This window comes from Pseudopodoces humilis, chromosome 18, assembly GCF_049639895.1.
Source record: "Pseudopodoces humilis isolate 2021_Gansu_Grassland_sample_001 chromosome 18, ASM4963989v1, whole genome shotgun sequence".
In the NCBI taxonomy this organism is placed as follows: domain Eukaryota; kingdom Metazoa; phylum Chordata; class Aves; order Passeriformes; family Paridae; genus Pseudopodoces; species Pseudopodoces humilis.
Window position 1 is genome coordinate 13,895,243 of NC_142217.1, and position 136,039 is coordinate 14,031,281.

General features: G+C 43.5%; 3 protein-coding genes across 7 annotated transcripts; 1 reads left to right on the forward strand and 2 right to left on the reverse strand.

The window, feature by feature from the left end:
* Window positions 1-2,337: 2,337 nt before the first annotated feature.
* Window positions 2,338-18,090, forward strand: AMZ1 (archaelysin family metallopeptidase 1). Its single transcript, XM_005523009.3, has 7 exons — window positions 2,338-2,423; window positions 9,831-10,150; window positions 10,780-10,947; window positions 11,797-11,925; window positions 12,265-12,428; window positions 13,840-14,016; window positions 17,477-18,090. Exons 2-7 carry the CDS (start codon window positions 9,847-9,849, stop codon window positions 18,044-18,046), a joined length of 1,512 nt encoding a protein of 503 aa, XP_005523066.1. The 5' UTR covers window positions 2,338-2,423; window positions 9,831-9,846; the 3' UTR covers window positions 18,047-18,090.
* Window positions 18,091-22,803: 4,713 nt separating this feature from the next.
* Window positions 22,804-63,704, reverse strand: GNA12 (G protein subunit alpha 12). The gene is made up of 4 exons (XM_005523010.3): window positions 63,379-63,704; window positions 51,701-51,916; window positions 30,926-30,976; window positions 22,804-29,980 (listed from the first exon to the last, which is right to left on the reverse strand). The coding sequence occupies exons 1-4, from the start codon at window positions 63,697-63,699 to the stop codon at window positions 29,411-29,413; spliced, it is 1,158 nt and encodes a 385-aa protein (XP_005523067.1). The 5' UTR covers window positions 63,700-63,704; the 3' UTR covers window positions 22,804-29,410.
* A 19,275-nt stretch (window positions 63,705-82,979) lies between these two features.
* Window positions 82,980-126,938, reverse strand: CARD11 (caspase recruitment domain family member 11). 5 transcript variants are annotated; one of them, XM_088064303.1, is made up of 25 exons: window positions 126,702-126,938; window positions 110,968-111,093; window positions 106,256-106,468; window positions 105,524-105,661; window positions 104,555-104,880; window positions 103,622-103,801; window positions 101,895-102,047; window positions 101,676-101,801; window positions 100,978-101,175; window positions 100,307-100,486; window positions 99,236-99,290; window positions 97,914-98,023; window positions 96,647-96,750; window positions 93,970-94,022; window positions 93,295-93,427; window positions 92,610-92,811; window positions 92,047-92,173; window positions 90,724-90,964; window positions 90,216-90,312; window positions 89,067-89,162; window positions 87,992-88,124; window positions 87,276-87,455; window positions 85,996-86,120; window positions 85,055-85,170; window positions 82,980-84,494 (listed from the first exon to the last, which is right to left on the reverse strand). In XM_088064303.1, the coding sequence occupies exons 3-25, from the start codon at window positions 106,452-106,454 to the stop codon at window positions 84,290-84,292; spliced, it is 3,477 nt and encodes a 1,158-aa protein (XP_087920429.1). In that variant the 5' UTR covers window positions 106,455-106,468; window positions 110,968-111,093; window positions 126,702-126,938; the 3' UTR covers window positions 82,980-84,289. The 5 variants fall into 5 exon arrangements, with proteins under 5 accessions (XP_087920429.1, XP_014108263.2, XP_087920428.1 ...); XM_014252788.2 differs by lacking the exon at window positions 110,968-111,093 and having other exon boundaries at window positions 100,307-100,447; XM_088064302.1 differs by lacking the exon at window positions 110,968-111,093 and having other exon boundaries at window positions 89,067-89,150.
* Between the last annotated feature and the right edge of the window lie 9,101 nt (window positions 126,939-136,039).

Consider the following 136,039-nt stretch of genomic DNA (forward strand, 5'->3'; position numbering starts at 1 on the left):
CTAAACAGCTACAGTTGCCTAAACTCCAGTCTCAGGCAGAAGTTTTTGGGATTTTTTCATTCTGCTTCCCCCTGAGGATGTGCTGCCCCAAGAAGTTTTCTGCTCTCACCTGCCCAAGGCACACACCCCTGTATTTTACACCCTCCCACGTGGAGGACTCAGATCGTGGTCACTCCAGGAAACACAGCTCTGCATAAACAATTGGTTTCAGAGCAGAACAGTGACTGCTGCTGATCACTGCAGATAAAGAGCACTTGTGGTGAGCATCACGTCTCTGCTGTGACCAGCTCCAGTGGCAGCTGAGCGAATGCTGAGTGCAGCTGTCCCGGCGCCCTTCCACCCCCTCCCAAATCCCCATCCCTCTGATTGACTGCTCTCTCCAGCTCCTGGTTGTCTTCACATCGGAGTTCTTACCACCTCCTGCTCCCTTTTCCCTTTCTCTTCCACTGATCCTCTCTTAATAAAACCACTTTCCTCCTAAGAAGTCAGAGTGACTGTGTGGCTGTTTCCTCATCACTGTCCCTGCCTCCATCTCCCTCTCTGCCAGCCCTGCTGGGCAAGGACTGCCCAACTCCTCCTGTGTCTGCCCAGGATAAATGCATCATTATGAGAACATTTAACAACAACACCAGTCCTGTTTACCTGTGCTGGTCAGTCAGTGGGTTGGCAGCTAAGTCAACTACTAATTATTAAGTTTACAAAAGGCTTAACAACAACAACAAAAAAGCATTTTGGGAGCACACTGTATCAGTGAATCTGGTTTTTCAGTTCACAGCTTCCTCATGCAGGAGCTGACTCCTTGAGGCTTGTTATGGTTCTAAACATGTTGATGGTGTACTCAGAGCAACTCATAAATACATAATTTAAGTAATTAATACAAATAAAGTCTCATTACAAGCAGCAACCAATTAAAACAGCACAGAGGGCATCTCCTGTGCTTTGGGTAGCAGCTGAAGCGGAAGAAGATACTATTGCAAGGCCTCAGAATTCCCTCCTGCCCTTCTCACATGCTGAATCTCAGGCAGGTTTCCCACAAGGAAGATTCACGAGCAGCCTCTGCTGCCAGGAGAGGCTGCTGCTTTGCCTTGGCCTGATTATAAGAGCAGCAAATTAGGGCAATTTTTCACCAGTGATGCTGCCGGTGCCTCCAGAGCAATGCAGGTCCCGGGCACGCAGGCTGCAGCAGTGATGGTCTCATCCTGGTGCTGGCTAATCCTGCAGCACACCACATGGTCATCTGTCCACTGCTGTGGCCACCAGGACTCCAGCAGCATATTCTGCTGGCCCTTGCAGGGCCCGTGGTTGTGCTGGGTGTGCAGATGCCATTTGGGCTGCCAGGACTGCTACAGCTCCTGATCCTGTAAAATGTAATTTGTTTTCCTTATTTCAGTTTATGTCACTTAGGGACATGCCTGGGTCCCAGCCAGGGTATTCCTTTTTCCTCCTATCCCGGGATGGCAGAAATGAGGGATCAAAGCGCTGAAGAGCATCAAAACATAAAAGGCAGAATAAACGAAGCCATGAAGAAATGGGAACAGAGATCCTCTCCTTTAATGTAATTAACCTTTCCAGGAACAGATAATATTCCCGAATTAAAGGACATCGGGGGACACAGAAATGCATTCAGGTCAAGTGGGAGCGATGCTGTGAGCGAGGCATCAAGGCGAATGCAAACACGGCTGGCAGGGCGGGGATGGCACCAGCCACCGGCACAACCAGTCCCAGCCACCCGCTCCTCTCCCGGCTCTCATTAAAGCGGAGATTGAAGGGTTTCCACCCCCCGGCACCGCCGCGCTGCTCAGCCCCGGGCTCTTTCGGGAATGCGCTTCCCGGGATGGGGCTGCCTGCGGGACCCGCCGCCAGCGCCGCTCCCGGGCCCGTCCTGACCCGCACCCCGTGTCCCACCCCAGTCCTGTCCCTGCACCCCCTGTCCTGTCCCTGCACCCCTGTCCTGTCCCTGCACCCCTGTCCTGTCCCTGCACCCCTGTTCTGTCCCTGCACCCCTGTCCCCTCCGCACCCCGTGTTCCTCCCGCACCCCGTGTCCCTCCCGCATCCCGTGTCCCCTCCAACACGCTGTGTCCTTCCCTGTCCCGGTGTCCCCCCCGCCCCGTGTCCTGTCCCCGTGTCCCGGTGTCCCCCCCGTGTCCCTCGGGCCCGCTCTCTCCCCGCGGGCGCCCCCCGTGGTTGCCCCGCTCTCTGCAGGAGGCGGCTCTGCGCTCCCGCTCGGCGAATCCCGCGGGCTCCCGGCGGCAGGGCCGGGCCCCCCTTTGCTCCCCCTTTTCTTCCTCCTCCTCCTCCTCCTGCTGCTGCTGCTCCTCCTGCCGCCGCCGCCGCCGCTGCCGGGCTCCGCTCCGCCTCGCCAGCCCCGGGCCGGGTGCCCCGGCCGCTCCTCCCGGCCTCCGCAGTCCCGGCCCGGCGGGCGGTGAGTCCTGTCCTGTCCCCCCGGGCAGATCGGGGGGTGGCGGGGTCGCCTCACCGGGGGAGGGCACGGTCAGGCGGGAAGGGGAATCCGGGCGGCCCCGGTGTGCGACGGGACCCCCCCGGCGGGCCGGGGCATCTCCCGGGACCGTGGGCATCGCCCCCGGGGTGACGGGCACCGCTCCCGGGTGAGGGTGGCCGCGCTCGGGGCATCTCCCGGGGTGATGGGCAGCGCTTCCCCGGCCACGGATCGCTCGGCGGGTGATGGTGGCTGTGCTCGGGGCATCCTTCCCCTGTGGCGGCGGGTCACGCTTTAGGGTGTCCCCCTCCGGGGGCTGGTGGCCGCGTTCGGGGCATCTCCCGCCAGGGATTGAGGACTGCGCTCCGGTCATCATCATCCCCCAGGGCTTCAGGGGTCCTTCCCGGGCACTCCTGGTGCACCCTGCCGGGGCTTTGCGGTGCCGGAGGCTGGGCTCGGTGTTCGTGCTTGGTGCATCGTCCCAGAGTGCTGGGGGACTTGTTCGCTTCCTGCACACCCACCCGTGTGATTCCCGCACCGGGGACCAGCATCAACAGCCCCTTTCCCACATCAGCTGTGCCGGGGGGTGTTCAGGTGTCCCAGGAGCAGCGCCTGCTTCTGCAGCCCTTCCAGAACGTGCCTCGTACACAGCAAGCCTCCAGCGCCGGCTGCTGCTCAGGGTACAGCCGGCCCCTACGGAACCGTGCCTTGGGGCTCTGGCGTTGTCCCCCCAGACACGCTGGCTGTAGTGATACCTTGGAGCCCCCTCCTTCTCCTCGGCTGTGAAATGCCCACAAACGTCCCCGACCAGGCGGCACCACTTCAGAAGCACTTGATGTGCTGGGAGGAGGAGGAGGCACGGCGTTCCCTTTTTACCGCGGGATGAGGCACTTTGATACCGCCCGTGCTCCAGGGAATAGCCACCCTTAGCCGTACCTGTTTGGGAGTTCATCCGTATGGAAAACGCAGCCGCTTTCCTGGCTAACACCGGGGTTGTCTCGCAGAGACCATTTAGTCTGTCTAGACAAGTATGATGAAGAGCAAAGTGCCTGGAGCTCTGAGTGATTAGAGCTCGGCTATCTCTGCAGTGCTACGTTTGTTGTACAGCTCTGATAGATGCTGCTCGGTGCTTTTGGATCTCTGGTTAGCAAGTGCACAGCACGCAGACATGGATTGTGGAGGATTATTTCATGTCAGAGCCAGGGAAGGAGAGCACAGCCAGCCCTTCATCACATGTGTGCATGGGAGAAGCATCACAGGCAGTTGAACCAGACTAAAATGAACAGAGAAAACTCTGAAAATGGTGAATAGATGGGTGATGAGGGGGAGGAGGGGAAAGGCACAAACTGCCAGCTCACTTTCTGGAGGGTAGCACAGAGAAGTTCATGAATGTTTGTGTGACACTTAGAGAGCCTCAAATAGCAGGCACTGAAAAATAGGGTAGTGCTTTGTACAAGCACAGAATAAATAAAATCTGCAGAAGATGAAGGCTAAAACGAGGGATAATGTATGTCCTCAGTACGTATTAAAATGAGCAGAGCATATTGAGACAGCAGGCTTTAACATAAAACAAAATCAAGGGCAAAGTGGATGTGTATGTGTTCTTAAATACTTAAGAACACTTAAATAAGAATATTTAAATAAGGAAATGGATGCATCTGTCTCCATCTTAGGTTTTTAATGACCTTTACAAATCTTGTCTTTCACCTTGCAAACCTTTTTTGCATATTGTTGAGCTGTCCATCTAACTTTCCCAGCAGTCCAAGTTAATTAATGAGGCAGATTCCTGGGAGGCCAAACTTCCAGGACTGAATCTTGCAGCAGTAACACATCAATCACAGTTCCAATAGGACAGGCAGATTCTCCTCTTGGTAAATGCACGTGTGAATCCCTGAAGGTTTCCACAGCACCAGGAATGACTCTTCTCGAGACCATCTGTTTCTGAGCCACAGACATATTCTAGAGGCATTACACACAAATATTATTGGGATCTGGCACTGCGTGAGGCCAGAAGGCTTTATGTGAGTTTATGGGCTGGAACACACAGATCTGACTCACTGCTCTGTGGCCACTTAATGCCAAGCAGACAGAGGATGCCAGAGCTCCATGGGGGTGCAAGTACAGAGCTGAGAAGGTCCAGAATGGATTTTCTCTGTGACTAGAGGGGATTGATTCTGAAAACTGCTGAGTGTCTCAAAACCAGGTCTGAACCTGGCCAAACAGATTTGGTGTGACCCCAGGAGCTGAGCCTACCCAGCAGCAAAGCCTGGCTCTGTGTGAGAGGCTGTGTTGAGCTCCTTGAGGAAGGAGCTGGACCAGTGAGAATTTTATTTGGAGAACAGCTTCTCAAGAAAAATCTCTTTCTACACATGTCAACAAATAAATTGAGAAAATTGCTTTCAGGCTGTCATCGGTGCAATACTGGGAAGTGCTGGGAAGGAGAGGCTGATCCTGGAGCAGCAGGAGCAGACACCAAGTGCAAATCTCAGGGAAAGAGCTATTAAGCAACTGGAGCATGTGCTGATAATTAGTTATCGCTAGTTATGTTTGCTCTGGGCTTTTCATTTCTGTTGACTGGCGATGAATTTCCTGCACTATCACCACTTGTTTACATTACAGCACCTAACAAAGGTAATTAATCAGTGCTAAGAGACCCTGCTAATGTCCCTCTGACATCCAAAGAGCCGGGTTAAGTCAGTTTGCCTCCAAATACTTTACAAGAGCTGAGAGGGGAATGGAACAGAGGGAATCTCCTTCTGTGCATCTGCAGTGCCTATGGGAGAGTCAGAGCTAGAAACTGTTTAAAAGTTGGTTAATAAAATAAATAACTTTAGAACGACCAACTTAAAAAAAAAAAATACAATCTCTGCAATGTTAGGGTCAAATTTTGTACAATACCAAATAAATATATAATGCACCGAGTGCCCTTTCTGGACCTGTACATGGAATTTCTGCACACAAGACTGTCCCTGTCTTGTCAGAATATCCCAAATGAACTCACACTGTATGATATTGCCTTGGCCTTTGAGAATCAGGCTGTTACTGTCAGCCCCAGGCATTTCTATCCAAGAAAGCAATGTCAATATATTAGAGAATAAATTACATATCTATGAATTACAAACAGAATAATTCATAGGTAATTTTCAATTACAGAGAATAATTTATATATGTCTGATTTGCAAAGAGAATTATTTATGAGTAACCTGAATTGCCCATGAAGCACATTAACAGGTTATTGTGGGAAAAGGAGTCTACAGACTGCTCACGTGTCACGTGCTGAGCCTGGATTTTGGGGCGTTTCTTGCGCAAACACACATCACGAAAATAAAATCTGTCAGATTCCATAATAAACAGATTTGTGTAGTGTGCCCAATCTGATCTGAAACCTCTGAGTGGTGCTGAAAGCCAGACTCAGGGAGCATGTTGGAGCTCCTGCCTTGAGGAGCACCACAAGCAGAAAGGCCACAGCTGGGGTCCTGTAACATAATCATTGGAAAAGGCTGTTTTTCCAGGAGCAGACAAGGAGCCAAGTGCCAAAATCATTGGGTTGTTTGTGTCTCCTCTGCCCTGTGTGGAGGTGATGATGGATGATATGAAATATGCAAATAACAGAGAAAAAGAGGAGGATCTCCATGGACTGGATGAGATTCCCAGCACAGGCTCCTTCCCTGCCCCTGGATCCTGCAGGTGCCAGAGCACAGGTACGTGTTCCATCCTGCACACAGGGATGCTGCTCTTTGTATCACGGAATCTCTGAGGTTGGAAAAGACCTCCAAGACCATCCAACCTCCATGGACTTATGGTCCAACACAGGTGCTCCTGGTTTAGGAAAAATTACAATGTTAGCAAATGGCTGTGAGCTAGAACTACAAAATATGTGTTGGGAACAGGATGTTTTCTTAATCATAAAGTAAGAAACGGCACAGGAGTGGATGTGGACAGTCTCTCTACTTGCAGCAGATAATCTCTATTATTTTGCTTAAAGCATTTTCTCAAGTTCAACCACAAATTACTGGCCTTTTAAACAAAAGGAGCTATTTTCTCCTCCCCAGGACTTGCTGGCCAGGTCCTACGGCTTGTCATTGAACAAGGGGCCAAATCAGCTTCTTTTAAGGCAAGACATCTTCCAAAATACCTGAAGGGCAGAAGGATGCATTGGTGTTTGTAATTCTTCATCCCCACCTTGGCATCTTAAAACCTGAGTTGGGAAAGAAACTATGCAAGCCAAAGTGCCATTCCCTCCTGAGGAACTGCCTCAGGGAGTTACACCAGGCACCCTCAGCACAGGAGCTAAAAATTACAAAGCCCTGTTGCTCTGCTCCACTTAATGAAACACCATATCCATATATCAGACCAAGACAAACAGCATCTGCTATGGCTAATGTGGTAAAAGAGCTTCTTTTTTCAACCATTAAAGTTGATCCATAAAATTTTTCTGAAACACTGATTTTCTCTGATGAAGAATTTTAGAAAAGTTTACTAAAGAGAAGTAATTGTCTTGAATTTGGAGAGTGTAATGGGTTGCTGCTGTTCTGTTGGAAGCAAAGCCAGACCCTCCAGGAGAAGGAGGCACATGTCATTCCAGACTGAATTCCTGCATATGCATTCCTGTGCCTGTGCTTTTGAACCACTAAAGCGTCGTCATGGGCACCCCTGGGCATGGGGAACACCACAAAACACCCATGGTCACAGCTGGGAATGTCTGGAGCTGGGTGAATGTCCCCTTTTAGGAAGTCTAGGGAAACAATGTATATCCCATAGCTTTGGGCTCCCACTGTATTCCACGAGGGAGCCTGGGGGGAACACATTACAAGACTGTGCACTCATTGTGTTTATAGTCACATACATCCACTCTTTGCTGCTTCCCATTTAGCAGAGAAAAATCCATTCATTTTCTAACCAGCTCCTCCTCCCCAGACCAACGCTGTAGTTATTGCCTGAAACATTAATGAAGGCAGTTCATGCTTCCAGAAATTTTTAAATTCAACTCCTTTAACATGACCTGGACCAAGTGCAAAGTCTCTTTCTTGACTTGCATTAGGCAGGCAGCAGCTCACAGCATCCCATCCTCAGGGAGTTGAATATTGCTAAGAGTTCCCCAGTGAAAGCTCTGCAATCACCAGGAGAAAGATGCTTGTATTTAAAGGTTGTGCAGAACAAGTGAAATCTTGTCCATTAGGAAAATGTCAGTCTTCACCCTAATCCAAGGCAAAACTCCTGATGACCTGCTGGGGTCAGACTCTCACTTTGTCCTCCCAAATCTGTAAGCAAGTCAGAAATGTAGAGACTTGGGTCATGAAGTACAGAGCAACCTCACACAAACCCTTGCTGCTCCTTGTAAAAACCAGATGGAGCAATTTGGACAATTTTGGGTAGCAAGAAGAGCTGAGAAAGTATCACAGATTTTTTTCTTAACTTTCACTGGATTAGGCCCCTTGTACCACTTCAGATCCCCCCATGCCACCTGCTGTCAGCCTTTAATGAAAGTGAAATACAAAGCTTGCAAAAATGAAAGAAAACTGCTTATCCACTCCCTCTCCAAGCTACACACGCTTAGAGACAAAAAAGATCACATTAATTGAGCCCTTGTAAGGACTACCAATACATACACAGCTCTTCCCAAGGGTTAGATGAGAAAGAATTCAGTGTTAATTTTAATGGGCTGCCACTTTCCTCTTACTGCACAAACCACCTCTGTATAACTGAGGAGAGGCTTTGGCTCATTTTGGTACTACTTTTTTTAAATATTGAATTTTCTTAATTGTATTGCTGTCCTCAGGGGCCACTGCATGCCACTTACCTGGCAGAACTAGGCTGCAGACCTACTTAAATTGTAGGCTTAATCAGTTCCTCCTTAAAATATTTAATTTTATTTTTTTTCTGTGATTGAATGCTGCTGCTAGAGCAGTGATGGTCAGCAGCTGATGCATTTGGTGTCCACCCAGAAAGTTTTTCTGTCTCTTTTTAAGTTACTATGAACTTGCCTAGAAGAAGGTAACACTTATTCCTAGAAACCCTGGGCTTTTGTGCATATATCCCCTGAATTTCTCATTCTGCTGTGAACAGGTGGAACACTTACCTGTGGTAGGCAAAAAGCCCAAGGCACTGCTCCAGTCCTCCTTGGCGTGATCCCCTTACAAAAAGGAAAAATCCAGACATAGATCAGTCACAGGGGCTGTGCTTTGTTTCCTCTTTCTCTTCCCTCCCCCCAAGGTGTTCACTGGCACCTCCCCAAGTGCATAAACTGCAGTGAGAAATAGGTGCTTGACTTCTACAGCTTTGGGGAATGCCAGCCTTAGAAAGGACCCTGGAGAAGATATTTCCAGGATGCTCCAAATTAGTTTCTTTGTGCTGCAGGCTTTCATTTCCTTTTTATTTACCACTTGACATCATCCCCAGTGTTGCTGATGCTAACACAGTGTGACATGAAGCTGTTCACAAAGGGACATGATGGCAATGGGCCCGAGCGTGTCCTGCTAGAGAGGCACCACCAGCACACGTGAGCCTCGTACAGCAAGCCCCACCTTGGCTGGGCAAACCCCCCCAAATCCTGCAGCCTGACAACAGCACTGGGAGCCAGCAGATACCCTGGGATAGTACCTAGGATTAAAAGGTGTTAGAGGGAATTGTCACCAGAGAACAGCTGCTTTCACTGGTGTCAGGTAAGTCAGAAGCTTAGGCTTCTGATGGACAGATAAAGACCAATACCAACCTCTTTGTTCCTGACATGGACCTATTCCAAGGAGTGTGTTTTATCCCAAGCAAATAGGAACACCACCTTTCCACATCCTACAAGGTCCAGTGCAACCAGCTGCACAACACCCAGAGGTGTTTCCAATCCGATTGGGGCTTCAGGATAGAGCACCAAAAAAACCCCAAACCAGTCAAACCATCTGGTTTTCTCCAGATGCCGGGCAGCATTTTGGGGCTGTGCGTTCTTTGAGCACCATCTCCTGGCACAGGGTCTCTGAGCCAGTGACACTCCTGGGGACGTGGAGAACCCCAGAACAGCCGCTCCCACACAAAGCGTAGGGCTCCAGGCCAGCGGAGTGCGCAGCGTTCACAGCCTCCCACCAAACCCCACTGTGGGGATATAGCCTGTGAGGGCCGAGCTGAGGAGGTTTCCCGTCCCTGGTGAGGCTGAGCTGAGGAGGTTTCCCATCCCTGGCGAGGCCGAGCTGAGGAGGTTTCCCATCCCTGGCGAGGCCGAGCTGAGGTTTCCCGTCCCTGGAGAGGCCGAGCTGAGGAGGTTTCCCATCCCTGACAAGGCCGAGCTGAGGTTTCCCGTCCCTGACGAGGCCGAGCTGAGGTTTCCCATCCCTGGTGAGGCCGAGCTGAGGAAGTTTCCCGTCCCTGGCGAGGCCTGGCGCTGATGGCTGTCCCCTCCCGCAGGCAGCGGTGCCCCGCGATGCTGCAGTGCAAACACGCGCAGGAGTTCAGCTTCGGGCCCCGCGCTCTGAAGGACGCGCTCATCTCCACCGACCCCGCGCTGCAGGAGCTCTACGCCAAGGCCTTCTCCAGGGCGGAGAAGCTGTTCCTGTCCGAGGCCTACAACCCCCAGCGCACGCTGTTCTGCACGCTGCTCATCCGCACGGCCTTCGACTGGCTGCTCAGCCACCCTGATGCCCCCGAGGACTTTGAGACCTTCTACCACGCCATGCTGAGGAGGAAGCAGAACTTCTGTCGAAAGCACATTTACCTGCAGCCCATAGGTAATGGGGGGGATCTTCACTGGGCTGTCTGGAGAGAGACAGGAGGGCGGTGGGTGTTGTGGAGCGCTGCTGACACCCTCCTCTAAGGACTCAGCTGCAAATGCGATGGCCATAGCAAAGACAAGTGTAACAGGCAAGGCTCTGACATGTCCCCAGCCCAGAGTCACAAGCCATGCTGGTAGGCCTGCCATACAAATGGTATATGTGCCCCTGGGTGAGGCTTGCTGTGAATTTATGAATATATGTATATCAAAGTATGAAACAATGCTGGAAAAACCAGCATTTCTGGAGGTCTGTCTCTGATGGTTCATTAAACACAGCCACCCATTCCCACGTTAATCATTCTGCGCAACTTAAACAGGAGACAACCTTCCAGCACATCTGCTCTGCTAATGAGAACATACTAATGCCTTGAGCAACCTCTCAGAAAGAGCTCCCTCTTTTCCTCTATATCCAAAACCATCCAGAGGTGTCCACCACACCCCAAAGTAAGCAATGAACTCAGAATGAACCAGCCTGCCCCCGCCCCAGCTGCTGTGGCCAGTGCCACGAAACCCCTTCAGACCTAATGTTCACCCTGGGTGAACATTACCAGTTTTAGAGACTGGTAACAGAGTTTCTCTCCTCAGATTTAATTGAAGGGCCTGCTGGGCTCTCGCTGCTGGATTCCCTCCAGAGCTGTGTGGAGTCTTTTTTCCTGGGTCTGCGTGTGAAGTGCCTTCCCTCCATCCCAGTCTCTTCCATCCACTGCTGCTTCCGCCACAGCCGGGACTCGGACAGGGTGCAGCTCCACGCAGGTGAGGAAGGACCTGGCAGCAGGGAGCCCACAGACACCAGCCTGGCACACGGGCACGAGTTCTCTCTTAGGAAATGCCTGACACAGCCCTTCATTGCCTGAGCTGGGAGGGGATGAGGAAGGGAGTGAAAAGGGAGAAATCCTGTTCCCATGGAAAGCCCAGAGCTTTGAGGCTGGAAACAGGAATAAAAAACAAAGTGACTTTCATCATATTTTCCTCTGCTGTTTGTATTTTTCAGTGCTATTATTTTAGGTCCAGCTCTGCAAAGCGATCGGATCAGCTCTGCGGGAAGGCTCTGTTGATTTGATGCAATCATGGTCTCCCATCCCCTGTCCAGAGCCAAAGTAAATTATTGGCCTGGGTGGTGTAGGAGGTGGGGGAACTCACAGGCCCTTCATGATAGGAAATTTGGGTTCAAGTGTCAGTTCCCCAGGGGACAGGGTTTGCAGGCTGCCAAGCTCACACTGCACAAACATCCACCTGGAATGAGATGTTTGCAGGTTCCATGGGCAGCACATGCTCAGCACAGACCCAGCACCGCAGCCCTGGGGCTATTCCAGGTCAGTTCTGAAATGCCTGTAGGGAAATTCTGCTCCCAGGTGCTCATTTCATGGGTTAGTACTGCTTGGGTTTAACTCTGTGCTCAGCACCACTTCTGAAGTCAAGTCTTCTCTGATGTGAGTGGTGGGCTACACAGTCATGGTTCTCCACCTGAGATGATGAATCCAGCAGCTCTGCCTGCCTGTGGGCTTGGATTACATCCTCCTCCCCATCAGCAGCAGAAATTCTGGCTCCTATGCCCTCCAGGGTTTCTTCATTTAAATGAACATCTCTCTTGTATTTGTCCAGATGGGATCCTGAATTTCCTGAAGAACAACAAGCCCATGGATGCACTGTGTGTCCTTGGACTTACCCTGCTGGACCTTTACCCATGTGAGACCTGGAGCTTCACATTCAGCAAATTCCTGCCAGGACAAGGTGGGATTGGAGTCCCATGGTGATCTAGCACAGTGTGTGAATGAGGCACTCCTGTACCAAAAAGCCCTTCCCTGTGAGACTGGAATAGGCAAATCTTACCCTTAACACATTATTCCCTGATAAGAGGATCTAGATTTTCCCAGTGTGAAATTAGGGGGATCAGGGCTCCTGATCCAGACAGAGGTAACTGAGGTGATACAAACCTTTTGGGGAGTGGGTCTCATCACAGCCTGTGTGCTCAGCTGGACTGTGCTCCCACAGTTGTGTTTTCATGCTGCCTAAGGTGAGAGACACTTGTCAAAGAGCAGATACCTGACTTGTACTCCCCTCTCTTCACAGAAGTGGGAGTCTGCAGCTTTGCCAGGTTTTCTGGGGATTTCCCCCAGGCTGGTTGTAGCAGCTTGAACCCACCCACACAGAAGGAAGAGCTGTGTGAAGTCAGCAAGGAGGGCAGAGACCGGACCTTGCAGTTCAGCGCCCAGGAGATGGTCCAGTGCTGTAAGGTAGGACCAGCAACCTCCTGCACCCTGTGCTTCTTCCTGTGTAGGGCTAAATGTTTCAGGCCAGGGCATAATCCATAATGTCTCAGCCCAGTGAAGCAGCCATGGGACTGCTCCCAGAAGCACAGGCAGTCACAGCCACATCCACACTGAATTCAGACATAAAGAACTTGCATTTTAGTGCACTGCATGGACAACTCCTAGTCCCTTCACCACTGAAGCAAATGACATCAGTTATGGGGAGGCTACAGGACTTGCCTCAGAATCACAGAATGGTTTGGGTTGGAAGGGACTTTAAGGACCATCTTGTCCCAGACCCCTTCCACTAAACCAGGTGATGTCATAGAGCAGCACTGAAACAACCCTGCCCAGCTCCCAGGCTCGTGCTTGGGTAATGCTGAGTATTTTTCTTGTCAGGTACAGCAGGGCTGATACAGTATTTGGAGGTTAATCAGAATATCTGCTGGAGCTGTGTGTAACTAATGGATGGCTGTGAAGGGTGAGGGTCCTCCTCAGGCATTGGTATCTGTAAAGGGGAGGGCTCCCTGTGCCAGACCTGTTACGTGGATGGATGAGAACAATACCTCAGCCAAGTTTGCACATCTATTGATATGCAGATGCCCTTAAACCTCACCTCCAACACATGCTCTTCAGGAGTGCTGTCCTCCCTCATCCCAACATCTGTCATATTCCAGCTCTGCTTCCAGTGCTCCTCCCAAAGCTGGCCCGCACAGAGCAGTCACACCAGCACCTCTGAAGCCATTTCCCTTTGCTCCCCTGGAATTTGCTCAGGATTTTCTAGTTTGAGGTCTCTTCCAGTAATAATTTCAAATTATATTAAGTGTCAATGGGAGGAGGAGAGGAATCCTCCATCCTCAGCCTTTCCACAGTTGCCAGTTCCCAAGGCAGTCATGCTTGGCCAGCTGACTCCAGCTCAGTTTTTTGCTTTGGCACAAATGCTAATGGAGTCTGTTCTGGAAGGATCCAGATCTGTTATTGCCAACAGCTTCTTGCACATTTCTCACATAGGCTGTGATGCTCTTTTCAAGCCCCAGTGGGACTGCTTTTCCTCCTTAAAAAAAAACCCTAAAACAACAGAAAAACCTCCAAACATCACATTGTCCTTGGGGAAGAGCAGCAGCAGCACTGTCCCACAGCTCTACACACGCTGCCTACAGGGCTTCCCACATCTGCCTCACCCACACCCACCCCTCCTTCTCCACAACACAAACACAGAGCTGGGAAGGGGCAGGTTCTCTGATCACCATGGAAAAGCCTAGGCTGGAGGAGTGCCATTGCTGAGCAAGAGGTTGGTCAGACTACCAGGGAGCAGGGAAAGTGGAACAGGGAGCAGAGGAGGGGGCAGCAGAAACAGGAATGACCACGCACTGCTGTGATCTTTGCTTCCCTAAAGGTGACCTGTCACGAGATCTGCCACCTGATGGGGCTGGGGACGTGCCGCTGGCTGCAGTGCATCATGCAAGGCGCCCTGAGCCTGGACGAGGCCCTGCTGCGGCCCCTGGAGCCCTGCCCCATCTGCCTGAGGAAGCTGCAGCACGTCGTGGGCTTCAAACTCATCGAGCGCTACAGGGTGAGCCCCAAGCCCCCCGTCCCTCCTGGAGCAGGGACAGGGCAGGGACAGGGTGGCCCAGCCCAAAGCCCAGCCCTGAAGGTGCTGCAGCAGTGTGGTGAAGGCAGGAGATCTCAGGAGCTCTCAGTGCCAGGTGCCGAGGCAGCAGCTCACACCCCAACACAGGGGTGTTCTACACAGGCTCTGACCAGCAAAGCGCTTGGCACAAGCTCCAGGAATTTGGCTCTTCCCAGGGGACACTGCCACAGCCCAACCACACATTCCTAATCCCAAAAACAAGGTGGGGATGGCAGGCAGATAGCAAGCAGGAAAAGCAGGGAGTGCAGGGATTCCCACAGCTACACCCTTTCCTGTGCCACCCTCGAGTTTTGCATCTCTGGGGCTGCTGGAAAGAGGGAGGGAATATTATGTGTGTACTTTGCTGGAGCTCCTCTGTTTAAATTTATGAGAAAGTAGCCAAAATTATTACCCCCAATATGTGGAGGGTCCCAGATGAGGTCCCCTCATCTTTTGTCTCTTCTCTCCCATTCATACCACTGCTAACACCACATTTAGACAGATCAGCAACAGTGCAAGAGCACCCTTAGCTCTTGAAGGGGTTTTCTACCTCTGCTGTCTAAAAGGCAGGATTCAGTAGCCAAATGTTTGGTGCAACAGCATCCCCGTTCTCACCCAGCACCCATCTTCTCCCTGGTTGTAATTCCTGTCTGACACACATCATGTTCAGAGGCAGGATTTTCCACGGCTGCCTATTTTAAAGTCTGTGGGTGGTATTTGTAACAAGATACGAGCAGAATGAGAAAGGAGATGCCTCTAGTTTCCGTCAGCATGGAATCAGATGCACAGAAGCACGGCAAAGAGTGTGGGGAAACACATTTTTTGTGGTTTTCTTACCTGTGGTGCTGCCAGACCCTTCTCTGGCTCTGTGGCTGTTTAGTCCCTACTTCTGTCTGAGAGGTGCCTAAATTACTCAGACCACCAGAAGAATAAATTCTGCTATATTTAAACACCCAGCCTGTCAGCATCCAGCCAATGCTTTCTGGAAGAGAACTGCCACCTGCATTAATCTTTTCTAGAAATATTTTTGCCTTTACACCTGCAATAAATACTGTAATTGGCTCAGCATCCTCTGGTGACAGGGAATACAAACCTGAAGGGATGATGCACTTGCCAAATGTCACATCTGCTTCCTCAAGAAGGCAAACCTCAACTAGATACAGTACAAGCTGCTGTAAGAGAGCTGTGATAATCTCTGTAAGAGGCTTTGCCATACTGTTGAGAGGAGACATAAATGCCAGAGATGAATTAAATAGTTAAGGAACCTGACAGAAGAGAGCAGAAAACATTTCAAGACAATAACAGAGAGCAAAGTTAACTTGCCAAGCACGTTAAGTGTAAGTCTGAAGTCACATTTCCTCTTGGAAAACTATCATATATCCCCACCTGCCACAAAACAGCTTCAGACACTCATAATAACCACAGGAAATGCCAGAAGCGAGCTGTGCCTCAGCAGCAGCAGGTAACACTGCTCAGATCTGCAACTGAGACATGGTTTGGAGCAGAGGAGCACGTGGGGCAGGAAACCAGTCCTTATGCAGCAGAAAGAGCTCCTCAACTTATTTATCTGAGTTGCACTCAGAACCACACTCCATTTTTCATTCCAGCTGCTTATTCCAGCATAAGTCATCTTGAAAACTGAAAGCAAGTTAATTGTCCTGGTGTTTCCCCACCACAATCAACATTTGCACATTTCCACCTGCTGCTTGTGCAGCATCCCAGGCTGTCCTCATGTGGCTGGATGAGTTTGCTGTGGCCACACACACAGACAGCAGGTCTTAGTGACATCATTGGGGTGGACATCCACTTCAGCTGCTCTTGCTTGCAGGTAAACAAAACCCACACAGAGCTCATCCCTTCCTGGTTAAACAGGAGAACTTAAGAGGCTGCAGCCCTCCAAACCCACCCAAAGTTCAAAATAATAAGCCACCCAAAGGATGAGAGAGACTGAAGGGATTCCGGGAATTCAGGTAGCGATCCTGAGTCAATCATTCTTTTTTTTTGCCTTGAATAGCCCAAATGTACTGTTGGAAAATCCACATCTCCACAGCCTTTTTTCTTCTTGGGAATTGGGCTAGGTTGCAATAGGGATTCCTTCCCAGATTCACTATTCTTGGGAATTTAGAGCCATTACAAAATCATGGGCTGCTTGCAGCTTTCCAGTAGCTTTGCTGTCCCCTTCACTAGCCCAGCTCCCACTGCAGCTTCTGGCACTGCCTTTGTTGGACAAAGCCAGAGGGAGGGAAGGGCTGCTGGAGGTGGGAGGAGGCAGGAGAAAAGTTGTCCCTTTACAATTTTTCTTGCCCCAGAGAGAGGGGGCAGGGTGGATAAGCTAAGCTGAAAGAGTCCATTTTATTCCTGTACAAAATTCTTCCCCGAGGCTCCATGCTCAGACTGAAATGAGAAGCAGGGCCGATTTCTCCCACCCACTCAATTTGAGCTCTTTATCCTTTCTGTCACTTGCCTGAAGAGAGAGCAATAGAGGAGGGAAGGGGGAGGAAGCAGCAGGGGGCTGTGAGAGAAGGGAGCTCCACAGGGCTGGGAATCTCCTGCCTGCTCCCCCTGAGCTGAGCAGGGATGGATGCAGCTCTGTGCCTGGCACACCATGGGGACAGCCAGGCTAATCCTGTCACTGCCGAGCAACTGGCGGCTTTGCAAATGGATCACTGGGAGCTACAGAAAGTAAAGGTGGATAAATAGGCCACAGGAGTGTGAAAAACTGAAAAACATACACAAAAAACTCCCAACACTGGGAACAAGGCAGACAAGATCACCTTTTACCCAGCGATGACTGGAGTACTGTGGTTCATTCCCTAAAGCATAAGGAACAAATGTGCCAGGAGCAACCTGTTATATGCCTAATTGTGGCATTTAGTATTTAAAAAGGAAATTGTCTCAGACATTTTCCTTTCATTAATTCTTTCCTAGAGCCAGCCTTCCCACTTGTTCATTTCAGCTCGGGAGGGGAAGAGCTATTCTTGGGAATAAAACGCACATTACCACAAGCATTAACAACATGATGAAACACAATTCTTCACCACTATCTCAGGAGTTTTTGTAATGACAGTTTCCTCCGGAGAGACACTGGTTTGTCTCTCCTGGAACCACATTCACCAGCAAGGAGTGATCTGGTGCAGTTTTCTCCTACCATCTTCAGTAACAGGGCAGATAAAGTCCACATCTGACTGGAAGCAGCTCTGCTACAGTCTAAGAAAATGGAACAAGAGAAAGCTCCTGCTTTGTAGGGTCACCAGGAGTTGTCTGAACCCATGGTCTGGCAGAGAGGACCATGGCAGCTACAGAAGAGCCACCCAAGATAAATAGGCTTACCTGGCAAACACTGGGGAAGGTGTAACTGGTGTCTCTTATCCTCCACAATGAAACCTTTCTCCTCTCACCATAGAAGCTCTATGCTTGGACACAGACTGTGCTGTCCACGTGGCCAAGGCAGGAGTCAGCAGAGCTGTCTGCCTCAGAGGACATCCCCCCGTTCAGCTCTGACTCTGGGATGTGCTGTGAGAACGACTCCGAGGCCGTGACCTCCCTGTCGGAGCCGCTGACCCCCGACACCTGCAGCCAGGGTCTGTCCATCGGGCCAGAGCTGGAGCAGGACGAGCAGCCGGGCTCACTGCCGGAGGCACAGAGCCAGCCCCGGCTCCCTGGGCACACCAAGGCCACGGACACCATCAAGGATTACGAGCTGTGGCTGGAGATGTGCATTGCTGCCCTGGAGAGGAACGTCTCTGAGGAGGAACTGGCTCAGGTGGACAAGACCGTGGATGCCCTGGCGAAGTGGGAAATGTTTACAGGCCAGCTGCCTGCTATGAGGAAGGACCTGCCCTTTGCTAGGGACAGCACTGGGCTACGCAAAGTTCTCGGAGACAAATTTTCCTCCTTGCGGAGGAAGCTGAGTTCCAGAAAACTGTCCAAGGGGGAGTCATCCCCTCAGCGCTGGCGGTGGGAGGACAATTAGGCTGGGGCTGCCTTGGGCCAGCTTTGCTCACACCACTGCCCGGCTTCCAGCCTTCCTCACCCCAAGCTGTTGCTGTCTCAGAGAAACAGCAGCTCCCCCCAGGAATAAAAGGTGTTTTGTTTTCTGACATTGCTAACACAGTTTTGATGTGATTAGTTCTCTAAGGGTTTTTTCCTGTGCTGGTCTAAATGACGCCACCCCTCCATACCCACCTCAAGTCCCACGTAGCTGCTTTTATTTTCTTGGTCTGAAGTTGGCCAGGAAGAGGTCAGCCAGGTCCCCACTAAAGACTGAACATGCTCACACAGGAGCTTGGGCCATCTGAACAAACATGCAAATTATACCAGGGCAGCTCCCCCACACAGAGAGCCCTTCTCTGCTTAGCACCTCAGTCCCCAGCACAGATGAGATTCTCCCTCTCATCTCCCCCTCACAAACACTCAGAGTGCTCCATTTGCTGCCCCAGCAGCTGGAGGTTGTGCTGAGCACAGGAACACAGTCCAGGCTGATGGAGTCTCATTATGAACTGGGGAGAGATGGAGGAGATGGGCACAAAGTAAAACAGAAAGACCCCTGGCAGCTCTGCTGCCCCGAAGAGCAGCGTTAGTCTGACGATTGTCTCCTGGCAGACTCTCAAGAGGATCTCCAGAGCTGCCTCAGTTCAAACAAAGCCAGGCTTGGAGTATGAACTGGAACTACTCACATCCTCTGTAGACTGGTACAGGAGAGGAAACCCTTTGGAAACATTCACATACTCATTGATTATTAATATAAAAAGGGGAACCACACATGCACTCCTCTTTCTGCCTTGGAAAGTTTCAACCCTGGCCCTTCCCTGCTCCCTAAGCACCCACTGAGTGGGAGCGGGTGCTGTGCTGGCACCCTGAGCAGCAGAGCCTCCCTTCCCATGGCCAGGGCATGCTGTTCCTCTCTGCTCCTCCTGGCTATTTATAGCCAGAGCTCAAGAGGCCGATGGGTTCTTTGCTCCTGCCAGGGAAAGGCTGACCCCTCTCCATCCCCTGCTCCCTGAGCACTGATAACGCTCCCACAGCTCATGGCAACGTGGCTGAGCTCCAGATTTCTCCTGCCTAAAAATACCAGCAGGTAGGATCAGATTCAGGGCAGCTGGGAGAAGGGAGAGGATGTTTCCCTGGAGGAGGCAGCAGCTTTGGCTTTCCGGAGCACTTGCCCTGTGCCCTTTGAGGTCTCAAAGAGCAAGAGGATAACGGGAAGACACTGGAAAAAAACGCCGGAGATTTACACACGCAGGTGAGTAGCAAAGACAGCCTCGCAGTAAATTCAGCTGGATTCTGGAAACACAAGCATTTCACATCCGCATGATTCATACCGGGAGAGAAAGGGAGTTTGGCTCCGGCACTGATGACGGCAATTCCTGGAAACATTTTTCCAGGCTGCAGCAGAGCCGCTGCTGCCGCCCTCTCCTGGCAGCCACAAAGGTGACGGCTTCGCATCCAAGACATTCTTCCCAGCAGCAGAAACTTTCCAAACCCTGCTTGAATTACAAATCTGAGTTCTGCCCCCGAACTCGCTCAGTTGTTGCCTGAACACATTTACTATTTTATCAAGAGATTACTCTCTGTTCAGCCTTGTTTGCTCTTCCTTGGTCCCGTACTGAGTTATTAGGCTGAACTTTAGAAACTTTCCAGAAAGAGGCTCAGGATGATGATCCTGCCTAAGGAAACAGAGGCAGCTTTCTGTCATAAATTTCCAAAGACAACAGAGGAGTGGGGTGGCACAGAAGGGCTGTGCATCTCCACAGATGGGAGACTCCTTGTGACACTTGGCTTAGCTTAGAGCTGCTGTGAGAGCAGGAATTTCTGCTGAAGAGCTCTTGTGACTGCAAACAGGTATTTCTGACACCATCACTGCCGGCACCACCACTTTACCTGCTCAGCTTGTCCGCAAGTGCTCCAGGTAAGACAAATCAGATGGTAACTCAGAGCTTCACCTGGGCAGCTCAGCAGTGCCCACAGGTAAGAGGCAGCAAGTGGCTGAAAACACTTGGAAGTCCTTTAGCAGCTGGAGGAGAGGGTCCCTGCAATATTCCACTGCAGGGTTTGGTGAAGACATTCCTGTGGAGGGGCCGCTCTTCACACCAGCAAAGGCTTCCAGTGCTGCAGCAGCACGTTTAGCACAGGGTCTGTGCCTGGCCCCAGCCTACACAGCCCACGCCAGTGAAGGGACTGGAGGCAGCCTGGGTCACAGAGGAACTAAAGCACTGGCCACAGGTTACACTGAAAATGAAGGTTATAACCAGAACTAAAGCACAAAGGTTCCTACTCCTCTGTGCATGTACCAGAGTTGCAGGGGGGTAGAAAACAGCTGACACTGGAATAAGTAGTAGGCCAAACTGAAGGTAAGCCCTTAAATAAGATTTCCTGCATTTTAAGCAGCAGGTTCCTGGGGAGATCTTTCTGCTTGGAAAGGTGTGGGAACATAACTTGCAGCTAATAAGCTTCTGAGTAAGCTGTGAAACAGAAATACAGATGAGATAATTAGGAGTCACTTTAGAAGGCCAAGCTGTGGATCAACCATCAGCAAGAAGGAGTAGGGAGCTCTATATATAAATCCAACATGCAGAAGCCACTGTTAGTTTCCATGTAACAACCCCCAAAGCACAACACAGATCCATGTTAGACTGCTCTGGCTCACAGCATCTCCCAAACCACACCATCCTGTGGCTACCTGCAGCACCCTGTACCACCAGAGCAGCTCAGACACATCCTTTCTGCTCCAAGCTCAAGGATACTTGTTTTGAAGCAACTTCTAAAGTCTAATCCTGAACATAGTAAAAAACAGTCTCTAAATAGCTTTACGAGCTCATAAAGACAAATATCTTCTCCCAAGAATAAGCAGGCAGAACATTCCACTCCTACTCTGAAAATAACGCTTGCTGTAGGCTGAAGGGAGAGAGGAAACAAAGCAACTGTCCAGAAGAAAAAAAACAAAACAACAAAAAATTCCATGCTAGTTAGTGGTGAACTTGCCTACAATAGCTTGCAAGGGTGGGAGAGGAAAAAGCAGCACCTTCCACAGACATTTCATTAGCATGATCCAGCACTTTGTGATTTAACAGTGGCTGTGACTGCCTCTCTCCCCTAAAAATGGTACTTCTTACTGAAGCCTGCTTCTGCTGTACAAAACTGTGGCTTTAAGGGAAAGCTGCTTTTGGTAAAAATCCCTGAACACTCGTCCTAATTAACTCTTCCTGCCTTAACACCACATAGTTTCCCAAGATGCCAGTCAGTCCTGGGAAGAGTGGCAAGAAATTTGGGATTAGTAGCTGAGTAAACTTCCTCCCAGGTCTGTAAGGATAATGAGATACCAGGCTGGAGCTAAAAACCACAAGGACTTATTTAATTTCTGTCCTCAAAGAGTTCTAACGAACACTTTAATATTACTATAACCACCCCAAACCTTACACCTTGTACACCTGAGCAAAAATACAAGCTATACTTTGCATTTTAGAGCAGCCTCTCCCTGGGGAAACAGACATGTTCTCCTTTTTATCTTCAGTGTTTGATTACTGAAATTGCAGAAGATATATTCTGGTTCTGAACAGGGAATTGTGCTGCTCCTGGGAAGGTAATTCCAAGCTAATATGTGGAGTTTAGGCTCTCCCTGGGGCACAAGCACTCACTGGCACTGAACAGACAAACCCACCTGCAGAACCAACTGCTGCAGCTCTGCTCTTACAGAGCAACATCTGCACGGCTGAGTTAGGAAAGGGGCATCTCACAGGAACACCCAGGCCCCAGAAAGGGCCCCTTTGCTCCACAGAGCTCACCAAAGAGATCCCCTGGAGCTGCTGCTGAGGGCTTTTCAGGTTATAGTGATCACACCTGGGCACCTCTACTTGAGCATACTGCATGTGCAATTGCTGCTCAGCAGAGACGCTGAACACTGGCAGTAAATCTCACCTGAAAGTGCCCAGCAGCTCCAGGCACAGCCAGCCATTCCCAAAGACTTGGTGCAGCTGAAGTGCTGCATTTCCAGCTGTTAGCAGAAAGGACCAAAAATGCTCCATGAAGTGTTTCAAGTTGTGCACTGCCAGTGGAATTGACTTGGCACTGATAGTTTATACAAGAAACAATCAACACTTGCCACAAAAATCTGCCAGATGTGACCTTTTGAAGTGAGGGAATGTGAGGAAAGGTTAATGGCGTTCTCAAGGACTGGAGCCCGAGTTCTGGCAGCACAGGTTGTGCTGTGTGACAGGGACATTGGTGACCCTGCAAAAGTTCTGCTGTGCTCCCTGAACAGGGGCCTGGGCCCAGGAAAGCAGCAGGCACATTCCCCATGGCTATTTATTATCAGATCCTACACAGAGCTGAGGAATCTCCAACAGGTGCTCCTATCTCAACAGGCCCAATCATCTTCTCTTGCTAAGCTCAGAATACACAAGCAAAATCCAGCTGTGCCTCCCCTCCCACTTCCAATCAGTGCTGATGCCCCAGCCAGCCCTGGGAATGCTACAGATGAACGAATTCCAAGTTTCACACAGGTTAATGTGTCACCAGCCTGAGCTCCTGGACACACCAGGAAGAATGATTCCAGCCAGGACTGGAGGAGTGGGAGATACCAAGAGGTTACAGACTGAGGTGTCATGACATGACAGCTGCACTTCCATACAGTTCATGCTGCTGTTTGTTCAAAAAGCAACTCTCTCACAGAAAAAAATTTAATAAAGAAAAAATGTCACTTCAGGCACTCGCTGAAAGATGAAACCCATAAAGAACAGTATAACAAGTCAAGTTTTAATAGATTTATAAAATTCATATATACAAAACAGTAAACTAAGTCACCAAAGCTATAAAATACACTTTTTACACATCACAATATAATTTTATCTAGTACACAGTTTTCATAAGTTGAAACTATTACAGCAAGTAGCTGCTTCTATCACGGATGCTGTTTTGGTGCTAGAAAGACACTTATGTGAGCAGTCTGGGACTGTGCTTTTACTTTATGCATTTTCCACCTTCTTTTAGTTTGTCACTGTTCTTAAAGTACTTTCCTGTGAATTGTTAAGAAAATTAAGGCTAAACTCAGGGCTTTTTTGCCCAGAGTAGTGAACTGGTTTAAAAAAAGACTGATATTGCATAGTATGTGTGTTAATGCATAGGCACCAGAGAGCAAGTACATTGCAGAATAAAAGATAACATCACTTGGCTTCCTAAGCTGTGTGGTCATGTCACAAATAATCTGGTGTTTTGTCAGTTTGCTTTTGTATATTTTGATTCCACAAACAAAGCGACTCCTCACTATAGAGAGGAACACCAGCACTGTTGTTCAGTGGAGTCTCCAGAAATACTTTTTAATGTGTATCATCAATTCAAGCCCATTCCACATTCCAGACAACACAACCTGGAGGAACACTCCCTATCCTAGAGAGGGTTAATGGCTTCAATGCAAAAGGGACTCTGAACACACATCTCCAAACCTAAGTCCACCAACCACCTTCCCAAGTCTTGTAAGCTCCCAACAGATCCTTTCTCCTCCACATCCCCCTGCTCCCTTATCTCCTTTGTGCCCAACCACCTGCACAAGAGATCGATGGGAAGTCATAGTTGTGCTACTCAAAACCTGCCACTTCCCTCAAAAGATGCTCTCTCAGGTCCTACTTATTAAAAAATGTTGCTCTCCATCAGTTGTAGTTTTTATTCAAAGAATGGAAACAGCCTCTTACCTTCACAAGCTCTGGTATCTTCAAGAAAGTTTAAGCAGCTGTCAGGAAGGAGTAGGATGCACTGTCTAGCCAGAGGTCTGCATAATGTATTTTATCAAAATTGAGCTTTAGCACCCAATGATGAACAGATGAAGAGAGAGATTTACAACGGCAGGGCCAGCCTTGCTGGCCTGATGCTCTTTATTCACAGCCAATGGCTCTCTGGAGTCACTCAAAGCTTTTGGGTCAGTGCAGATGGCATTTCACTTCAATACAGTCTTCAAGCACCATCAGCTTTTGGGATCTGTTTAGAAACTAGCTCCCCTCTCCTGCTCCCCTCCAACATACTTTGGCTTTTTTTTTTTTTACCAGAATGCCCACCTCAGAAGTCAGTGCTGCTCTTTTTTCCCCCCTCTGACTATTTTCACACCAGACAGAAGATAAGACCTTCAGTCACAGGCCAAGAGCTGGGCTGGGACAGCTCCTCAAGCTAGGCACAGAACCACCAGCACTGACAATCTAGAACCTCCACACTCCCCACCCGGTAAGAACACAAGCATATCAACACACAGACAAACTTCAACACCGCTTTCCAAATGCCATTAGAAAGATAAAAACGTCAAGGATTGAGCTGAACTGCCCAACCACCAAGATGAGCAAAGAGGCAGCATCACCTGGCTAGCAGAGAGGCAGTTTCAGCTCCACATCTCCTGGCTTTACTCATTTCCATCTATGTAATAAAAGATTAGTGTTAAAACAAAGAAGTGCCCACGTCACAGCACAAAGCAGAGATCACCCCAGCTAATTACAAAACAGGTATTATTAAAAAGCACTAGGTCTTGCCTTACCAATTATTCCTCACTAGGCTAGACAGTCCTCACCTAGAACTGTGTGGAGTCAGCATTAACTCAGGCCAAGTCTGGCCCAGACCACGCCAGTCCTGATCCATAATGGATGCTCTCTAAAAAACTGTTAAAAGCTCATTTACAAAAGCAGGCACAGATGTTTTATAGTTGCTACTGAAACACCCCACCCACCACTTTGTGTTACAGATTACAGAGTATGAGGTAAAGAGTTGGCAGTATTAAACCCCTGACTACACCATGTGATTTTATACTAGAAAGAGAACACAGAGAAGAGGGTACTGCTAAACTTACAGTTCTCATCATGAGATCAGTGTTTGGTTTACATGACAAACTGCACTGTGTGGAGGTGTTGTTGCATATCATGTCTCTCAAGCTGGCACACATCAAATCATCCATCAATCCAGCAGGTACTCCTGAAAATTTGATGACAGAAGCCAAGCTAAGTCAGGTGTCAAAACTCACTGCTTGAAAATCAGAGGGGCCTTTTAGAGAAATCCTCTAGGTCCATGCACAGAAGGATATTTTCCCCCAGAAATAAAGAAGTACACACATAGAAAAGACTCCAAAACATAAGTTAATATAAGTTAAAACATAGTTAATACAAAGACAACCGTCTAAAGGCAGCAGAGGATTTGTTTTTCACAATGCTGTTCTGTGGAAGGCAGCTGTCTGTCACTAAAGAAAGCTGTTGGTTTCTTCAGTGGTACCATCTGAACCATCTGGGAACATCTGTTCTTCTGTTTTATTTCTACATTTCTCTGCAGATCACAGTAACCAGGATGGGTGAATTCCCAGAGGGAATGAGGCCATGGGGATGGGGGGGCAACACATGGACACGATGGGACACTCCAAATGCACCACTTTTCACACCAAATATCACTTTAGCTGTCCTAGGGGAATTACACATTTCTCTCCAGTGCCATGTACAAATGAGCTCTTCCTACTCCCATTTCTCTGTGGTTTATTTGCCATTAGTTTCTCTACTCTGCCTGCAGCTCAGCTTTACCTGCCTCAGAAGGTCTGGGAATGGTCATCTTCAGGAGCTTCATTCTTGTAACATGCCCAGTTCTAGGTTTTACACAGCAGCAATTAAAAAATTAAATATATTATCAAGTTAGTAAGTCAAATAATCTAGGCTGCCAAATTAAAAAAGATCCATTCTCTGCATGAAACTGAAAACACCTTTGAGTTGTAAAACTGGGTGGCCAGTAATTTCAATTCCATAACCACCATTAGTTAATTTTCAACATTAAGAACTATTTCACTCCTTCCAAGTGACAAGTGCCTATTGAATATGTCACTTCCAGAAAACCACTCTTCCTTTTTAACTCCACCAAGTCACCCTGCAGTGCATCTAAGGACTGTTCAGAGCCTGACAGCACTGCAATCTGCAGGAGTGGTACTGGCACACTCTTATTAGCTTAACACTTGTTTTGAGGACAACAAACACAAAGTAGTTGTTGGATAAATGAGTCCCATTTAGTTTTTCTACTTCAGCTCCAGAATTACGTAAGTCTCTGCCCCAAGCACAGGCTGCAAGAGTTTCCTCTCTTTGTCCTCGGCAGAGACAACCCCTCTGCAGCACTCTGTCACTGACCCCGGCTGTCAGAGGAGGGAAAGCAAAAAGCTGCTTTTTTCCTTAAAAAAAAAAAAAAGTACTCATTCAAGGTCTCCATCTGATGATCATCCTGCCTGTGACCCATTTCCTGACCAGCCAAATGAACAATAAGCCTATAAAACTAACAAAAAAAGATGTTCTCTCCAGCTGTGTTTACCTGCAAAGTTCTCCAGGATGTCACTTAAAATAAAGTTTTCTATTTGTTTCTGGTGAAAGGACTAAGCAACCAACCAGGCCTGTCCCAAGATGTGTGAACAACCTCACTTACCTAAGGTCTGCTTTAATAATTCACTGATTCACCACAACATGATTTTCTGGCTTTATTATACTAGTACTACTTACCTTGAAAAAAAAAACCCAAGTCCCCTCAGTTGTGGCAAGAAGAGTTATTTTGCAGAGAAAACTGACACTTAAAAAAGTCCCCCACGTCCTTTTTACTCACAGGCCAGCTCCTCTGCACACTTGGGAAGTGCTTGACTTTTGCAGGGAGAGTTTCCTGACCTGGGAGCTCTCTGGAGAACACACCAGGGGTTCCTGGTGTGATCCATCACTATCCAAACCTGACAGAACTCGGAGCCCACAGAGCCAAACCACTGATTTTCACCTGCAGCCCCACACTCAGGCCCGTTTCATCAATTAAAACAAGAAGGGCAATAATGGGCCCAAGGTGGGCAAACTGGTTCCCTAAAACTGACTTAGTGTGCAAAACTGCCATATCATACAAAAAAAAAAGCAGCTTGAGAGCTCAGTGTGAGATCTCTCATGCTGTTTTCTTTTCCAGGTGCAGATTTTAAGTTACTTAAAATATAAGTTGCTTCATTAGCTCTGTTGAGGGTAAATCCATAAGGTGACTAAGGATACAAAACCATGGATGAGTGTCAAGAGAAAAACAGAACAGGAAATTCCATTCTATGGTTCCCAGGTAAAACTACAGTAGATTCAGACACCAAACTGAGGTAATTCTTGAGAAAAAATACAGTTGAAAGGGAATGTTGAACTAATTTGAGAAAACAAGCATAACATTAATTCATCTGGAAAATTCAGTGAAAGAATAAAGCTCACAGCAAACTAAGAACTAAAGTCAAGTCAACCTAGAAGTCAGGTGAGCCCACAACTGCCTCCTCTTTCCCAGTGTCTTGTGTGAAGTGAAAACCACTACCAAGAACTCAGAAAACATCTGAAAGCTTTGAAAGCAGCCTTAGTCTTCAGCCAAACAAATGGGCTCAAAGAAACCAGCCTTATGTGATGAGTAAACTTGTTTGCATCACGCCGTGGTGAAATATTATCCTTTTCAAATGTAATAATCTTAAGATTTTTCCCTCATCTGAATATTAGTCACATAACATTCTTCCCCTTCAAGGCTAAAAATTAATAAATATTTAAAAGACAGAGTTGGTCCTGGCAAAATAAGACTTGTTACAAGGATGCTAATTCCTGTTTAAGTTTGCTCAAATTTAAGTTAGATTTTCCCATCTGCAACTTCTCAGTTGCTTCTTACCTCGATTCTGTGCCTGTTACAGGCACTGAAAGAGCCACAGCTTTTCCACTCTGGAGCCTGCACAAAGAAAGCCAGGAGGCTGCTACATCAGGAAACTACACAAAAATACTGATATGAACATCTGCAAGCTTCAGAGGGGAAGAAAGATTCCAGATTTTATCCAAATTAACATGAAAGGACAACAGAACAGGACTTTTCTTTGACCACATTTCCCATGGGATTACCAGCTGAAGTAAAACTTTGCTTGTTTTGACATGCCATTACAGGCTCAAAGGGGATAAGAACTCCAGGGAATCTGCTGAATTTTTATGGGTACAAACAGCCCTTCAGGTTTTATTCTTGGATAAAAACTATGACAAAAATTGCACAGTAAACTATGTTTGAGTTACCTAAAGGATAGCACTACAATATCTTAGGTTTGTTCATTACCCCGCTGCAGTAGAAAAGATTCAATGTCTGTACACAGAAAAGGCACCTGGCAGAGACTGAGAGCACAAGGAAACTTGGAGTTTACATCCAAATTACTCACAGCCTCTTGCCATTTTACACCCAAACCACTGCCCAAAAGGGGCGACTCCAAACTCGACTGTGCTCTGAGTTCCACGTGCATCACTATAGGCTGAAGATCCCATTAAGACACGGATTAAAGGCTAATTTTACAGCAAGGTCTTGCTGTCCAAATACATCAGTGCAGCTGGAAAGCTGGGATCTCCAGGGTGTTCAGTCTTCCTACAAGGTCAGCTGTTGGGAACTAATCAAGCAGCTGCTGTGCTACCAAAACCTTTGCTTAGAGTTTAGTCATCTTCTAAACTTTTGAGTACAGATGAAGCCCTGTCATGAGAGATACTGAACCTTCACAAATGCTGCCCACTGTGGGTGTGAGGACAGTGCTGGCTGGCCATGGAGCACATCTCCTTCGAGCACCCACTGTGCAGGGACATGGCTGGGTGCTCCAGCACAGGCTGCTGCACCAAGGAAATCAGTTTTCCCGTGACGTAACACCCTCCACGCATAGTGCAAAATAAACCCTTCTCCATATCAGCAAGGCCTTAAGTCCCCATCCCATTTACTCCAACATGAGTTTCCTTACACAGTTTTAGACTTCTGCCTCAGGAGACTCATGCAAAACCTTTAGACAAGAGCTGTGCATCCACCTTGGAAGGTGGATTCTAGACCTTCGGCAAAGCTGAACACACACAAGACCTGGTTATATTCCTAAGGGTTAAGAATGGAACTTCCATTAACATTCTCCAATACAGCTGCCAATCTCATCATGTTTAGATTAGTTTGATCGATTCAGCACCTCCAAACTACAAAAAAAAAGGCAGTTTGTACAATTAGTGTCTCTGAAAAATGAGCGCATTCATTCGAAACGTGTCTTCCATCCATGGTTTGTCAGAGATTTCTGTTCTCGAAGAAGGCAGACTGTGGCTGTGTCATGCAGCGTTCCAAACTCGGTACAGAACCTACCACGGCCAGGTTTCAGTAGTGTTTTAGTCCAAATGATTCAGTAGCTAACATCAACATGACTCCTCCGGCCTATAGCTCCTCTGTTTGGACTGGCTAGTGTACAGCATTCCTGAGCCAAGGAATTTGCATGGGTCCTACACCGCATGCAAGGGCCATAAAGAAAGGATAAAAACTTCGATTGAACCCTCCAGCGAAATTTCAACAGAGCAGGGGCTGCTCTCCTTCACTGCAGCATGATATCCTTGAGGTTCTCCTGCAGGATGGTGTCCTTGACAGCGTGGAACACAAAGCGGATGTTCTCCGTGTCGATGGCCGTGGTGAAGTGGTGGAAGAGGGGCTTGCTGCGGTTCCGCCTCTTCCTGTCGAAGCACTGCACCAGGTAACGCTGCACGTCCTCCAGCCGGTGAGGGTCGCCCTTGAAGTCCGAGAAATACTTCTTAATGCTGACAGTCTTTACCTTCTCCACGAGAAGATCCATCTTGTTGAGGAATAGGATAATGGAAACGTTAAAGAAAAGCTTGTTATTGACTATTGTCTCAAAGATATTCATGGACTCCACGAGTCTGTTTGTGCGCCTGTCTTCCATGAGGACCTGGTCATATTCACTAGAAGAGACCATGAACAAAATTGAAGTTATTCCATCAAAGCACTGGAACCATTTCTGACGCTGAGATCTCTGTCCCCCTACATCCACCATCTTGAAAGGAATTTTTTTAATGATGAAATCATGCTCTACTATCCCCTTCGTGGCTTTTCTGGCCAGCAAAATATCTTGTTTGCTGGGGAAATAGCTCTGCAAAAGAAAGGAAAGAAGTGTCAGAAAAAGTCCTTCAAAAATTCTGGCTAATGCCTGAATACTGTAGGTAAAATCACCAGGAGCTGGTGATTTATCAAATGAAGAATGAATACTCAACTTTAAAACACTGGCCTGTTGACCGTTTAGCTCAACACTTTGGTAAACAGCTACAGAAGATCCTGAGACATATGAGAGCAAAAATAAAGGACTAATTCACTCCTTCACACTTTCATCCTTCAAGCCTCTTTTTTTCAGGTTTAAGTGCAGTTTTTCCTTCTGAAGTTCTTAGCTACAGTGTTACTGCCACAATAAAGCAGATCAAATCATCACAGAAAGTTTTTTTTTTTTTTTTAAATCTAGCTTCTCCACAATTCATTACTCTTAGAAGGACTATCTTGAAAGCTTTACTGGAAATTCTTCTTCCAGGTTCCCACTCTATGACCAGCAAGTACAGCAACAGAGTCTACCACAAGCTGTGGCCCAATCTATCACTGTAGAAAAATTTGTTCTTCAGAACCTTATCACTGTTACTGTTTAGGAAAATCTTCTCCCTTCTTTCTCCTCCAAGTCTCCTGACAAATGCTTTCATTACAGATTTTGAATCCTACAAGTGGTTTTTATTTTGCTAAGGTTTCATTCTGCTATACCAAGTAGCATCAGCCATCAGAACAACAGGAAAAGCAAATGAGATCCAGAGGCTGCACAGAAGAGCTGGTAAAATATGTGCACAAATATAATTTCCATTTGTTGTCTGTCAAAAAAGATTAAACAAATGCTAAGCTTCAGTTTCAGAAAGCTGGAGTTTACTGAGAAAGAACACTGAAATTATTTAATGCATTATTATTTAATAAACCAACCAAAAAAACCCAACCAAACCCCATTAATCACAGCACACTCAGGCTTTCCTTGTCTCTTGTGGTTCAGAAGGAGAAGGTTTCTTACCAGCTGACCGATCCGATCCAGGTTATCCAGGAAGTATTTCACCGATTCACCCTGTGGAAAAGGAAAGACATGGGAACTGAGCTGCTTTCTAGGACAGCAAGTCCAACAGAATCAAGGCCTTCTTCCAACATGCACTGAGGTCTAACAGGGCAATATCACCAGGTCTGGAAAAATCAAAGTTGAGAAGAGACTTGAACAAATGCTCAGGTGTATATCTAGTAAATCTCTACAATAAAAGAGAAGTGTTATTAAAAGTCAGTTCTTTGACTGAAAGAATTTGGTAAGATAAGTGCAGTTAACTGACAGTGAGTGGGAGGAAAAAATGAAACACATTTATAAGAACCCAGTGTATTTTATTTAAAATTCATAACAGTGAACAAAAGCATATCCTAGACTGGCTGGCATATCTTTAGAAAAGTGGAAGATTTAAGTACCCCACAATTTATGACGATTTAAGCTAGACTTGCTTGTCACAAACAAACAGAAAAAGGAACATTTTCAAGGACTTGTTCTTCTACAGACAGCTTCCCTTCTGGGCTCAAGACTTTTAATAATAGATTTGCTCATCTTGTACAATGTCCTTTAGTAGTTATATTAAGACGAAAATAGGAATGTTTACAGGGCAAATTCATTCTTGTGTTAAAATTTACTCTTGTGTAAGAAGACCTTTTATCAAACAAGCTCGTTTGTGTGTCCCACTCAAATCAAGGGCCCCTTTGCATTAAGTGGGGACAAGAAGCCCTGCACAACTTTTCAAGAAGTAACAAAACTGTTTCCATACAGATGCAGCCTACTCTGGAGTGAAACTGTCCTGCAAGAAGTTCTTACCAAGAAGTAATTCACTAAGTCTTCTTTATTGTTCAGGATGTGTCTTGCATCTGTAGCCATGTCATGAGAATGATAAAATGGACAATCCTACTGCGCCTTTTCGTGATTTTTAGGCAGGAAGACCCATTCCTTATCACAGAGCAGCATGGCTGTCAGCCATGATCAAATGACAGTAGGTGCCCTCACCCAGTCACCAGATCAGAATGGAACTTTGTCCAAGCACTACCCTAGACTCCAGCTGCAATATAAACTCTAAAACCACACATCCTCCTCTACACCATAGGCCTGAGACAGCAGAACAGAATTACTGCCCCCAGTACAACTCTAAACAGATGAATACAACAGTTCATTGTGAGGAATCAGACTGGAGATCAGAGGATTCGGTGTTGGACAAGTACACGCTCCCAGCATAAGGCACACACAAAAGGAGCTGTAGCTTATTATTTCCTAACATTTAAAACTGGAAGTGTTTTTTCATAAAGGAGAGAGAACACAGGGATTTGCAAAAGACTACCATGTATCAACAAAAGATTTACAATGGATTGCTAGCAGAAAAAAAACCACTTATTTTTTGGGGGGGTGGGGTGGGGGAGAGGGGATGTTTCCAAAGAACAATTGCTCTAAGAGCTTCCTTACAATCATGAATTTTCATAAGGTGAAAGTAATTTCCTGTATTTTTTGGCACTCTGTGGATCAGAAGAGATATCACAGACTGCATGAATAAGAGAAAAGGGCTTCCTGTACAGCATTAGTCATGTTCAGGAGATGGGAGAGCCCAGAAAGAAAAGATCACTGAAGCTACAAAAAAACCCTTCTCTATCTGTTGTGCTCCATCCCACACAGTGCCTTCAGATGTGCAAAAATACTGCAAAAGGGCCATCTCTGACAGAAATTCTTTCAATTTTCTAGCTAGTTGCTATAAGAGTCTCTGCCTGTCCATCCAGCCTCCCACGCTGGAGCAGGGAACAGCCGTGTGCCTGTGAAATGCAGGGACACACAGGCAGGATCACCTGATTTACAGCTTCTGCCTCCCCTAATTCCCCCCCCCATACATCCATCACTCTGACATTCTGCACACTGATAGGGAGGTATGAAAATAAACTGATTAATGGAAAAAAATACATGTTCATTTCTGCAGTGATTTAGGGAAAACAGACTTCTCTAGATTCTTACCCAGCTCTTATTAATGTTGCAATTAAGCCCTGTAATTTGTATTTGTATAATAATTTTAAGCAGCAATGGCAAAGCACTGGGAGAGCTGGGTAACAGAGTCAGGTGGCTGGAACAGGTGTGAGCACCATATGCATGGTCTGACAGATCTGAAAAAATCTGAATATGCTCTTCTAGCCCAGAATCCAAAGGCATCCAGTACTTAAGTCAAAATATCTGTTTCCAGCCAAAACAACAAATCCTCAACAACCTCCAGAGGGTTTGAAGTTTAAAAACCCTCAAAACATTAAAGCACACAAACATGAAGGGAGGAAAAACACCCACCAAAACCCTTCCAGAATAATAACCCCAAACCCAGCACACACACTCAAACCCTCCTGCTTTAGAAATTCCCTGATAAATGATTCCTGTATTAAGTTCTGTGGAAGTGCAGACTCCAAAGGCTTCTGGAATAACCTTATTCTACATCTTAGTCAGATTTACAGCAAACTGGGATGTTCTGGGAAGCACATTCAGTTCCGCCAGCCAGCAGCACACGCATGCACTGGGCATTAACTGACCTGATGAGTAACACGTAGCATATTAAATGAGGAAAATATGGAAACTCCAGGTTTCACAACTGTTTGCAATTAGTGTTTTTAATTAGAACAATTATGCTAACTGAACATTCCTTTCTATATTCATTTTTCCTAGTCATTCAGACAAAATAGACAGCAATATGAATTAGATCTAAAAGTCAAATTTATTGAGTTTTATATCAAGCTGCACTTCAATGGATTTTTGAATTCCACTAATAAATTAATATTTATGCAAAGCTGTCTCATGCTTTGGGTATTAGACATGCCTACTAACAAATGCTTATATATATAAATGCATGCAGATAAAAATATACACAGTTTCTAAATCAAAGTGGATTTTCCATTCAAAGCAAATAATTATCAAAATAAAGTATCAGTTGCCCCTTTCGTGTTGAATTTATTTTTTCTCTTCGAGACACTGGCCATAAAGAAGCTGGTTTGGCTTTTTCAGTGCAGGTATTTAGTGCTTCTCCAATATCCATTTGGCCATTAAGCTCCATTCAAATCTGGCTTAGCACTTCAAGTGCTTTCCTCCTCCAGATCTTAGCCAGTTATTTCAGGTCCATGACCATGACTTCCTATAAAAGTGTCAGCAAATATTTGCAATTGATTCATCAGATACTAAAAATATCTTTAAGCAGATTGATGACTACAATTTCAGTATTTTAATGGTTCTACTGGAAAAAAAAGGTTATTTTAACATCACAATCTATTTTAAGCTATGCTTGCAAAGTAGAAATGAAAGCTGAAGTTATTTATAATATATGTATATTTATACCCTCTCTGTGTATTTATACTACGTGTTACTACCTAAATATAATCACATCATGGTGTGTTCATTCAAAAAACAAACAAAAGTGATCCAGATCAGATCTTTTACAGGCTGATGTTGCAAGAAAAGCTGGCAGCTCCAGAAACTTCCTCAGATCAATGACGTTCATAGAAGGTTGTTGAGCTTTTGCATTTCAGATTTAAAAAGACTCACATCTTTCATTGTCCTATCAGTACACTATTTCCTTTAAAAATATTCTAACAATATTCATAAATAATGCTCTTAAAATATGAAAAACTACTTAATTTCAACATGCACAATACTGAGATAGGAAGACCCGTTCTGTAACAGTCCCAGAGTCTGCCAGTAAAGCATTTATGCACTGATATTTCTTATTTATTTTATTTTATTTTTAACTAGTGTTCTATTAGTACATTTCACATCGTAAAGTTAGAAACCAGTACGCTATCTTTATGGATTTTCATCCTCCTTGATAATAAATCAAGATGATTCAGTGGTGTCTCCTGCACCCACACCCCATGTTTTACAGGACAGCTGTGGGGGAGGGAACAGTAAACCTCTGAGTTATGAATTTTATGTAGCTCAGATGGTCCTTTTTTGGTGCCCCAGAGTACAGCAGTGACCATCCGTGTTCCACTCCTTGCTCCCCACACAAGAGTGACCACAAAACTCGGCTGACTCATTCTGTCACTGCTGATCTCTCCTCCTGCCGCAGTCCAGATCCTCTGAGTAACAGTTTTGCCAACTGGGACCAAGAGAAGGAGTAAGAGATGCTGTTCCCATTGTTCAGGAGGATGAGTCACTGCACATCTGGGAACTGGGGGAATCAAGAAACACAAACAGAAGGCCTCCAATGAGCCCACAATGCAGTATCGCTATTGGATTATTTAAAAAAAAAAAAATTGTTATTCTTTTAAACTGGCCTATCTACAGTATAAAGTTGGGTGAAGCCAGAGAAAATAGTTGTACAATTTGTTTAAAAACTGACTGGTGGAGGAGAAAGGGAGGAAAGTTGAAATGTAAACATATACTCCTGCTTCCTGAAATAGTTCTCTAAAACTCTTTTAAAATGCTAGATTATTTTGACTACAGCATTCTCAAGGGGTAAAAGCCATGAAATAAAGAAATTTTTAATCTACATACTTCGTACTACATGAATGCCATCTTAACATGAGCTCCAAATAAGTCACCATGAAAATAATTGATTGAATTCAACATCCCTGTCCCTTCAGGCTACGTTCAGAGCACATAGGAAATCTCCACACAGAAATATTATAGCTAATCTGGCATCGCTTCCTTTGCCATTGATAGCCTCATTTTGGGCACAGTTCCCAAGCAGTATTTATTGCATGAAAATAAATGCACAGCAATCGTATGCAGACTACTTTAAAATACCCTCAGAAACTCAGTAGACATGTTCTGGAAGGCCAGAATTTATCAACCTGTCACTGTAACCCTCAGTTATTCAGAGCAAGCCATGGTCAGATCATAAAGGACAGTGAAACATCCCATTGTCTAGTTCCCTAAAATACTGGATCATTTCAAACTTTTCCTGCTGAAAAACAGTTCCCCTAAATTCTGCTCTGAACTAAAAGGCTTGAAAGGGGACCCTCTGTTCCAAATGGGCTTTTTTTCTTTCCTTGTCCCAAGGCCTTTTTGACATAATATTAATTTAGCCCTTCCTGATCATTCTGTCTCTGGCTGCTAAATTTAGAGTGCACAATTTAAGGTAGACCTGTCAGTCTCAGCTTCTTTCAGATGATGGATTAAACCACAGAGGAAGGAAATGCTGTACTTCAAGGAAGCATCTAATACACATCTAACAGAATTCCCATACTACAGAGAAACACCCAGAGAAACAGATACTGCAAACACCTGCCACAAACTGCAGCTGAATCTGCAAGGAGGGAGAACACTGATCCAGATAAAATGCCAGTGTTGGTCACCCACCCTCTGCTCAGGAGCTGTAAAACATTCAGCAGCAGGGCTGAGAAATACAGAGGAAATCCAGGAGACCCTAGAAAGACATTTGGGAATCTCCCAGCTCTAAGATCTTGGATACATAAATGGGATGGACTTAAAGCACCGATACAATTTCATCCAAAGTTGGCCTTTATTTAAGGAACCATTCCATGAGGGCTGCTTGACACATGTACAGACAAAAAAGCCAACTTGCAACCAAAATACATGCTTGCAAACCCTGAGATCTCCTCTCTTCCAAGTTTCCTGGGATGTCAATCACCTCTTGACTGTAAGGGGTCTGAATGTCACCACTTCAGATTTTCTATAAAAGCAAGAGAGCCATGGGAAGAGCAAGGTTACAAAATAATCAAGAGACCAGTATTTGAAAATGTTTGGGAGTTAGATCAGCCAAGTTTTTGGGTACTGAAATTAGAACCAAAAAATCACCATCAAGAAGTGATACAGAAAATGCTCTCCTTAGTGAGAGGTACTGGACACAAGTGACACTGTCACCACAACACATCCTTTGGGAGTGAGAAGGCTCAGGCTCTGCACCCTGCTTCTGTCCAAGGGCTAAAATCCTCCTGAGGGACAACTACAAACAAACAAACTTCCCCTCCCCAAGCTCACAGGCTCCTTCAAGAGATTACTTCTAAATGTGCACTTCTATTCAGCCTCACTGCTAACAGGGCATGGATTTACTGCAGCCAGAAATGTGTTCTCTCCTCTCTGACAGCTGATGAATTCAGTATTATTTTCCAAGGAGGTGAGCAAGTCTGTGCTTGTTAAGAATTCCCCCAGAGGATGCTGAAGTAACCTAAATTGCCCTGAAATGCTGATGCCCATTGGACACTGCAATTCTGTTCTACAGATATTCTACATCCTGTCTGGGCATCGAAATTTATTGACACAGGACAAACATAAATTTTTCATTCAATCACCAGCTCCAATGCAGAGACCAACCACTTCTCCTTATTTAAGCTGTACAGAATTCCAGCTATCAAATCTCTCTAGTGTTATTTAACTTCCTCCTTAACAACAGACTGAGCTCCTGGCTCCCATCCAGCAGCTCCAGTGCTTATCCAAGTTGCTGCTATCTGGACCCTACAAACATACCAACTACAAAAAAAGTACCATATGGTTCCAAACTTCTAAAAATTATCTCTCCTTTCTCTTGCCTATTCACACATGGTAGGTATCAGATGTTAAGGTCTGAAAATATTTTAAAAATTCATTATTTGTTAGCTCAGTCCAGACAGGCAATGGAAAAATTTGTTTGTACACATCAGGGTGGGTTTATATTAATTAACTCCTCCTACATGACATATGGCCTATTTTGCAGCATATGGATAATAATAGGTGATAAATATTTCTTTAATTCCCCAGAAAAAACTTCAGGCTAATCAGAGCTTCCACATCAGTACTAAGATTTGTGGAATCCTGTGACTGAAATTCCAGCCTTGCAGCTAAGAAACACTCATACAGGAGCAGGGTTCTTGTGCTGAAGGGCAACTCTTAACATGTATTAGCTTTCTCCAGAAATCAAATACAGCAATTCTCTCTCCCAAGTGCTGCAAGGGAAAACCAAAGTTACATTTTTTCCTGAAATTCTAGGTATTTCTACATCAACAGGATGTAGCGGAGATAAATTGCTTTTGGATTAGGTTAACAATTTTGTCCATTTGTCTCAAATATGCACACCAGCAGCAGTGCCTCCAGGAAGAAAGGAATTTTCTGTTAATAGACTAAGGCAGGCTCCATCCTACAGTAAAAGCTTCAAGAAACCTTAACAAAAATTCCCTGTAATTTTTATTTTACTCATACTTACTGTCTTAATCATTGCTGTTTCTGCTTCACAGATTTGCAGTAGCTGGAAGAAAAACAGGTGCAAACAGCAGAGAAAACAGTACCGGCCACAAACAAAACACAAAGTGTAAACACAAACACACTAAATGTTAGCTTTAACAAAAATAAATATAGAAAAATCCTTAACCAGACAGACCTGCACATCAGCCACAGGGATTCAGCATGTCCTACCTTTCACTGACCAGCAGCTAGCAAGAGTCAAGGAGTGGATGCAAGGGGATATAGATTAAATTCATGTGGAATGAAGAATCACAGTTATGTTTAAACAACAAAAATAGTCCAAGGACTGCATCCAACATCAGCAGCGAGCCTGGCTCAGTCCTGGCACGAGTGGATGCCAGACCTACTCCCTAAGCATCCCATGGAAGGATTCCTTCCTGTTTCCCTGCCAACTGTCCAAGGGAATTCATTGTCTGCAAGTGCTGCCAGAGCCCTTTCATCTCCCACACCGGAGGTTCTCCAGTGAGTGCATGCCAGGCTCAGCTTCTCATTCCGGGCACAGACAGCTCAGTGTCCCAAAGGCAACTGGAACTCCACTCCTGACACTGTTAGAACAAAGTCCCCAGCTGTAGAAGGAGGGATTGATCCAAGATTCTGGCCCATCACCAGCAAATTTATTCTCAGTGGGCAGCTGCCATGGAAAAATGGGCATTTTCAACTAACATGGCAGAATTTAGAAGCAAATGGATGTTTTTACATCCCCTGGAATGATGCACAATCCCGTTATTCCATGACCCCAGGCCCATGCTTTGTTCCCAGCAGGTCAGAATGCAAACCTGAAACTTGCTTTGTTTACAGGAGACATCTGCAGAGCTAGACAGACAGTGACAAAAAAAGGTACCCTCTGAATTAATCTAGTCAGCAGTACTATCTGATCAAGACTAAATCACAAGTTTACCAGCGAGTTTCCCTTTCAAATCTTATCAGATCAAGGGATGGGAAATAAATATCTTAGATCTTGTGGGCTGAAAAAGCAGCTAACACCAGCCATGAGAGAATGTTGAGCTTGGACTTTTCCATGGCAGGTGGCCAGCTGGAAAGCTCAGCAACTTGGATGCACTTACAAGAGGCATAACCTTGAGCATCTTGCAGAACGATGCTTCCTGCTCCACTTACACACCAAAGATTTCCTGCAAAGATTTCCTAATGCTCCACTTTCTGGGGAAGTAGCAGCTCAGACATGTCATACTGAAATTTGTCTGTTGTTAAATGGTGACTATAAGGATTGCAAAGTGTCATTCATCCCTCATATTTCTTAAAAATTTTGTTCTAAATTAAGATTTTCTCATTTTGTCTGTATGTTTACAACCGAGACATTTTTAGATTGGCAGACTAAAATGATAGTCTTGCAAAACTCAGAAAACTGCTCAGTATCTGAAAGTAAGGTTTTAGGTAAAACTCAGCTAAAATTCTAAGTCTTAGCTGCAATCAGGTGTGCTATTTAACAGTTTGATTCCTATAAAATCAAGTGTGTAGAGAATAGAGTGCAGAAAGAAATTAAATTCCACCTTGTTTACATTACTCTGAAGTCGTGCCCCATGCCCATTACCTCAGTGCTTGGCAGGCTCAACCACAAGGCTTAAAAATCTGAGGGACTCCTCAAGACATCTGATTCTCAAAAATCACTTGCCCCAGAAACAAAAATCTTTTTCAGTAAAAGCTTGGTATTTGTTAATTCTAAGAGATTAGAATGACCAGCTCTGAAGGTGCAGTTTCTGCCTGTTGTTACCCTGCCTGCCTTCCCAGTCAGTGGAAATTGTCATCCTGCTCTCTGCCCTGAGCAGCTCCTCAGCACCTCATGTCCCCCACTTACATCAACACTTGTATTTACCCAGTCTGACCTTCACACACACCTGTAAATCCCCCAGATCGAGTTGTCTCATGTCACATACCAAGAACACTTTATTTCATTAGTTCCCAGCTGTATTTTGAGTCTCTGAGAGGGTTTCACCCAAGCAGTGACTGCCCTCCCCACAGCCTCATCTCTCCTGCTCCGGTGCCACTGACAGCCCTGCGTGTCGGGTCCAGTAGATGAATGAACCACCAAGGACCTTTGGTGACCTGAAATAAACTTCAGTTTCCATTTACAATCAATTCAAGTTTTCTCTATGACCATATTTATAGGCATTATCCTGCAAGGTTTTTTATCTATTCACATCAAAACATATCAGTTATTCTAAATTTTCTCTCCCTTTCTGATGCCTGTTTTGGCATGATGAGGAGGAATTATCCAAATCTACACTTAAACCTTCACTCTATTGATACTTCAGTATGAAGATTTCATGCAACAGAGACTACTTCTAATTTAATTTCAGAATTTTTCTCTTTCAGGTCTGAAAACAAATCTAAAGATGAAATCTGTGATTAGAAAATAGGTGACAGCTTCTGTCCTTAAGGCCTCAGTTACACATATAAATTCATCAAGCCACAGTGGAAAATGAAGTCAGTTTAACAAACTTTTCCAAGCTGTTGAGCAGACTAACCTATTAAAAAAAAAAATCCTAATTAAAGCCTCGGTCACATCCTACTGAACTGGAGAGGGCAGCAGTCCAGCCACGTGGATGGCCAGCTGAACTCCCTGCAACCAGGAATGCAAGTGCTGGGCTGGAAGAAAGAAGACAGAAAAAGAGGATATAGTAGGTGGCTCTTTTGTCTCCTGCCCACATCTAACACCATTACTGATTCACTACTGTACTCTGACCAGGCTGAAACCACATGGATCAAAGTCTTGAATTCAGAGGTGGAATTAAATGGTAAAGAGTTCCACCAATAAACCAGTGCTTTTTCAGTTTGAGATTCTACTGAGTTTTCCAAAGTAGAATTAAGCAAGTATCAAGGAAAGCAAGTCAAATTAAGAGCTTTGGGGGCAGGGTGGAGAGCAGACCTTCTAAGGACAAACAGCAACAGTTTATTCAGGAGAAAAGCCAAGTGAAGCACAAGTCTGCCACAGTCTGACTGCAGGAATCTGTGTTGTATACAGAGGAGACATTTGAAAGGTGTCAATAAATTACTTCTCAGAGCAACATGTTTTCCACTCTCTCAAACAGAAAATCTTGCATGATGTTTCCAAGAAGTTTTCCTGCCCTCCCCCAGATTCTAAGTCAATAATAGAGCCAAACAGGTTTACTCCTCAGAGTGCTTTAGGTGTAGCTGCAAACTACTGAGGAGGTGGGGACCACGCTGCCTTCTGCCTTTGTGACAAGCTTTTCCAGCAGTGCAGCTGAGAAAGGAGAAGTGAAACACTGAGCTAACCTTACCCTTCTCCTTTGGGAAGAGCACTCAACAGCTCTGCTCCCACCACTAGTGTTTGCTTATCAGCTGGTTGGTTTGTGGTGCTTTGGAGCACTGAGATATTTCCTGAAACAGCATCACATTCAGATGTATCTTAAGTCATCTGATCTATGAAACCCTCCCCTGTTGTACAGATACCACTGCACATAAAGCCAGAAGTCAAATGCTGTTTCTTCCCTTCCTCTGCTCACCTCCTCCTCCTCCTCCACACTCAATAACTGTGAAACAGAGCCTGGATTTGAACTCTCTGTGAGCATTTCAGATACTCCAGTAGCTCTGAGCACAAACACTGAAAAAACTACTCTGAGGTACAGGCATCAGGAAAGGAACCATTGCTTGGCAGAAGGGTCAGTGAGATAAAGACACTGTCAGCACTCCTTGGCAAGCACCAGGTTAAGGCAATTCATAACCACTTGTGATGTCCATTTCTTGTTCCTTCCCCAGAAGCACAGCGTGTCACCCCCTCAGCTGTGCTCAGTCACCCCCAGGCTCCATCTGCCTCTTCTCTAAGAGCAGCTTCCAAAAAACCCACCCAGCACAAGCAAGAGCACAGTGCAAAGCAGAACTGCCCAAACCACCATTTCCTATTGCTCACTGGGATTACTCTGTCTAGAGCTACAGCCCAAGGTAAGCTGAAGCCAAGAGTGGTTTGCATTCAATGAAACTCCCCATGTTTTAAGGCAAACCTGCTTGTTTGGGACACAGCAGGAGCAGGGGAAGAAACAGAAAGTTAAAGACATTACAATATTTTTGAGAAGTCATTGCAAAAAGCTCAGGATTTGGATAGGTAGCAAGGGTACATCACCACCTGAGCAAGTTACTGCTGCCTAACCATCCTGCCTGCATTTTCCTTTTCAGCCTTCTTTCAGGTCCCATCTTTTAAAGAATATGGGCTCATTAAACATCATTCACTGTCATTGTGACAAGAACAACTTCAAATATCTAAGTATAAAAACACAGAAGATATGCCAGTAAGACTTCCTTGTAAAAACAGACCCAGTTTTTAACGTATTGCTTATTTGTTCATCTGTTTGTGTTACTTGTTCTTGATCCTACATAGCTTACAATAAACTAGGATATTCAGGAAAGCCTGAAAGCATTCATTACCCGTTATCCTATTAAATTCAGTGGCCCCTTTGAAAAATCCAAGTCTTAACCTCTTACTGTTTTTTCTCAAGGGAACCTTTTAGAACATTTTCAAAGGCACTGAAAACACCCTTGCTCACTGTCCCAATTCTAGGTGAAAAGCACAAGGTTTGGTACCAATAAAAAGCTGAATGAGTACCAAAGGAAAGCTGAATCACTACAAAGAACATATAAATGAGGTACAAAAGGCTGACTTGTAAAACTGGAACTTTCTGAAGTGCACTGTCAGCACTGCTGCTCTGAGCAGAGAGAGCCATGTCAGGGCTTAATGAAACCAGTCACCTCTTGGACAGTGCCTGTTTTCCCCCCCCAATTTCCTGAAATCAACCACAGGGTCAGAAAACTGCTAATACAGCAGCCAGCAAGTAGCAGGAGCTCTCTCTTTTCCTTCACACAGCTAAGCCAGTCCCTGCTGGATCTTCAAGTAGTGCATGTAGCTTTCATACACCAAAACCTGTGAACTCCCATATCATGAGAACACAAATATTAAAGTCTCCTTTTCAATTGTATCTTTGAGACTGAATAGATGAAACCAGTCTGACAAGTGGAGCCTTTCCACTAAAAACAATATTCTTTGTTTTTAGGCAGATAAACATTAACATAAATGTCTCTGCATAATAAAGTATTTTTGTAGCAACTTAAAAGTTGTCCTTGTGCTACCATGGTTTTAACCTATGCAGATGCTCATTACTGAATATGTGAGTTCTCTCCTGCTTCCACCAAATTTCAGAAGGAACTCTTCATTAGACAACCTTTGTCATTCAAAGGGTATACCTTTAAATGTGCCTAACTTCTCAGATTTCTGGAATACATTTTCGTTACTGGGAATCTCTAAGGTGATACTAGTCACCAATTTTAAAGTCTCCTCAATGATTGAGGTCCATTAGAAACTTTCTGAGTATGAAATTAAACAGCATAATCAAAGCTAATGGCTGCTCACTGGACTGGATTTGTCTCTGCCCAGACCTTTCCTGCACACTAGAAAGGGATAAAGAGATTACTCCAGTGGTTTGTAGCTGCACTTGGGTACTGGCTCAGACAGCCTGAACTGAAAGTTTCCTTCCTTGTTTCTCACAGCATGTGCCAGCATTTCTTGATGGGAATGCAAAGATTAATTACAGCTGTACTTGCTCTGAACAAATCCTCATATTCAATACAGTCCTGCAAGATTTAGAGTAGCACTAATTACGGCTTAGAACAACAATTCTGCAAAGACAAACAGAGTATTTTTTCTAATTATTTTATGCATAATAAAATTAAAGCTTCTTTCCAGAACCAAGGTGGCATTTATTCTCAAGAGCTGGGAGCCAAAAGGACATTTCCAGCCTAAGAACATTAGATTTAATGTTTCAGTGCTGTTGTTGAAGGTAAGACAGCAAACAATAACCACTTCCATATGCACACCAAGAGCTAAGGGTGAGTAAAAATCCTTTTGGGACACCCAGACATTTTCTAAGGGGCTCACTTACTAAGAGGTAAAGATAAGTGTCTGCATTCCATAAAGTACACACAAGGAAAAAGAAATCTTTCAACCAAAAAAATGGCAATCATTAGGCAGGAGGCAAACACTTGCAATGAATTTTCACCATGGGAGTTGTAAATATGAAGTTGTTTCTCTCATTTATCTTAACCACACCAAAAACACAGTCAAGATGTATTGGCTTCCAAGGCCAGTAACAAAAAGCTCCTACAGGAAGTCTTACCCAGTACCAGACTTTTTAATCTCCCTTCAAGAATTTGTAAGTTAAAAGTAGGTCCTTACTTACTTACTACCTTTAAAGGTAGTCTGAATTTCATCCTTTTGGTACCCATAGACAGCAGAGCATTAATGAAATCCATTAATTCCACATCTTACAGACTTTGGAGGTGATTTTGCCCTTTGTTTTTGATCTTTAAATAATGTAAAAATTAAATAATTGTTGAGTGCTGGGAATTCACTATACTGAATACCAGGACAGCCAGTAGCACAGCTCTTTTTATTCTGATCCATCTCAGCTCCCATATGGTAGGCATATCAATTTCTTGTTATCCATTTATTTATTATGTATGATCTGCTCATTACTTTCCAACTTATCCTCCCAATTCCATGCAGGCTACATTTCACCCAGCTGTTGCACTTTGTCATAACCTAAGGTCAGGAGAAATTCATGGCAAGAATCCTTCTATTTTTCCAGAGAGCATTTAGCACTCAATGCTTGGTTGAGGCTTCAGGTAGGTATAGTCACAAACTGCTGTTCTCCAAGACTTTTCCACTTGCACTGTTTTAAAAAAGTAGTAATTCATGACCTTTCTGGTTCTTCTTATTTCTGTCAAATAGCAGAAAGTATTTAAGAATGGCTATTAACTGTTTTACCCATCACAGCTTTCTTAGGTTGGTTCTACCTCAGAGAACAGTTCTTGTTACTGAGAAAAGATTTTGCAAGAGCAGATTTTGCTAGAATTCAAATTGGTTTGCAGTGATTATGGTTGTGAATCCAGCCTACTTTAAATGCAATCTTCCCACCTCTTGTTCAATGGCACTCAAAGCAAAACTGAGAGTACCAAGTGCAACATTCCTTGCTGTGGGTGACAGCCAACATCTCCAACTCTGCCTCCTGCTCCAGCTCAGTCCTCAAGCTGAATCCCTGAGTGTCAAGACAAACTGGCACAGCCAAACCCCACATTGCTCCAGGAGCTCTCTGGTGGCAGCAGGCCCATTAACATATCTCATTTAAACATTTATTTTTAGAATATTGCAACTATAAGACTAAGGACTGAACTTCTGCAGATGCAAGCTGACAAACTACAGCCTTAGAGAGTACTCAGCACCCACATAATTTTGTGTGAAGGTTTTCAGCTGCATTTTGCTTTGCTATCTCTCAATTCTCAGTAAAACCTAAACTATAGCTCACTAACTTACACCTCCTTTAACAAAACGCCACTTCTGTTTAAGGGTTCTTACTTGAGACCTTGCTCTGAAAAAAATTTTCCTATTTGATCATAGAGACAGGATTAGAAGCCAGGGACTCCAGCTGCTAATCCTTCCTGCTGCAAAGCAGCCACCACACTTTGCAGTATTACATTTAAACAAGCAATTAACTTCTCCTGCTGTACAAAGATGAGTCAGACTCCATAACCTTTGGACCATAAACTTTGGAGGTCTTGGGATTGGAAATAGGACTAGAACTAAGAATTTAAATCTGTATCTCTGGCACTTAATTGCCATGACACTGGCTCAAAACCTTGCTCAGATATTTAACTAAGAAACATCTTCATAACTCTCCCTTCCATACAAGTCCAGAGCAAGTCAGTGATCTTTTGGCAAAGTCTGCAAGTCAGTGTTCTTTTGGGTTAATATGACATGTTGTGTCAGAAAAGGCCACTCTTTCAGAATTCTAACAAAAAAACTAGATTATAATTGACTATTATTGTGTTATATATATAAAATACAGCATTATCATTCCTTACGTGTACTAGCTATGATTCAGATAAGCCAATTTACCATCCACAGCTTCACAATTAGCTTCAGAAAGAAATAACATAATATTGTTAGACACAGATGTACTTGACTTTCATCACTAATAGTGTGCAAATACAAAAAATTAAGGCTCAGCAACAGCAAACATGAGTTTCTGCTTTGTAGCTCTACTGTCAATCCCTTGTTTTGTAAAAAAATTTGTGGGATAGAATGGTATGTCCCATCCAGATCTAGAAAAGAAAACAAAAAACCACGTAACTTCCCAGAAATAATTTAGTTTCACAGGAGTTCTGCAAGCTAGGAAATACCCTTGCAGAGCTCAAAAGTAATTTGGCAGAGTTGTGAGTCCCAATTACATGCATTAAATGGTAACAAGATTTCCCAGGCTGGCACTTTGAACAGTGTGGTTATTGCCTTTGTATATCTCACCAGCATTGGTCAAGCCTCAATGGATTTCACTGATGAAATATGAGAGTTTCACAGCTCTGGGGGAAAAAAAAAAACCATCCTTGCAGAATAGGCAACATTCACAGTCTCTTGTGTAAGCTCATATTCAAACAGTAGTTTGCAAAGAGAAGAGCTCATTTTTGTGTTACAGCCAATTGTATAAGCTGGGCTTGATTTGACACTCGGTATTTCCTCTGGTGCAAAGTGTTTTACAGCAACACCAGGCACAAGTATCCCTGCATTTCAGGGCTCTGCCATATGTGCTGAAAGAGCAAATTGCAAATTGCCTAGAAACATGCTTTTAGGGCTGGCTCTACTCTGCCATTGCATCTTAAAGAGAAATAATCAGGTGGAAACTTCGTACTTCAAGATTCAGGAAATCTCTGTTAAAGTGCACTGAAGAATTCTGACAAAATACAGCCCATTGCTGTAGATTTCATTGAATATGTCACTTCAAAAGTCACATTAAGTCAGTTTTCTGCTGTCCCATCTCTCAATTCACTTGGCTTCGGCCAAATGCTGCCACAAAATCTCCCAGTGCCTCAGGGGCTGATGTACAGCCCAAGTCCTGATGACATCACTGCTGTACTGAGCATTTTTGTACAAAAATAAAGACATTTAAGCCACAGTTTGTCTACTCTGAATCAAGAATTAGTGTGAATAACTGGTGCCTCCCCTGCACACTGGCCAGAACACACAGCTGACTGCCTGTGAGGCTTTGAAGCCATCAGCTCCTTGCATGGGGAGAATGCAGCAACTCCTACCCCAAGGAGCAGGCTGTTCCCTCTACAGTGCTCCAGCACACTGCCTGTCCTGGCAGGCAGAATTTAACCAATTCCAGGGTCTGCCTAAAGGAAAAACAACAAAGCCCACAGCTAATTCTCAGAGGAGTGACCCATGTCCTATTGCAAATATCCCCCAATTCCCCCTCACCTCTCACCCAGAAAATGGTGAATGAATATAAAAGAAAGGGTCTTTAAAACATTTTCCAGAGTATTCCCACATCCAAGGCTTCAGAAGCTCTCAGTATTTGAAGTATTAATGGAAGCGTTCCATACAATTCCCTGTGCACACATCTAAAAATAGCTATGGACACAGTACTAAGGTTTTTGTCTATATTTGCAAGAGTCTTACTTCCCTCTCAGGAACCACAACTTCCCATTAATGCTGACATTTATTTTTTTTTTTCTTTAAGAAAGAGCTATTAAAACACCAGAAAGTCTTTTAACAGTGCAGGGAACTTCAATAATTATATTAAAGCATCAATAACAACAATTTCAATTGATATTCTGGTGATGGTTCATGAACATATTCTCTAAATCAACAATGTCAACTTTGCTCTAAGAACTGATAAAGCTACAAGATGGCCTTGGCAGATCTGCCCATCACTATCCATCTGTTCTGCCTGTGACAAAAATAGAATTTTTTTCCCTGATAAGCCCTATTTGTCCCATCTTTACCCACAATGACATCAAGCATGCCAAGCTACAAGAAGTCAAAAGAATATCTAACCTTTCAGACTTTTTGCTCTGGAAACATTAAAGAAGAAGTGAATGGCTTCTCACATTCTCACAGCAGAGACCTGAGAGGATGGAAAAACCCAAAAGAATTCCCCAAACCACAAAACAAAACGGAAACCACACGACCAAAGCAATTCCTATCTAGGCCTTAGCCTCCATGGTTTATAGCATAAAAGGAAATCTCATTTATGGGTGAAAAAGAGCCTGCACATAGACACACTCAAACTCCCAAATACACCCAAACACGTGTCATTAGGCTCAAACTGCAGAAGCTCCCACCCCTGCAGCTAATCCTGCTGGAAATCCCACTGGAAATCCCACTGCCTGCTTTCCAGGAACCATTCCCAGTGGGATTTGTCTCCCCCTGCTGGTACTGGGGGATTTGCAGCCCCTTCCCAAACGACCACGGGCACCCAAACGTTCCAGGACATTTGGAGACTCCATGACCAATGTATTCCTTTCTAACACACAGACAGAAAACAGGGTGGGGGGGATAATGGGGGCAGGGGAGAAGGGAGAAGAATCCCATTCTGATTACAAAGGAATTCCTATTCCAGTAGTTAAAAAAACGAGGACAGACGTGACAATGGAAGCAAACATACAATGAAGCTTTTGTCCCCAAACTACTTGGCTCCCATACAAGGAACAGAGGAACTTGGGTTGGTGGGGACTGGCTGGGGCAGGGGAAGAGCGAGAGGCTGATGTTTGTGAAAAGAAAGGAAAATTGGTTCGTCTACTTTAAGAAAGGCTGGGAAGACAAAAGCAAAAAAACGCAGCCTGCTATTGTAGAATCCACCCACTCACTTCTGAAACGCTCAAAGACCCAGACAGGGATTTACAACCAGCACTTGTAGGCACTGAGTATGAAGCAGAAAACACTCAAATGCCCAGAGGCAGCTTCTGCGGTGCCAGAGAAGCAGCTTTTAGATTGCACAGGGTTATGGTCAGAGCCGTTTTCTTTCAACAAGTTTGTTACTGCTGAGTCAGTCACTGAGCTGGGCACTGCAGACCGTAAGGAAGGCACCTGCACGCTGCAATTTTCAGCTCTAGTCAATCAACCAACGTGTTTTACTTTTTAACAGTCACACAACTTCCTGAAAAAACAGCATTGAGGGGCAGACCAATAACCCTACAGCTTTGAAGCCAAAATAACAACAATGATTAAAAACAAAGCTGGTGTTCAGTTGACTGCAAGATGGGGGTGAAGAAAATGCCTGTGCTGAGTAAGGTTGTTTTTTCAAACAGTGTCAGGGCACATTCAGAAAGATCACAGTAATGTAAAACTGCAAAATTTTGGTCATGATTTAAGAACTATTTTAAAGATAATAAATTCAGTTTAAACCAAGCATATTCCATTTAATAGCTCGCTTATACTAGGGAAGAAAGAGAGTGCTGATGCAGAGGTTTTCTTTAGCCTGAGTTAAAATCAGCTCAGAAAAGATTTATTTTCTCAGAGTCCACTATATCTGGCTTCTATTTATTTACACAAGTCTATATCCAGCAAGGGTTTAAACTAAACGAAGGTATGGGTTTATACATATCATATGCAATTACAAATTAGGCATCTCCTTAAACCATCTCTTTCTTTAAAATGTTATGTAGCTTTAATTTTTTTTTTAAAGGAATCGTACAGTTGCTTATTCCCATATACTCAGGGAATCAGACTTCTGCTGAACTTAGAAGCTAGATATGGAAACTTGTTCAAAGTATTAAGGTGTTTGTAATTCGTTTAATTCAGAAGCAGCATTTGTATCCTTGAGACCAATGTACTACATTTAAAAGCCTTTTATGCAGCCAAATGTTGGGGTTTTTTTATTTACAAGTGAGGCACCTTCTAATCCCCTGTTGATGCAGCCTGCACAATAAAGTAACAGCACTCAGATTTTCATGTTGTCAGTGCCACAGGTGCAGGACTGGCATGGAGTTCCAGAGTTTTTGTGACACACGTGGCTGCAGTACTGACAGGGTAAGATCCCTGCAGCAGTTTCAGGTGCCCCAGTAACATCACACAGGTTACACCAATGGCATCCACAAGGATGCACCATGGAACTCTAGCTCCATGTTGAAGATGACAGCATATCAAATGATCACTTGCATGCCTCTCTGCTTTGTTACTGTAGGGCTTTTTTATTTTTTTGGTATTTCCTGTTTAATCCTCTAAGCCAGGGAATGCAGAGGTAGGCCTACTACTTTTGGAACACTATTTACTCAATGAATGGGATGTTTTTCCCCCAGTTTGATACTATTTTATTGCTAACCAGTGCAGGAATGAACCTCCCACATGATCCCCATCTGAATCTCCTTCTACAAACAAAATCCAAGCTTGACCATAGCATTTCCCAGGGAAAAAAAAAAACCCAAACAAACAATCCTAACAGGCTGCTGATGCAACTACTGCTTACTATACTGGATTCTCTTAACAGTTGTTTCATGGCAAATTCAAGTTCCCCGTGGCACGAACCATCTTTTTATTCCACATTTGAACAGTGCTTAGAACAGCAAAGCCTGTTTCTACAGATGTGAGGAATACTAGAACAATTAATCCATCCTCTCTCCCCCTGCACATCCTTCCCCCCACCCCCAGCGCTGTAACATGGAAATTGTTTCATTTTTAGCCTAAGGAAGTGAGGTTTATCCAATCATCCTGTGACAGCTTTACTTCGCCATTTCATTTATTCTTTACCTATTTGGCAGTCTCATGATACTTCAGAGACAGATTTCAAAGATATGCAACAACAAGACTCACAGGCACCTCATTAGTGGAGACAGATGAGTACCTAAGGGCTGCAGCATGAGTTTAACTACAGTATCAGACACTAGAGAGCCCACACATAGAAGCAGCATGAGGGAACAATCAGAATTTCACTATTCAATTTCGCTAGATCTCCTTCTCCTTCGGATGTATTGACTTCCTTTGTAAAAGAATCCAAAGGAGGCTATACAAAGCCATGTTTCTGTCCTTTAACCCCTCTAATTAAACAGTGATAACATAGCAATTGTGGTACCAGGTTGTCTGGATCAGTACCTTGTTCCGCAGAACAGGGAAGAAAAAGAAAAGGAAAGCAAATCCTCTCCATCCTGTACATATGAAGAAAAAGGAGTGGATTATGAACAGCTGTCAGAAACATATCCCATACCAGAAGTGCAGCTATTTTGGCACCAGAGCATGAAGACCTAACAACAAGAAAGCAGGGAAGAGAGCACATTTTTACGCTCACTGTCATGTTTCAGTTGCTTATCCAAGTTTCACTTGCAGACGTCAGGATGAAAAGAAACAGTCAGGGAGCAGCAGCCGGAATGGGTGTTGCATTACTTCAAAAGAGCTGCATGCAGGAAGAGTTTGCCAGTATCAATATAGTGCAAGCTGGCAGGACTGGAAAGTTACAAATTAAGTGTGCCTTCATCAGTGACCTACTATGAACAGACCTACTGAGCTGCTAAAATATTTTTAGTTCAACCAATTCCTGCCTTTTTTGGTTCCTCTTGCTCTTCCAGTTTATCCAGTCATGTGCACTTTTCCACTCCCTCTTACTGCCATGTAGTTTTTCAAGTTTGGCTCCAATTACCACTTGTTTCTGCTGCTGAAGTGCTCAGATTTACAGCACTCCTACAGCTAACAGGATGGCTCCATCTCACACGTAGCAAGCTGTCTTTCAGCTGAAGAGAGATTTATACAGCAGCACTTTTCTCCTCTCACGTGGAGACGGATGTACTCACCAGCTGATACTCGCTCCGACGGCTGAAGGCTTCCTTGATTCCCGAATCCCTCCAGAGCGCGCCCAGGGCAGGGACATAGAGCTGGAAGGTGGCAGGCTCGATGGGCATTCCAGCTTTGTTTTCAAAGGCCATCAGAAACATTCCATGCTTCTCGTTCTCAGTGTACTGCCAAGGGATCCCCAGTTTGTCCCGTGCATCAACCAGAACCCTGCAGCCCTAAAGAATGATTCAGATAAGAAAGTCAGTGATATAAAGATTAAAGTGTAAAAGAACAAGGACTTGAAGGTACTTGAAGATTATTTTTTTGACACTGTTCTGGTGAGACTGAACTCAGGAGAGAATCATAAACATTGTTTATTGCAACATCTCCAACAGAAATAAGATAGAGCCTGCTTCTGTAAGCAACTTAGCCACAAAATATTTCCCCAGGTGGAAAAAGTATTAGTGGCAACAGCTAATGGCAACAAGCAGTGCTACCAACAGATAATGAAAGTAAACATCAGTGAGAGTATGAAAAGTGTCTGGGAATTAAGAAAAGTGTCTGGGAAGTAATGAGTGATCATCATAGCTGCACTTTTAAAAGTAACACCATGCCTGAAAACATATTCTTCCATCTTTTTCCGTTCATTTGCGTTTCTGACACCAAAAGTGACATCCCAGCCTTCTCAAGCATTAGGGAGAGCAGAAGAGCATTACAGGACTTAAGACATTATATAGATTCCAAGCTACCAGGCTCAGGAAAGCAGATTCAGTTTTCCCTCAGAATCAGCTTACTCTTGCAACTTGCCACACACTTGCTAAGCAATGTGTGACAGGTAGGTTTTGCTGCTCTAATACTGGAAAAGAAATCTGGAAGCAAAGCGATCTAGTTTCTCAAATTCAATTCAGGATTACTGAGCTGGTTAGTTCCACATTTTGCAGTTTTTATTTTTTAATTTCATTTTCATAGCAACAAGCCAAACACGAGATTAAATTTGAAACTTCAATCTTGACTCTAACTTCACCTACAGTAAATAGCTTCCAATGGCAAATGTTTATTTCTCAATAGTGAGCCCCATTTTCCTAAAGGATAAATCTGCTAATGGTGACTCAACATCTCAAGTACCATTGAATTCACGAGTAAAATCTGTGGGTTATACTGGATTGCTTCTCATTAGGCTGACCTTTGGTTCTAGACATATGAAAATAAATAAAATAAAAAATCTCCAAAAGTGAAGTTCTGTTTCCACAGCTACTCAAATGAGCCTCCACATTATTGGACTGATTTTTTTTTTTGCATTCTTTAAGCTATCAAGACTGTGTGTACGTTTTATTAACACTTGAACCTTTCTGCTCTCCAGTCCTTTAGCAGCACCACACAACAACAACAACAGTAACTTCCCAACAGCAACCAAGATTAGAGAGGGAAGTGAGAAGCAACTTAGTGGCGTGTCACAGAATAGGAACTCAAATCCAAGTGCCGTGGTTGTCACTATCCAACAGTGCTTCTGAAGAGCAGCTTCCCAAAATGTAAATATTTATGATTCTCTACTGATTGTTACTTCTTCTCATAAAGTAGAGAATGTATCTCCACAATACCATGAAAAGACTAAAATCAAATATATTTACCAACTGCTGCTTTAAATTCCAGACATAACTATTTAGTAACTCTGCCATACAGACCAAAAGCCAACTCTCATTCCTAGTTGCAGAGTTTATCCCTTTATTAACAGAAGTCTTTCGATGGTTATTTGAATGGCACTAACAAACAGAAGCATGAAAAACCCACTTATAAGGCTCTGTCTCGGAATTGCAGATGCCTCCATAACATCTCCCAGCTTCAGACACTTTTTGCAAACCATGCCTTGCACACACCCCCATCCTGGCTGCAACTGAAAGGCAGGGTCAGCTCCCCACTATGCCCATTCAGGAACTTGGGAGATTTTTCCAGAGGATTGTAGTGACTGAGACCAGCAGAACACAGTCTTTTCTAGGTGTTTCATGCCAGGTTTGTCTCTGCTCAGTGAGAATTGCTCTGCATGAAATGGTTAATCAGCACTGTGTGTGGGACAGTGATCACCATCTCCCCATGGGCCACCATCTCCCCTCCCAGCCCACGCAGCTCTGACCTCTCTCCTGCCTGGGCCTGCAGGATCTCCTCTGGCTGCTCAGCTCCAGCTCTGGGGCTGGTTTAACCCTTCTCCACCTCACAGCCACTGCAGAGCATCTCAAAGGAAGGGCTGCAGGTCTGCACAATTCCTGCTTAGATAAAGGAGCACTGGGAGCTCAGTCCAAGTGCATTTCCCCACACTGCTGTCCTGACTTTCCCTGCTCCTAGTGGAGACACAGAGGTTCTCAAGGGAGTGTTAGTTGTTAGGGAAAGTTTCATTATTTGTGTGGAGAAAACCACAGTTTCAATCAAGGGTGAAGAGGCTGTTCCAGTCCCAGAATAGTCACTTATCTGCTGGCTGCTGCTCATTGGAAATGCAGGTTTGACCCTCCCTGAGGCAGGAAAGGGAACTAAACTTAGGTCCCACAGACCCTGTGGGAGCGCATTAACTATTGTAAGGTCACCCATGGGGAACAGGTGGTATCAGCACCTTCCTCTGACTGTTCCAGAGACAGAGATGTTGCCACCAATTCACATGTAAAGCTCATTTGGCACAAAGTGATTCAGTAGTAGGACACCAGCATCAGCGCTGACAGACAGACACACACTGCATGAAGGAAATAAAAAAATAGGAGAGGATAGCAGGAATGCTGTTCTATGCACCCACAGAAACAGCACCTCTCACAATTTTTAGAGCATATCTGCTTCAAGATGTGTCTCTAAACCAAATCAGGAATAAAAGCTTTATATAACAAGCAAATACCCAACATTTCTTCCTTCCAACTCTTAGCAGTTAGAAGTGTGACTCAGCAGAACCCCCAGTGAATCTAAACTTAATATTTCTCCATCTCCACAAAACAGTTCCATAAATGCTACAAACAGATGTCAGAAAGATGAGGAGAAACAGAGAAATCACTAAATTTAGATCCTACGTACTGCTATTTTCGCATCTCAGACTTACCGGTAACACTGTATTTTGTAACCTCACTGAGCATTTGATAATCCTTGCCTCATTAATCTGCAGAGAAGTTACTGTAGGAAAGATTTCCTCTTACTGGAAATACAAGCAAGACGCTTCTCCTACCCCCTTTCCTGACATTTTTTGTGATTTTCTGCTGCCATATAAAATGTCAATTCAGACTTTCATTCATGAGGCTGAACACCATCAATTACCATTCTGTTTTCAAATCTGGGCTATGGAGAAAAATGAACCACCAACTTTAGACGGGAAATAAATTTCTGAACACTTCAACTGATGTAAAACTTTTGTGCTGCAGTTAAAGCAAGACCCAGAATAAGCACAGGTGGAAAGAGTTACAATTCACAGATAAGGACAGTGTTAGGCATTAGAAAATAGAAAACCAGCAGGATAATGGAAACACCAGCTAGGGAAGAAAAAATAGGAAATTCTCTGTTCCATTCCTTACTTAATAATTTTTAATATATTCAAGTAACTGTATAAATTCCTGGCACGCACAAAACCCGAATGGAATCTCAGGATAGAAGAAGAAAAACATGTAGCAAGAGTGTGATGAGATCTACCTCAAGAAGCACCATATCTTATACAGAAGAAAATGCTAAGTCTAGAAATCCACAGATTTGAAAAAAGACAACTAAGGCATAACACACAAGACATCTACAGAAATTACCAACCACTTGCAGAAAGGGAATAGACAAAGACTGTTTTTCTCCTTCCCCTCACTAGAAAAATATGAGTTATCAAACAGTTCAAACTCAAAACCTACACACCCCCAGCCAGTAAATGCATTTACACAGGATGTTGGCCAAAAGCATAAACGGACTCCAAAAGCCATGAAGAAGAATAGATGGAAGCATAGTCCAGAAAGGACTATTCAATTACATTCCAGATGTAAATCCTGGCTCAAGAAGTTTCCGAAACCAAAGGCTGCCAGTAACTGGAAGTGCACACCAAAGGATCACATTGCCTTGTGCTCGTACCAGGTTTTGGTTGTGGGATGTTTTTTCATGTCACAGACAAAGGCCGAGCTCCTCAGCCTGACACAGCACAGCTGTTTGGAGCACATTTGCTACTCACCAGCAGGAAGGTTTTATGAGCATTTACACAAATGCTCGTTACTAGGACTGGCTCAAATACATTTTTTCTCCTTTACTTTTGAAAGTGTCCTAGCTTTGAAAAAAATCCAGGTTCTTTTGTATTTTGAAATAATAATTAAATGAATTTGTGGGAATTATAAGAAAGGTTATCATGAGCTAATTTCACTTGAAGCCAGAGATGTTTGCCAATACAGGACAAGAAGTGTTGTAGTATTTAAAGAGCAACATGATTTAAGCAAACCTTACATCTGTAGTTACACTGCTACATAAAACACAACACTCACTTCTTAAATTATTCATACGCTCCAGTACTTGAAGGCTTCATTATCCCTAAAACCTCACACCTTTACCCAGATGGACCAACTCAGCAGCCAAGTGAACACCCCTCAGTTAAGTACCAAACATAAAATTGGCACAACAGGTTTGAGGAGCACTTACTCTTAGGCAAGGCCAGGTTCTTCCATGCAAATACCAGCAGTCAAGTGATCAAAAACTTATTCAGTGTCTAGAGAGAACTTGCAAACCTGCTCAGAGTTTGTATACAAACAGAAGTTTCCTACATCACATTTTCTCAAAATAATTTTGGGGAACTACTGCTGGGTATAAGATCAGAGACAACAGAATAACTTTTATGCATTAAATACTACAACAGCTTCTTTTTACACTTTCACCATTAACACACTGTTTAACCTCACAGCAACAGCTGAAATCTCCAGTATCTACTTATCAGCTATGGACCTGACTGTTCTGAGAGAAGTGCTGAGCACTCCCTGGGGGAATCCAGCTCACAGCTGCCAGGCACTGCTGTCTTCTCCTACCACTGCAAACCAACAGGGACACTACAGGCACAGGGACATTCAAACGTGTTTCCTACTGTGTGTTTTTCCTCACTGTTGTTGACAAGGAACTGGCAAAAGTCTGGGCATCTCATCTCACAGAGACCAATCTGCATCGGAGCTACTGCCAACAGGACTGCTCCCACCTCAGCCCATAGATATTCCCCAGAGCCAGAGGAACAGTACAAGGTGATGCAGCACAGGAACACAGGTACAGCTGCACAGTTTTTAAAAATAAAGTCACAAGTGTTAGCAAATATAATCATATGCACTGTTTGTTAATTGCTGTCTGAACACTGCAGAGAAGGTGACCTATTACAAACAGAGTGATAGCAAGACAATCAGATTTTTATAGCACACTATCATAAAAGCATTAACAGAGTTTTTCTTTGATCTATGCCCTTGGAGCATTACAGCCAAGCAGCAGTAGAGAACCCAATGTCATTCAGGATAAGATTTCACATTACGGGTCAGACAATGAGGTACCATCCAAAGGGGCATCTTTCCTGTCAGTGGAGTTCCACCCTCTTCTGTTTGACAGGTTTGCCATTTGCCTGAGGCCACAATCCAGTGAGCAAATATCACCAAAACCCTGGCCATTCATATAAAGAGATTTCCAGTGGCTATTTAGTTTGCTGTGAGGCGAGACACAAGGGTAGGGATGGCAACAGCACCAGTTGGCCCAGCTAGACAACGAAAAGGCTCTCCAGGTCTGCATGTCTTTTCACCACTCACATATTCCAGTACCACCCAGGTGAGGGCAGGGTAAACAGCAAAGATGACCTACCTTCCAGCCCAGCATACAAATAAAAAATGTTAACAAAGGGGAAGTGTCATTTACCTAGTCCACAGGAACACAAATACTAAAAACATTTGGATTAGCCATCGACTCTCTGGATTGGGAGCAGCAGTGATGTCTGCTTGTCTGGAAACTCTGAAAAGAGTCCTTGTCTTTGACTGAACCCAGCAAAATGACGATAAATGCAGTAGAAGGAAAATACTCACTTGCAAACTTTACTTATAACTCAGCACAAGGTAGAGAGAGGATGACCTCAGAGATGACGAGCGGTGCAGGACCTCACAAAAAGTTCCCACTTAATGCTTTCAGAATTGTATTAGCAGCTTTCTCCTTGCCCTGAGACAATCCCACCAGCATTAGTTCACAGTCAGCTCATGCTTTCAGCACAGGAGACTCAGCATCTGCAGTTCCAGATGTATCCCTGCCATGCTGCCCTCACGGATTCAGTACCCAGCACATGTGCTCAGACAGGGCTTTCAGTGCCAGGATGGGACCAGCTCCTGACCTTCACTAGGCTGAAAAATCCCAGCCAAGTGGTGGAAACTCATTTGGCAACTCTGCAGCCTCCAATTCCTTTCAGCTTTTTCCTTGTCAGAATTTGCATTGAAGTTACTTTTTTGGACACTGTAAACTAGAGTTTGCTCCGAAGTATTCTTGTAAATATTTAACAGGACAATTTGCTAAATTTTTTGCCAATACTGTTTCCAAGTTAATTATAAAACAACGTGTATAGTTAACCAAGTGAATATAATGTAAGCTCCCAAATGTAGTCACTCCAGTGACTAAACTTTTGTCTGGAAGACATCAAAGTATGTGCCTGCAGTCTCCAGGGACTAAGTCATGTTCTGCAATACTAATGACTACATCACAAGAGTATTGTGAGCTCCATTTTGGAACAACTATGAATATTTATCATCTACTACTGACCATTACTCCTCTTCCAGTATCTGCCACCATGAAGAGAAACTGCTGTCTCCCAGCCCAACCCAGAGACACCCCAAATGCAAAGGGACCACCAGAGTTGATGGAATTTACATAGAAATTACATCGACTGGAAATCAGTAAGAGATCCATTGATGAAATGAATCTGGAACAACAAGATCAACAAAACTCATCAGAGTTTTTTGTCTTTTCTACATAAACTAGTGAATAATATTTTTCTTAATAAATAATCTCAGAGCAAAGATAACCAGAATTAAAAATTATTCTAGTATAGAACTTTAGCACTTCTATATTAAATTTAAAGGAAAATATTCTACTTAACCACAGTTCCTATAATCTCCTTGTCATTCCTCTGAAAAGAAGCTGTTCCAGCAGAAAGGAGATTGACACTGTCCTGAGACCAACTACTCGAACAGCTGGGCCCAGCTCTGAAGCAACAGATGAAGTGTGACCATCATCACCTCCTAATGGGTTTCCAAACTCATTTGCATGTAAACCCAAGGAGGTGTGGAGTCAAAACAATTTAAAGAGTAACTGGAGTTTACCTGATGTATTCCACCTAAGTTTGCAGGCCACTGGAAGAAATATGCTTACATTATAAATGAGTAGTAACTTACAAGTGTAGCTCCCAAACAAATAGAATAATCTGTTTCCACATCCCAGAGTTTGTATCTGCACTTGGCTGAAACTCGAAAGTTGCAAAGAGCTTTCTTGGTTTGCCTGTTGATGACAGGAGGTACAACCAATTTAATTCAGCCACCATAAATAGAATTTAGGTACATTCAAGGTACATAGAGTCCTAGCAACAGTCCAGGTTTAGTACTAATTGTAGAAGTCTTAAGCTCTTAAAGCTGCCTTCAGCACAAGCCACTTATTTTACTTTACTGCCACTCATATTCCTGCTATCAAGGAGAAATGCTCTCAGGTATCCCCTCGTGTATTGCAGCTGCACTCAAAAGTCCCAAAGGACTGTTCCTCAAAGATTTTACATGTTCAGAATATTCCTTGTTTTTTCCCCACTCAGAGCTCACAAATGAAATTACACATAATTTCCTGTCTAGTCTTTCCCTCTGCAATTCCAGGTTTTCAATTCCTTAGTCAATCATTACACTTCAGGCCACAAACATGGAAACACTCATGGATGTACTGAAACCTTGAGCTGGTCTTTCCATTCTCAACAGCAAAACTAACATAACCAAAAGAGCTGAACAGATTATACTTCAGGCTTTTAAAAGCTGAACTTTCTCTCTTCAGATTGAAATCTCCTAAACAAGCCGGTGCAAGTACCACTCTGGCGCTTGTAGATTGCTGTAATTATTTTCTTATGCAACTAAACCGGGTTTTTTTAAGCAGCATGATATTCACATACTTGAAACAAGAAAACATTTAGACAAGGAATATCAGAGTTGTGACTTGTTGAGTGTCTGAGCTCTTTAACTTTTATCAAAGGAAGCAAAGAGAGAAGCAAGGCCAACCCATCTGTTTTGGATGGAAGGTATGAAAAGATTCCTGTAGCTACAGTTGAAAAGCATCAAAATACTCTGTAATACCACCACACATTGCTTAGATTTGAAACTTAAGGTACATGAAAGTTTTCCAAGTTTCTCTGCATAGCCAGGAGTCACTTTAAAATTCAGGCCTCAGCAGCCAGACAGCCCTGTCCTGTGCACTTTCCTTTTCCAGGTGGGTGTGCTGAAGTCCTGAAGCCTGTGTACTCATACCAGAACATTAACACTACTGCTTTTCACTTCAATCATCAAAAAGTTCCAGAAAGTTACTTTGAAACTTAGCCTCGATTAACAAGCAAAACCCGAGTTAACCGATGACTATTTACCTTAAACCAAAGCAAAACTCCTGTATTTGAATACCATCCCACAAATGCCAGAAAAAGCTAGCAAGGCCCTGAACCATCACCTGTACTAAATGGAAAAGCAAATTCTGTATCATAGGTTTATTTTGCTTCAGCATTTTGTTTCTGACTGGGGTTTCCCCAAAATGGGAGATGAGAACCAGAGAAAACAGGCAAAGCAAAGAACTCAGCATTAACAAGATATCAGAGAAGCAAGAAGGTGAAAACTCAAAATAAAGTGGAAGCTGACACCAATGTCAATTCATACTTAGCACTGTTATTTTCCAAGAAGTTTCACATTTTGTTCTCTGAAGCAGTTTCTTCATTCTCCATAAGCTGTACAGTTGCCTAAACACTACTGCAATAAGCATTGCAGAAATATCCAGCACTGTTACGAGAGTAGGAATGCTCCTCCTTCAGAGAGAAGTTTAGTCATGGCTGGAAAATGAAAATTGACCATTTAATCCCAGAGATTTACACTGCATTTCTAACTCAGATCTCACTGTTGCAGAAGCTTAGCAGGACCATTGTCTGACCACGCTGAGGACTGTGTGGAAAAATGGGCTAAGATTGCTGCAGCTGTACTTGACAATGTCACACAGATTTAAATGCTATGTGATAGGATCATTTCCACTTCACATTGTCCACATGTAGTACTAGAAATTCATCTGAGATCTTTTATTGTCGGTTAAACACATGGTGATCTTGGCTTCATTAAGTCTTAGTTGCTAATCACTGAACTTCCTGAAAAAGTGAAAAGAACCTGTAGTCTAAACACTCTTATAGAAAGAGCAGCAATCACGTGCACTTGACAATTTACAATGTCAAAGAAGCCAAATAGGTTTACTTTAAACACGATGTTTATCCACAGAACAAAGTTTAACGCACGAGAGTATTACACAAATATCCTAAAATAAAAGCACTGACTGTTTTGAAAGCCGTTATTCTGTCTTGGTATTTGATTTCTTCCTGATGGTTATAGCAGAATATCAAGGTGTTACCAGGTTTTCTCTGATGAGCAAAATGCAAACATCTACTGCCTTCCCACCAGAAAACTTTTCTAGCTCTCTTTGTTTGCTCTTCCTCTTTCTGCCTACTTTTTATGTAGTGACTATTCCCAAGCCATTCCCCAAAAACTTATGGGGCGGGGGGAGTATAAGTTGTATTCCTGTATGCAAGAGCCACCTGTGTTATGTGGAGAAAGGAGGGAAGGAAGAGTCTGACACGTACCTAAAGGAGAACCCTAACCTAACACTCCCAAATCACCACCTGCAAGGCCAAAAGGGCAATCAATCTGCTGAACCATATTAACCCACTTTAAAGCTATTTCCAAATTTTATTTTCAGGATTTGAAGAGTTTAAAAGGTTCAACTGACACAGTCCAAGAAGTGCTGTTAACTATCAGAACACCTGACTGCTATCTTGAGGACCAGGATTCTACTTTGAGTTCTGCAAATCTACCCAGAGCCATCCAGCAAACAGGTGTTGCAAGTGTGTGACTTTGCTTCCCCTACTACAAGGGGACACTTTCCTTTCCAAAGCACACCAAGTTCTACTGTTCAAAGCTCTACACCTTCTGCATACATAAAATATTACATCATTTTACCATCACTGCAACTGCTTAGACAACTTAAAGAGGAAGGAGTCTCAGATTTTTCCATCTTCACAAACTGCTTCCCTAAAAGCTTCTGCTACTTCTTGAAATTAGCAGTAAAAAAATAAATCACTGACCACAATAAGCATTTAGAGCTAAAATAAGACTCCTTATTTCTAGGCATATAGATTTAAAAAATTATAACACACTCTTTGCTCACATAACTACAATCAGAGAGAAGTTCCTGAATTTCAAATTTCTTGCAGTTAATGGGCTCCAGCCTAAAAACGGACAAAAAAAAAAGGAAAAGAAAATTAGACAACAATTTTCCTGTTCATTAACAGGAGTGAAAGCCCTTCATGGAATAGCAGCATTCTTAAAAACAAGAGTCATTGTATGTGTGCACTTACTAAGTGCACATAAAGCTTCTATTTAAACACAAATCTTGAAACTCAAAAGTAACTCGTTATCTTTAACTTGCACAGTTCCCTTTCCTTTAACTTTCTATGAAATCTCACAGAACCTCACAAATCCATGCCCACAAAAGAATGGAGACAGTCCTACAGAAAAATATAGGCAGGAAAGGAGCGCTTCTTTTAGGGAAAGATTATGAAGAGAGAAACACTCCTGAGTGAGCTTTTTATGTATCTTCAGGTATTTTCTGAAATGTGATCACTTCCACCTTCACACGGCATCCACGCTTGTATCCCTGAAAGGAACAGTATTTGTCAAGGCTGGTTTTCCCTAGTTAGGGAAATATTGGTCTGTAGACCAAAGGCTCTACCAGGAGCTTTTACAGTCTCCAGTCAATACAGAAACACGTTGCCAGCACTATAAAACCTGCACACACACTGAACTAAAACTTTCCTGCAAAGGTACCAAACCAGAGTTATTTCAGTTTCAGCTCCAGGTTTGTTGAGACCCCCCCACTGCCCAACTCTGCAGGCCTACACTCCCCCGTTCCTGAAGATACACCAAGTAACAACCACTTGCAGCCGTAACATCTGAACGAGAACCCCCTTCTTGTCCCACCTCGAGGCGCACAGAATGGGGATACTTTGCAAAAGCAGAGAAAACCCTCGTCATTTCTTCAAATCTTGAAGTTTCTCCAATTCCGACTTCGAGGATGCTCTCATAATGTTTTTCCCAGAAGGCAGGCCACACCTATATCCTCTTCCCTCTGCGTTTCCACAGAACTTTTCTCAATCCCCTCTGCAGGAAAATTTCCTTTGAGCCTTTTTCACGGAAGCCTTCAGCCGGGTAAGGCCGGAACCCACATTCCCCGGGCCCCCCGCAGCACAAAGGTCCCCGCCCTCCCGAACACCTGCACCGAGACCCCTTCCCGGGAGGAGGGAGCACCGAGAGCCGCGGCGGGGCTCGCCCCGGCCGAGCTCTCCCGTTCTTTTCCGACGGCGACTCCGGGCACGGCCCAAGCTCCCGGCGCTGCGGGATGTGCCGGCGCCGGCCTCCAGCCCCCCTCCGCCGCCCCTCACCTTGAGGATGTTCTCGTAGATGGTGGCCCGGAACTCCAGCAGCGCCTTCTGGTCGAACTCGCGGCCGTGGATGATCCGCATCTGCTTGAGGAAGGTGGACTTGCCGCTCTCGCCGGCGCCCAGCAGCAGGATCTTGACGAGGCGGCGCACGGCGCGCCGCTCCCGGGCCAGCATCGCGTCGATCTCCCGGCTGCGCCGCCGCGCCTCCCGCTCGGCATCGCGGCTCCGCTCCTTGCCGTCCCTCCGCGGCTGCTCCCCGGCGCGGCCCGCGGCCTCGGCCGGCAGCAGGCAGCGGCTCAGGGTGCGCACCACGCCGGACATGGCGGCGGCGGCCCGGCCGGAGCGCTCACAACGCCGCCGCCGAGACCCCGAGCTCCGCCAGCATCGGGCGGAGGCCGCTGAGACGCTGCGACCGGGAGGAGGAGCAGCCGCAGCCGGGGGCTACGGGCCGGGACCGCCCATTCCTCTCTCCGGCTCGGCGGAGGGAGGGAGCGGCCGGCCGGGGGAGGGGTGGGGGCGGCGGGGCGCGGCCCGCAGGCCCTGCCCGAGGAGAGGGCGCGGCCGCTCCGAGGGGGCTGCGCGGGGCCGGGACGGCGGGAGGCGCCCGGAACCCTCGGCGCGGGAGCGCGGCGGTGCCGCGGCGGGGCGGGGGACACGCGACCCCGGCCCCTTACACAGCGGGCGCCGCCGCCCGCGCGGGGAGGAGCCCGCGCCGCTCTCATTGGGCGGCAGCGCTGTCGCTCAACGAACTCGTTCTCCAATTGGAGGAGCCGATGTGCGGGGCGGAGCCAAGCGGGCGACGCGGCTCAGGGCAGGCAGTGCCGGCAGGGGGGCGGGGACAGAGGCGCGAGCACCAATCAGCAGGGAGAGGGCGTGGCCTCGAGGACGAGGGAGAGGCGGAAGAAGAGGGCGGGAGCACCTCCCGCTGCGTGACGTCACGCAGTGCCCCGTGATTGTGGCGTGACGTCACGGCGCGTTCGGAATGACGTCAGAAGAGCCCTTGGGGTCCCGAGCCGGCGGTACCGGGGGCGGTGTTTGTAACGTGTGGGTCAGAACCCAGTGAGGTTTGTTCTCACCAGAGAGAACCGGCGGCCAGCTCATGCAGTGGCATAAAGAAATGTGTCATCGCTGACGTCATCAAGGAACACACGTCCATAGCACTGCAGCATGCATAGATCCTTACTCAGCCATTGTACACTGCACAGAGATTTGTCTCCACAGACCCACAGACTCCACAGCCCTCAGGAGCTGGTCCTGAGTGGATCAGGCCTCTCCTCTGACCAAAACCCAATGCCCAGGGTGAACCCACTCCTGTGGGACACTTCAGTCCCTGGTGACATCGCTGTAATTCCTTGCAAACACGCTAGAGTAATCCAGTGCCGGGCTGATGGCGAGGTGGGGATTAAAGTATCAAAGTACACATTTGAAAGGAAATCCCCCTTGGTCTCGTGATTAGGTGCTGGAGGGAAAAAACCAATTTGGGAAGCAGCTGGTGTGTGATCACCGAGCAGTGGCTGGGATCCCAGACCTTCTGGCTGCAGAATGAAATCGTAAAAGACAGGCACATGTCCTCAGCTCTATGAGATTATTTGTCCTTTCTGCATTATTTCTGTCTGTGCTTCCAATTATTTATACCATAAAAATCTATTCCAATTTAAATTTCAGATTACTTATTCTCCCCAGGCCTGTTCCAAACATGGGGTGACACAAGTATAGAGAGCTGAGGGAAACTAATAGAATGACTGTGATTTCATAGAATATTAAGGATGCTAAGAATTCCAGGCTGGTTGGGGTTAGAAAGGATCTTAAAGCTCATCTCATTTTGCTCCCTGCCATGGGCAGAGACACCTTCCACTATCCCAGGCTCCTCCAAGTCCTGTACAACCTGGTCTTGAACACTTCCACAACTTCTTTGGGCAACCTGTGCCATGGCCTCAGCACCCTCACAGGGAACAATTTCTTGACAAATAATATTCAATTTAACTCTACCTCTCTTCAGCTTAAGGCCATTCCCTCTTGTCCTGTCACCACCCTGTCAAAAGTTCCTCTCCATACTCCTTGTAGGCATTGAGATATCTCGAAAGGTCAGGGAGTCACACAGGTAAACAACAACAACAACAAAAAAACAATTGAAGAAAACCTTTCATGGAGGTGAGACTCCTTTGTGAGGATTAATCCCACTGAGATGCTGTTGTCAACTCTTCCCCAAAGAGAAAATGTTTTTCTCCCTGGCAAGAAGAGGCATTTCAAAACACATTTAGATACTGGAGATTTCAGGAGACCGGCACAAAACTCTTAGTCCTGAGCCATTCATCCAGAAGCTTTCTTGAACAGTTTCCCTTCCATGGTCTTACCCTTTGATTGTAGTTTGAGACTCGGGAGCGGCTCATTCCACCCGTAAAATGCTGCTGTAGTTCAGGAGTTTCCCACTGGATGTCATGATTGCCCCGCCAGAACCCAGTCACACCGGTGGGATGGAGACAAACAACCCAACCCCGAACCCCCATTCTCTGATTTTCTCAACAGCTGAGCACTCAGGACTCCCACTGGAATCCACAGATGTTAAACTGCCTGGAAATCAGGCCTGTGGAACTGTGGAGTGCCCAGATTGGCGCTTTCTGATTAGCTCGGTTTCTCCTGCCCCACTGGCTTTGTCTGTGTCCTACTTGAGGTCCTCTTCAGACTTCTGAGGTGCTGAGGGGTTTTGGCAGAGAGTTCGGTAACTATGCAGTCCCACTCTAGTGACAGACCTGCTTCATCTGGGAGAGGGAAATTGTGGTACACAATAAACTAATCAAATCTGTTGCCAGACATCCTTAGTTCTCCATGCATTCATCCATGAAAGCAGCTTTCAACAGCTCCCACCTAATTGTCAAAAGGAGCAGGTCCAGCCCTCCCTTCCTTCACCCCCTGCAGCACTGTGGTTCCTCTTGGAATCACTGGGAAGCTGCTCCTGGAGCAGCACAGAGCAGAATTCTGTTTGCTCCTGTGGCTCTGCAGGGCTGGGGCTGTGCCCAGGGCCAGGCAGGGCTCACAACCACACATGACAACCCCTATTGATGGCCCTGCAGAGGATTTGTCATGAGGTAAGCAGGAGGTGAAAGTGTCCCTGATGAGAGACAGGTTTGTTCACAGCCTCAGAGAATTCCCTTTCTCCTTTTCCTTACTGTCTGTCCAGCTCCATGCTTCAGGATTTCCGGTTCATCTCCCTTCTTAGGGGCTTAGTCTGAAATTAAAACAACTTATATTGAGACAAAATAAAATATAGCAGTATCAATTACTTCCTTTTTCTATTCTTTTACCTTCTTAGTTTTCCTTATTTTTACTTTTCCCCCCCCATTTCTACTGTTTTCCTCTTTCCCATCTCTGTTTCCTCCTATAACTCCTGTTCTCTTTCTGCTGATTGTGCAGCTGCTTCTATTCCTTCTTCTTTAACCTCCCATAGAGAGAGGGAAAGGGCGAAAAGATGGAAGAGAAAACTGGAGGATAGAAGGAAAGGACCAATGAGGGAAACATTTCCATTTCCCTCCTTGGCTACAAAGCAACTGAATTATGAGCAGGAAGATGGAGAGCTCTCAGGGGAAAGGCTGGGGAATAAACTTTTGGGGCTCTGGCCTTGAGAACATGTTCAGATGAAAGCTGGAAAGGTGTCTGGCAGCTGGAGGAGGCAGTGGGCTGCTTGTGCATGAAGACCTGACTGCATTTGGGAGAGAGCAGGAGGCCCAGTGGGAAGGAGCTGCTGCCACTGGAGCTGAGGGTGAAGCTGATGGACCCTGGATTAAAAACTGGCTGTTTTCCCACACCTGGGACATGGCTGCTGTTTCCCTGAGCCCCACCAGACACCAGCACTGCCACAAAGAGCATTTTGCTCAGTGAAACTGAGAAGTATATAAGCCACAAGGAGGATTTGCCCCTGCTGCAGTAGTAGAACCTTGCAGCAATGCAGGAGCTGCTGCAAATGAAATCAAAACTCCAGAGTTTAGGCACAAAACTGAAGATCTTAACAGGACAGCCTGGAAAAGTGTGTGGTGATGGAATCACCCAAAATGGTAAATCACCCACCCTGTGCTGGAGTCAGAATATTGAACTGTAGCTCCCATAGGGCAGGTGCACTCCTGCCATAGCCTGGGTGATTTGAAGATGTCTGGGCCCTTGAATTGCTCATTGTGCATTCAGGCAGCAAAGCCTGTAGTTCTGAAGAGCATTTATGATCTAAACTCCTTTTTCTGCTTCTCTGTTGAGACTGTGACTCTCTTTGCCTGAGGAGGTGCTGGAGTTTATGTGCACTTCAAGCCTTACCTAAGCTGGTAGTTTTGTCGTGTTAAAAGTGCCATGTTCTGCTTATTGCATTCTCGAGGTTTTATATGGCTTTTTCAATGGCCTTCTCTCTGCACACTCCCCATGGCAGAATGAAAAAGTGCAGAGAGGCAAGGGGAATAACATTCTCCTGCACAGGAATGAACAAGAGCAGTTCAAGCAGATCAACCATTTTCTAGCAACATCATTAAGTATATGGGAACCTTCTGGTACTGAAGTATTAGTTTTTTTGCTGTAGGTATTGAGCCCTTGGCTGGTTGTTATCTGCAAGACTTTATGATCCCTATTCTATTGTCTTTCTGAGATATCCCAGTTTTTTGAAGTAGTTGCAGTCTTAACACTTGTGAAGCCAAAGAAAACTCAAGTAGTTTGGCATCCACTTATTAGTGAATTTGTATCTCGGTATTTGTCTTGACCCTTTTAATGCCACTGGAAGGGCTGAGGGAATGGGTTTGTTCAGCCTTGAGAAAAGGTTGAGGGGAGACCTTATCACCATGTTCCAGTATTTAAAGGGTGGCAGCAAAGAAAGTGGAGACTCCCTCTTTACCAGGAGTCACATGGGAAGTACAGGGGCAATGGGTACAAGTTATTATTGGGGAGATTCTGACTGGACACAAGAGGAAAATTTTTCACAATTAGAACAATCTGTCATTGGAATAATCTCCCCAGAGAAGTGGTGCATTCTCCAATATTGGACACTTTTAAGGTTCAGCTGGACAGGGTGCTGGACATCTTGTCTAGACCAGTCTTTTGCCAAGAAAGGCTTGACCAGATGATCCTTGAGATCCCTTCCAGCTGGGGAGGAACTCTATGATTTCAGTGTATCCTGATTTTTAATTATATTTTCTTTCCCGTTTGATAGCTCTGTGAATACAGAGGCTCCAGCACCTTTGGTTCACACTGCTTGTGAGTTCTCTTGCAGTGGATTCTCTTGCAGTGGCCCAGCCCAGCTGCCACCAAGCAGTCAAAACACCAAATTATGTCAAAGCAATTACTCCTGCTTCACTTATTAAATTGGCAGCCACTATTTTTTCTTTTCCGTGTGGTATTTTCATCTTCTGTCCCACAGAAGACACATTACTCATATACATAAAATATGTGAGTCGTGACACGTCATGGAGTTAGTTTTCACTATTTTCAGACTGCTTGACAGCAGCCTGTTCTCCTTCATTAAACACCAGCCAGCGAGTGGATTAGTTTACTTTCAAAACACAAAACCTCATATTAATCCACAAACAATTAATTATTGAGAGAAGACAAGGATATTTTGAACCCAGCCTGTGACTTTCCTACTTATTTCATGCAACAAGGCATGATCTGTGTAATTCCAGGCATGTCCTGCCAAGCATCCTGCAGTTCTTAGCAAAGATTGGATATTAGGAAAAAATCCTCTCCTGTGAGACCCTGGCACAGGTTTCCCAGAGAAGCTTTGGCTGCCCCAGCCCTGGAAATGTTCCAGACCAGGTTGGACAGAGCTTGGAGCAACCTGGGATAGTGGAAGGTGTCCCTGCCATGGCAGGGGTTTGGAACTTTATGGTCTTTAAGGTTCCTTCCGACCCAAACCATTCTGGGATTCTGTGAAGTTACTGTGATTACCCCCCAGGATGATGAACCTTGGTTCTGAGAGTGAAGATCAAAAATTGAGGTTCTTCTCCAAGGTGTTTCCTCACAGGGCACAGAACCTGGGGCTGTGGGACCTGAGTGGGGCTTTCTCAAGTTCTGAGTTCAAAACCTGGGGACACATTGCTGCAGCAAAAGGGACAGAACAGGCTCGTGCTGGCTCGAATGCTCTTGGGCTACAGAAAAACTTGGCATTGCAAAAACAACTTAAAAGCAGACCTAAGTCCTGATAGCATTTGGACCTCTGATTTTGAGTACAAAAGGCTACAGCAATAAGTAGCTTTGTCAGTTTAGGTGCATTTTGTTTAGTCATCTACATCATCAAAAGTCATCAGAAAACAAGATGAGTGACATGAAAAGGGGGAAAAAAGGGCACAAATCTATAAATTGCACAAACAAAATCAAAGCCCTGGGAGAAGAACCTTACACATTTGCTGCCAAGCTATGTCCATTTTTTCTGCATTGTTTATAAAATGACTTTTCATCTGGTGATGCAGAGCCAAATATCTCCATGGGTAGCATGTATCTCCCCAAACTCGTCAGAAATTAGCAAGCCTTAATAAAATTTATGCATGGCTTGCTATTGCAGTTCCACATCTAAAGGGAAAACAGATGTTCTCTTTAGTTATTCTCTTCATGTCCAAAGTAAAGCTGTTGGTTACAGTTTGTTTTTAAAAAGGCTGGTTCTGAAAAGGTTACAAATGATGCAATTTTTGCAATCCTACTCCAAGGCTCTCTGTGAACCTGAATTGCTGAGGTGACACTTGCAGATGCCTGTCAGCCACTTACCAGCCTCATATTTCTTAACACCTCCACTTTAGGATGAATAAATGGAACAGAGTTCCCAGTATTTGCCTGAGATCCCTGGCAGGGTGGCAGGCCAGGCTCCGAGCCCCTTTGGCTGAGTCCATGGTGAGGCTCCTCAGCCTGGGTTGGTTTCAGAGGTGAGGCAGAAGGGATGGATGATGCATCTAAAAGGTGTCATTAGACATGTCACTGAATGGGTCTCCCAAGGCTTCAGCAAGAAGAGGGAAGCCTTGATTCTTCGCCTCCCTCACCTGGCTCCCTTCACTGAGCACACGTGCACGCTGCCCACAGCATTCCCCACTTACACTGCAGATGGGAAATCTTTGCTCTTTCCATTTTTACACAAATATTTCCAAGATGTGCAAAAAATGTTGGCAGTTACAGTGAGTTTTTGCTGTCTGAAAGAGTTTGCCCCTGCAAACATGGATGCATGCATGCACATGTATCTGAAATTCATATTTTACTTTGCAGATGTGTGTCAAACACAGAGCCTTTCAAAATGCTAATATTTGTTTGTTTCTACAACATATTTATTCACTGCTCCCTGAATGAAGGATCCCAAGTTTTCTAAATTCCTCTGCAGCTACCAAGTGGACATTGGTATAAAAAGCTGCTCCCTATCCACAAAAAAATGTCCCAAAAGAACAGCAAATGCAATAGATTGTAGACATTGGTTTAATACCCTTTCTAAGTGTTTATTCAAACAATCCTTTTTAGCCTGTGAATATTCATGGGCTTACAATTAATATGAAAGATAAACACTCACACCACACCTAAATGTGACGACCAGCTAATTTAGGAATTATTGCTCTCCCAAAAATGGAGAAGGAAAAGGCTCTGTCACTTGAAGAAACGATAGCAAATGATGCAAAACCCAGGTGGCAGGAATGCAGAGAAGAGCTGGCAGGAGCTAACCAGATGAGTGATCAGCATTTTATTCAGACAGTGTTTCAGCGTCCACCCAGAGGAGATTAAGTATCCTGTCCTCTCAGTGCAGAGAAGGAGAAATAAATCAGGTTTTACCACAAGTAGGGTGGCAGGGAGTTAATTAGGAATGGAAAAAATATATTTCAGTTTGAAAAGGAATAAAAAAATGGAGAAACGAAGGAACTAAAATACACTGCAAACATGTTGGAACCCACCTGGGAGGCTGACTGAGAATCCTGCCCGGGGATCTGCAGCCACAGGGGACTGACACAACAGGTGATGCTGACAGCTCTCTGAAAGCTGCAGTCCAGCAGCCAAATGCTGCTCCTCTGAGTTGTTATATGAAAGCAGACATTTCCCATAGCCTGTCTCATGTCAGAGTCCTTCCAACCACAAAGTGCATAAAAATGGCAAGGTTGCATAAAGAAATAAAAGAACCTTCGTTTTCTTCTTAACGTAGTTTTTAAAAACCACAACCCTCGTTAAAGTCAACGGGAATTTGCTCCACATCTCTTCTCATTTGCCTCCCAGGATTTGTGCAAAACTAGAAGATGATAGATTCTGCTATTAGAACAAGCAAAAATACAGCAGAAAATTAGCAGAAGCCACAAGCAGCAGAACAGTGGTGAAACCACCTTATTGCCCCGTGTTCAGTGATTTCCATTAATGATTTAACAGCAAAGGTCAATTAAATGAGTGGTAGATACTGATACCCGCTGGCTGTGGCTCTGCTCTGTGTTGTCAGAGCACATGGACACAGATGTGCTAAAGCAGGAGAAGCTTCCAAAGGCAATGCACCATTTCACCCCCGGCCTGTTCTGAGGTTGGATGTGCCTGGGGCATTTCCTCTGCTCCTAACGAGGATCAGTTCCAAACTAAGGCTGCCAGTCCCTTTCTGTCAGCTGAAGGACAGTGTTTCCAGGAGGGGTAAAGGCTTCTTTATCCCTCTGGGATTAAACCCTGGGTACAAGGGGTTTTGGGGGCACATTGCCTTGCAGGAGGCAAGGTCCTGGCTGTCAGCTGAGGAGTGACACTCACCTCTGTGGAAAATGGCACAGGGCCTGCTCCATGCCATTCCAGAGCTCTTCTTGCCAGGAATGCCGTGGGCTGCAGGTCACTGCTCAAGAGGAAAGGCTTGGATGTGAATGAATGCATGAACATGGCTTCTGGCTGAAATATTTAATCAATGTGGAAGTGACTTTGTGCCGCCAGTGAATATCAGCATTCCTCATTCTGGGTAAAAGCTGGGAGTCACATTCCAACAATATATTCAGAAAGCATCAATATATTCAGATTGCATCCGCTGATGCGGGAGCACAGGCTGTGGTCAATCACCATCCTGGTAATTTAGGAGAGTGCAGAAGAAGGAGTGCTGCCTTTTGAGTGTCTCCATGTTTGTTATTTATACACCATGTCATCTGGAGCTGGTTGTTTGCTTGTAGCTTTGGGCTGACAGTTCCCTGATTCCAAAGGCAATTCAGCCCCTGACATAAAGCAGAGGAACAATGCAGAGTTCCTGTAAAACAACAGTGCTCCCCCCACTGCTGTCACAATGCAGGGATTAGATGCAGAATAATGCAGTCCCTGATCAAACCTGCAGCTGTAATTCAACCTCTGGACAGTGCTGATGCTATAAATTTGGGAAGAAAGTGCAGCTCAAGCGATTTGTGAACACGAGCTGATGAGTCCAATTGAATTACAGTTGTGGGAGCAGCCGGGATCCCCCTGCACCGAATCATTACTAATGAGAGCCAGAGAGTGATTACTTACAACTTTAATGAAATTGAATTTTAATTTATACCGTTGGCTAGAAGAAGGAAGAAACATACACTGAATATTTGGGTGTGACAGGGCAAAAGTACAAACAGAAACCCAAAATACATGGATGGACAATCCATTCTCCTGGAAGAGAGAAGATAAAATTTTATCTTCAAAAATAAATTCATATTGTAGGAAACAGTTGTGATACACTGAGGACTGAATAAAGCTATTCTATATCATAGTTCTGATGATGAAAGAGCTCAAAAAGAAAATGCTCAGATGTGTTTTCTTGAAACCATTTATGATGCTCAGAAGAAGAGGAGCTGTTTAGCTGATTCTCAAGCTATCACTGCCCATTCTGTTTCTGGCATGAAATCAGGAGAATGGTAACCATAAGCACCACTGACATATTCCAATCAAATAATCCCATGGAACCCTTTCTGAGAAAGTCTTCCAATTTCAGCACTGAGTGGTTATTCACTACTGGAAGGGAAAAGATAATTAACATTAAATACTGGTTTCAATAGAATTCTGTTTCTCACTGCTTCCCGTCACTCTGGAGGTATCACTCTGCTATTTTAATACCTTTTTTAATATTGCACCTTTTCTGCTGCTGCTACAGTAAGGCCTAGGGAGGTTAAGAGAAATGGTTTATGAAGTTTGCTTCAGATATGGAAATGTGAGGAGAGAGAGAAGAAAAACAGAGAACTTGAGCGAGGAACACAAAATGGATGACTAAGGGAGCATTTGTGGCTTACAACACAGACCACACAAGTTTTGCAACTCAAAATATGAATCTGCAATTGGAGGATGATTAGGAAGGTGTGGGATGTGTAGTGGAAGTTCTGAGACATGGGGCTTGCAGCCAGGGTCACACCAATCAGGCAGAGTACGGAGAGGTGCTGAAAAATGCTCACACTTTTGACTTTACATTCATTTTACAGAAGGTAAATCAATATCTCTTCACCCCAGTGCACTTGTGTCATATGGCTTTCTGTTACAAGGTGACCAGGGCTCGGACATGTCTCTTCTGAACTGAAAACAGCTTAATCCAAAGGGATTTTTTTTCTGCAAAATATCTACAGCACTGAATACCTCATGCCATGGGGTGATAGGATACAACCCTGTATTTCATGTGCAACCGGAAAATCAGCAATAGGAACTATTACTATGAAATAGTAAAACAGGCAAATTGAGTGGGAATTCAGTGCTATTTGCACTATTTTGTTAAAAGGGGTAGTATTAAAAGGAGATTTTCCAGACCAGAGGAGATTCTCAAAGACACAGGGGGTTCTACTGGGAGCATGCTATAAGAAGAAGTGGCTAATAGCAAAGGGTCTTCAAAAAATCCTTCCAAAAAATATTTCCCATGGAAGTGTTATTGTGGTGCACACTCATTTACCCAGCCTCACATGCCATCGTTGATTTAGGGAGTCAAAGCTGTTTCCTGCCACCACTGGAGGGAGACCTTATTCTTTCAAAGAGCTGTAAAACTTCTGCTGCCAGACTGCACTTCAGTAAGGAAGAGTGCGAAATAACCTGGAGAAATACAGCTGCTGAATTTGATCCAGGCTGGACACGGTAAATCACAGGTTCTAATAACAATAATAATGCATCACGAATGAAACAGTGCCAGATTAACAGAGATGCTTAATGTTTCCACTCTGATCAATACTGCTCGAGTGAGTCTGCTCCAGGTGTCTGAACTCAGTCCTGGTTAAATCCACCACCAGTGTCTGCACGTTCCCTTCCCTCCCTCCTTCCTCACCTCCTCCCCTCACTCTCAGGCTGTGCTTGCAGATGTTAAATTCTCAGGCTGGTATTTCCTATCCCTTTATCTCACTGTGACCTTAAGTGTGACCAAAAAATATTCCTGTCAATGGTATTATTTTCATTTTCACTTAACCTCTACTGGCCCAGTGGCCTATTTTACAATCATTCAATTACCCCCACTGCTGCTGAAAAAAAACCCAAAAAATCAGGGAGAAAATAATTATTTGGTGCAGCTCAAGGTCATTGACAGCAGGAGGACAGGGAGCCATCAGGCAAGGTCCAAGTCACTCAGGCACTGTTGGCCCAGTGACAAATGCATGGATGTACTTCAGAGAGGGGCCAGGACATACAACTCAACTCTAAAACCCCAAAGCTTCTGCTGGTAGAACAAAAGAAGCAGTTCTGCTATGAAGGAAAGAAAAAGGAACAGTCCTCCTCAATGTCATGTGGCATGTTCCCAAAAAGGATGATGTTGCACATCTCTGCATGGACTCATTCTGCTGGGTGGTGACACAGGCATGAGTTTGCACATGCACACACTCAGTTACTCTGCCTAAGTTACAAAACAGCATTTCAGCAAGATAAAACTCGTGATAAGAAAGAAATTCCTGTCTGAAGGACTCTCACATTTCCTGTAACAGTGAAGAGTCCACGGAAACTTTCAACTCAGCTGACTGTCTGTGGTTTGTGTTTTGAACTTTATTAATGACACGTGCTACCACCTGAGAGCTGCCTCCTCATTCTTCAACTAGGCTAATTCTAAAATTAGTGTAGAAAACAAAGCCTTTGTTAAACATATATTCTCATCACCTCCCCACTCAACTGCATCTGACACCTACAGTTGCAGCCAACCATGAGTTTCCTCTTGTACTCACTGAATGGGGCAATTTCAGAGTAAATATAGTTCAAACACATAAATCCCTAGAGTGAAATCCCTGCTGTGGTGAAAATAGGAGCTTCACCACAGATTTTGATAGTTTTTCAGTCAGTTTTAAAGTTGCTTTTGGTTCTCAGTGAGCCCTGTTACTGGCAAAGGGATGATTAATGTGATTTTACAACGTGTGCCACCCTGTGTCATCCTGCTGACCCACATGTCAGCTTCCATAAAGCACCACGGACCTCCTGACAGGAATCATCTGCTCTGCCCTCATGGCTTAGATGTGCTGGCTGGACACTGCAAGATCCAGCTTGTGAACAGTGACCTAAGACATTAGAGAAGAGAGGAAGGAGCAGGGAAAAATCCCATCATCACCGTCAGCTCCATTAATTTTACTGCAGGACAAAACCTCTCCCTGGTACAACCTGCTCATCCCAGCCTAAGCACAGGTGCCTGTTCTGCAGGTCTGTCCCTTCCAGCTGCTTCAGCTCCAGCAGTGGTTCTGGCCAGTGCTGAGCATTTGTAGGGTGTCATCTTGGAGAGGTAATTTGTGCTCAGTATCCATGATTCTCATGGATTTCCCTAGGACTTTACCTGCAGCACTTCACACACTGGTGGAGTCTCATTATCACAGAATTTCTGTATGCTGTTTTATAGCAGAGCAGGTCATGGCTTAGTTGCTGGAAGAACCCACTGTTCTGACTATCACCACAGAAATAGAAAGAGCTGAAGAGAAATTCAAATCCCTACCCCTACTGCACAGTGTAGTTCAATCTTCCTGAGGCACACAAAGTAAATAGTAGTAATAAAATGTGATAGGAAAATCAATTGGAACAAATGAAGCACTGTCTGTGCTGTATTCCAGCTCCTCTGTCCCATTGTTACCGCTTTGATTAATAAACAGCAATCTGATAATGAACAAATCACCTCAGCACCAGGATATGGGGAAGCAAATGCTGCAGACAGGCCACGATGACAAAGCTGAATATTCCCAGTGTGTCTGGAAGGTGCTGGGCTGCTCCAGGAGGCCGGGTCAGAGACACCACGACCACCACAGGGCAGGCTCAGAGGGCAGAGATATTTGGGAGAGGAGCTGTTGCAAGCCACTGTATTTGATGTTATATTTATAAATGTGCACTTAGAACCAGGCATCAATTTTTCACATTCATTTAATAGAAGTTTACCCCACTGCCTTTCTCTAGGGTGCAAAAATGAAGGCAACAGCCCAAAATTGGTTCTTAAAACAGTATTCTAACAATACAGTAATGTTAGTATAAAAAACTCCAACTAGGTCAGAGTTGATATCCAGCTTAGTTTCTTTCTGGTGTGTATTTAGATGGAAAAGAAAGTTAATGGAATTGTGTCCGTTTCTGCCAGGAGTGAATCAGTTTAATTATGAGTTATTCTTTATTTCTTACTGTGTTTATTTATTTCCTGCTCTTTCCAAATGTTCCCGTGGCCATGGTTGGAGATTGCCTCGTGCAGCCCTTCCTGAGCAGTGTCCTGATGTGCCCTGGTGCCTCCCTGAGCACTCTGTTAGGAGTTCTCTGACTGCTGCTGTTTGAGCAGGGGGTTGAACTTCAGCAAGTGTCAGTGCCCGTTTCTGTCTCCTTGCTGTTTTGCTAATGCCTTGGTAGATGCAATCACTGCAGGCTGTGCCAGAGATCCTTGTTAGTTCCTCACCTTTGTGAGCAAAAATTATCAGATTCACTGACATTTCAGACACAGAGATGAGGAGCAGTGTACATAATTGATGTGAGACCACTGGTTGCAGGGAATTTAAATCAGAAGTAGGGAGCTGTTGTCCAAAGAACTGGATATACCCAGCACTTGTCATCAAGAATAGTTCCAAGAGCCAACTGACCATGAGGAGGCTTTTCTACCAATGTATGAAAAAGAAATTATTGGGACAAGGGATAAAAGAGAAATCTTAGTTCTCAAGTGGAATTTTTCCAGATGCTAAGGTGTTAAAATGGCTATTTTGGCAGGATGGCTGCTGTATCCGAGGGATAGACAGAAGGAATGGTAGCTATTACTGCTCAGATTGCTTTGCAGCAATTAATTCACATATCCTCTGAACACAACAAGGGAAGCAAGCTACATCCCATGTCTCTTTCACATTCCATCCCAGCTCCGCTACTTTGCTCTACTTCCCATTTTCCCTGATGGGAGCAGCCTGCTCCAGCCCCAGTTCCTCATCCCTGGGATGGTGCCCCTCCCTTCTGCACAGGCTCCTGACAAGGCTGCAGTGGATCTCTCCCGTGTTTCATCAGAACCTCTCACCTGCAGCCTGCTCCTGCCCTGCTGATGGGACTGGGGGCTGCAGGTCCTTTCCTGCCTTGTCTTTTCCAAAGCATAATGGGGATCCTCTGAAAAAGCCACCTCTCCATCTTTGTCTTTCTGCATCTGCACTTTGGAAGAAAATCAATATTGCTGTTTGTTGCTAAATTGTCAGACAGCTTTTGATGCTAATATCTGATGAAGCAGACACACTGTTGTAGATAGTTACTCTCAAACAGGTTCTCTATCATCTACCATCTGCTTTTAAAAGGTCTTTTTTTCCCTTTTTTCCAGTGACTAATGATGCATTTAACCCCGGAGAGCCTCTGATCTGAACATCAGACAGTTTCTGCAGCAGAGGAACAGAAAAAAGGAGGTGGGGGAGGGAGGGTGGATGAGCTTCCTGTTGTTCTAACTTGGCTTACTGGTAGGGTTCTCAAATCAAACTAGAAATCTCACCACTTAAGGCAAACCCCACTCAGACCCTTGATCCAGCTGCCAGATGGCCTCACCCTCTTGTCCAGAGCTGTGAGACAGAGCAGTGCAGCCCAGGGGAGCCAGGCTGTGCCACTGGCCCCTGTGACAGGTGCCCTCAGCTCTGTCACCTCCTGTGTCCTACAGAGACACTGACAACACCTTCTTCTTAAAGAAGTGATAGCCATTTCCAGTTCTACAGGTGAAATCTAGAGGGATACCAGGCCTTCTGTCTGCTTCTGCAGCCTCAAAGTTTACAAGGAGTGAATGCGTAAGAACGGTGCAGATTCCTCTGTGTTTGGGTCTGGGATTGTCCCTGAGGGTTAAACAGAGTTTAACAGAGATATCAAGTGTGATTTCTAAGAGCATGGAAGAATTCTGCAGTGCCTGAAATACATGGATGAAATCTCATGCCACAGTCTTTCAGCACTGCCTTGGCTGGATTAGGTTTTCTTCCCAGGAAAGAGCTGGGCAGAATGGTCAGCCCAGCTGCTGCAGGTACTCTGTGGGCAGGACTGGCACAGCAGGGTCACTGTCACTCCTGCCATACCAGCAGGGTGTCCCAGGCAATGACTGTACTGCCACCCAAGCTGCCAGTGCTCAAGAGCCCCTATTCACTGTGCCTGAACCAAAATTCTCACTGGATTTGGTCTCCAAAACCAAAAGGCACATGGCCTTGATCATGCATGGAAAACCCTCCTTTTTCTTCTGCAGTTGAGTCTGGAAAAGCAGGAGGTTTTCCTGGAATTATTGGATTGAAATTTTCCTGGAATTGACACCGATTCCTGAGCCTTGTGCTGCTCTGGTGAGCAACCTCAGGGCTGCACACTCCAAATCAGCCCCTGTGGTACACAGGGTGCAGAGCAAGCAGCTCTGGAAACTGAGCAAGGGGAGGAAGGGGGGAGACAAAGTGACTTACAAGCAGTGAATCGCAATCTCCTGTTTGATATCGTGTGTCTCTTTGTGAGGTTCTGTTCAATTCTCAGAGCTGAACAAGAGCAAAGGAGATGGAAACTGCACCAAAGGGGAACACATTGTCACGGTCTAAGCTGATTAAGGCTGAGTGACTTGGAATACACAATACAAATAACTGCAAAATCCTAGAATGCTGCTCTTCCAGAAGCCCTAAACTCCTGTGTCTTGCTTTTCCAGTCTCCAGGGAACAGTTTAACAACTGCTGCTTAGACAGCCCAGCCCAGGCAGGGCTGAAGAAGCTATGAGCAGCTCCAGGGCTCAGCAGTGCCTGACTGCAGCCTTGTACTGAGCTCTCGAACCCTGGGCCATGAAAATAGCTTGACACAAAGAATACAGAAACCTCTAACAGGTTTACAGGCATTTTTCCAGCTTTGGCATCTATCTCCACTTCAAGTTTGTAGGCACAAGTCTGCTTTGTGTGTGTTCCTACCCCCCTGCAAATTGTGTGCCAGAGCTGTCTGTGCTGCAGCCGGACCGATTGACAGCTTTGCCTCCAGCCAGAATTCTGATTCAAAGGAATATCCAATTCTGTGTAATACAGTTTGCATGAAATTTTTACCTGCAACAATTCCCCAATGTGCTGAACTGCATGATACTGACTTATACAATACATCATTTTAGCAGCAGAGTTAAACAAAATGCAAAGCCAGACTCAGTTTGATTTTTCTCTTGTGATCACAGATATTATACCACATATGAGAGCTGTAAGGCATTACTTCCATTATTTTGTAGTATGTAAACATTAAATACAACACGTGTTTCAATAAAATCAAATGTTTAAACATAGAGTTTAAAAAATATTTCACCTATAAAAATTAAAAATTAACCCCAAAAATGTTTTCAGATAAAAGAATGAAAGTATGTGAAATATTGAAAATGACTACTTCAGTATTATTGAAATACTTTAAATTTTTTAAAAATGAAATGTTAGAATGGAAGAATTTCCATAGACATTTGATTTAGATGAAAACATATTTTCTAACAGAACAATATTCCATTGAAAAAAATTCCAATTGCATTTTCTAGTGGGCAATTTTTCAATGACATTTTCAGAAGAACAATCTGCATGTGAAAAATTTTCCAACAAGCTCTTGTGAGCTCTTAAAGGCAGGAAGAAGTAGTTTTCAAATAATCCATTTTGAAAGGCAGTTATTATTCTATGTTTTACACCTCTTACAGTAAAAGCAGCAGACCAAACACAGCGCAATTTCCAAGCTTTCTGTTACCTCCTTTCTAACTTAAAATACAAATTGCTGAGAAATTTCCCCAGACTTATATTAAAAGCCATGAGTGATTTTAAAATGGGGTGTGCTGTGAATGTTGCTTACCTTAGGTAGGGATCCACACCTGGGATCCACACATGGCAGCCAGGCTGGAGCTCTGGTGTCCAAGCACAGCCTCCAGTTTCAACTCAAGTCTGCAGCTTGAATTTCCCTCTTTAGACTGATTTTGAGAATGCATCTGAATTTTGGTGGTACCTGCAAGTCCAGTTATTGACCCCAAATCTCAGATCAAGTGCTATCTAAAATACAGAAACAACCAAGGAATAAATCAACATTAAACTTGTCCCATCTTTTATGAGATTGGGTGGAGAATCTGATTGAGATTCCATTGTGACACTGTTTACAGGGAACATTTTCAACATTTCCAATTCTCATTTTGTTTTCTTAATTGCTGTTCCCAGTTTTTCAACCACACAACCCCTACTGAAGCTGGCTATGCCTGCTGAGCTTTTGTGCATGTGCTGAGCCCAGGTTTGTGTAACTGGGATGTGCATGTGAGGAGGGTGATACCTCACAAGGGAGATTTAGCAGAATGGGAAATACCACAATGATCTACAGCCCAAATTCTGACTCTGCACTTCAAATCTGCTGGTTCAGGACTTGGAATCCACACTGATTCAGGCAGTCTGACTGATGATGAAATGGAAATGATGGGAAATGGACTGACTGATGATGAAATGGAAATGGAATGGGAAAATGATGGCCTCTTTTCAAATCTGAATGTATTTCAGAAGGTGCAGGGGTTAATTTCCTTCAGTTGAGAGGGACAGCTCTTGGCTCCAGAGCAGAGGCACCTCCCAGCCAGTGTAAATGACAGTGGCTGCTTTGGGCTCCTTTTGCAGTGCCACCCCAGCTATGGATCTGCTCTTGGACTTCACACCCAAAAGTCAAGAGGGAACAGAGTTTTCAGTCCTCTTCCACTGAGCCACAGAGAGATGAGGTTTGTGCAGGGTACAGCACTCAGCTGTGCTATGAACTGCACTGGACAGGGTCTGGTTGTTTTGCATCACAGGAGCAGACAACCACAATGCCCTGTAGTGTCTGCAGAGCTGGGAATTTACAGAGGCGCTTGGACATGAAAAAAAGGTCCACTTCATGTATCCATTCCTCTCTTGTTTCACAGAAATAATTAGATCTCTTGTTCTCTGCCACTTTTCCCATAAGGTGGTTTAGCTGCCTAAATTACAGATCAAAGAGCTAAATGCTAAAGGCCAGGCTAATTCTCTTGTTTCTGGCTGTAGTCTATGAAAACCCCAGACAGTTCAGAGGGCAATTCATCTCACCCTTAGATAGCCATCTCCAATAAGGCAGAGAAACAGCTCTTTGGAGGAGTATCTCTGCTCACTGCAAAGGAGCCTCCTCCAGAGTTTGGCATATGCCTTTCCTGTGCTGAAAGTGAAGTGGGACAAATCACATCTGCAGCTTTGTCCATGCAAAGAGGCATAAAGCTGTGGGGAGAGGAGATCACTGCAGAAACAACCCCAGCATTCTGAGACAGTCCATCCCCTCTGCCCCACCTGCCATCTGTTGCAGCCATTCCAGCAGATGGTAGCGATCCCTGTGGCACAGCCAGTGGCACACGGACATCCTCCACGCGCTGCCCGGCGAGCAGTCAGCTGCTGGCTCCTGGAGGCATCTGACGCTGACCTGGCTGAACTTTTTGCTGAAGCAGCTGAGAAATGTTCCTGCAGTCCCTCCCATTGCTCTGCTGTGGACTCAAAAGCTTTCACAAGAGGGGCAGGAACAAACCATGGGCAGCTGTTACACAAGGTTGCATTATCAGGACATTAGGAATGAATGCAAAATGCTCCTGGAAGGCTTAATTCTTCCAACTGATGGTTTCTGATTTCTGCTTGAGCTACATATTCTCTGAAGAATCATCCAATTTGTTCTATATATACCCCAACTGGTTGTTATTCTTTGCCCTGGAGGGAGTTGCAAATTTTGTGTGCAGCCTGTCCTTCTTGTAAAGAGATTGCACATGGAAGTATCCCCCTGCTTGCACAGTCCAAGCAGATGGCACTGGGCAGGTAAAGAGCTATTCTCTGAGAAGTGCTAGCTATGAGCATTCTTTCAAACATTAATAACTTGAGAAACACAGCAGCAGCAATTAGATGTAAAGTGACATAAATTACTTCTCGAAGATTCCATTACTTAAAAAAATTATGTGCATAAAAGAGAAGAGCATAAAAGAAAAAAGAGCATAAAAGAAAAGTATAGTCCCACAAGCCAACATGAGCTGACCCAGTCTACCTGAGAGACACCCACAGCAGAAGTTTGTTGCAAAGGCAAGGGAGCAGCTAATCTAGTGAAGGCAACCAGGCCAGATGTTCTGTTTAGATTCTGATTGTTTTTTTATTGTGGGCTCCTGTACATCAGTCCACAGCACCAAGATGGGGGACTGGGAATGAATGCAGAAGGAAAAGAAATTTGTTATTAAATGCATCTTTAAAAGAGAGGGATATGGCAAGGAATGAAGGATCTAAGGACAATGGGATGGACCACTCTTCATCTGTAGGTCAATTTTTATTGCATTTCAGATCAGCAATTGCGTGAGTCATTATATTCAGGTCAGTTTTATTGGATCAATTTGGCAATCTCAGTACAGCGTCTAATGTCGAGAGGAAAGATTTCAAAGACTGAAGAGATTTAGGAGTCTAAGTCACACTCATGAGCAGTGGAACTTAAACTCTCTGAGGACTTAAGTGCTTTTGAAAACAGGACATGGTCTCCACAGCTCTACACACACTTCTGGAAGCATTATCCCACTTGGCCACAGCACAGCGTGGTGCCCGCTGGTCTCCTCGCTCTCAGTCATGGCACACAGGTCAAGGACTGAGTGGTTCACAGCAATTACTGGCTTATGAAATTCTCCTTTCCTACTAAGAATAGTCCCTCCTGTAGAGAGCAGGCATGTTGGCAGGCAATGATGTTGTAGAGAAATATTTCAGTGAAGAAACAGAGAAACCTGTTGTCCGAAGAAGGCACTGTGGTATTTTCCGTGAGTAAAAAAAAAATGTTAAAAACTGAGAGATGTACAGATGAATGTGATGCAGAGGCAGGGATAAACTAAATGAAACACTGGCAGATCTGGAAAGATCTGATGTGCCACTGGGACAGTGAAGTCTGTTTCCTGTAAGCACCAGGACTACAAAGGAAACTTGCAAAACTGTTAAATAAAAACGGGGTTTCAAAAGGAAGAGAAAATTTTCATTTTAGTTAATGCCAGGAGGAATAGATATTTTCTTCTCTTTTGATTAAAATGACTGTCAAGAAACAGGGCTACAGAGCTGCTCTGGCCATCAGCAGTTGTGTTGCTGCTGCTCCCAGCCAGCCTTCAGCTTCCTCAACTGGGTAAGTTCAGAATCTCACCTCAGGGGGTGTGGGGCACATCTCAATTCCACATCCTGGAGCCCAGTCCCCGTGCCTTATCCCTTTCAGATTCCACTTATTTGGTCTCATCAGAAGTTTTCAATAAGACAAAAGAGATCCATATTTTGAACATAATAAATTACCCCAAGCTCCCTCTCAAGATCTTTGTCCTCATGTGTTAAACAGGTGCTGTCCCTTAAGAAATGCCAGTGGATCAGGAATTGTGGTGGTGGCCCCACAGCCTGGATCTCAGCATCTGAGACTCTGGCTCTTCAACACAGCTCCAGTCCTGTTCCAGACATGCATCCTGCCAGCAGGAAGTGCCCAGCCAGCAAGGGTGAAACAGGAGTGAGCTCTGGGCACCTAACCAGAGACTTCTGTCAACCCCTGCTCCACCTGGGTATGTCCTTTCCTCACCAAAGAGCTCCTTGTTACTTGGGGCTTTTTATAGCTGATCTTCATCTATCCAGACGGTTTTCCGCTGCTCTTCCCCGATCCTGTCCTTTATTGTCCGGATAAGATCCTCAATGCTGCTCCACACCTCTGACTCCACAGAGGCATAAAGGCAAGGCAGTGCTTCCAGTTCTTTCTCCTTCAGGCGGCACATCCGTAAAAACTCATCCTCAGTCTCCGGCTTTGGCAGCAGTTTCCTGTATCAAATGAGCAGACCAAAAAGAAATGTCTTGCATTTTAAGTTAATCCTGTAGTCCCAGCTGTCCCATCAAGAATTTATTTTCTTCTAACTACTTACAAGCAATAAAAGCAGTGAGGAATGCAGCTACTTCAGGTCTACCATCCCCTTACCTCCATGCTGCCCCCAAAGAGAAATATTTGCTATAGGGAAACAATTCAAGAGGATTGAATGGAGGGAGAGTGCAAGTGTTTACGAGCGCTCCTCTTCCAGCTTGCATTACCTTAAGAAATGCTGTGGGAGTGCTGAGCATAGAGAAAACCACATTTTCTTCTGTCTCATCCTCCCACAATGCTCATTGCCACCAGTGACAGCGAAGGAGTGCCAGATTTGGGGAATTCCTGCTTTCTCTGGTTGTTAGATTTCAGGGAGGAGTCATGGGAGGAAAGAGTGCACATAGAAATAGCAGATGGAGAGGGATGAGGTTCTTTATTTCTCTCAGTGAGAACATTATAGGACTCAAGAATTATTCACTGAATAAGACGGAATATCAAATATGCAAAAGGTTTGACATGTTACCTGAACCTCTTGATGTTTTTCTCTGAGACTCTTATAAAGAGAACAATAGGATATATCTTGGCTTTGATTAAATCCTTCGTGCAGCTTATTCCAGCTTCCAGGAGACAATGCTTGTTCTAAAAACAAAGTCATAACAGTGTCACAAAGGAAAATTCATTGCTGTGGAATCTCAAGATAACGATACCTATCCCTTATGGGGTCATTTGGAAAGCACTCTATTTACCATTGTACTGATGTAAAACCTTTTAATCAAATATACATTTAAAGTCCAGCTCCTCCTACTGTTTTAAAACTAGTCAGTCAAATAACAGCTGAGCTTAACAGCTTTCTAAAAAGGTTTAAAATGGAAATGGATTGCTCTAAAGATGAAGAGTATGATAAAATACCAGTTTTACATATAGACACAAACACACAGACTTGCTTTTTGCTCAGAAAGAACATCTACTGCAGCTACTTGTGAGACAAAAACCCATCACTTTAATTCTCCTTTTTTTTTCATGCTGTGCATCAAATCTACTCTACTTGACATCAGATCTGTGTCTTGGGCATTGTAATCTTTGTTCTTTACACCCCTGTGTCTGGGTTTCAGGCTTCCCTTTCCTTTGTCTAGGTCCTTGTATCTCTTACTCTCTCGTGTATTCATATATACTTATGATATGAAAAGGAAATGAATAAAGGATGGAGCAGAGAAAATGAAAGTATATTTAACTGCATCTATGTGGGTCGTCACAGGGAATGAGGGGGAATACAAAAGAATATGGCTGAGGATGGGAAAGAAAAGGAAAAGTAAGTGCACAAATAAAAACCATTTGGGGGAACAAATAAAAATCTGAGATTGAAGAAAGGCAGGAGAGAGAATGTGCAACTGTAAATTGGCCAGTCTGTTATCCAAGACATTGCACAGAAGTTCACAAAGAAGGGACACAGAGCACTGTGAGCACCTTGAGAGCAACAGCCTCGATGTTGGCAGGTACAATACACTCATATGTGTTCAGATTCTTCTCTCTGCTGAAGATGACTGTCTCTGTCCTTTGCTTCCTTAAGAACTCTTCCTTTGTTACAATATCTAGGAGGAGATGTGGATGGGGACAAAATCAAATTTACAGCAGCAGAACACATAGAAAAGTATCCAGTAGTACTTTACATGGGATGTGAGGATGGTTCAGGGAAGGAGGATGAGCAATGAATTGTCTTAACAGCTGCCTCATTTCTTCCATTGAATTCAATTAAAGCCTAATCTGATCACAGCTGAGCATCTCAGCTATATCCTGCACCAATGAGTCCTTGGGCAATTACTACAACGCTATGAAGGCATTAAATTAAAACAGTAAATACAATTCCAGCACCTAATGTTATATAGTAACTGTTCAGCAATGGAGGATGCTGAGAAGTGCTAAAAAAAGGTGGCCTCTTCAGTACAGGATCCTAAAATAAGGATTTAGTGTTCCAACACTTGTGTTTAAAGTTTCAAAAAAATTTGGCTTAGGCTGCAATGTGTGATACCGGCCCCCTTGTGAATTGCAGCTCTACATCAAAGCTTTTGTTTTATGTTGCAAGACAGGGGATATTTATTATAATACTTAACTTCTCAGTTTCTCTGTCTGGATGACTGTAAGGCTGCATACTATGCTGTGGGTATTCAATATTAGTGTAAAAATGAAACGTCAGCTCTGTTTAATGCTGGGTTGTATACAATCCTGCCCTGCAGCCATCACAGCACTGCATACTGCTTTAATAGTAAATACTTAGCATGGAAGAAAATCAGTCTTTCCAGTAGATCAAATGCACAATCTTCACAGCTTGGATGAGACAGAAACCTAAAGTCGCTCTAGGGAAGATATTCCTCATAATAGCAAATACTAGAAACAAATTAATCAAAATTTCACATTGCCTAGATATGCAGTATGCAAACAGTATGCAAACAGAAAGAGCACTCACAGCATTTCAGTCTCTGAGGGGCAGCCTAGCAACCACACAGCATACACATGGATAATATTTATAGACACAGAATCTCATAACCATGTGTACTGGCTGTCTCAAAAACATTCAAATATCCCAGATAGTCTCAAAAAGCAGGATTTACAGCTACACATCACTCTGATGTGACTTGAAGTACCTCAAGCAACTCTCGCATGTGCATTCCCCTACGTGTGCATGCATATATATGTTCATATTTCCAACACTGAGGGCTGACAGTCATGGCCCTCTCTTATCCCATTACCTGGCTTGCATATGTTGAATTCCAGGGCACCTCCAGAGTTGAGAAGCTTCTGCACCAAGGGCTTGGCCAGCATGGTGGGGGTGAACAGCACGGGGCGCCTGCGCTCGCAGTGGATGGGTCTCACCAAGCTATAAGGGATCAGACTGAGCTTCTTATCGATTTCACTCTCGGAATCCACATCTGAGCAAAGAACAAGACATTTATCGTCTGGGTTCTTCTCCATCAATATTTGGAGAAAAGAAAAGAGGCACATATGAATCAGAAATTACATGGTTAGTCATATGTGGTCCTTCCCTTTCATTGGGGTTGTCTTTACTATACTCACAGCACTATGATGTCCAACCTAATACTAAATAATTCAACTGCCTTTTGCTTTCAAGAGATTATTTCTTAACCTCTTCAACTCAACATTTGCTTGGAGACTCTCTGCTTGTTAGCTTGACTTACTCCAAGTTAAATGTTTTGGAGCAAAAGGCAAGAGAGGACCTAGGAAGAACTGCCAGCCAAACAGGACATTTTAGTGTTCTAAAGCTGCCTGTGAAGGCTCAGTGCCCGAAGCACTTAGCAAAATCAGGTTTGGTTACAATTGCTGTTGAACTTTTGCAGAGTGGACTACAAATGCAAGACCTGTGATATATTTTGCAGCCATGCTGCTCTGTAGATGTTTATGTAGGCCTTTGTGTCAGTGCTGTGTAAAAGCTATTTTAGATTTGTACCTTCCAGTTTATCAGGAAGCTGCTTTTTCCCTTCGGATGAGCTCAGTGCCAGGCCCGAGGGCCAGCCTGTGACAATGCGGACCCGCTCGTTGCTGTTCATTCGTTTGTATTTGTTCTCAGACCTACTGACAAACTGAAAAGGTGAACAAAATAAGGAGAGATTTGAGCCTCATTTCTTGCATTATTTATGCTCCCATGTATTCATCAGCTGACACTCATTACCGATGAGATCTGAATCATTTGTGTCTATCAAAGACAGGACTCCACGGATCTGTGGACTGAATTCTAAGACTCTTTAAATATCATAGATCGGTTTCAGAGCCTGTGTTAATCCCCTTTGGGGTTTGTTGTTTTGTTCTCTGCTCTTAAGAGGCATCTTTTCCCTTCACAAAGCTCCCTGCTACCACCAGCACAAGCACTGATGTGTACATCATACCCAGAGTATGTGCACTAATGTATCACAGGTTATACCCAAACTGCCTCTTCTTTGCTCTACCAGAGAGACTTAAAAACTCCCAAATGGCATCTTTTTAACAGTCATTTTACACGAGAAATAGGGTTTGTGCTTTCCTTCCTCATCCACCTGCCTATTCCTCTATCCAAACATTAACTCCTCCTCCTGTGTATTTGCTAACCTTTCCCAAACACCTTCCTTCACAAAGCTTTATCTTGCACCCACACAGTCTCTGTCATGCTCAGAGTCACTGGCCCACAATTAAAGGACTATTTTCTGATGGAGCCCTATCTCAGAGACTTGGAGATTTGATCCTGCCCATCGGATTTGTCTTTATGGTAAAAACAAAGCACATTTCAGCCTCTGATGGCAGATGTGTGGGATTCCTCAAGGTACATCCATAATGGAAGCTATGCTCTTTAAAACAAAGACCCCACATCACAAAAGAAAACAAAACCCATCCTTCTCCTTCATGCATTAAATCTCTTTTTGATAGGAATAAATTCCGATACAACCTCTAGGCCTGAGCTGGGATTTCTGGGTGAATTAGGATAGCCTGAGAATATCTACTGTTTAGATCCACTATTTCAGACATTGCACTGAGGATTTGAACTTTATTACCTGTAAAATCTGTCCCAAAAGAAAGCTTGCTCTGGATAGGCGAGGGCTGGTTTTTGTGTCGTTCTGCAGGGCAGGCTCCTCTGGCTGCAATGTATTCTAGTAAAAATAACATAGGAGTTTTTCTCCCTCCCCCTCTTTTTTGTATTTTTTTTAAATAAAATTTTGATAAACAAAAGAAGCCAAACCAGGTATTTTATATTTCCAATAAAAGGGATAGTGATTTATACCTATCCCAAATGCAATGTTCTAAACAAACAGGGGACACTGCATGGCCTGTGCTGACAAACACTGCTTTTTTCACTGCTCTTCACATTCCTTTGTTCATAGACTGCTCTCCACATCTAAGAAAAAGATAATTTCTGCACCAAGAAAGAGCAAGCTTTTGCTTTCACAAGCACCTCTGCCAGTGGTTTCTGTCCCTTTGATCAGTGGGGCTGGGAGCACAGAAGGAATGTGTGACACTTAACCTTGACTGAAATCAAGCACAAGCACTGTCTACCTGTCTCTGCAAAACTTAGCAGAATGAAGTCTCCCAGACTCTAAAAATAACTTACAGTAACTAACACACCAGGAAGGCAGCTTTAATTATGTAAAAATGGAATTTGGGGGTCTAAAGAAAGAAAAATCAAATTGCTGTAATGATGGAAAATGAAAAATAAGAAGGGCTGTTGTGTGTGAAGGCCTGATAATCCCAATTCTCTCCACAGCATCCACACTGGAAGAGACAGGTCTTTCTGAAGTGGGACAACAGACTCTGTGGTTTAGAGGCTTATTCACAATAGGAGAGAAATAATTCCGATTATTAACTGCAAGGACACAGCTTCTTCTTCTCGTGTACATGAAGACTGCATTAAACATTTACAGGCAAAGAAGCATGAGAAGTAAATGGAAAATAAAACACAGAACAGACTTTGGACTTTTAAAGTGTAGTCTCTCCTAGCTGGAAGGGTTAATAGAGAGCCAGAGCTGGGTTCATTCCCAGGGACAATATTATTTAAAGCAAACAGAAGGTGCCCATTGCCTGACACAATCAAAACCTACAGATAGTGTAAACAGGAATTTCTTTAAAATTATGATTAAAAATGAAAAATGAAAAACCAGCAGCAGGGGAGTATGAGGTGTTAAAAGATTTTGTTTGTAGATATTTACCCGCAGTGCCCGAAGGGTGTTGTAGGAGTTTTCTGTCTCATCTTTGCTTCCTCTGTGCATCAACCGCTGCAGCTTCACCAAAAGGAGTTGCTGGGCTCTGAAAAAATGGATGAAATCACACAGATCAAGATATTTTTGAAACCACTCACAAGAAAGCTGGACTGCAATGGGTCTGTGCCTACAGAAAAGATTAAATAGAAGTAGCAGTGAGGACTGACTGAACCATGCCGTAAAAGCAGGAACGAAACAATACAAAGGACTGCAGTGCAGTTAAGGATTAAAGAATATCCATGGAATATTTGCTTATGGTACTTTTTGAGCAACCCACTTTATTTTTTCAGGTAGCATCTGGAATCTCCATTCTTAAGTTTTATAGCTCATACTACAATTTAACATCATACCCTATCTCAAAATTTAAGACACAGACACCTCTTTCCTTACAGCAGTAATTAAGTTCCCTGTTTCTAGATGCCTGTTCTCAGTGATGGTCACTCAGTATCACTCTCACCTGCTGTAGCTGGGAATGGTCCCCATCTCCAGGTCCCTGTCAGTGAAGGGATCCACCCTGGCACACAGCCACTCACACCTGCCCTGGTACATGGTGTCGAGAATGTGGACGATCTCATCACATTTCACTGACAGGGAGCAGCAGTCCAGCTGGCTGGAGATGTTCAGGTTCAGGCGGATGTGAAAGGAGTCCCCCGAGGTGATGAGCCCTTCCTCCAGCTCCGACAGCAGCTTGCGGTACCCTACAGCAGGGAGGGAAGGGGTGAGGCAGGATCCCACACTCTGCTCTTGCTGCATTCCCTCTGGGAGAAGCCACAGAACGAACTCCTGAGGTTCCTCTCCGAGAGGTTTGTACTTCCAGAGCGCTGCTTGCAGTAGCTCCAACAAGATCATGGGCCTGCACCTCAGAGACACTGATGGGACACTGACTCAGGGACAGCCCAAGCTGCTGCTGTCAGCTCTGTGGGAATATTCTCATTATAATGCTACTTTTAGGTAACTCCATTCTCAGTACTCGCCACATGACCTGTAGAACAGAGAACTCAGCAAAGACACAGACACAGCCATAGCTCTGCCCTCTAAGTACCATGTGAGTTCTGCTAGCAATTTTAATGACAAGCTATTCCCCTTATTATTAGCTCTAATTGGCACTCCCAGAATCTATAACATGCTTTAACTGCAGTTAAGTGATGCTCAAAAAATTGCAATAGTCTTTCCTACCACTGAAAACATCAAAGAAAATCAAAGGCATCACTTCCTGCGCGATCTATGCAGCTGAAATTCTCTAACCAACATAAAATCATGAATGCCCATTTATACACATCAGTAAAAAATGGATTTTGGAATGTACTTTTTGATCCATAACCTGAAATTATCATTATAGAACCTGAACACTAAAATCAAATTCTGTTCGCCATACATGAACTCCAGATGTTAAAGATAAGATAAAGCCACAAAGGCAATAAACAGGGCAACTCCATCAGGTAAATGCTAAATCGACCAGCTGCATAAAGATCATTCAGCTTGCCACATTGTATTGCAGAAAACTGTACATAAAAATAAGCTAGAGCATGTTTCATGAGTCATGTTGCTATTGGCCACCATGTAAATTTTTCAGAATCCTGTTGACAAGCACATGTTGTTTTTTTCCTCAGATACCAGGCTAAAAGCTGAAGCAGTTCCACAGAGGAGCTGTAATTAACATCAGTGGCATGCTCCAGATTTATCCCAATATAAAGGATATGGTGGTCCTGTCATTCTCTTCCAGACAAGTTGCTATAAAAGCCCTGAGACTACTTGAGATAAGAAATATTTTTGGTCTTACCTTCATGATTTGATTTATACTGGAGTGTTACTGGACCACTGCACCTCTGAATTGTCCAGTGAACTTCTTCCTTTGTGCAAGTATCCAAAGGAACACTTTGATTTTCCCCTTTAATGCAGCCCTCCAACTAGATATGAAAGACATATTACTCTCCAGTGCAAGTTCAATCTCTGAGTCAATTAAACCATTTTTTTAAAGTGCCATGATCTTTTTCTTATTAAACAATGCAGACACTTTGTTATCAGGATGTATATTATATCCTAATTATATAATTCTTTTTCTCTCAAATTAGGAATGCTAGTAGTCAACAGAAATGCAGCACTTGGACAATCCCAGGCTGCCCTGGGAGTAAGAAGTGCAGGAATATAAATTGTGAGGGGGTGTTTTTTCCCTCTTGGAGGCATTTAAACAGGAAAATGGTTTGGGAGCATTGGCAATGGAGGGAAAACTAGGTAAAGAGAAACTTGGCATAAACACTGTTGAATATGGCTCATGGGATGCCAGGGACAGCACAGGTGGGTGGGCAGACTCCCAGTGCTGCTTGGTGATGATTTCATGCTCACCAGGAGGATCTGGTGTCCCTCCCGAAGGCCAGCTTTCTCTGCAGGGGAGCCTGTCTTGACAGAGCTGACGAAGCTGCCTTTGTCATTGCCCCCAAGCAGGGTGATCTCGGAGTTGAGGCTGTCCCCGTTGAGTGTCACGCGCTGGATCGTGTGACACGAGCTCCTGATGCGGCCCACGGATGTGACAGAGGGACGGAAGGGTCTGTGTCCATGAGAGGAAGGCACAATTGGTTATCTCACTCTGAGTTAAATGCATGCAAGATAAATGAGAGATATACAAATAAACTTCTAGCATTATCAAGCACTGGGATCTAAGGACTCCAAAAGAAATCCTCCTCATTACTGCATCATTTCTGGAGAAGAGCATCTGGATTGCTCCCAGTGCATCTCTGAAAACTCAGTGTATAACAGCTCTCCACTCAGCAAGCTCTTGCAGCAAGATAGCAAGATCACAAGGAGAAATTGAAGCCTTTAGAACATTTTGTCTGCCTTGAAGTTTTTGAACTTTCAGGATGACCTTCACGGGTTTACAGTACATGAAAGGGCTCCAAGATAATGTTATACTGCTGCCACTATAATCACTTCTGCTGTTATAACTTCAGCAACTAATAAATAAATAGAGAATTTCTACCACAGCACCCTTTCCTCTCAGTCTCTAAGGGAAGTAAACTGGCATCTCAAATACCTTTCCAGTGAGAACTTTCTAAATATGGAGTTGACATGCTCAAGCTCATAGGCATCCAGGCCTTCTGACTGATGAGAAGAAGAGGAAGAGTGCACTGAAGGAGCTCCGTGTGACTGCCTGTCGTGACTGTCATCTGGAAAGAGTAACAAGAATTATAACAAGTCCTAGATAAAATGACAAAGATGGAAAAGGGGAAAATGAATTTTAATTGATCCCAGCCACAGCTGAAGTAGGAAATTCTTCTCACAGAGGTATGATTAATATCCACAGGATGTGTCACAAGGAATGCCACTCTCATAGAACAGTAAGTGGGAAGGGACCTCTGGAGACTGTCAAGTCAAAGTTCAGTGCAGGGTCAGCTCAAGGAGATTGCTCAGGACTTTGTCCAGCTGGCTTTTGGTATCTCCAAGGATGAAGAGTTTGACTAAAACTGTCTGGACAATCCTGTTCCAGTGTTTGACCACCCTCATGGTAACAAAATTAACCCTTTTCCAACTTCACTCTTCAGGAGTGACTGCTTTCCCCTTCTCACTGACCCTTTGTTTTCTTGATTTACTCTCAGGCTTTGTGTCCCATTTACTTAGAGCAGGGCTGATTATCTGACAGTCTCTGTAGCTGGGGAGTTGATCATATATTAGCTCATAATTCAATTATAAATTATATCCTCTTGCTTACCATCCAGCTCTAAAGCATCACATCCAAAGCTGTCATTGTCCTCTTCAGCCAGGCTGGAATTAAAAACAAAGCATGAGATAATGGAAGAGAGAGAAAGCTGAACACTTTCAAGCTTTCAGCAGATTGCCAGCTTCAGTAGATTTCATTAAGCTCTGAAGGAGGAACTTCTGTGAAAAAGGAAGATGTTGGAGGTGTTGCATCAGGCAATGGTGCAGCTGTGAAAAAATAAGCAAGTAACATCCATCCTTGAGGGTCCAGAGAAGACACAGAAAAGGGCAGAAGACGTGTGTCAGCCAGCATGGGAAGCAGCAAGAAGGTTCAGAAGGAAGAACTGCCAACAGCAGTGAGGGAATGCAGATTTTGCTGAGGACAAGAGGAAGCTGCTGACTGATGGTCTGGTGTGTGACTCCCAGCACACTTGGTTCAGCACGGACACAGGGCTGCACCATGCCTGCTATGCATGCACTGCACCATGGGGGCTTTCCACTACGGAGCAAAAAGCCACAAGTTCACTTATGGACAGAGTGACTGCAAGGAAAGTTACTGAGGTACAACAGGAGTAATTTCCCTGCTTGATTTAAAGTACCTGAAGCATTTTATAGCAGTTTCAGGGTACCTTGCATGGCTACTCAGGTACCTGCAGGCAAAGTGCTCCGGGCTTTTGCACAGGAACTGCCACAGCTCTGGACCCAGCCCAGCTCCCAGTGACACAGCCATTCCTGCAAAGGTGATCAGGTTGGCTGGCCTTAAAACCACTCTAAATTCACTAAAATTTTGCTCTTACAGGGGTATTGGGGCTGTCCAGTCAAGTGAGTGATCTGTCAGCTTCACTAGAAGGACTTCATTAAAGCACGTCCTTTGGTTGCAAAGCTGTTTAAATAACAGCTTGTTGTTTTTCACATTCAAAATGATTTGTAGGTCTCCTGTGGAGCTGATATTCCTCATATTTGGCTTCAGCTGAAGGGTGAATTTTTGCAGCCAGGCTGCAGAGTATCAGCTATTTTTACACTATGCATAAGCAGGGAAATAATGTACCTTTTCCTACATTAAATGATGATCTCACCTTTTTTTTCACACAAATTAAGAAGAGATGAACTGTGAAACCTGCAACTTGGCTTGCAAACAGCAATTATTCTGTATTATGTTCACAAATAAGTTCCAAAAATTTATCATGCTAATTATAAAGTTATAAACTACAGTGAACGTTTGGGCAGACTCTTGACTTTGGTGATTATCAGCTCAACAAAGTAAGCCCACATTCAGACCTGTTCCAGAGTACCTTTTCTTTCCACATGAAGAATATCTAATATGAGGAAAAAATTCTGCTTTCAGTACAACTCAGTCTTCCAATGCCTTACCACACAGGACAAAATAGAGTCAGAGTTACAGTGAAATAAATCCACAAGATGAATAATCTCCATGTAATCTCTACTGTGTTCTGTAATACACTGCAAATATTGAAAAGTTCAGACAATGCAAAGGCTTCTCAAGCACCTGCAGCACAAAACATTCAAATCATTAATAAAAAAACCCATTTCTCCATCTTGAATTAATACAACACACTATAAAAAGGGACTTGGAGGACAATAAAGTAGAAGCTAAGGGAGACTAAAATAAACACTGCTTAAATCCTCAGCAGCCTAGAAAATGATGTGGGAGAACCAGCTGAGGATGGCCTCAGTGGAAAGCTGTCTTGCAAACCTATCCAGAGAGAAAGGCAGAACTGGAAGTCTGCCCAAGATCAGGTTGTTTTGAAAAACATAAAAATCTGAATAAAGTTCTAATAAAGATTAGATATTAAAAACAGAGCTAATAAAGATCTAAACTCCCAACTATATTGCTTTCTTCTAAATTGGTCTGCTCTGTTATTTTCTCCTTCTGCTTGAGACCTTTAGGGAATGTATTTGTGTCTCCTGGTATTTCTGATGCAGACACTGATGCTGTTGACACCACACCAACATAGCGTGTCTGAGTATCACATTGCAAAAAACCTTTTAGAAAAGGGGTCAGTGTCCTTTCAGGAACTGTGAGGCTGGAGAGGTCTCTCTCCTTCCTGCCTCCAACTTCCCACTCACCAGCTGATGTGATTTCACTGCCAGGGGAAGTCCATGGGACCCTGACCTGACAGAAGTGGAAGCTGCAGCAGAAGGTGAAGCCAAGGGCAAAGCCTCTCTCCCCTCCCTTCTCTGCTGAGAAACAGACCCTGAGACTCTCAAAAACCACCTTCCTCCTCCACTTCTCCTCTCCACTTCTCACAGATGTGCAAGCAGCTCTGCTCTACTTTGGCAGCTTACAGAGTGAAGGGGGGGCTTTGAGAGAAGGGGAAAGAACAGGGACGTGGGCAGCATGGAGATGAGGGGCAAAAACTGAAGCTGTGTCTAGAGGTAGAGAGAGCACTTTCTCCAACAGCATCAGTGCCAAGTCATTCCAATCCTGTTTGTGTTTCTGTCCATTCCAGTCAGTGCTGCAGTGCTATCACTGTGTCACTCATCCCAGCTGCACTGTCAGACACTCCTGAGTGCTTTGGACAAAATGCGGGACGAGGGGCTGAGCCTTGAGAAGTTTGAGTTAATCCTATGCCTCTTCAACCAGAGGCAAACACGAGGACCTCTACAGCCCTTTTTCCCTTGTCCTGGTGCCATAAGGCTCAGGGCAGGGTTCCCCACGTGTGACCCACCTGCAGTGAGGGGTGTCCTCTTTGCAGCGCCGCACGATGGAATCGTTCCCGGGAGGCTCCGGGGTGGTCGACATGATGCTGTCGTTGCGACTTCGCAGGGTTTGCTTTGAAAGAGACCCAGAAAAGGTGTCAGAAAGGTTATCTGGCTGAAATGTGTTCTAACTTCTAACTCACAGCAGCATCAGCAATGGTGCTTTGCACTGGCTGCACTCTGCACTGAGAAACACACACAGAAAAAGAAGAGAAGTTGATTCTAGCTGTGCAGAATGCAAGAGCACTCGTATATCCCAATTTTTAGCACAATGCACAGCTTGTGTGCTGCCACTGCACCTTCTCCTGTGACCACATAACTGCCTCATTTACTGAGCCATTGTAACTTTACTTTTGTGTGTGGCACAGACATAGGAGGAGGGGGATGAAAAGCTGTATGTGTGCTTATACAAATATATATATGTATTTGGAATGAGGAATAAAAATACTGATCTCAATATATTAAATAATTAATCCTCCAGTACACTGGAAACTGAACCCAGAATTGCAATAGGGGGAAGACAGTATAAGTCATCTAAACATCCAACAGATATTCCAAAAAATATTCCTAACCCAGCTAAGCTTATTACAAGTGGCAGCAAGTTCTTTCCTGGCTATTCTTGAGTATAATTTTAATTTCCTGGGGGCAGCATTTTTCACGGTGTTCTAGAAAGATGTTTTGTTCTTTGTTATTAACACTCTGCAAGAGCACTCTCTCTATCTGCCTGTCCTGCTGTGTCAGTGCCCACATATGTATAATGGAATATCTACCTTGGAAGATTATGGGGATACAGCAAGCAGGGAAGAAATGGTTTGACTATGGTATGCAGAAATTTCCAACTGTGATCTGCACCCCTTTCCTCACTTACTATTACTTATAGACAGGAAAAGCATTATAGAACTCAAAAAACCCTTAAAATTTTCTCAGATAAGTTACAAAGCAGCTTTTAAAGCAAATCTCATTCTTCTAAAAGTAAATGTTAAATGGTATAAGGAGACAGCAAGAGGTCATAAATACTCTGAAATATCTTTAAATAAACATAAACCAATTCTGTGATTTTGGGAAAGGCTAATAACACAGTTCTAACAAAATGCTGGTAAAAGGATTAAGGGAGCTTCTGACAAGGGCCTTGAATGGGATCGCAGCTGGGATGCTGGGGAAGTGCTAATACTGAGTTGTGAAAGCTCTGAACCACATTAGGAGAGATGGCTGTAGACAGACAAGGGGCATCCTTACAATCTTGGTGACTTCACAGCTGCTGATGGAGTTACTGATGGACACAGAGGAGCTTGTGTCCGTGCGGCTGGTGCTGCCCTCAGCCCCATCTTCATCCTGTGCTCTGACTGCTGCACTCACGAGACAAGGGAAACACACAGAGAAAACACACCAGAGAGAAGCATGTCAGAGCATTTCCAGTGCACAGCCTTTCACAGATGTGCCACTGCACTTGTTCTCTTTCCATTTCTGCTGGTCTTGTACTGGACAGGGGCCCCAGACACACACCTGCCCTGCAGCTCTGGCTCCCATTCCTTCCCTGGCAAAGCACAGAAATTCCCACCCTTCTACACAGACTCCTGCCTGCTTTGTCTCTCAGCTCTGTCCTAGATGTTTGTAATAGATCTGTGAATGCTATTTGACAAATTAAAGAAGGATTGTTTCATGAATTTATGTTTTAATCTCACCACCTGAACCTGACATCCTGCAAGTTTGGCTCATAGATTTACATTTTGTTACAACAAAGAATTTACAACAGGGACCAAGAAGCCTGAGATCCATCAGCAGCCCCAGGTAACACAGAGTGAATGTGGACTCCTTCCCTTCCTCAGCACCTCTGATTGATACTAATGTTGCACACTGCCTGACAGCAAAGCTGCTGTTTAACATGGAGTTCCTTGGAGCAGGAGCTGTGTTTCCCAGGATATTTTGTTCAACAGGGGCACACACAACTACTGAAGGAAACGCTGTCTCTGATGTTTGGTGTTGGAGGGGTAGTGTTACACAAACAAGAGGAATTAGGAATAGATCAAACATGAATGTACAGCAACAAATTTGGTAACTTGGCAGCTGGCTGGGGCATGGGTCAATCCCCCTCTCCCAGCCTTTGCAATGCTTTAGATTTAAAATTAATTCCCTTTTGCTGAAGGACAAAGGAGCTCATTAGACAATCACTAGATTAGGGCCTTTTCAGCCTGAATGATTTTTCCAACAGCAAAAAGAGAATGGTATAATGATTTTTAGTACAGATGTTACACAAATGACTTTACAACTTTTGTAAACTAAATGGAAAACTGAGAAAACAGAAAAATTAGCTAAGCTGTGGGCTGCACATTGTGTGCCTGGGGAGGTATCTTGGGATGGAGAGGACAATGAAGTAGAACACTTGACTATTTTAAATCATTACATTTGTAACTGTGAGAGAAAGTGTTAGCTTTTTTTTACTGACTTGGACTTAGTTAAAATCTTCCCTGGTTGGCATATTTGTTAAAACAACTTAAAGAGATTTAGTGAAAGAGACAAAGCAATGGAAAAGGAATAAGGACATGGGTGCTCTTTCTGACCTTGAAAGTCTGATGTTTTGTTCATGCTGACAGGGGATTTAGCTCTTGGACTTATCTAAAAGAAAGAGGACAAAAACCAGCACAAATGCAGAATATTTACCACACACTGTAAACCAGATATTTTCATCACCTTTTTTCACTCTTATGTTGTAATATACTTGCCCTCCTTTAAAAAACAGGACCCAAAATTTAGAACATATTTAGGTATCTAAATACCACAGCAGTGATGAAGGATGAGCTACCTGACTACTTTTGAATGCCTGGCCCAAATGCATTGCTTCCAGATTCTGCTGAAGAAACAAAGAGACAAAAGGTGAAGTGGGTGCCTTGGAACTGGTTTCAGGCTGCTGTTAATACAACAGGCATCCTTTTGGAGTGTGCAATGTGAAAAATGCAGCTCTATCGTCATAAGTAATAATGACAGTCAGAGCTCAGAAAGGTTATGAAGGGCAGGGAGAATTCAAATGCAGATGAAAAGAAAGAGAACCTCAAAAGCCCGAATGTTAGATTTTTGTGGGGTTTTATTACAGTTCAAGAATCCAGCATCAGATAATAGCCATGTGAATGCAGCTAGTCAGGGAAAGCATGAACCTAACTCATGCTACCTCTTCCTGTTAGGGGTGAGGAAATTGCCATAATTTAATTCTAAATTAGATAGCTAATTTTGCTCTAGATTGTGTCCATTTCTTTATATTTTTCCCTCCAGCTGCTGAGAGCTTTTCCACCAATGCTTCGTTTTTCACCTTCTGCGTGTGTTGGACCTCCGGCATTATGTAATTTTCTTTTTTTCCACAAATGTTAAGGAGGCAAAGAATTGATTTATTGACAACGCTCCAAGAATGTGAATGAACAGCAGAAGCGAGAAGAAAACAGAAAACAGTCTATGAAGCCTGATTAGATCTGCTCCTCAAGATGCAAATCACCACAGGGCAAAAACTGACAGCTCACTATCATCCACGGATCTATTCTTATCTTTATAGCAGTTTCAGAGGCACAGACACAACATGTGTTATATCTGATAGTTCTAAAAGTCCCTGTTCTGTGTCATTCCAGCCTCAGATTCACACACACCTGGATCCCCTTTAGGTTCACTCTTCTCTTGAGACGAACTTGATCAGGCAAGAAGAATTTGTTGTCTTCTGGAGAGTCCTCAGAAGTGGAGGAGTCATCAGCTTCCTGACCGTTGGCTTTTGGGCCAGAATTCCCAAAGGCCTGGGAGATAATGGTAATGGGAAGATTCCGTGGCAAACTCTAAAGATCAGAGGGGAACACTTTATTTCTTTATTACAACCCATGACCTTCCTTTAGAGTAATCTGATTGAACCTATTGCAACTCCAGCACTCCAGAAGCTCAAGTAGAATGTGGCTCCAGACCCAATCAGTAATTTGGGCTGAGATTTGTGGGGATTTCTGTTCACAGACTAATTTTTTTTTCACTCACATTCCTAAAAAATATTTGTAGTTTCTACCTCAGTGTAGAAAATAATTGTTTTTCTGCATTTTTATCCATGCCATTTAAAGCCAAGCTGTGGAAGTGCAGCCCTTGGGAAGCCATGTGCCGACAACTTGAAAAACACTATAGCAAAGAATTCACAACACTAACATTTAGTAGGAGGAGATTATTTTTTCCAGTTAATTCATGTAAAGAATTAGAAAAATCCTCTCTCCCTTCCAGACCAAAATATTTGCAAAAGCAAGTCTTAACAAAGGAGATGATGTCTCAGATGATTGCTCAGCTGTACCTGGTCGAGGAAGTTGCTGTCTTTGGAGAGGCGCCGGAGTTTGCACTCCAGGTTGACGATGCACGCTTCCTTACGCACCACCTCGATTCGGAGCTCGTCGTTCCTCTCCTCCAGCTCCCGGATCTGCTTCCTGTATTTATCCTTCTCAATCAGGCAGTGGGAGTACTGGGTCTGAGCCTCGTCGTGCGAGCGGAACGCCTGCAGCGGGGGCAGGAAACCGCTTTGGCACCGGGGCACCAGACCCTCCTCCTCTGCTTTTGTTTGTAAGGTGTTGGCAATGGGGACTTCAGAAGTGGCACCCAGTCACCCACTAACACAGCAATCATGACCAGGATGAGACACGGTAGCACCATTAAAAATGATGATGATTATTATGATGATGAGGGTGGTTCATTTACAGCTCCCTCTGGGTTGGTGGAAAAATGTCCCAGAGTGCAAATGGGGTGACTTGACACTGACATAAAGTCTTGCAGGAGCTGCTGTTAAGATCCTGGTCCTGCCTGCCAGATGCTACACTGTGGAAACAACCCAACATTACCCTGTGTTTAATTACCATAATGCAAATCCCAACAAGTGATTCTTTTAACTGCTTATTTTATAATGGTATTTTGGGTCCAATTACCTACAATTCCCCAAAGTGACACAGAGCAGACAAAGGCTTTTGCTATTGATTTTCCCCTACTTTAACTGTGAGATACCTGGTCCCGCTCCTTTTCCACCTCTTCCAGCTGTATCATCACAGTGTTCATACGGTGCTTGTACATCTCACAGTCTTTTCCTAGTGTTGAGCACTTTAACTCCAAATCTTCTTTCTCCTCAAGATACTGGAAATGACACACTGTTAACCACCACTGCTCTCAGAGGCATTTTGGCCACCAGCCTGAGATATTCCATCTCTCCACCCTTCCATTTCTCACCTTGTCTCTCAAGTCCTCCACATGACGAATCTCCTCTTGGAGATTAAAGATCTTGTTGACCAGCTCATGACGATCCTCCAGTGCCTCCTTACGGTCGTGTTCCAGAATATCCAAAATGGCTTTGTCTGAATCTGGCAAACCCCTCTTGTCAGCCTGAGGAAAGACAGTTTTTAGAGCCAGACCAGGCAAAGAGAAGATAGTTTTGCAGGGAGAGAAGTATCAGAGACAATAACAAGCAAGAGGAATAGCAGAAGAACAAGGTACTGCAATGGGAAAGCAGGTGAAGAAATGGACATTTGCTCACATTTTAAAGCAGAGTCGGAAAAGATGAATAAAATCTTTCTTGCTGTCAGAATAGTCTGATGAAGGAACTGTTTTACTGGTCTATTGTACTGGCTATAATTTGATCTGGTCTGAATGCAGTGACAATTCTTCACTCCAAGCCCTGCATTCAAAATTCTTTTCTATTAATCAGCTCTAACTGAGCACAAAAATCACCCTTTTCAAAAGAGCAGGGCCTAAGAAAATATTCAGGAGAATTTTTAAGGCATGCACAGGCTTTTCAGGGCTGTGCTCAGAGAATATTAAACATGCCTGGAGTACCTTGTACTACTGCTTCATTTTCTACATTGTCCAGGAATATAATTTCTTTCAGATTTAAAATTAACAAGATTACCAAAGCAGGTTCCAACACATTATTGCCATCCAAAATGAACCATAAATGGAAGATGAAAAAAGCATAAAATGCTAGCAAGGAATATGCCTGTTTATTTTTGAAATACCTAGACTGAGTTGGAGATTTCAGGGACATTTTGGTTATCCAGTATTTCTAAGCATACCTAAGCATTTTTAAACCAAACTGGTTCAAGTTTATTTATACTTTCACTTAGGAGAATTTAAATCCTATTTTTAGCTATTTCTCTAAGTGCTATAAAACCATTTCAATTAATATAAGAGACCTACATGGACCAGAACTCCCAGAATCTTCAATCCTACACTCTTTTTCAACCTTTGAATTGGATTTGTGTTAGAACTAAGAATCGTTAGGCACTGCTAGAGGCTACAGCCATTTCTGAAAGGCCTCCTATTGATAATTTTTAAGTGTCATTTTAAAATGCCACAAGCCTTTTCTAACAGAGTGCTAAGTAATCTCACATATATCCCAATATTTGGCAAAGTTCTTCACAGAGGAGTGCTAAATGTGCTACACATTAACTGTTTTCCCTACCTGCCCAAACACAGATTGGTGAAGCTCCCTGTGCAGGTTACAGCGGGGTTCTGCACCCTGGTTCTTAGTGACCACTCAAGTACAGGAACCTTTATCATCCTCTGCTTCATTAAAAACTTTTGGCAGAGATACGACAACAGCCTAACATGGGGTACATTGAGCCCCTGTCAGAAATTTCTGTGCTGGCTATTTAACACAGATTTGTAGTGACAGGCTGCTACAATGTTCAGCAATTAAACACTGCACTCTTGGAAGAGCCAATTTTCATGTACACTTGATTTTTTTAGCAGACTATTTTTGTAGAACTCCTCCTCATGCATGTGTCTGTACAGGGAGCACTCCAGGCAGCTGGGAGCTGTACAAGCAGCCTTCTGTTTGTCCAAACTTTGCACTTACGCTGCTTGCAGCTTTGCAGGCAGAGGTTTCAGCCAACACTTCCTGCACTGTAACTGGAGTATGTGTGAGTTTGGATTTTAAAGGCAGCAAGCTGCTTTTATACCTGAATGATGGACTGTAACTCCTGGATTTTTGTCTTCATCATCTCATTTTCCCGCTCCAGCTCCAGAACCTGTTCCTTTTTGGGTCGGTTTTCAATATCATTTTTCAGCTTCAAAGACTGGTTCCTCTCCAGCTTGCACTCCTCTTCCACCTTGTTCAAGCGATGCTTCAGCTGGTCAATCTAGAGCAGCCAGGGAGCAGCGAAAAGGAGAAAGAGGAGAGGAAGGGAATCCTCCCTAGCTCTGACATCTAGTGCTCTGAAAAAGCTCTCACTTCCAGGTGGAAAACATATGGGGGAATATAGCTTAAACTGTGAATGTTAATGAGAAGTTGACAATTGGGTGCTGAATGTCCACAACTGAACGGGTGAAGTCTCAAGTACAAGCCTGCTACTTGCCAGCTACAACTCATATGGGCTGGTTGTGAAATTTCAGAATACCTGGACTAAAAAAGCGGCACTTTTATAAATAAATAAATTTATTTATAAATAAATTTAGAGATATAAATAAATAAAGAGATATAAAATAGAATGAACACCTAAGAGGCAGACCACACATTATGCTTTTTGCATATGGACTATTTGGATCAGGAAAAAACAGGAGAAAATTCAGGATATCTTTCTGAATAAATCCCCAGCAGCTGTAGTGCTGCTGGATAACTGTACCAAGATATTACTGAGCCTAAAAAAGCTAAAACTATGTTTTTAGCAAGCAGTTATGTTTTAAATGTTATTTTTACTTGCATTCTATTTTGTAAATTCATTTTTTGGCCATTAATACACCTCACTGTGGTTGGCATTTCTGTACAGTGATGCCTTCAATCATCTGGATAAGCAAAACAAATGAGAGCTCCACATCTTCCTGCTGTCAGAGGACGTCTCATTTTCCCAGATGCCACTGGTACCCTCCATTGCTGCCCAGAGCATTTATCTCACCTCCAGCTGCAGGTCCCGGCTCCTTATCACAGCCATACTCTTCTCGTCACTCAGCTGGGCATATCTCATGGCCAGATTGTAGTTCTCATCTTTCACCTTGACCAGCTCATCGTTGTAGTTATTCCTCTCCTCCTTCATCTTGTTGTATCTCTCCTGGAAGGTCAGCAGCTCTATCTTGTTCAGCTTTAGCTGCTTTCTCTCATCCTCCAGCTGGCGGGATTTGGCTAGGAGCTCACAGCGCTGCACGTCTTTTGTCTTCACCTGCTGCTGAAGCTTGATGATCTCATTCATTAGGAAATGGGTAAGGCCTTCATGTCCCTCCTCCACTGAAAATGTTTGAGCAGCTTATCAGTGTCTGGTAAAGTAACTTATTTAATTTGTTTTATTAATAATGTAATAAGTAGGATCAGCAGAAACAAACGTGTAAGAAACAAATGGCCCAGAATATGTACAGAAGTGCAGAATTTACACAAATTCTCACACATCTGTATGTCTAATTGGGAACAGTGCAAATATTACACAGCACAATGGTATCACAATCACAACATACACACTGACAGCTTGCCTAGATAGAGGATGAAGCCTTCACATTTGTCTTGTTTCAGCTGAGCCTGTAGAAATAGCACAACCTTTGTGCAATGAATCTGTGAAAGTACAATTAATCTGAATGCTTCAAATGTGCTGCACATGTGTAGGTCATCAGTGTAATTCAGTCCACTGTTCCAACATAGCTTCTCTTGAGAATTCTGGTAATGCCTATCATTCCATTTGAAGCTCTTCAGCTTCATTCAGACAGCTGGGATGTCCCTTTGCTTTATATATTACCTACCACATTTTGCTTTGAAGGGGACTGAAAAGCATTCTAAACCAAGATCAGCTTTTATTTCCACTTCTTGCCTGAAAAAAACCAAGCCAGTCTTCCAGAGAGTCCTTACTTATAACAACTCCCTTGTGATTGATTCTACTCACCAACAATAGTGGAAAATCTCCGTGTAGGCTCTTTCCCTGTCACCAGTTTGTAGAGTTCAGGGTAGTAAAACTCCAGGCTCTCTAAGAACACCACGTAGCCCCTCTGGCCCTTGGTGTGGAGGATGTCCAGCAGTCGGCCTGGGTACAGATAGCACAGAGGTGACACATCAGCCCCACGAGCAGCACGAGCAAATACCACACCCCTGAGGTTCCTAAGCTTCATCTCTGCCACAGCAACGAGCTGTGCAAAATCTGGCTGATTAACTGAGTTCAGCTGAACCCATAAAGCAATGCCACCAATTCTATATGTTTGTGCTGATCGTTATTCTGAGGGAGTGTGGGAAAATTGGTCTCTGGAACAGAAATTTCTAAGGACAAGTTATTCAATGCAGCCTTTACCAGACAGGGATGGTAGATCTTCCAGTGACAAATCACAAAGTACAGCAAGACAGCTGAAAAGCTACTCCTGGAATGGCACTGCCTGCTGCTTGTGTTAACTGAAATATTTTCCAAGTCTTTGATGGAAATTTGAACTCCACAAGATCCAGTCTGCGCAGCACTGGAAAGAGTCTTTGTTATCAAAATAGCAGCAGAATCCCCCTGTACTTTAAACCTCCTGTAAATAAGATAAAAGAGTTTCCATCTGATAATCTTTAACTTGATTCAGGCACTCTCCAGACTTACAGAGCAAAGCCATTCAGACAGAGATGCAGCCACTGATCAGATAATTACCTGCTCTGTTAATTTTGGAGGGCAGCATGAGTGAGTTGAGCACCTCATCCTCATCCTGCTCATCAATGACTTTGCACTGCCGTAAGTAGGGGGTCAGTTTGGCTGGGTTGATGTAGCGGCTCAGCATGTGCCGGTTGCACTCCACATTCTCCCACAAAGCCTCCTCCTCATCTTTCAGGGTCTCCAGGCAGTCATCCATCTCTGGCTCTGCTCCTGAACAAGGGACACAATTGACAAATGAACACCGAGCAGGACAGCTGTAATCCCAGTACTTTTTTGTGCTTCCATGTCCTATGGAATGAGCTCAGAACCACTTCTGACTAATGCTGGATTTGCCCAATACTGAAGCTGTTTGAAGTGCAGCCTGTCCACAGCTCACTTGGGCAATGACAGTTCAAAGTGCTGTCTTGAGTATATGAGACTCTCCAGTGATGAATCTGCACTCAGCCACCTCCACCAAGCTCTCTGCAAGTCAGAGGACACCTCTGCTCAAGAGAGGCAATGGCAAAGGGCACAGTGCAAGGCAAGAAGGGAATGAACCTGCAGAGTTCAGAGCAAAGACAAATTCTGGCTTCAGGCAATGAAGGCTTTCATCCTTACCTCCTTTTCTCCTCCCAGCTGTACTGATTTGAACCTGCACAGATGTGCTGAGCCAGCACCTGTAAGTGGCTGAACACAAGAATAGTTAAGGCAGGTCTGTTCTGCAGCTGGCTGTGGATGCACTGAGGGGTGTGAGTGCAGGTACCTGGGAGCTCAAACCTTGCCTTTCCCTGCAGGAGGGGGCAGGTAACAGCACTGTGTCACTGCAGTCTGAAAATGTTCTTGACTATGCAAATGTTGTCACACGGTTTCTGAGTGCTTGCAAAGCAATTTCCTGCCAGCTCCTAATTTGTACCCACCTCATTAGGGAAGGTTACATGGCAGGCTACAGTGAGGCAAGAAAACTTTTATTAAAATTAAAACTAAATAAAGTTCGTAAAAAAAAAATCCTTCTTTATTTTGTAAATAATATTAACCTTTCAACTTTCATTCTTGCATTCTAGTTTTCACAGGACCTTGTGATCCAGATGGCACATGGAACATAAACTTCTATTTCAAGTTCAGAGACCGTGGTGGAAGAAGAATATGCAGTTCTTGGATCAAATGAGACGAGAGCTTTGCTTGATGAGGCCTTGCTGGTAATAAGTAACTAAAGACCTCAAAAGCACCATGTTGTTTTTCTCAGCTTCCAGCTTCAAGAACTCGTGAGCAGCCCGTGTTACACTGAGCATCCCTGAGCAAAACCAGCTCATGAACTGCATAGCCAAGGGCTGTTCATTCCTCATTTTGGAAACTAAAGCCAAAAGTGCTAATCTGCTAAATAATGTGTTTGTCAGTGTTCTCACATAATGAAATACAGAACATTCCTACAAAAACAATGCATGCTCTCTGCTTGATGCTTTTAAAAGCTTTCCCAATTTGTCAAAAATCCTAGTCTGGGTTTCAGTATCTCTATGAGAAAAATTTGGATGGTTTTTCACAGTATGGACAAGTTAAGGGAGTATTGGCAGGGGCTTTGTTCTTCTGTACTCCAGCAGAGTTCTTTTCTTTGCAGTTTCACATCCCAGGAGCCACTTATTCCATGTTTGCTTTGATGCTTGCATGGGGATTCATTACTCCACTGACTGCTATTACATATTCTGAGAGAGACAGCAGTCCCCAGAGGGCCAGGCAGACCAGGGCAGTTCAGTGGGATGCAGAATCATGGGGCAAGGCTGTAGTTAGGGGGAAAATCTCCCTGATCTTATGAACTCCACACTGGCTGGGTGAAATTCTCACTGAATGTCATTATTTATGTGTGGTAAAAATGACACTGAAGCAATGAGCAGAATAAAGGTAAAACAATGGAGAAAAAGCTTTACAAAGCAGGGTGCAGTGGGAGGAATGCTAAAGGTGAACGAGCTTCATCTGAAATCTTCACACATTCTCATGAACCTTACTCTCCACTATTATTGTGGAAGTAACTGTGTTTCACTTCAAAGGTGAATTTAACAAATGCTACATAATTGGAGAAGCTGGACTTTGGGGAGTAGAAGGCAGTGAAGCAGAAAGTCACACAGTACCTCAGCTCACAGCCACAGCCATCCACTGCAGCTGAAAAAAGAAGAGTCACAGGCCCTTTAATTTCTGGAAGCATACCAGGGAGCTCACGGATGGACCTCAGAGTACAAAAGAAGCATTTCCCTGAATTTCATAAAATGCAAGGTATCTTGTAATCTGCTGCGCTGAACCAGAAATTATTGCACACTGTCAGCAGTTCCCTCAGGACATTAGTAAGGGATTTCTCCACTAAATGATTCAAAGAAGAGTTCACTCATCAGCGTAATTTTCAACATGCTTTTTTTTTTTTTACCTGACATAAAAAAAAAATCTTTATCAAATAGTCCCTTGTGTATGGACATTATTATTATTTTGTTATTTTGGGGACATAATGTTTAATGGGAAAGTAATAAGTATATTAGATGTGTGGCTAAGAATTTTAAAAGATTTCTGGTAGCAAACTCCTGCTAAACAGTCTACTGTAAGAAGCAAGCCCTGAGAAATGACATTTAGTGGAGTGGTCCTTCACTGCCATGAAGGAATGTTAGACTCTCCCTTTTGCTTCCTTCTTTGGAATCCACCTTGGAAATGCCCTGCCAGAATCCCAGCCAAGCTCTGTCCTGCCTGTGCTACCCATCAGCTTCCAGGGATGTCACAGCTCTCACTCCTCCCCTTCCTGGAGCTTGAGGCCAGGCTGGTGTGAGAGCACAACCCCCATGGAGCTCCAGTGTCCTGTGGAGCTGTTCCAGAGAAAATAGCAATGAACAGCTGATATTAGTGCAGAACCACTCCTACTAAGCAAATAATTCTTTGATTTAGTATTTAATATAGTGTTGAATAGGAAACAAAATGCTTGCCATTGGTTGAAATTTTGGTGTGCTGGTCAAAAACCCAGATGTAACAACTCAAACTCAGTGGGAAACCAATAAAGGTCCTGCATTATTTGCTTTAATTTTAGAAGTTTTTTAGCACTACATGCATTTTCTAGGCATTTAATAATTGTTCCCTGCTTCTGTCCTTTCTTCCTATGATGATATTGCAGGAAAGTTGTTTAAATCTATAAAATGAAAAATGACAGATTTAAAATGTTTTCAAATGTGTAATCACTTATTTAATCTGATCTTTATTGCCATTACCTAATTTGTGAATCCAACACCTCTTGAGCTGTAAACTAACACATCCAGGAGTTGTGATATGTCAGAGAAATACTATGGCATCCATTACAAATCACAGGTGTGAAGTCTCAGACTTGGACTGACTTCAACAGACATTAAGCAAAAAGAAATCAGAAATCACCACAGCAGTTAAAAAATTGCTCTCCTGCTTCCCCTTTCAGTAGTTAGTACACAAAATAGCTTTTAACTGCAGGAGAGCTTAATCCAGTAATAATCTCAGCTAGTTCCATCTCTTTCAAAGGTCTCTGTAGATGCAGACAAATAAAAGAGAGAATCCCTTTTTACATTAGAAAGAACACTCTGCTCCCCTTGTTTCCTTTTCTCTCTCAGGGACTATCCTTCTGCTGGCTGTTACACACAAATGAATCGTTCTGGGTGTTTGCTGGTTTTTTCGTGGTGTATTTTTCAGCTGAACAAATCACCTTGCAGTTAAAGCTGCTCTCTGTTCTCACTCAGACTCTGCACTCTCATATGTCAGTGACACTCTCCACTGATCAAGGGAATAAAGCCTGCAGGCTTCAGACCCAGGGGTTCTATAAAGTGCTCATCATCAGGTCACATCTAAAGCTTCATTTTTGGTTTTTGTGCTTTGTTTGATGATGGTGCAGAAATTAACCCTTCAGCTGTTTAATTATTTGCATCCTCAGGCTCTCAATTCCTGCCAGCCTGTCAATACTCAGGAATTGCCGTGTAGCCAAGTGCAAATGCTGCTTTCAGCTCAGGTTTCTGATTTCCTGATATTCTCTTTGTGAAATATGAAAAAAAGGGTTTTATCTTTGTACTGAGAAGCAGAAGAAAGTTTATTTAAAGAGGTAATCTATTGTTATGTTTTGGATTCCTGCATTTGTCACAGATGTTCACAGATGCAGTATTTAAAAAAAATCAACACAGCACACAAAATGTTTTGCATATTTTAAGTTAATAAGAACAGAATTTTATGGTAAATGCTGAATACGAAAGAATTAAATCTAAATCATCATACTTTAAACCAAAAATAAAGATGAAAACAACACTCTAAAATTGTCTATCTAATTATCCTCAGCATTTTGAGGGTGTTGTTCTACATCCTCTTTCTCTGCACATCTCCAGAATCTGTGGGGCAATGTCTTTTCTCCCTTCAGTTTGTACAGCACCTCACATGACAAAGTGTAACAACTGGGTGATTTCTCAAAAGCTGCTTGTGTGCATATGTGCAGATTTGCAATATCAGAGAACCACAAAACCACAAAGGGATTTAAAGCTATTTTTACTTTTAGAGGAAAGTCACAGTTTAAAGTGTGATAAGGAAATTATATTCCTTTGCTTAAGGACAGGAGAGCTCTGTGTGCCCTCCAGGCTTTCTGAAATGCTGAATACCAGAAGTTTCCAATTATGTTGGCTGCTCTCTGGATGTTCTGTGCTACTGAAAACCACTTTTAAAAGGTTTAAACACTGATAAAGACGACTAAATTTGCTTACCTATCCTTCCAATTTTTTTTGACACAGATGTCTAAATCCAGACTCCCAAAGGAGACGAGACAGTGTCTTCATCTGCTTGTAAGAATTTGCACTTTATATCCTTCCTTTCTCCCTCAGTGTCCCCACCTGAAAACAAGGCTGGCAATTGGTATGTTTGTGCAAGGTAGGACTTGTTAATTAGTGACTGCAAAGCACATGGAACCACTGAGATGGAAAGCCCACAGAAGAATATTTATTATTAGTGCAGCTTTATTACTTCAGATGGCAGACCTCAAAACACTTTCTGAAGGCAGCAGATCTGCTGACTGGGCTGGGTTGTATTTCTGTTTTGGGTCATAGTAATGCACATGAAAAGAACTATTCTGTGTATCTCAGAACCCCTTCTTTACACAAGGGATTCAACCAGCTTACTTATTTCAACAAAATATATAAATATATATAAAAAGGAGGATAAGAGATACCAAAGTAATAGAGGAGCAAGAAGCTTTAAACACAAAATAGGATTATTTTTGCACCAAAATGTCTTATTCAATTCAACTGAGTCAATCTTTCTGTTCCACACAGCCTACAAAAGAAACCCCAAACACCAGCACACCTGCAAGGCTGCAGGGAGGTAAAGCTAGATTTCCAGCAACTAACATGAGGAGCACTCCCATTTTCTGAACAGAAGAGAGGGAGAAGGAAGCAAACCAAACTCCCTAACTGGTTCAGATAGCTCTGGAGGCATCTTCATCTGGCTTCAGGAGAGAAGGAAGGAAAGAAAATTCCCTTCATTTTTGTGACTATAAGCTCAAAACCCAAGTGAGATGAAAAGAAATGAAGAATTCTATCATGTTACTCTCCCTTCTGCACTTCAGTATTTCTGTACTGTAATTCAGTACTTCTCCCTTCTGAAAAAAAACCAAACCAAACCAAACCAAGCAATTGAATAAATCAGAGATTTATGTCTAATCACTATTCCTGTCCTAACAGAAGGGGGTCAGAAGAATTAATACTCTTGGATCTCTGTTTAATTACCACTTTCTTTGTCCTTATTCACTTTCCTAAGAACAGATCCATATAAAACCCCATCTCAGAAAAAACAAGGGTAACTCATGCATAAAGCGTGGATCAATTATTGGCGCTGTCAGTCAGGACATCCAAAAGTTTGCTTAGAAGCACCTAAACCAGAAAACTCCCGCGTGCAACAAAGACAAGTTTTCAATGCTGCATGATAAACTGAATTCCACACTTACACATTGAGCTTTTGTGTGTTTTGAAATTGCAAATGAAATTCTATACAATTCCTATTGCTTTCTGGAGGAAAACACTATTTACACATTAAGAACACTGTTTTGCCCAATGCAATGTTGTTGCAAAGACCCCAATCATCACAGCAATACTCCTTAGGCTCCTGTAATGGTTTCTGTTTCAGAAAAGGCTGAGATTGGTCTTTTCCCATTTCACACCCCACCTGCTGGCAGTATCTGCTCTACCTCTTCCTCAAGTCTGGCAGCTTTAGAGGCTCTGAGCTCCCATCACCTGATCTCACAGGAAGGAAATGACTCATTTTGCTCAATGGCCAGAGAGGTTGCGCTGCCTCCAACATGCAACAGGCAGGATCCAATCAGCTTTGGTCATATACATTATTGATAATAAACAAAGACAATGGAAAGTCCTCCTCTGCAAACAGCTGAAATGATGTTTTGACAACTGTCATTTCTCTGGGTGTCACTATTTCCTGCAAACAATTAAGCTGCTTCCAGCTCTGGCAGCAACACACAGTTTAAGCACTACTGAGAGAAGAGCAGATTTTGGGGGTGGATTCATCTCATCATTTTGAATTAGGCATGAATTTAGAATCCAGCTCCTCTCTAGTGAATGGAAAATGCTCTGTTCAAAACTCTTCATTCCACCATTTTATACTTCCACCTTGGAATGCTTTCCAAAGATTGGTTTTCCACCACCCCAAATCACTTGGGTTCCCTCTGGGGTCCATGGAGAGAGATTTGTCCTCCTGATGCCAGTACCTACACTGGTGATTAGATGGGTATTGTTGTTTTCACATATTGTTTCAGAATCTGATACCCAGGTTTCAGAAACTGTCATACTGCCATTATTAAGCACCAATATGTGTTAAAGTAAATGAGAAATGAGACATATGAACAATGAGAGATGCAGAAAAAAAAAGTGAAGAGGGGAGAGAAATGAGATCTGAGGGTGAAAAATGGTGAGGTTAGGGGAAAAGAAAATATCAAATAGGGAAAAGGAAAAGAATAAGAAAGAGAAGAGGAACTCAACAGAATGCAAGTGAGGAGCAAAAGTGAGACAGGGATGAAAATAGGAAAGGCCTTACTAAAGGCAAAGCCAAGGAATGTGGGAATAAATAAGGAAGGACCTGCCACAGATCCTGAAACATTAGGAATCAGTGCTACTTCTTAGCATGCAAATCAAGATAATGGCACAATAATTAAAATAAATAATTTACCACAGGACTTCAGTGCATCAATTTTAAAGGATTTGCAAAGTAGCAGTAGAGAGCTGAGTGCCTGACATTTAATAAATGCTTTAATCTACACATGCTCCGTCCTGTTCCGCATGGTGATGAGGAGGGCAGCAGAAATCGCTGTGCTAACGTAGTACAAATATGTTTACATAGCTGCCCTTCTGTTCCAGAGCATCAGCTACTGACACAAGCATTTCCTTTCCACTAACGTGTGCTAAAAGCCAAGATCTAAGAAAGAGGCTGTCATCCTCAGGCTGCCGAGGCTCATGAGAATGCTGGTCCAACAAAGGCCTCAGAAGTCATTACTGGGTCCCAGGTTAATTTTTTCTTTAGACTGACTCACTTTGTTTTTACAATTGATAATGAGATTCTTGCCAGCTCAGGAGGAGGTGGAGGCACAGCTGGGGACAAGTCCTGTGTGTTTAGGGTGAGTCTTGAATTAAAAATTCAAGTTGCTCAAAGATGCAAATGGTTTGATGACAGTAGGTTAGATCCCAGTAAATATGTGTTCAAATTACAAAACCCGGCACATTCTTTGGTACAGAGAGCCAGTGTTTGTGAGGAATCTCTACATACTGAGCTACGTAAGAACCTGGTAAGGACAAAGATTCATTAACTGTGAAACCCACACAACCCTGGCACAGACAGCCTGACTCTTACCAGTGTTGTTAACATTTCACTTCTATTAATATAAGTCACATCAGGAAGAGAGAAAGGATTGTAGCTCTGCCAAACAAAACTCCTACTTAGCCTGTTTCTTGAAAAAATTGTCGCTTTCTACAAACTCTTACATTACAGAAGTTAAAAAAATAACAGAGAGAAGAACACTTTCCATCTAGTCAGATAATGATCCTCTGTAGGTGCTACTCTCATCTCCAGGCAGTCAAAGGATAACACAGAACACATTCAAGCAGAGGACTGCACTCACTTAAACAATCTCCACATTTAGAAACAACTGACAGTAAATGTGTAGGCCATTCTTAAAACAGAAAAGGTCACACTCCAATCTTGAACACTGTCAGATAATCTCACTGTAATTCACCATGGCCCAGGAAAGTTTGAAAATAATATTTCATATAGCAGGCTTTATAAGATGGTAGGAAAATAAGACATAAACCTCTATGGAGGATCATAGAATCATGGAATCTTCTGAGTTGGAATGGACCTGCAAGGGTCAGCCAGTCCAGTTCCTGGACAGACACCCCAACAATCCCACCCTGTGCACCCCTGGGACTGTTGTCCAAATGCTCCCAGAGCTCTGCCAGCCTCGGTGCTGTGACCATTCCCTGGGGAGCCTGGGCAGTGCCTGACTAACATCTGGGCAAAGAACCTTTTCCTGATATCCAACCTAAACCTCCCCTGCCACAGCTCCAGCAGTTAAAGAATCCCACAGCTAGTAAAAGCACACAAAATACAAAGAAAGGATAAATAAGAAGCCAAGTCTGATAACCCTCCTTTTAAGATCAACCTTAACAAACTGCTCCAGACACATGAAAAACAATCCCCGTGCAAACTGTTTACTGCATTATAAGAGCAGCAGGCACTGATTGTCAGGAGAATATGATTTAGTTAAGTATCTTAAATACTCTGCAAAGGTATAATAGCTCCCATCTAGCTCTGTGAAAACGTACTCATTTGTGTTTAGCTTCTAATTTCCAGCAACATATCCTGTTGGATCAAACACTGGACAGTCTCCTAAAATTGATAACTCCTGTGGTTCACACATACATTTTGCTCATTTTATGTAAATGCATAGGTTATGTAGATAGAACAGGTATCTATACCTGTTATGACTTTTTTTTGACCTCTTTGTAACCATTACTTTAAAATTTTAAACTTTAAAATAGACTCTAATTTTAAAGAGCAGGCTGCTGTCCTGCAGCTCCACTGTAGCTGGAACAATGTCATACATACATTATGTATGCTCCACTCCTAGCCACAGTCTGCCTCAGTCCTGGGTGCTCTGCTCATTGGCCAAATCCTTGCACCTTGCTCAGAGCTGCAGGAACATCTCACCCAGCAGCACACAACACACACAGAGGACAACTGGATGCCATTTGATGAGAAAAACCCTACAATAAATCACAGCAGCCTGGTCTAGGAAGGGCAAATCCTCACCAGGAATAAGAAAGAACTTGATATTTTACTTCTTGTACATGGAAATGCTTGTGCTTCTTTTCTGAATAGATCTTCCTTGCTGGTGCTTTCTGGCCACCTCCTCTTCTTGCTCTGTGCCCTCTCTCTTTTTTCACCAGTGTTGTGGGATGGTGACATGCAGCTCCGGAAACCTCCACCCACCACCCTCCCTCTCAGACTCACAGCCTATATATAGAAGGCAGAAAGATGCTGGGGGCTGCCTTACTTCCCTTTTCTTCTGAACAGAGCTTGTGGGTAACTTTCAAATGTGACACCACTGCTGAGGGAAGTCTTAGAGGAAGAGTTCCCACAGCCTGGATGTCCATCCCACATGCCTCTGGATGGAGCAGCAAGGGCCTGAGGAGGACCTCAAACAAGTTATTTATTCCTGCAGAGAACCCAGCTGGGTTTCCTTAGCCATCCCCTGACACCAAAGGCCTGCAATTAAGAGCAGGAAAGCAATCTCTGGAAAACAGAGACAATTTGCTCTCTGTCTTGCAGAAGGGCTCCTGTGAGTCACTTCTGTAGCAATCTAAAGGAAAAATGGTCTGTTTGTACATTGTCTGTCCATTATTTCTGTAGTGGTAATGCCTCCATGACCTTGTCTTGCTGTCTTGGGGAAGAGATAATGCCAAATACTTGGCAATTCTATATTTTCTATGTTCAAAGCATTGCAAGGAGGAATTAAGCATCTTCTGTTGCTCTTTCCATAACTAAACCCATTGCTCTGATGATAGGGAATAAAATACTGTAAAGCTTTCATGTGGAAAATTTATCCCCAAAGAATTAACTAACCACAGGAAGAGACTAAACTCTGCTCTCATCAGGAAACTCTGGCTGGTTCAGTTCATGGTTAATGTGTATTTTTTTTTCTTAAAGACCAAAGAAACAAAGTACCAAAATGGCAATAAATCTGTTTGTCTTCACCTGGTGTGGTTCTTGACCAAGAGTCAAAGTAAGAAGTGTGAGAATTGTATGAATTCTCTGTTGACTGAGAAAATAAATATTTGATAAAACAACTGTAAAGTGATACCAGAATTACTTTCCTTCTGTGAGCATCCCAGCCTTTAAGGATGCTGTTAAAACAACTTCTACAAAAACTACTACAAAAGCAAGGATTTGCAGGATTATTTGCACCCAAACCTTGATTTTCAGATGTTTAACAGTACAAAGGGTGGTAACCAACTCAGAATCAGGGGAAGTTCGTTTTACTCTTCCAACTTATGCCTTGAAGCAATTCCTTAGCACAGGCTGACAACAAAATCATTTGCAGAATGTGCAGAAAAGCCCTTGTTTTAAATGCAGTGTTGCATTTGTGGCTGAGGTGAGGTTACACACAAGATGAGCACAAGCAAAGGGCTCCCACGCGTGAGGATTGATTTCTCCTATTTCTCATTCCTGCTCCAGGGCACAGCTCATAATTAGGGTCAGATTTTCTAAGAGCACAGGTGGTATTTAGGCATCAAAAGAAATGGCCAGATTTTTGCCAGATTTGCCCCAGACTGTGGGATAAGGGGGTGTTATGAATCACAGCACTGCTGAGCGTTAAGCACTTTTTACAATCAGGGCTTCTGTACACACTTAAATTGAAGTTGAGCACTTTCAAAAATCTTCTCACAACTGGAACATTCTTCAAATTCTAGGTATTGGAAGAATGGGCCTTTAAAGCTTTGTGAGGTGCTAATTTTTACATGACTAGGGAGCCACTCTCAATAGCACCTATAAATCTGGCTGGCAGCAGTATTTAAGTAGCTCTGGTTCTCTAGTGTTGTATAAACTCTGCAGCAGTGCACATTCCATGGGGAACAGGGCAGATGCTGTGTACCAGTGCTAACCTGTGTTAATTCTAAACTGTGAAATAAATATTTTGCTAGCTAACAGGTGATGACAAACACTGCAGATGCATCAATCTCTTTTCAGCATATTGTCTCCAGCTACAACTGAGATTTTAATAATTAAATGAAATTTTAAGCTTTGAACCATCTGAGACATAATAAAAGCAAGGTTCTTGCTACATGACTTTCTATGAGGAACCAAAACAAATTTATTTTTCTTATGCTCAAAAGCTACTACAGTGTAGAAACTGTATGAGGTTTTAGATTAGACTCTCCTTTCATCATTAGTTGCTCTATTTATCTTTTTTTTCAAAGCCGGTGAGTTCAGCCTTGCAGAATCCTTGCTGCTGACTCAGCTAACTGAGCCAAAACTCATAAAAATCTATTTAAAAAAGGTCCAATGATTTTATTTTCTAATCGTAAATATGAAATTTAATTAGCATCTCATTGCTAATGAAGTCACCATGGAAGACAAGACTGAGGAATTAGGCACAGGGATGGAACATCAAGTGTAAGACAAAGTAACTGTTATGCAGGAGCCAGTTTAACTCCTGCTTTTCTCCACTCATGTTTCAGGTATTTTAAGAACGATGGGCTTTTTTCACAGGTTTCCTTCTCTGAGAGCAAGGCCCTTCTATCCTCTCTGTGGCACTAATTATTTCATCATGATATCCCATTGTGTGAAATACAAAATAACAACAGGTAAGGTTCACTCTGGATTGGAAAAAGAAGCAAGGCAGAACAAGTTGGATCTGAATTCAAAATCCTGTTTTGTCATGAGCTACTCAGGTCAGCAAGTGTTTCAAATCCCCATTTGAAACATCCTCAAATTTCTCATCAAATGAGAAAAGAACTCCCGTTATTCTCTGAGGTATTGCAAACATCAGAAAGATTACAGGAATTTTTTTAAACTAAGTATATGGAGAATTTAAAAAGCATCTTCAAATAGGAATGTGTCCAGCTTTTTCATTATTAGCAATTTTAGAAGCTGTGTCCCAGGCTGACATCAGCACTGAGGTCAGCATTACTGGGTGGAATTCTGTCTACTGGGAGCATCCTCTGCCACCTGAGCAGGAGCAGGAGCTCCCTGAGCTCCAGAGAGGTTGGGACCTCTTGCTTTGGCTTCACCCTCCCAAGTGGGCAGGAGAGGGATCAGAGCAGCACAGCAGCACAGACACCTGAGCTGAAGGCAGGGACAGGTGCTCTCCTGGTGCCCCACTCGGTGCCTTGGTGAGGGAGCACAGAACACAGACCAGCACATGACGGGGGACTCGGTGCCACGCAGGCAAGTGCTGTGGGACAGCTCTGCAAGGGCTGGGGAACTGCACTAACCACAAACTGTGTGTGCTTTCTCCCCACACTCACACTGAAATTGTTCACAGCAATCAGTGTGGGAGGAAGTGTTTACAGGACCTTTCCTGAGAGTGACTAATCTTTAATAATTCCTGGATTGCTAGAAGAGCTTTAGCAGTACCTCTGTGAGTGGGCAAGCCTCTTGGGTGCTCTCAATGACAACATTCTCTGGGGTAAAAAGCAGTTTATTAGTGGTGGTCCTGGTTACCTACATACATCAGGACAGTTTCACATCAGTTTATACTGTCAGTCACTTGCAATAGCAAAGTCACACCCAGAGATGTTATCACAAGACTGACTGGGGTAACACTGCCCTTTTTATCTGCAGTGCTGATGCTGAGGTCAATGGTGGAGTTGAGGTGAACTGAGCAAGGACCAACAGCTTTCTCCAAACAACTGATGCACAGTCCCTGGTATCTTCAGTGCATCTTCACTATCTGCAGTGGTGATGGAAATTTCTGTAAATGAGACTTATTCCAGTTCAATTTCCTGAAACAACTGTTTCTTTCTAGTATTTATGATGCCACTTATTCTAGCAAGGAAAAAAGAAGGAATTAAACTTTCTCGCTCCGCATTTAGAGGGTCTGAAATGGACAATTCTGGTAAAGCATATTTTTAAAGAACAAGGCAAGTTTAAAGCTATGGCCATATGCTCCTTTTGGAGTTTTATATGCAAACTTTTAGCACTTAGCCAAAAATGTTGCTGTTCCTTTTCAGGACAGAATGGTCCAGCTGGTGGCTCAGAACCCACATTCAACCACCCACCGTTTTTTCTATGGATGAAATAAGGATTTCTGGTTTGGGCAGCCGAAGCTGTTTAGTTTGTCTTGGGCTCGTGTAAGGCCAAATTCAAGGTAGAGCAAATTTCTGGTCTGGGGTTACAGAGTTTGCTGCCTCCACATGAGGGGAGATGAGAGGTGGGCAGGAACCACTTCTAGACACAGACAACATAATAGAGAACTCCAGGATGTGTCATTGCCCAGCCCACAGAAGCTGATGCTCTGAGCTCAAACCCAGCACAGCAACCCAAACAACCTGGATTACTACAGCCAGCTGTATGTGTGAAGCATTCTCCACAAGAGAAAAGAACTGGAAGAATATCCCAAATGAAAATCTGACTTTTTCTAGAGAGTTTAGAGCACAATGGCCTGTCTGTTTTCAGGCAGGTTTTCTTTCATTTGCTGTGCTTTGTGCATTGCTTCACCTCTGTCACAAACTGGAGGTGAGTGATGCTTTCAGCTCTAAAGTCTGCTGGACAGAGAGAAGTTTGCCAGATGCCTTCTGTCACTTGATGGGACTGCCATGCATGGGCTGGGAATCAGAATCAGAGAGGAGGAGGAGGAGGAGGAGGAGAGGAGATATTAAACAAGACAAGTGAGGGGAGTCAGACAAACTGGTCAGGCTGAAGGGAGGGAGGACTTGGGATGTTCTGTGAGGACCAAAGGAGCAGTAACACTCTGCCTTTTCTCATGTTCTTCCCTCACAATATTTGAATGTTCAAATAATTTCTACTGTTCAGTCCCTTTGTCCAGAGACTCTACTTGAAGTGCTGCTGGCATTGGCTATTTAATAGCCAAAAATTCCTAAATGAATTCAATGTATATAATACTATCCTGCTCAAGAAGCTTTGGATTTCTCCACTATTATTATGTTGCAATGATGCAATTGCAACGAGTTTACATTTTTCTGCAATGCAGCAAATACTACAAAGTATCAGGAGCTTGTCACTGAATCCACAGCCTTCAAAGGGGCATTCAAATTCTGATCACTTCTGCCTCAGACCAAGCATTTTCCAGCTGTCCCTTGCAGGTGGAAATTCTTGCTGGTACTGTATTCTCACACAGCTGCTCAGGCCAGTACGGAGCCAGCCCCGCTCGCCCAGCCTGGCTGGGCAGTGATTCAGTGAAGGTGCTGCTGTCAATGGTGTTTAATCCAGCAAAACTGCCTGCATGCTGCTCTCAGTGTGGATATGGATGAGTTACAAAAACACCATTCTGCAGCGTAACACTCCATATGAAAATATTCGAGTATCACTTTCCCTTCAGGCCACAGACTTGCGGATTAAAAAACCCAACAGATTCAGCCTTTCCAGCCTTTCGGGAAATGTAAAACTCCTTCAATTTTTTGAACAAGTCAAGCAAAAGGAAAACATATTCTTTTCAATCCTAACACAAAAGTTTAAACATTTTTTTTGTTTCATACTACATTGGTATCTTTCACGGCATAAATTGCAAAAAAAGACAGAATAAAAGAAAGAAGGAAATTAAACCTTCAAAAATAAAACATGTTAGTCTTGGGTCTTTCTGAAAAATATGTAACTGGAAATACATGAATATGCTACTGGAAGGATGAAGCACACACAAAAGATTCTTCAACAAATAAATTTTGAGACTTATTCTGACTTGCTTTGGCAGGAGCTGTGAAGGAAGACTAGCAGTGTAGGAGCAGGGAAGAATCTTACTTTAAGCTTGTTTTTATTTTCCTCAGGAAAAAATCAGCTCAGCAATAGTAAAGAAGGTGGGAAAAATTGATGGAATTTTCTATTTTCAGTCACTGAAAATCATTAGTGAAAAGAGTTTGATGACCTCACTAACTACCTCATTATAAAGTACAAAAACCATACGGAATGTAAACTACCTTCACATGGTGCTCAGAGACATGATTTAGTGCTGGACTTGGCAATGCTGGGTTAGCAGTTGGACTCAATGACCTTAAAGGTCTTCTCCAACCTAAATAATTCTGTGATTCAGAAAAAGCCAAGCAATGAGATGCAGGAAGCAGATGCTGGATGGACACTGTGACTTGTTCTTGTAAAAGACTGGGATGCACCAGTAGACTTTGGAGAGGATGCACTGCAGGATGAAACTGCAACCAGGGAGGAAAGATTCTTTCAAACACAGACTCCATGGAATGGACCAGTTTGGACAGTGAGTAGTGTAGGTCACTGGTATTTGAATTGAGTTGTTAAAAGCCAAAAGCCTTCAAATGATCTTACAGATGTGATAATTTTTCAGTTCATGATCAAAGAGAAAAGTTTCAATCACCATTTTCATTGTATTTTGGAAATGTACTTGGTGTAAAAAGACTTGAAACACCCTTTGGGTATTTTCCCAGTTTCATCAGGATTCAGAATTCCTGAGGGAAATATTTTATAACTGTCTTCACTAGTGTTTAAAATCTTGGAGGAACTTATTTTTGTGCTCAAATATATTAAATGTATGTAACAACCTATTAAGTACATTCAGACTGATCTCAAATATGAGCACAGCCAGATTGGAGATGTTTTTACACATTTGGAGCTATAAAAATGAAGTGGAAACAATTCTTCAGCTGCTAATGACAACCATATATATACTGCTACCATACAGCTTGTTCTGCATGCAGATGGAAAAAAATTCCTTATCCCACTTTAAACAGAAACCTCATGCTACATTTGGTCTTCAGCATCTCAATTACAACCTGAGGAAAATTTTCCAGCAAACACCCAGTGCTCAGAGGACCAGTGGGAATCCTTTCCTTGGCTACACTGAAGTTGATTCCTCCCCTGAACTCCAAAAACCAGGGCTGACTTGGGCAAATATCAAGTACCTGTGTGTAAAGCCAAGCTGGCCTCAGGGACCAGAACAAACACATCCCTTAATACAACACCAAGTTACTTCACACAGAGAAATTCACTGAGGCAACAATTACTACAAATAATATCACACACACAGCTGTATATACATTTATCCTTTTGACAAAACCAGAATGTTACAGCATTTCATTTGACATTTCTGATAGATTTCCAGTGGGATTTGACAAATTTCTCTCTCCTTTTGAGCTGCTAAACAGATTCACTGAAGTAGACAGCATTTGAAAGTAATGCCCAATCCAGCCCTGAAGATAAAATAAGTTTTGCAGGACTAACATAACAGGAATAGTCTCCACACTACATGCTCAGCACTGGGAGCAGACAGTGAACAACATGTTGCCAGTTTTGGACGCTATTAGAAATGTGTATTTGCTTTTTATATATGAAAGCACAAAGCTCTTACCTGCTGGTAAAATGTTACATGTAGATCATTAAGCTTGTGAGCTCATGGTACCCACAAACTATCACCTTTCCTAGAGCCCAAATATTTGGCAGAAGGTTATGAAGGGAAGTGTTTGAAATCAAAGTCCAGAGGAGACCTTTCTCAACACTGACTCAAGTCATTGTGCAAAATTCAGCCAAGGGAATCCACTGTCCAGAGCTGGGATACTCTGTGACAGGGAATCTGGCAGAGCTGCTGTTTAGTCTAACTGCACTTTAAACAGCCTGGCACTGCATTCTCCTCCTGCCTGAGAGGAGCAGAAGTAGAGGGTTATATAGGGAGGGAATAGAGACTAAAGCAGCAGAGACAACGAAGCTTTTATCACTCATTGGATGTGTGCCACAGACACCAATTATATACATTTGACAGCAACCATTATAATTCCAGAGTCCTTGAACAAATCACAAGCAGAAAGGTTACCTTCCTGAATATGTTCATTGCCATTAAATAAGTGACCCAGACTAGAGGGTGAAGGCAGCACTTTAGAGAAAATTTGGGGGAAGGGTAGGGATGGAGAATATTATTGCATGTAGACCTGTAAAACCCCATCATTTGTTCTGAAAAAGGAATTGCAGGTTCACTGCAGATGCTGGATTCTCAGCAAAGCAGACAGTGTTCTGCAAATGCAAATCCCACAGACAGCAGCAGTGTCAAAACAGACAGGAGACAAAGAATTTTTCTCTCATATCAGTGGTGAAACTTGACCAGACTTAGTGGGGTTTATGGTTTTACTCTTCAGTTTGATAATCACATGGCATACTTCCATATTTCTTTTTAAGTTTAGATTGCTGTGGAGGCTACTGCCAAAGAAAGTTGCCATAGGTCAAACTCCACCATCAGTTACACAACTTAATGACCATATCTAAGTGAAAGATTTGTATTTCATGAAAGATGTATTTCAATATCAAAGAGAGAGTTGAGCCATCTGCTAACAAGTGGGTAGCTAAGGATCTCTATAAATTTCATCCTTTGTGAGCAATTATCCCATATATCTACTTGCTGAAAACCTTCACCAAGCAACTGTATAGAAACCAAGGTCATTTGGTAGATGGCATTCTGGTATCTTCAGCATATCCCAGTTATTTGGGATTCATCTTTCTAGAGATGGTCAAAATTTTCTTTAATTGTAACAGATACATGCAGTCAGATGGTTATTCCTTTTCCCCTACACTGAAAGTTCATTAAGAAAGTTTATTATTAAAGTTTATTTAACTCTTAATTAAGAGTTAAATCTAATTGGAAGTAACTATTTGCATAAAAACATGGAGTCAAACATGTGATTCTGAATTTCTGTTCTGGGGTTGACTCTTTTGACACAGCAATTTGCTGCAGAGGACAGAAAGTTTCCAGGCTCTTTCCTGCTGATATTTCTCCTCTTGATTTAAGAATTTGGGCAGAGACATACACACACAAAAATGAAATTTCTGCCTCCAGGTCCCCTTACAAATGTCACAACACACCTTTGACAACGTCCATTATTAACTCAACACAAACAAACTATGTGATGCAAAAGAAAAAGGAGGGAGGGAGGGAGAGAGAGAGAGAAGAGACGTTGTCTCAGCCAGTTTATTTATGGGAACCTTTACAAAGAGAACCAGTAACAGGGGGAAAAAATACTGATAAAACAAGGCACAAAATCCAAAAGTTTTGTAGAATGACTCAAAGGAATACAAATGCTGTTCCCATCACAAGATGAGTTGCAGCAGAGTAAGAAAGAGTCATATTAGACCTGAATGTATAAAATTAACATCTCTTCTTTTATTGTTCTAGGCTTGTGGACTTTTTGCAAGTTCCAAAAGGCAAGGATATTTTAATGTACCTGTTTCTGTATTCAGAAGAGAATGCTCCCAGCTCAAAGGCCACAGTTTTCTAGCTCTGAATCAGAAAGGATATCTTATAATTGCAAACATAAAAATTTAAGCTCCTTTCACTCGTAAGGAGATGGACAATTTGAGAGAGCCAGACAGATTGCTAAGAGAATTCTCCCACATAATAATTCTCTTATTAATTCAGCTGAGTTTAATAAGTGAACCTTTTTCAGTTCCCAAAAGACCACACCAGAACATCCATAGAAATAAATCTTCAGTCTCAATAGTCCAGCTTAAGAAGGTGAGGCTAAAAAGCTTCATCAAAGAAATGCAGTTATTTGTCATATCTGATTCAAAGCATACAAATTTGAGCATGGAATAATACCAGATATTGTCCTTGGATGCAGTTTTTAGCCATGTCTGATCTTGATGACTCACCAATATGTCTGGTATAAAAGACATGAGCTGTTTCCAGATCCTAGGAGCAAAGTTACTGCCACTACAGCATTGGAGTTGAGAACTCCTACCTCTGGGACTTGGAATCCCATAAGAATCGAAACGACAAAAACTATGCCAGTGTCAGATCAGAAATTCTGCTGTGGGGCAGGACTTCCAGAAGTTTATTAAGTTTAGTAAAAAGATTTATGAACAATTAGAAGTATTTTTTACAGTTTTCCAAAGGCATTTTGAATTGTGCTCTCCAGTTTTTTCACCTACCTTCAGTCCCATCACTAAGCTCTTTCTCTGCTCAGGTTGCATATTCTGCAGAGGAAAGAGGAGCTGAGAAACTGCAATACTTCCTCTGCTTCCCCTGCAGGCTGGCAGCAGGGATTGTAAGGCAGCAGTGCAAGCCCAGCTGCATCAGCAGTTCCTCCCAGTTTGAATGCAGTATAAAGATAAGAACAGATAGAGAAACCTGGTGGAGAGTTGTGGTAAGGAGGTAGGAAGGAGTGGGATGGCAGAAGGAGAAGGGATAGAATACACAAAGTCAGGGCAGGTTCTATTTGAGAGTGGAGAGGAAGACAAAGGGGGTTACAGGTGTTAGAAAATGCTGTTTGTGAGACAAAGAAACAGGGACGGGATGACAGTGATTATTCGTTGTGAATGACTAAATATGAGTCTGGGCATTGGAAGGAAGCGAATGCAAGTGTAAAAGTCTCCTATTTTGAGATGCATCCCCAAAACTGTAAATATACAAATACTGCACATGGCCATGGAAAGGAATGTCAGGAAAGAGACGTGTGTGCAAGGACAGCCCAGTGGAGAGGCAACATCTCTCAGAAAAGGATCCTGCCAGGGCAGCAGACACAGGAGAGGGGATGGAGCAGGAAGCAGGAGTGTGAAGTGTGAAGCTGGAGGAACAACGGGAAAGGGGAACACAAGAGCAAGAAGGAACTGACAGAGGGGAAGGAGGGAGAGTTTAAAAACTTAAGGGAGGATGTGCAGTCTAGTGCACAGGCACGAAAGAGGCAGAGGGAAAGGAAAGGAATGAAGAAGGGAAATATTTGTCACACAGAAAATACTCTTGATGGCATAAAAAGGCATAACAAGATGGTGAAAAAGATAATAAGAAATAGAGAGGGTTGAGAATAGAAAAAAGGAAGTGAGAAGAACAAACAAAAAGAGGAAGAAAACCAAATAAGAAAGATTTTACTTGTTAACAGAAAGCATAAATCTCAGTGAAGAGATTTACAGAGAGGGCTAGAGCACAATATGGGCAGAACAAGAAATTCCCTGGAGACCAGTGCTGATGATCAGTCCTTCATCTCCCCTCTCTAGACCTCCATATTAACTCTCTTTCCCAGTGCACATTTGCACCTCCAGCTACAGATTCTTGGCCTCCCTGAACCTTGGGCTCCAAGGACCGGCGCACGCAAAGTACCAGACCTGTTGAGGGCAAGGAAAGCACAAACGCAACCATTTTCAAAGAAACTTTTGAATATCAATGCAAAAAAAAGGTGAAAGTAGAACTTTCAGTGATCAGAGCCAAGTGCTGTGGTAGGCAGCAGGGAGGTGGAGCTGCTCTGCCAGCTGCTTTCCTTACCTTGGGTGCTCATGAGTGACCGGCCGCCTCGCTGCAGCTGCTGCAGGCTGCACTCTCTACGTTGTCTCCATGCAATTGTCAGTGTCCCTCCAGAGTCTTGGAGAGGTTATTTGTGCTCTGCAGCTGTTGATAAGTAAAGGAAACTCAAGGAGTGAAACACCCCCTGGTCCCCAAAGTACAGAAGTTTTGGGAGAATCAGGAATGAAAGAGGCTGGGGCACTGGTGGCAGAACGAACAAAGAGCCACACAGAAAGTAAGAAAAAGTGTGTCAGAGACTGGGAGGGGCGGAGAAGGAAAATGCAAAGATCTGACAGGAAACCAGACTATAAATCTGCTTCGGGTTGAAAAAAACACATTTCTGCTCCCCAGCGATAGGGCCTGTTTGCAAATGACTCTGCAGGCAGGTGACAGCAGAGCCCTGTCGCAGCAGGCAAGCAAACGAGGAGGCACCCTTGCCCCTTCCCAGAAGAGTGGTGGGCAGAGGTGGAGGCAGCACAAACACCTGGCTCAGACACAAAAAGCTGCCTGTCTCCACTGCCTCACTTCCAGCTCACTTCCAGGGCATGTTTTCCTCAGGTATAAGGGGATGTGCTTAACACCAGCCTGGCTGGTGCTGTGCCTGTCACAGCACAGGGCAGCAGCCCCGGTGTCTCAGGGCACTTGCTGGTAGAAAGCAGGTGGGAGAGAAAAAAGAGTGAAGAAACTGAAGAAAACAGGGTTTCAAGAACAACAGTTCCAGGTAAAAGGAGTTCTGGGTTTTCCCAAGGTTTCAAAGGTTTTTCCTCAAAGCATCAATTTTATCGAAAGATTCTTTTGCTAAAAATGTAGTCAACAAAGTTTGCTTTATGCATCAGATTATTTTACAGTTGAAGGATGCTTTAAACAATGTTTTCCAAAGGGAGTCTTTTTCTGACACAAAGAAGCTGCAGGATCTTGTATTGCTTCAATGCTGGACTCCAGGCTTAAGGCCAGCATGAAAAGCCAGCCCCTGGTGGGTCTCACAGAGGACATTTACCTGTAGGCTGAAACCAGGAGCCTCCCTACAGCCAAACCCACCAGAGCAAAGTCACTCAGTCCCTGTCTTTGCTGTTCTCTGGGTCCTGCAGAACCAGGAGTCACCATCACCTCTAGAAACGTCCTTGAGTGCTGCTGCCACCCTGCTCAGGGTTCCAGAGCCCAAATCCCTTGCATGGTGTGCTGGTTCTTGCACAAGAACAGGTACAGCTTGACTCCCAATCACTCCTGAGCTTTTACATTTACACTGGGCAGATGTGCACAGGTGAAACCTCACTGCAGTCAGGTTCTGGATGTGTGAGGGACAGAGAGAAGAACCCTCAAAGAAAGGATGAGTGTAACAAGGATGCCAGTGTGCAAGGGTGACACAAAGGTCACCAGTCCAGCTACGAGTGCAAACTCATCAAATTACAGGAACAATAATGGGGAATTTGAGCAGAGTCACCCACAGGTTTTGCTGCCTGTAATACCTTCTGCTCCCTCATGATTTTTGCAAGGTTCAGTTTTTCTTTGAGGGTGACTAGAAAAAAACAAGTGTGTATATATGGGCATGGGCATCTGTTTATTTCCTGAGAGAAAATAACTGAAATAAAATCAGAAACACTAGCAAAATAAGCATAAGTGACCTATGAGAGATAATTTAGGAATGTGTGTAGGGGGAAAGCATGATGACAGTAGTGGAGGGAGAGAATAAGAAAGGAAAAAGTATTTGGTAGAGAATAAAGCAAAACACAACAAATGGAAAATAAGTACAAAAGAACAGTGGAAAAACTGTTAAAGGATAGAGCAGCGTCAAAGAGCAGAATAGAGGAAGTGAGGCGATACAGTGAAAAGAAATGTAAAGAAAATAGAGAAAACACATGGCTCAAAGTTTTGCTACAATAACACAAAGTGTTCTTACCAAACTGAAAATCTGAAGCCTGCAAAAATTTTAAGGGTGCAGAATACATTCCAGGCAGCAAAACAAGGCGGGCTGCTCTGCACCAATCCTCCCCTATGTTTTCTCTAATTTCACATGTTTGTAACTGTACCTGGACTGGTGAGGGTCTAAGTTTATCCATAAGGATTATTCTGAAAGGGATTCTAGCAGCAATTTCAGTTCTCTATCCCAAGACCTCCAAGATTAAGGAAGGCAGGAATTTCTGTCTCCTGCTGAGCAACAGAAGAACTTGCTATGTCCCTACCAATTTTTTTCCAGTGAGGACTATACTATGATGTGTTACTTTTATTCTTGTGCAACTTTACCAAAATTCAGTGCTGAACAAACTTGGAGCTACATGTGACAAGGTTCAGGAAAAACTGCTTTGAGCAGCCAAAAATCTCTCCATGTGACAACTGCACAGGTGAGGTTCTGCAGTTTCTGACCAGGGGAAAATCAGTGAAACTTTGGGGGAAAACAGTGAAATAGAGCTGTAATTCTTCCATCAAAACCAATACAAGTCACTTTTGAGTTGAGCTTTCTGCTGCTTTCACAGAGGAAGCTGATTTGTGCATGCAACAGAGGAACCATTTTAAGCACAGAGAAACTAACTCTACTAGCAGGAGGCTTTGTGGCTTCACTTCAATTTTAAAATCATAGATCTTCCACACATGGTTCCTAACCTGAAAGGACAAAAACATGCTAAAAATTCAAATCAAAACTCACCAAGTCTCATTACAGTTTTGTCCTTCTGTCCTTGATTTCTTCAGCAAACAGGCTATCGCCAGCACACTCTGAAACTGCCCTACAGAGCCAAGCAAGGGGTTAGGTATCATTTGTTCCTGTTCCTGCTTTTGCTTTGTTTAATGCTGTAGATTAGAAACACATCAAAAACTACAGTAACTGTTTTAAAGAAGATGCCACATTTCCATGGGTTTAAAGTGACACCACAGAGATGAAGCAATTATCCAGCAAAGCCTGAGCAGCTTTAAGGAATCTATCATAGAAATCAAAGAACCTAAAATTCTCATAGTCATAAAGGGTTTACTGGCAAACTGAGATTAGCTGAGCAGGATACAGTCATCAATCACAAAGCCACATGTAACTGAGTATCAACTCTCTTTTAAAAGAATTTACAATCTTAATCCCAATTTTCAGGTGTAAAAAATTCTCTCAAGCTATAAAAAAAGTGTTATGGTGTGGCTGCAATTCCTTGAGGCTGGCAGACTGAAGTTATGTGTTTCACACAATATAAGTGTAGAAAATAATTATGTTCTATAAGGCAACCAAAAAAACATGAAAAACTTCGGATGCATCACCTAAAATAGAGCAAAAAGCTGCAGAGTTTGAACCAGAGGCTTTCCTGGCCCAAATGCAGGGTCTAGGAGCCTGACAGATAGAGTTCTAAGCAAGAAGTATTTCTTTTTAATTTTTATTTTCTACAGTTCTACTGGAACTTTCAGTTTAACAGGCTGTCCAGTTAAAGGTTAACAGTAAACAAGACTTTTTTTTTGTTATTGGTGTTGGCTGTGGCTTCTCAGATTTCTTTCATTAAACTTGGTGCAGGAAACAATGAACTGCACCTCTGCTTTCAAAGGAACTCCTCTTACCTGAAAGTCCCCTGGAAGGACACACCTGGAATGTTTGCTGTCTCCCTCCTTCCCAGAGACTTCAGAAAAAAAAGGGAATATTTAGTTCCTTCCAACTGGTCTAATTCTGCAGGATCTGAGCCCTGGTGGTACAACCTGAATGAGGTTACATTTTAAATCCTTTGATGCTACTGTACCTTCCCATCCTCCAGGCTTTTACTTTGAGTTCCTTGCATAAAAAAAGCCAGCAAAATTTCAAGGTTATTCTATTAGGTGATCAACCAGTGGAGAAGATTTGGAATCTTAGATATTCCTCCCCATTTTTGCTGGCCTCCTACACATTTTGCCCGGGGGCGACTTTCATATCAGAACATCATTACTGGGGTCTAGAGGGAAAGTTTCTCTCCTTTCTCCTTCTGTCTCTCACACAGGAATCACATATACATATAATTCCTATGGGAATATCGGTGTAAGGTTCTTGTATACCACAATGTCCTCCAGAAGGCCTTTTTAAAGATTCATCAGCTCTAGGTCAGAACTGAAGTTTCTTCAGAGCTTTAAATATCTGCAAAATGAAGAGTTAAAAAAAACAATCAGCATTTGGAAGTAAAGAAACACTAAAATGTCCAGCTTGTAATCTGCTGCTCTTATTCTTCTGTTCCCTTCTTCTCCCAAGAGAGCCATCCCAGCCCATGAGGAGACTGCCCTTGACTCCTTATCAGTGCAACAGTCCTGAAAATCCCTGGATACCAGAAACGCATTTCACAAACTACTGATTTGAGAACTAATATATTGCATTTCTCCTGCATGCCTGAGCACAGCAGCACCGTATATATTGTTAACACAACCCTTCCAACTCCTTAGAGCAGAGAAACAGAAGTATTAAATATTTTCCCCATTTTACATATTTTATATTATCAGCCTTGCTCAACTATCCTTAGAGACTATCACTCTTACTTAAGGATGCTCACAATTTATCATTTTTCTCTGGAGATCTGACTTCCAGAACAGAAGTATTTCCCTATTCAATTCACCAGCCTGTGCATAAGCAGCTGTTAGTGTTCATCTGCCTTTTCTAGGCATTAACATCAAAAATGCCCCTTGATCTTAAAAAGTGACACACAGCGTGGTTTCTTTAGCACCTTTGGGGGTAATGGTTTAAATCCAGCAGGGAAATGTTCTCATCTATAGGTTTATGATACACATTTAAACAGTGTTTCAATTGCCTCAACTATGAAATAAGATGACAGGTAAACATATATCAGAGAGGAACAGAGAGCATAAAATTCCCTCTTTCATTTGACAGTGGTGGGGCTTACGTGGTTTTGCACAAAATGTACAGTCTCTGTCAAGTTTGACAGTGTTATGGGATTTATCCCAGTCACCTGTTAGCATATTCACCCATTGTGGAAAATCTGGGTTCAAATCCATTCTGGGATCTGCGTTCACAGTCCATGGCACAAAAGACCAGCCCTCCACTGAAGCAAAGAACCCAGATCTGGGTTTTTGATAGGAAAAAGGGGAATAGCTTTAAGGTGAAAGAGGGTAGATTTAGATGGGATTTTGGGAAGAAATTCCTCTCTGTGAGGGTGGTGAGGCACAGTTTATCCAGAGAAGCTGTGGCTGCTGCATTCCTGGAATTGTTCTGGACTGTATTGGGCAGGGCTTGGAGCAACCTGGGATAGTGGGAGGTGTCTCTGCCCATGGCAGGGGGTGGAACAAGATGGGCTTTACAGTCCCTTCCAACCCAAAGCAGTCTGGGATTCTACAGTTCTGTGATTCTCTGACCAATTCTGCCCTTTCTTGAGGCATAAGGGAGAGAAACTCCAGACTCTGTGATGCTCTCTCCAGAAGAGTCAGAGTTAATTTAGTGTTATTCCAGCAATTCTCTTGCTCTTACACTTACATGATTCATCAAAATTGGGCATGAGCCATAGCTCAGGTGCTTATGCTCTTCCGTATGTTCTTAATTACATGTCCATAGGGCTTAAAATCCAAGGATCTTTAAACCTTCCAGACAAATGATTTAGTTTCACAGCAACCAATGAGTTATATATTCATATCCTTCCTCAATGGATGATGAGACAAAGTGTTGGAGAGGTAACAAAGGAATGTTTCCTCTCCCTTACAAGTAAATATAAATAAAATAGCTTTTTCACACAGTTCAATATTTTGGTCTATGAAAAAAAAAACCCAAAACCTAAACCAATACCACCACAACAGGAAGAAGTTAAGAGATCATGGCAGACACTTCTAAAACAATTTTTTTTTTTTAAATAAAGAGGCAGAGGAAGAAATCCAATTAAATCCAATTACTATCATTGAAAAAAAAAACCAAACATGGATAGAATTCAGATCATTGTCACCAGAACAAATACAGGAAAAAAATTATTTTAGTTCAACAACTTCTATTAAAATTTTTTTCTAAATAAATTAATCAGTCTCATATCTCACCTTTTGCTTAAAACACAAAGTCATCTTTCCCCATTTATACGATAGTAGCACTGTCGATATATATTCTGAATATTAGACTTAAGGATTTAACATATCTGGAATCTGAAGGATAATCTATCAAACTTGAAATTTAGTAGATGCCAGGAGAGGTGAGTTACTTATTTTTGTTTGTTTGTTTGTTTTAAATTGGAAATGATTCTTGTCTTCCTTATAGGTCAGCATTTATTACAATTAAAAGTATGCATATTTTAATAGAGACAAATTGAAAAACAACTGCTCAGTTTTAATGGATCACATTCTTCAACATTTTATCTTTTTGAATCTATACAGATTCTTCAATAGGTCAGGAGGAGGAAAACTTGTGCTGAGAGCACTAAGATACCATACAGAAATAGCAATGTTAGAGTTAATTAATAATATGAATGATGTAATTTCTAAACCAAGAGTTATATATTAATCCACATAGTTCAAATGGCAAGGGGACATTTTCCACAGTTTAAATATCCAGGGAATGCAACACAGACCTGGAAGTTAGGGATTTTTACCTTTCATTACAGGTCTTCTGCATCCGGCATGATTCACAGAATCCACCGGTGCTTCTCTCTCCCCTGTAAAGAGAACCACCACACCTTTGAACTTGAAACTGTTACATAAATGTGTCAAAATCAGAGCATGAAGCTCCACGTCAGCATATCATCAGTACACCTCAGAAAAGCAAGAATTCCTGTATTGAGTCACACCAGAGATCCATCTCTGCCAGACAAGAGCAAGTGCATGTTCCCAAAGCTGGAAACTGAAGCCGTCCTTACGTAAATGCAGCTCCACTGCAGGAACAGGAGCTGGTTCATTACAGAGGAGAACAGAGATAAGCTTATGAAACAGGAATTTGCCACAAGCAACTTGGGCTAAGTTAGTAATTTGATGGAAAAGTTATCAGATCCCAGAGGTCAGACTGAGATATTACCATGTTATGCCTTATTTCTCCTTATTGTTTCCCTCAAATAGAACAAGCTTTAGCCAACATCACATCGAGAGTTATTCTGCCAAAACAGCAATGATCATTTCTGAAAGCAGAGGATTCTGAGGCAGGATAGGAACATTTAATGTTTTCCAAGCAAGGGAAAAAGGGCAGAAGCAGCAGGTAGTGGAGAGTTCTTGAGAGGTTTTTAACAGCCTGTGAGACTGAACTGGCCCCAGTGGCTGAGCTGACAGAAATCCCGATGTCCCACTTGATCAGTATGTGGGATTTCTCTATGACTTGCTATTTATAAATTACTTTTTCATCTTTGGATGTATTTGTTCTCCCAAGATCTCATGTTAATTTTCTTTTTAACTGTGTAGTTCCCAAGGGAAGGACTCTGAGCATTCCTGTAGAAGAGTTCTTAGGATGCATATAAATACTGGTCATATATCACAGCACATTTTACATATGTGAGATTAAACATAGCCATAAAACTATATGACTGCTATTTATTGATCCATAAATGAATACCTGGGTTGGAATTTTTAATATTTCTCTTCGAAACAATAGTGTAGGTTTCTGGAAGCTGTGATTTCTCACTGCATGACAAGAGTGTTAGAATATTTAATACAATAGTTACATCGATGGGACTTTCACTTCATTCCAATGCCCACATACCCACACTCATTACAGGCCATGAAATTTCTAACAAACATTAATTCACTTATCATTCATGGAGTTACTTCTGATGCACCTGATGTAATAGAATATAGATAACCCATCTCAAAATAAGTAATGGAAATGAAATTAATTCAAGCACACATAGGTCTAGGTTTTTATCTGTAGATCTAAATTGCCACGATTTTAATAACTTCTTAAATTTATTACATTAATAGATAATGATATCTAATAAAACTGAAGCCTGATTTTATGAGACATTGCACTAATTATCTGGTTTGATGTGTTAATCACTGATTCTTGTATAAAACATACCAGACCACTGCTGAGTTTACTGACCCCCACTCATTCATAGAAATATGCCTACATTATATTTTGTATAAAGGAGACAAAGGACAAGAGAGAGAGATGGGCACAGTCCTTTCATATAAAGCTGAAAAAAATTGTCTAAAATTCACAGCACTGCATAGTGCTTTAGACTTATTTAAGAGTCTAAAAAGTTTTGGAGAGAACAAAGAAACCATATTGTCTATTTCTGAAAAGATATGAAATTATTCATTAATCCTCTTTTGGCTCACCAAAATATGAAAAATTTCTTATAAACTTGTAGGCTTAAAATTCCAGTGAGTGAAACCTGTAAATTTTAAGAAACCCCAGTGACTCCTAAATTGGACTTTCAGTGAGACAAAGAAGCAATAATCTGAAGAGTATTGACAGAAAGAGGGAACTACCATTTTATATCAGGATTTAGAGAATGATATATTCCCCTTGCAACTACTCTATCCAATTCCTATCCTTACACCATGAACCAAACTAAATTCTCTACTCTAGCACAGATCTATAGAGCTCTCTCTCTACACCAATATAACTGAGGAATTTAACAGCTACTCACACTAATCCTGACAATTTATCCACAACAAAAGAATTCTTTCTCAAAATATACCCAGACAGCCTTTTGCTAATGACCTCCCTGTTGCTAGGGCCTGGCCTGCCTTTCCCCTGAGCAGAAGTTATGCCTGTCTTGTACCTCAGGTTGTTGTATTTCTCTGAGCATGAGGAATGCAAGCGTGCATGGAGTGGATTTACTCTCACTGTATTTAACTGCTCACTAATAGGTGATTCAAGGTTTTTTAGCATTATCTACTTAATGAACAAGACAGGACACTTCCTTCAGGAATGGTCAGCAATCCATTTTTGGCTGTGCAAGCTTCCCAGGGGAAAAGTCAAGTGTTTGAATAAGGCTATGGTTTGGGTCTTAAGAGATTTAACACATTGACAGCGGGCTGTCACGAAGGCTGCGAGCTGCTTGGAAAACCATCGGTCTTCCACTTACACAGCAGGGAATGCATTTCCTATGAACATTCTCTGAAATCTTTGTCCTATTCTATTCTTACAGGACCTAAGTGGTCAATGCTAGAGGCAAGATGCTCACAAAATATCAGAGAAGTTGAAACAGGAAATCTGTTTTTTTCCCATTTAATTAATTTTTAATACAGAAGGTCTAGGAAATGTTTCACATTTGGATGCAGCCTGTGTCTCAAAACACCCCCAAAGTAACTAAGCAATGATGTAATCAAAGTAATTAGGAAAACAGGGTTTGGAGATAAGAGAGGGACAGTGAAGATGGGCACATAAGTTTCAGCAGACTTAACTCTTACAAAAAAGCTGTTAGTGGCCCACAGGTGGAGATCTGCTGGCCAAAACCTGTAGCTCTTTATAGTTC

Excerpts from the sequence above, each read along its gene's own strand:
- AMZ1 (XM_005523009.3), top strand. The coding sequence starts at position 9,847 with ATGCTGCAGTGCAAACACGCGCAGGAGTTCAGCTTCGGGCCCCGCGCT. Across the intron at positions 10,151-10,779 it reads CATTTACCTGCAGCCCATAG|ATTTAATTGAAGGGCCTGCT; the intron begins GTAATGGGGGGG and ends TTCTCTCCTCAG. Across the intron at positions 14,017-17,476 it reads AACTCATCGAGCGCTACAGG|AAGCTCTATGCTTGGACACA; the intron begins GTGAGCCCCAAG and ends CTCTCACCATAG.
- GNA12 (XM_005523010.3), bottom strand. The coding sequence starts at position 63,699 with ATGTCCGGCGTGGTGCGCACCCTGAGCCGCTGCCTGCTGCCGGCCGAG. Across the intron at positions 30,977-51,700 it reads GTCGGAGCGAGTATCAGCTG|GGTGAATCGGTGAAATACTT; the intron begins GTGAGTACATCC and ends CCTTTTCCACAG. Across the intron at positions 29,981-30,925 it reads TGGATCGGATCGGTCAGCTG|AGCTATTTCCCCAGCAAACA; the intron begins GTAAGAAACCTT and ends TTTCTTTTGCAG.
- CARD11 (XM_005523011.2), bottom strand. Across the intron at positions 90,965-92,046 it reads GTATAAATCAAATCATGAAG|GGTACCGCAAGCTGCTGTCG; the intron begins GTAAGACCAAAA and ends TCCCTGCTGTAG. Across the intron at positions 86,121-87,275 it reads ATTCAACATATGCAAGCCAG|ATATTGTAACAAAGGAAGAG; the intron begins GTAATGGGATAA and ends ATCTCCTCCTAG.